Source organism: Trichosurus vulpecula, chromosome 6 (assembly GCF_011100635.1).
Source record: "Trichosurus vulpecula isolate mTriVul1 chromosome 6, mTriVul1.pri, whole genome shotgun sequence".
NCBI classification, from domain to species: Eukaryota; Metazoa; Chordata; class Mammalia; order Diprotodontia; family Phalangeridae; genus Trichosurus; species Trichosurus vulpecula.
Genome location: NC_050578.1, coordinates 276,319,461 through 276,434,334, shown reverse-complemented (window position 1 = coordinate 276,434,334; position 114,874 = coordinate 276,319,461). Strand labels below are relative to the sequence as shown.

General features: G+C 52.7%; 8 protein-coding genes across 13 annotated transcripts; 3 read left to right on the top strand and 5 right to left on the bottom strand.

Annotated features, from left to right (window-relative positions):
• Positions 1-4,126: 4,126 nt before the first annotated feature.
• Positions 4,127-12,568, bottom strand: CCS (copper chaperone for superoxide dismutase). 2 transcript variants are annotated; one of them, XM_036763042.1, is made up of 8 exons: positions 12,300-12,568; positions 11,888-11,960; positions 6,395-6,544; positions 5,971-6,148; positions 5,106-5,166; positions 4,755-4,832; positions 4,572-4,675; positions 4,127-4,479 (listed from the first exon to the last, which is right to left on the bottom strand). In XM_036763042.1, exons 1-8 carry the CDS (start codon positions 12,354-12,356, stop codon positions 4,326-4,328), a joined length of 855 nt encoding a protein of 284 aa, XP_036618937.1. In that variant the 5' UTR covers positions 12,357-12,568; the 3' UTR covers positions 4,127-4,325. The 2 variants fall into 2 exon arrangements, with proteins under 2 accessions (XP_036618937.1, XP_036618938.1); XM_036763043.1 differs by having other exon boundaries at positions 11,888-12,003; positions 12,300-12,486.
• A 286-nt stretch (positions 12,569-12,854) lies between these two features.
• CCDC87 (coiled-coil domain containing 87) lies at positions 12,855-15,542 on the top strand. The gene has a single exon (XM_036763040.1). The coding sequence runs from the start codon at positions 12,855-12,857 to the stop codon at positions 15,540-15,542; it is 2,688 nt and encodes an 895-aa protein (XP_036618935.1).
• An 8,087-nt stretch (positions 15,543-23,629) lies between these two features.
• CTSF (cathepsin F) lies at positions 23,630-31,589 on the top strand. Its single transcript, XM_036763041.1, has 14 exons — positions 23,630-23,915; positions 24,970-25,068; positions 26,582-26,654; positions 26,770-26,825; positions 26,956-27,031; positions 28,945-29,058; positions 29,255-29,400; positions 29,563-29,659; positions 29,745-29,825; positions 30,041-30,160; positions 30,275-30,339; positions 30,424-30,514; positions 30,837-30,895; positions 30,989-31,589. Exons 1-14 carry the CDS (start codon positions 23,727-23,729, stop codon positions 31,061-31,063), a joined length of 1,341 nt encoding a protein of 446 aa, XP_036618936.1. The 5' UTR covers positions 23,630-23,726; the 3' UTR covers positions 31,064-31,589.
• Positions 31,590-32,607: 1,018 nt separating this feature from the next.
• Positions 32,608-56,662, bottom strand: ACTN3 (actinin alpha 3). 2 transcript variants are annotated; one of them, XM_036763244.1, is made up of 21 exons: positions 56,528-56,662; positions 52,239-52,353; positions 47,790-47,909; positions 47,610-47,696; positions 47,425-47,512; positions 46,872-46,950; positions 46,650-46,731; positions 44,465-44,550; positions 42,977-43,069; positions 41,718-41,948; positions 41,476-41,623; positions 40,206-40,356; positions 38,600-38,708; positions 38,362-38,502; positions 37,441-37,623; positions 36,442-36,576; positions 35,309-35,488; positions 33,787-33,933; positions 33,589-33,654; positions 32,892-33,050; positions 32,608-32,766 (listed from the first exon to the last, which is right to left on the bottom strand). In XM_036763244.1, exons 1-21 carry the CDS (start codon positions 56,660-56,662, stop codon positions 32,608-32,610), a joined length of 2,694 nt encoding a protein of 897 aa, XP_036619139.1. The 2 variants fall into 2 exon arrangements, with proteins under 2 accessions (XP_036619139.1, XP_036619140.1); XM_036763245.1 differs by having other exon boundaries at positions 33,574-33,654; positions 56,528-56,605.
• Positions 56,663-61,158: 4,496 nt separating this feature from the next.
• ZDHHC24 (zinc finger DHHC-type containing 24) lies at positions 61,159-63,633 on the top strand. Its single transcript, XM_036764128.1, has 3 exons — positions 61,159-61,436; positions 62,718-62,995; positions 63,084-63,633. Exons 1-3 carry the CDS (start codon positions 61,159-61,161, stop codon positions 63,356-63,358), a joined length of 831 nt encoding a protein of 276 aa, XP_036620023.1. The 3' UTR covers positions 63,359-63,633.
• Positions 63,634-65,226: 1,593 nt separating this feature from the next.
• On the bottom strand, positions 65,227-74,571 carry BBS1 (Bardet-Biedl syndrome 1). Of its 3 annotated transcripts, XM_036764075.1 has the most exons (18): positions 73,332-74,571; positions 72,724-72,857; positions 72,501-72,577; positions 72,294-72,328; positions 71,340-71,612; positions 70,507-70,553; positions 70,384-70,422; positions 69,506-69,578; positions 69,267-69,398; positions 69,014-69,120; positions 68,707-68,827; positions 68,405-68,563; positions 68,191-68,260; positions 67,917-68,075; positions 67,536-67,669; positions 66,462-66,596; positions 66,195-66,281; positions 65,227-66,046 (listed from the first exon to the last, which is right to left on the bottom strand). In XM_036764075.1, the coding sequence occupies exons 2-18, from the start codon at positions 72,771-72,773 to the stop codon at positions 65,960-65,962; spliced, it is 1,785 nt and encodes a 594-aa protein (XP_036619970.1). In that variant the 5' UTR covers positions 72,774-72,857; positions 73,332-74,571; the 3' UTR covers positions 65,227-65,959. The 3 variants fall into 3 exon arrangements, with proteins under 3 accessions (XP_036619970.1, XP_036619968.1, XP_036619969.1); XM_036764073.1 differs by lacking the exon at positions 72,724-72,857; XM_036764074.1 differs by having other exon boundaries at positions 72,724-73,390.
• A 392-nt stretch (positions 74,572-74,963) lies between these two features.
• On the bottom strand, positions 74,964-85,913 carry DPP3 (dipeptidyl peptidase 3). Of its 2 annotated transcripts, XM_036764200.1 has the most exons (19): positions 85,853-85,913; positions 84,791-84,909; positions 84,241-84,515; positions 83,906-83,995; positions 83,584-83,721; positions 81,607-81,681; positions 81,411-81,504; positions 80,521-80,651; positions 80,293-80,423; positions 80,152-80,210; positions 79,457-79,651; positions 78,913-79,025; positions 78,738-78,830; positions 78,048-78,110; positions 77,686-77,810; positions 77,117-77,237; positions 76,602-76,781; positions 75,865-76,027; positions 74,964-75,495 (listed from the first exon to the last, which is right to left on the bottom strand). In XM_036764200.1, the coding sequence occupies exons 2-19, from the start codon at positions 84,834-84,836 to the stop codon at positions 75,323-75,325; spliced, it is 2,265 nt and encodes a 754-aa protein (XP_036620095.1). In that variant the 5' UTR covers positions 84,837-84,909; positions 85,853-85,913; the 3' UTR covers positions 74,964-75,322. The 2 variants fall into 2 exon arrangements, with proteins under 2 accessions (XP_036620095.1, XP_036620096.1); XM_036764201.1 differs by lacking the exon at positions 84,791-84,909 and having other exon boundaries at positions 85,853-85,911.
• Positions 85,914-97,032: 11,119 nt separating this feature from the next.
• On the bottom strand, positions 97,033-111,740 carry PELI3 (pellino E3 ubiquitin protein ligase family member 3). Its single transcript, XM_036762455.1, has 8 exons — positions 111,628-111,740; positions 111,204-111,279; positions 110,343-110,498; positions 108,914-109,043; positions 108,658-108,759; positions 106,235-106,429; positions 104,510-104,698; positions 97,033-98,248 (listed from the first exon to the last, which is right to left on the bottom strand). Exons 3-8 carry the CDS (start codon positions 110,495-110,497, stop codon positions 97,679-97,681), a joined length of 1,341 nt encoding a protein of 446 aa, XP_036618350.1. The 5' UTR covers position 110,498; positions 111,204-111,279; positions 111,628-111,740; the 3' UTR covers positions 97,033-97,678.
• Positions 111,741-114,874: the final 3,134 nt, after the last annotated feature.

Here is a 114,874-nt window from a genome sequence, read left to right as displayed (position 1 = left end):
AGAGAAATGTGGATATACTTAAATATATTGATACAGAATGAAGTAAACACAGCAAGAAAACGATATACACATGACAACAATGCAAATTTTAAAAAACCAGCCATGACCAAACAACCGAAAAGGAATGTGGGGAAATTGCAAAGAACAAGCATAGCCTCAAACAAGAGATTTGAGAAGATGGCTTCCCCTACTCCTTTGCATAGGTCAGAGGTCCCTAGGGGTGGGACATTTCCAGAAGATGTCAGACTTTTTCAATGTGTTTCTAGGGTTGGCTGAAATTTTTTTCTTTTCTTTTTAAAAAAGATTCTTTGTTATAAGAGATGGATCCGTGGAAGCAGGGAGAAAAGGAACACAAGGGGAAGTTTAGACAACGTAAAAAAAACAAACCATAAAAAATTATTTTAAAAAACAGTAAATTCCCTGAGGGTAGGAGCTATCTTTCTTTAATATTTACATCCCCAGGCTTTTAATTCATTCATTAGAGGCCATATGCTCTTGCTCTTGGAGCTGTGAATTGCTACCATTCTGGAATTGTGCAAAGTAAGTAAAATGTCCATTCTGTTTGTAGAGATTCCACTATGAGTCATGTGTCCCCAGGAGGAGAAGGCAATGGAAGGGAATAAACATTTATTAAACACCTGCCAAATGCAGGTATTTTAAAGCACCTACTATGTAGCATTGTGCTAAGCACCTTACAAGTATCTCATCTGAGCCTCACAACAATCCTGTGAAGCAAAAGCCATTATGATCTCCATTGTAAAGGTGAGGAACTGAGGCAGACAGATGAAATGACTTGTCCAGAATCACACAGCTAGGAAGTATCTGAGGTCAAATTTGAACCCAGGTCTTTGACTCCAGGCCCAAGTGCTGTGTGTGCTGTGGTGCCACCTAGCGGCCACTAGGAGGTTTTAAATATTTATAATATATATTCTATAGTTATATATTTTACTTATATATTTATTTGGTTAACTATTTCCCAATGACACTCAAAATTTTACTATTCATTTTTTAAAATTTTGAGTTCCAAATTCTCTCCCTCCCTCCTGCCTGCCCATCCCCTACCCTTTGAGAAGGCAGGCAATATATCCATTATATATGTGGAGTCATTCTAGCAGGCCTCTGATCAAGAAGAAAAGCTCCATGTACACCCAAATATTCACAGCAACACTTTATGTCTTAGCAAAGAATTGAAAATAAAGCAGATGCCCATTGATTTGGAAATGGCAGGACAACGTATGTGGCACATGAATGTAATAGATTACTGTGCTGGTAAAAATGACAAACGAAATGCCTTTCAGAGGCAAGGAAATGACATCCATGATGCCTATGAGAGTGTAGAACAAAAAGAAGACGATAGAACCCGAATACTTGAAATTGCCCCAAAGAGAGAAGAGGAAACACCTCCCTCATCCTTTGCAGAAGGGGGGCCATGGGTGAAGGATATGCAGTCAGGCTTTGTTTTCTGTTATTTAGTTTTGTACGATTTTTGTTCTCTTTTCTTTTGCATAGTTATCCCTTCCACATCGAGACTTTACCCATCTCCACCGATACATTATGGGTCAGTGTAAGAAACTAAGCGGGAAACTAAGCAGATGACTCATGAAGGCCAGCAGATGATGCAGAAAAAGTTTAGAAATTCAGAAATGCACAAAATATATGTATAGTATTGTATAATCTCAACATATTTTATCTTTAAGCACCATAAACATACACCATTTCTTCTTCTCTAATACAAAGGGAAGGCCAAAACATTTTATGGGCATTTTCCAGATGCAGGGGGGAGGGAGCGTTGTACTTCTAACCCCCCAAAGGTGGAAGACATAACTATACCTTACTACGGACAGCTCTCTGAGAGGGGGAGGGGATGGAAGGGGGCATAGGTCAGTCAGTCAACAATCACTCATTAATGGCTTATTATTAGCTGATCTCCTTGCTAAGTGCTGGGGACGCAAAGAGGCAAAAATCATCCCTGCCCTCGAGGGGCTGGCTGACATTTTAATGTGTTTGGGGGAGTAAGCAAACAACTCAGGGTGTTCAAGAATACAGAGCTGGTGGAGGATGTCATCTCAGAGGGAAAGCCTCCTGCAGAAGTAAGCCCCGGAAGCCAAGAAAGAGGTGGGGGGCGGCCGATGCAAACCGCAGAGATGCAAGGTGGAGCTTGGTGCAGGAACAGCAGGGAGGCTGGGGAGCTGATCATGGAGAAGTAAAGGCAGCCTGGCCAGAAATTGGGGGTTTAGGATGAAGTTTATTGAGGAGGCCAATAACACGGTCAGACCTATTAGAATGTCACCGCAACAGGCTGAGTGTGAAGTGATGGGGACGGTGGTGTCAGAAGAGAAAGGGGCATACATGAGAGGTGTTTTGGAGGTGGAAATAACAAGATTTCCCAAGAGATTGATCGTGGAGGGTTTGTGAGTGAGGAGTTGAGGATGACACCGGAGTTTCGAGCTGGGCTGACTGCAGGGATTTCCTCAATAAAACTCAGCAAAGGGAAAGAGGTGTTGAAGGGAAGGATAGTTAGTGCTGATTTCAGATGTGTTGAGTCTGAGATGTCTACGGCACGATTCGGGATGTCGAAGGGATGGTTTGTGGCTTGAGACTAAAGCTCAGCAGACAGACGAGGGCTGGTTATAAAGCTCTGGGAACCACCTGCCCTGAATCCACGGGAGCTGCCGAGATCACTGACGAGACGATACAGGGAGAGAACAGGGCTCCTCGTAGAGCATTGGAGGACAAAAACAGTTAATTGGGGGATAAGAGCTCAGCGAATGAGGCTGGGGAACAGAGAACCCCGAGAAAGCAAGGGCAGGAAAATGCAGAGAAGAGAGAGGACCTAAGAGAAGGGGACCAACAGCGACGGAGGTTGTAGAGAGGTCAGAAAAGGCCACGATATTTGGCAGGTAAGAGAACACCAGTGGCTTCCAGGAGAGCAGGTCCAGTTGAGTGATGAAGTCAGAAGCCAGATGGCAGAAGGTTTGGAATCAATCATGAGAGGATTTTTCAGGAGTTCAGCCATGAAAGGGAAGGGGGGGGGGGGAAGAGGAGCTAGTGGGGACAGTCGGACCAAATGTAGGTTTGTTGAGGATGAGGAAGACACGGGCATATTCACTGATGCCATAGAAGCCTTAAGCAGACAGGGAGCTTTTGAAGACTAGTGAGTGGCAAGGGCAGAGGGATCCACCTTCAGAAGATGGGACGCAGTGGGACTGAGGGGCATGGAGGGGGTTGGCCTTTGGTACAGAGCAGGCAGTGGGAGAAAGCATCTCAGTGTTGTGAGAAGGGGAAACAAAGGAGCCCGTTTTCTAGGAAAGAGGTGAGGGTGAAGACAAGAGGCTATGGGAAGCCTGAGGAGGGAGGAGAATGTCAAAAACAGTCTTTGCAGAGTGGGACAGTGAGTCGGTTGGGAGGAGGACGTTTGTCTTGCTGCAGAGAGGATTGGATGACACAAATGTACAGTGCACCCAGATACCCCAGGCTCATGATTTTCAAACAAATTGAAGGTTACAGATGGTTTGGCTAGGTGTACTCACTACCACAAGAGGAGGGAATAGCCCGAAATGGGACCATCACCAAGGGGTTGAGTTGGGCAAAGGAACAAGGAGCCCGTACTGAAGGATGGAAGGATTGAAAGTCGCAGTGAGGGTGAAGAATGGGCTTAGGGGTCTTAAGGCAGAGACAAAGATGGAATGATCCAAGATTATGCTCAGATGAAGGAATCTCAAAACTCATGAACATGGAAGTGAAACCCTGGCGGGGGAGGGGGGGATGGCAAGGTCATAGAGAAGTCCATCTCTATAAGGACAGCCAAGGGGGGGGGGGGGGGCGGTGGAGGTTGTGAGAACTGATGTCCATAAAAATCAATCCATAAATTACCCACGTCCATAAAAATTTGTTGGTTTTTTTTTTTAAAGAAGAGAACTAGATGCTCCCTCCCTAGGGTGAGAAACACCATCCATGCTGTCAGACTCAGCTGATGAGTGGAAAAGAGAAGGGGTCTATTTAGAAATGAAGGTGTTTTACCAACGAAAGCTACCAATACAAATTAAATTGATCACATGTCAATCGGAAACAGACGCTGGCTATATCCTTTCTCTTCTGAGCGGGAGGTGAACAACAAAGACGAGTATTAAGCTCGATAGGAAAATAAACCTTTAATTTGAAGAGAAAGACACTGAGGAGAAGAAGCCACTCCAGAAGAGCTTGGCCTGCTTGGCACTGGGGTGGATGGCTGGTCCCAGAAAGGAGGGGAGGTGTTCTGATTCGACATCATTGGAGCCTCTCAGGGAGGACTCTGAGAAGGCTCAGGCCATCTCAGCAGCGTCAGATCAAAGGTGAGCCGGGGTCTGTGCAGGCTTCCTTCGCCCTTCACCAGCGAGGGGCCGGCCCCGCTCTTCCCAGATGGTGAGGCCGTCACAGGTGCAGATCTGCTTGGGGTTCTGGAAGAGGCCGGCTGAGCGAGCAATGATGCCACAAGCTAGCCTACAGGAGACAGAGGGTGATGGTTGGTCTGGACTGTGAAGGGACCCTTCCCTGACCCAAAGGCTCCAAGCAGAGGGGAAGGGTTCCCTCACCTCTCTCCAGAGTTTCCGGTGACCTTGGAGAGCGGGTGTCCTCCCTGACCCAGGTCATCTTCACCTGCATCAATGACCAGGCTTCGGCCAATGATGTCCCACACCTGCAGAGGCAGCGACTCTTAGGCCCTGCCTGGACAGAAGCCCCTCCCCCCCAGCGGGTCAGCTGCCTCAGGCTCTCACCTTGAGCTTCTCGTCCTCCATTCTGAAGGTCGCTCTGCCATCAGCACTGGCATAGACGTTCCCCAGATCTCCCAGGTGCTGAGGGGGCAAAATAGCTGAGAGGCCTCCTTGCTCCTTGGCCCTGACTTCAGCCAGAGCAGGAAGAACGAGAAAGCACCTGGGGTCTCCTCGCCCTCCTGCCCACCTGCTGCCACCCCTGGGCGCCAGCCCCAGCCTCAGGACAATCACTAACTACCTCACAGGGCCACAGCATCCTCAGCTGTAAAATGAAGGGTCGGTCGGATGGCCTCTGAAGTCCCTTCCATCCCTAAAGCCAGAGTGGCATGATCCCTTTCTGGCACTAGCACTTACCCGCTGGGTGTCCTTGGGGCCACCATGGGGCATTCCATCAGGGTTGAAGTGGTCTCCACAGCTACAACCCAAAGGCATTTTGTGGGCATGGAGGAAGCCACCCACCTACTTCAGATACTCCTGGCATTAAATGTGCAGGAGCAGAAATGGCTGGTGGATGGACCTGGTCCCATAGGGGCTTGTGAACACTTCTGCTCCTTTTTCCTCCTCAGGGCCCTGGTCCTGGCCCCTCCCCTCCCCCATCATTATGTCCAGTCCACTCAAAGACCTGGGGGCACCTGCCTTTCTGCAAGGACCACAAAGCCTCATGGGCTTTCTGGGCAGTTTCCCTACATCTCTCTTTAGCAAGCAATCACCAAGCATTTATTAAGCTCCTATGGAGTACCAGGCCCTGCGTAGACACCGGAATACAAAGAGAAAAGGGGACAGCCCTGGCCCTCAGGGAGCTTCCAGTCTGAGGAGAGGCAGCAAATTCACAGATGGGTAAATCGAGTTCACATACAAATAAACACAAAGTGACTGGATGGAGAGGCAGGATGCTAACAACGGGGAATGAGGAAAGGGCCAAGGGTGTTCCAGGCAGGGTGGGCAAACAGATAGAATGTCCTGTGAGGGAACCTCTGGCTAAGCTGCTTTGGCTGGCCAGGTGAATGGGCAAAGGAGAGCAGTCTGTGCGGCATCCTGGCAGCAGTAGGGAGCCAATGAGATTCCCTGAGGGAGTGACAGAGTTTGAGGGTTATGTGTCCTGCCCTCCTTTCAGAGTCTACTGGCGATCCAGGGCATTTGAGAGCCCAGTAAAAAGGGCAGATACACCCAGGGAGGACACAAGACTGAAAGAAAGTCATCCACAAGGGCTCCTACCCACCTAGCACAATTTTGGGTCAAGTCCCCATACTGATGAACGTGGAGGCCATGGGGCCCAGGCTCCAGGCCATCGATCGTCCCCTCGATGAGGCAGCATCGGGGGGACACTTGTAGGAAGCGCACAACTCCCTGCACGGCCCCAGGCTTCCCCAACATGGCCACAGCTGCCCCCAGGTTCTCTGTAAGACGTGACAGGTGAGCTGCCCTCCCCCTCCCCACCCCCGGTCCCAGGCTTCCTTTTCTCTAGCAATGATGAGCCTTCCTATTCCTAGGATGTGAAGACCCCCCCCCCCCCAGTACCCAAAAACTTCTTTCTTCTCAGAAGCCAAGAATCTTGCCTTGAACGTTCTCCCCACCCCCGCCCTGGGCTTCCTTCAGGCCTCACGTCCTCTTCCGAAGCCCCCTCCCTGCCACAACCCTAAGACCTGGGTTCTCAGGAAGCATCCGGCTGCCCATGCCCTTGAGCACTGCCTGGCGCCCTGTATCCTCCAGGAGACTCTGCACCTCCTGGCTGGGCAAGGTGGTGGTCACGAGGACACTCTGATTCTCCAGTTGTACCTCTACTCCCTGGATACCTACGAGAATAAAGAAGGAGGAGGGAGAAACACCAACAAAGGGAAGAAGGGAGGAGGCCCAGCTGATTCCATGGCAGCCCCTCTGCAGCACAGATGTGTATCCCAATGGTCACAGATGAGGCAAGAGAAGCCTTGGGCCAGACACCTAGGCTCCAATGGCCTACATCCCTCAGTGGGCCCCTGCACCGGGATGCTCCCCCTTTAGCCTCACCTTCCTTGGCCTAACTCAGGCCCGGTCCACCCCCCTCTAAGGAAGGGGCTCTTGGGGCCCACAGAGCCAGGGAAAACAAAACCAAACACAGCCCTCTAACTTTCTTTTCTTTTTTTTCCCCATTTCTCCCTATTTTATTTTAAAAATCATTTAAATAATATTTTGTTTTTCCAATTATATGTAAAGACAATTTTTAACATTCATTTTTACAAAATTTTGAGTTCCAAATCTCTAGCTTTTTCACTAGCCTCTATCAGAAATTTAGCATTTCCTCCGACTTGAAAAACATGATTCTGAGAATGGACCCACTGGCTTCACCAGACAGACTGCCCAAGGGGTCTTGGGCACAAAAATGGTGAAGAACCTGGCTCCAAAAGGAAGACGAGGCTGGGAGGAGAATCACTCAACGGCTGAGCCTCCACCCAGATGAAAATTGGCCCAGTGTGGCAGATGGGGGAGGGGGAGCAGGTGGGAGATCTGGATTCAAATCACAATCAGCCTCTTACTACCTTGGGCAAGCTGCAACCTCTCTGACCCTCACTTTGGCAGAAATGTGGAATTTAAGCACTGGAAGGCACTTTGGTGACACTGGGCTGACCCCCACTGGGCTGGGCCTCCCCTGGAAGAAGGCAAGTGCCTTCCACTTTGGGCCACCTCTGTTTAGGGGTGAGAGTGGGCTTCAAAGATCTGAAGGGCTATGATGCACAGGAAGGGCCTGCCTTGCTCTGCCTGGCCCAAGAGGGCAGAACCAGGAGCCATGAATGGAGGGAAAAGGCAGACATAGTCTCCAGTTTGGTGGAAGGGAAAAGTGTTCTCTGATGTCCAGCAGAGCAAGGCTGTCCCCTCCTTCCCGGACCAGTCCTTCAAACACTTGACATGGCCCCCTCCATCTGTTTTCCAGCCTCCACCCCCAGCTCATCTGACCAATCCTCTACACCTTTCTCCACCCCATGGGCCTTCTTCTGGATACACCGGTTTATCCATGGATAGGTCAGTGGGCAACCAGGTGTGGTCTGACTGGGGCCAAGGATAGGGGCCACAGCCCCACTTTAAGCAAACTAAGACTGCCCTAGACTTCTGGGCTGTTCCAACACACCACAGGACCGATCCAGGCGAAGCCAGCCATGCACACAGCTACTGTGATTGTTATAAGCACTTTCCTCATGTCCTTTCATTCGATGTTCATGACAAACCCTGTGAGGGAAGTGCTGAGAATCCCTGGCCAAGGCCATCCTGGTTACCCTCAAGAATGTTTGTTGATGCAGTGGCCAACGAGCCCTCCAGGGGGCGCCGTCTGACAGCGAGAGCAAGGCACATGTTCAGCCAGACCCACTGGCTGGGGCTGTTGGCTTAATGATACTTCCTGGTTACTAAGAAGGGATTAAAAAACAGTTTCTGGAAGGCAGCAGTATTGAGGATGCAACGAAGGCCAAAAAACAAAATTTTTAAAAAGGGGTAAGGGGCACTTTCTTTAAATGCACAGAAGAGAACAGAAGGGAAGGGAAAACCAGACAAGTGGGAAAGCTTTGGAAGCGATGTGACTGGTTTAAATTCAGACAGGACGAGGCTACCCATTCTTGGCACTGGGTGATGCTCACATTTGGAGGTCTCTGAGGAGGAGTCCAGAACAGCAAAAACAACTCTAAATTTTCTTTTCAAATGCCGTGTCTGACTCAGGCCTCCAGAGTCCTCTCTCCCCACTAGGCTGCCCCACGACCTCCTTGGTCATCCCTGAATTGAGGAGGCCAATGATGGGGCGTGGCCCGCTAGATTCAGCCCAATGATCCCAGAGCCTCGTGGTTCCAACCATGGAGTCCCCCTGTCAGCTCTCGTCCCAGGATCATCTGTACATTTGCTGGGCATGCCATCTGTGCTTTTATTTTAGTCTTTGATAAGAAATGCTGAACAGCCCCAGGTCACACAGGCCTGGGCACACTCCTTTCTAAACTGGCCTCCAACCATTGATGACTACTCTGGGGGTCCAGCCAGGTAGCTAGGTCCAGAACTACCAGGACCAAAAAAGACACAAGGTGGGTCTGGTGTGGACGGCCTGTGCCAGTGGAGGGAGGGTGGGAGGCATGAGAGCAGGGGAGAACAGTGCTGAGTTCACGGGGCCGAGGAAGGGCCGGCTGCCAGAAGTCTGACTCCAAGAGGCTCCTTTATGGCTCCCCTTTCTAGCAGACCCTGAGGAGCCACACAGGCCCATCTCCTCTCTCTGCCTTTTAGACTTCAGGGAGCCTCATGAGCCAGCAAGATTGGGGAGGGGGCAGAGCAGGACAGGAGCTAAGGGTCGATAGCTTGAGGGATCCTCCTTCTTTCCTGATATCCTGGAGAAGCTTCGTGGAGGGGCCAGGAGAAACCCAATCTTCCTGTGTTCCTGACCTGGCTCCCTATAGCATGAGGTAAGCCTAGGAGGCTAGTGTCTTTTTGTGACTGGTGGGTGCTGTGGTTCAGCCAATAGGACTCTGGGCTGAAAATCAGGCACATGCCACTAACTAGCTGTTTGGCCATGGCAGGCCCTTTCCTGCCTGCTCAGGGCCTCAGTTTCCTCATCTGAACAATGAATTAAACCCTGGGATGCTCATTCCCAGCCTCCCTGGCCTTGGTTTCCTCCAAAGACCTCACCAGGATGTGGCTAGGAGATCATTTTCACAGTTCCAGCTGTTTTTCAGACTGGCCCCATGACTTCATATAGGGAAGTATTCTCCTGGTCAGGAGAATACTCCCTCAAAGCAGGCTAGGCTGGCCTCTGGTCTGCAGCTGCTGGCCTTACAGTGTGGACTGGGAGGGCCCTCAAAGGCTCGGCCCCTCGCTTGCTTACCAGGCTCAGCCGGCCAGAAGGTGGGGGAGGTGAAAGAAGCCTAGGACTGTCTGGCTGCAGGGGCTGCTTGCTCCCCATGCCCCAGGCCAGGCTCCTCCAGGTGAATGTTAGCCTGGGCTAGGAAGGGAAGGATTCCAAGGTGTGGGGGATTTGGAGAGGGACTATCGGGAGAAGACAGTGCTTATGGGACCTGGGGCCTCCCCTCACCCTTCCTGTGCCTCATCTGTACGAGCTGGTATGGTCTACAAGTACCTTCTGCCTCTGGTCTCTGCCGTGATTTTGCCTCCCCACCTGTCACCTTCAATGTCTTCCCCTGGCCCAGCCCCAAGCTCCCTCATTTTATGGAGGAGACTGAGGCTTACAGAACAGGGAGTGAGACAGCCGGGTTCCCGCCTCTGGACAAGGACAAGGTGGCCCCAGATGGTCTGTCGGGCCCTTCCCAGACTCACCTCAATGACCCCTGACCCCAGACTCTTGGGCAGCTTCCATGCAACCAACATTTATTAAGCACTTACTAAATCCAGCCCTGCCCTCATGTCTATTTATCTATGTACAAGAGGAATGTAAATTAAACTTGGGGGAATAAGAGGATGGGGCACCAAGGAAGGCCCCAGGACAATGGAGTAGCTGAGCAGGACCTTGAAGGCACATAAGGATTCCAAGAGCCAGAGATGAGAAGGGAAGGCACTGTGGGCAGGGGAGACAGCCTGTGCAAAGATAGGGAGGAACTGAGATGGAGAAGCAGCAAGAAGGCCGTTTGGCTGGAACACAGATTACAGAGTGAAAAGGTCCGGCCAATCAGGCTGGCAGAGCCAGGGTGCCAAGGACTTTCAATGTCAAAGAGGAGAGAACAAGAGAAAGACATCGAGAGAGAGAGAGAGAGAGAGAGAGAGAGAGAGAGAGAGAACACGGAGGGAGGGAGAAGGGAGGGAGAGAGAGGGAGGGGGAGGGGGAGGGGAAGGGGGGGAGAGGGAGAGACAGGGAGGGGGAGGGGGGGAGAGGGAGAGAGGGAAAGAGAGAAAAGGGAGGGAGGGAGAGGGGGGAGGGGGAGGGGAAGGGGGGGAGAGGGAGAGACAAGGAGGGGGAGGGGGAGGGAGGGAGAAGGGGAGGGGGGGAGAGGGAGAGAGCGAAAGAGAGAAAGGCTGGGGGGGAGGCGGGGGGAGGGGGAGGGGAAGGGGGGGAGAGGGAGAGACAAGGAGGGGGAGGGGGAGAGGGAGAGTGGGGGGAGAGAGAGAGAGAGAGAAAAGGGAGGGAGAGAGAAGGGAGGGAGAGGTGGGGAGAGGGAGAGACAGGGAGGGCGAGGAGGAGGGGGGGGGAGGGGGAGAGGGAGAGAGGGAGAGAGAGGGAGAGAGAGAGAGAGAGAGGGAGGGAGAGGGAGAGAGAGGAGGGAGTGCTAGGGGAGAGAAGATGTGGTCAGACCCAGCATCTTAGGAAGATCTTGGCGGCCACTTGGAGGCTGAGGCTGGAAACAGAAATCATTAGTCCAGGGAGGTGGTGCTGAGGCCTGCCGACGGGAGGAGGGGGAGGGGGGCGGGCCGGGGCTGGGAAGAGAAGAGGAGTGAGAGACTTATTGCTTGAGCATCTGCCCTGAGCCAGGAATCCAGAAAGGCGTTGTGGGAGGTAACCCCTGAGCCGCACCCTGAAAGAAGACCTGGAATGTAAGCTGCAGAGGTGGTGGGAGGATGTGGGGGTGTGCTGGCATTCCTCGAAGGGGGCATGCCTACGCAAAGACACAGAGGTGATACTGGGGAGGGGGCTTAGGAGCCTCAGTGAGAAGGGGGCGCACCCACATCCAGAGAGGGGTCCAGCAGTTGTTGGAGGTGGACTGGATAGAGACAACCCAGAGGCATGGAGCAGAGGTGACAACGGAGGGAATTAAGGAAAAAGGGAGCAAAGCTTTGGGGTCCTCCCAAACCTTAGGAGCCGGGGAGGAAGATGCAGCAAAGATGGGGAAGGGTGGGGAGGGGAGATGGGAGGGGCCGGAGTCAAGAGGAAGGGCCGCCATGACAGAGTCAAGGTCTGCAAAAAGGTTAAGGGGAGGGCAGATGAGAAGGGCCGGGGTCAGGAGGAAGGGCGGCCATGACAGAGTCAAGGTCTGCAAAAAGGTTAAGGTAAAGAAGTCTCCAGAAAAACACTTGGCAGCCGAGGCCCTAAGACCACCGCCCTAGACCTGGGAGCTGCCCCACAGGCCATTGGGCCACGCCACCGCGCTTTTACTAACAGGAAAACAGGCTCAGAGAAGGCAGGAGGTGGGAGGGAGGGGATTCGAACCCAAGCCCTCAGTCTCCAAACCCGGGCCTCGCTCTCTTACCTGCCACGCCACGCAGGGATGTCTGCACCGAGTCCACGCAGCTCTGGCAGCTCATTTGCACAGCAAACTCCAGCTGTGGGAGACAGAGCTATGCGGCCAGGTGGTCCGGAGCTAAGCTGAAGAGGGCGGACAGAGTGGAAGGGCGGGGCTATGCCGGTGGGGGCGGGGCTATGTTAATAAGAGCGATGGGAGGGCGGGGCTGTGCCGATGGGGCGGGGACAGAAGGGAGAGGGGTTACTATGCCAAAAAGGGGCGGTGCTTCCCAACCCCACGTGACTCGCTGCTCACGCCCAGGTAGCTACCCAGACGGCCCCACCACCCCGACCCCCACCCCCACCCCCCGCACCCCACCTCGCTCCCCAAAGGCTCCCTCAGAGCGCCCCAGCCCTACCGAAATCCGCTTGCCCCTCACCGTGCATGCTGTCTTGCTGTCCCCAATCTGAGCAGGCGCAGCTACAGCGGAATCCATCTTCAACCTCCCAAAGCCAGTACGACTCTCCCAGTGACGCCTAAAGTCTACTGCTAGGGCGGGGCCATGAGACCTTTGGCTCCTTTTACGTATCCACAGACGGACTTAGAGTCCGCCCTCCGCCCGGCTCAGGACTCTAGTTAGCTACTCACCCGACAGATTGGCAGTCCGGACTCATAGACTCCGCCCCTTTCCTCCTCCGGATCGCGGTTAGCCACTCACCAATCAGAAGAGTCCAGAGGGGGCGGTACCTCCCGCCTCATAGGTCCAGCCCTCTCACTCGTCTTCCCGACCGCGTGCGGCCATTGGCCAGGCTCGAGAGTCCAGCGGTTCCGCCCCTTCCTTTTCCGGTGTCTGTCGCCATAGCGACGCGTCCCGGCGTCTTAGAGGCGCCGGACAAAACCGCCCTGGTGTTGGGTGTCAGGTGTGAGAACCCATGCGTCAGGGATCTGAGGTTCCCGGTGCCAGGGGCTCGGGGGTCAAGCAGCAGCCGCAGCAATGGAGCGCAGGAAGAACAGGATGGGGCGAAGGAAGCGGCGGTGGCCGCCGTCGGACAGGACTGCGGACCCGGAGCTCCAGAAGCTGTACCATCGGCTTTTGCGGCCGCTGTCGCTGTTCCCCGGCGAGGAGGCACGGATCCCGGCGACCCCCGAGCCGCTGCCCACGTCTCCGCAGACCAAGAGCGACGCCCGAGTGGGCCGGGACTCCTACTCCATGGAGCAGCTGTCTCCCGGCTCGCTGTGCTTGCTGGTGTCGGAGCGGCTGTCCCGCGTGGGCCACGCGCCCGAAGTGCCCCCCGAGGGCCGGCGGCGGCTGGCCGAGGTCATCCTGTCCGAGTTGCAGTACGGCTGGCAGATGCCACAGCCTGAGCCGGGCCTCGACCCGCGCGACCAGCAGAAACTGCGGCAGCGCGTGGAGACTCACGTGGTGCTGTCTTCGGAGCAGCTCTTCCTGCGCTACCTGCACCTGCTGATCACCCTGTCCGTGCCCGAGTCCGTGCTCACCGAGCCCGCCACCCTCACGCGCCTGTCTGCCTGCCTGGCCTCCGACTGTTCCCGCTTCCTCACCAGCCCGATCGTCTACCGCCGCCTGGTCTCCGATTTCAAAGACTTGCAGGGCCTCCGCTCCTTTCTGAAGAAGGGCACGGGGGCGGTCAAGCCAGACCTTTTCCGCAAGCAGGCCCTCATTCCACAGCAAACTATTGGCACCTTCCAGGCGTCCAAGCTCTGCCCTCTGCCCTGGCCGCACAGCACAGGCTTCTCCCAGATTCCGTGCTCCGCCCTGAACATGAGTTACTTGATTCACTTGAGCCGGCCAGACTTCCTAGGCAGGCCTTGTCTGGATCGTTTAAAGGGGCTGAGGTCCATTCCGGACCTGGACCAGAGAAAGTACCTGCGCTGGATGCCCACTCTAGCCCCCAGACCCCGCCAGGTGCTTGAGGTTGGCCCTGCCCAGAAGGCTGACCTCTCAGGGATTTCGAGCTTGGCAGAAGATCTGGATTTGGGGACCTTCCTGCGGCTCCATATCCCCCGAAAGTGCCGGTCTTTGCCCAGTCTGAGAGAAGGTTGGAAACTTTCAAATGAACTGGGCATACGTTCACCGCCCCCTCGAACTTTGTCCCCACTGATTCTAGGCTGGGAGACCCAAACAGCGGCCTTCATTGGCTCAGCTTCGGAGGACCTCAAGCACATGATGAAAACCTTTGAGGTGGAGCTGTCCAAGAAGCCCCAGCAGAACTCAGCCCTGGCCCCTCTCCTCCGAGCCCTGACCCAAGGCCCAAAAGGCAGCCACCGAGTGGAAGAGCTGCAGAGGACTCTGAAGACTCTCCAAGAAGAAGAAGCCTCGGGAAAATGGGACCACCGGCCCACCCTGGGGACCACTGTGCATCCCCAGCCAGTCACGGTGGCCCTGAAACTGAAGGATCAGACTGTGTTGCAGGCAGCAGCTGTCCGAGTCTCAGAGCGGGCGTTCCAGGACAGCTTCTTTGTGAAGGAGGAGAATGTTCTCTATAACCACCTGTCAGGCGAGTTGGACAGCAAAATCTTGGAAGAGCTGGACTCTAGCCTCTTTGCCGGGGCTAGCATCCAGGAGATCTACAGTGAGCTCCTGAGCCGAGTCTCTGCTGACTATCTGTTCTTCAATAGGGGGCACCCAGTGGAGCCGTCATCAGATAAGGACTGGTCAAGTCTTATGGCCTCAACTTTCCTGTACAGAAACCCCAAGTATCGAATCATCAATCCTATCCTGGATGGCATTGGAAAGCGTAGAATACGTTCCTCGGGCTTAGATCCCTTTCCCCCCCCACCCACTCCCCAGCTGCCTAAGCAGTGGGTCAAAAGTAAGGCCTCCTGGATGCGATGGTGGAGAGCCACGCTGACCCCGGATGACTATTTCTTGTACTTGGCCACTCAGGACTGTGACTTCCTCCATGTGATCTTCCACATGTACCCAGAAGAGGAACCCATCCAGATGCCTATCATCATCAAAGACACCCTGGAACTTCCACCCCTGCCTCCACTAGCGCAGGAGGAGGATGCCGGGGAATTTGTGCCAGGTATCTGGGATGCCAACTCAGTCCTAGAAGATGGCCTGGGAGCAGAAGGGAGCAAATCCCTAGGGGACCACAGGAAAGTAAAGCGACTCCAGAGGCGACTGGAGAGAATCTGGGCAGCCCTGCAGGTGCCGGACAAAGATCGGCTGGACATGGCCATCAAGTACAGCACCAATGCCCGAGTGGGGCAGCTCCCTGCCCTGGTGACTGCCTGGGAGAAAGCCTTGCAGCCCATTCAGGAGCGGGAGCTCTTGTTAGCCCAGCTGGAACGCTTCGAGCAAGAAGCCTCCGACCCCAATCGGTTCTTCCTAAAGGTCGATTATGACCTCTGGCGCTGGACTGAAGAGTCCCAGATCCGCAGCAACTTGTATGAGAAAATCAGTAGAGTGGAGACCTTGCTGACCAGGCTCCTTCGGGACATCCAGATTGCCTTTGGGGAGTCAGTAACATACAAGGGGCGCTGCTATCTAGAGAAGATGAAGAGGGACAAAGTGGAGATGTTGTACTGGCTGCAGCAGGAACGTCGAGCCAAGAAGCTGGTCCGGGTCCAAAAGGGCTCACGACTGCCTTCCCTTAACCCTAAAAACACAGGAAACTCAGAAAATGGCCTCATTCCTTCTCCCAGAAATGTCTAAACAGCACACATTCCCCCATTCTCCAGTCCCTGTCCCCATTTGTCCCCAAAATGAGTCAGCCTGGTGATAGAAATCTATCCAAGAAATCCAGGCCCCCAGGGTGGGGGTGAGGGTGGGGAGGGGGAGGGGGGCCAGGAACATATATGACTTCTAATTAGGGAGGTCTCCGTTGAGTTCATATTTTGTTATAACAGATACTGTAACTATAGGATGGAAATTGCTGTTTTACAAAAAGGCTCTGCAGGCCTCAAGTCGCCAGCTAATTTCAAGTCCTGCTCCATCAATGTGGCCGAGTTCTGGTACAGTAAAATAACTGGGTCTGGACCTTAGCGTTTGGTGAAATGGGATTCTCCAGGTAAAACAAAAGAGAGGGAGCCTCTTTAGCAACTCAGTCTAGTCCCATTCTAAAGGACGCTTACTTTGAGTCTAGCTGCTGAAGAACCTTTGTTAAAAGGTCTCTCTTGGGTCTGGCTTAATCTGCAGTTCCAGAAGGCTGAGGCTGGCTGATAGGGGTGACTCAGCCCCCACCCTACTCCCATGCCTCCAGACTGTTGACAGCTGAATATCACTGATAGAGCTGTATTTCTCTTGGCCCTATCAAGACTGAGGCTGACACCATCAGTGAACCCCAGGATACAAGGGAGCATCTTGAACCTTTGCTGGAAGTGCATTTTGATAGGGAAGAGTCTGGAGAAAGAGAAAGTGTGCATCGTCTTGGTTACCAGTGGAGCTTAGGGGGGCAGGCAGCATGAAGTCCCTGAGTATCTGAGGATGGGATGGAAAGGATAACAACACACTTGGCCAGCTTTATGGTTTTGCCTAAAGTATAGAATCATACCTTTTTCCTCAAAGGGGCTGAAGTTCGCTCCAGGAATCCATTGAGGCTTTTTTGGACTGTATATAGAAGTCTAAGGGAATCTTTCACAAATCTAGATTGCACAGTTCCCCTACTTCTATCCCCACAGCTGGGTTTAGAGAACATCCAGCAACCCAGGTTATGAGACTCAGGCAATGACACCTCTAATAGGGACCCTGTGCCCCAGCCTAAGGGAATTTTTTTTTTAAATCAGAGAAAGTTTCTTAGGGGAAGTAGCATCTGAACAAGGCTGTTAGTGATGAGGAAAGAAAGAGGGTCACCGACCACCTGGGCCAGAACTTGGAAGGGGGAGAAGGCCTTCATCCTTGTCCTTTAATCTAGGTCCTGGGATTTCTCTGCTTGGTTCATTTTGCATAGTATGGACTACCTCGTTATCAGCTTGATTGTGAGCCCCATAGGAGTAAATGGACAAGTCACAGATGGAAAGATTCAAGTTTCCTTTATTATTTATAACAACATGAAATTATGCAGTTGTACAGCCAACTAGACAATCAGCCCTGCACATCTGAGGTTTGATTTTCTGATATAGGCTAATTTGTCCACCAGTCAAAATTGCACATACAAACATATTTCGAGCATGTAAAATATGTGTGTCTATATGTATATATGTGTGTAATGTGCATGTGTATGTGTATACTGTTGTTTGTCCTTCATTCTCAAAGAGGACCATGACATCAGGAGGTGATGCCATGACATACAAGTGAGTTGGATTTGAGTGAGGGAGGGCTGTGCAAAGTGACCAGCCTCACTCCTCTGGAGCCATCTGAGTGCAGTGACGAGGTATCAGGATAACTGGAGATGGTCCAGGATGCAATAGGAGACCTTGGCCATTTTAAGCTGAGGTCTTTAATAGGTCTTGGTTTAACTGGGGCAACGCCCATTCAGTGATTAAGGCTAGGTAAGAAATGAGGCAGAGAATGGCCTCTTTACCTAGTCCATAAAAAAAAAAAATCAACCTGGGAGGGGAAGACCATGAGGGTTTCTGGCCAAAACAGAAACAAGTTATTTCCATTTACTCTGAGCCAAGCAGGGTCCAAACAATGACCAAGTGGGGCTTGGCCTGGCACCTGTGTTGTTGGCCAGAGCGATTTGGGTTTAAGGCATGGTACAAGTAGGTGTTTATGTGTATTTTACAAAACTCTGATTTTATCAAAGAATCTCCTAATGAGGAGCCTTCTCTGCCAAAGTAGATTTAAGCCTCCTCTACAATTGAGTCTCAGTGGCTTGGGGGCACTGAGAAGTCACTTCATAGATTTAGAGCTAAAAGGAACCTTAGAAGCCATTTAGTCCAAACTCTCTGACTTTACAGATAAGAAAGCAGAGGCCTCCAGAGGCCATGTGACTTTTCCAAAGTTGCCCAGGTAGGAAACAGCAGAGCTGGCATTGTTTGTTCTCCTAAGTGTCAATGTGTGTCAGCGGAGGTGGGGAGGGTGGCAGCTCCTTCTTCTCTAGCTCTCCAAGTCCACTTTCCCTGGCAGCCTCTTATATTCATATGGAGATAGAGATGTATGTGTATGCATAGATGTGTTTATATATGCATATGTATGCACACATATATCTCATATGTGTATCCTCCAGTGCACATACAACATACATGTTATTATGGACAGAAGCTGTGATTGCTTTGATGCAGTCATATAAGCAATTTACTGAGATAATTCCAACTCTGTCAGTATGCAGAGGAATGACCGTCCTGCAACTCGGATCCTTTGAAAGCTCCAATTTTGTCCTAGCTTCATTTGTCTTCTGGTCAAAATTCAGGGCAGCGGGGTGGCACAGTAGGTATAGCACTGGGACTCAGGAAGACCTGAATCCAAATCTAGCCTCAGACACTAGCTGTGTGACCCTAGCAAGACGCTGAACCTAATCCTGTTTGCCTCAGTTTCTGCATCTGTAAAATGAGCTGGAGAAGGCGATAGCAAACCACTCCAGTATCTTTACCAAGAAAACCCCAAATAGAGTCACAAAGCATGAACCATGATTGAACCAAAAAAAATGCATTCCTAACCATTTACAAGACATTTTGCCACAGCCCAGTGAGGCAGGGTGAACGTGTGTATGCGCGTGTGTGATTTCACTGGTAGAGGGGAGTCTCTGTCCCTTCACCAATGCAGATTGCTACCTGCTCTGAAATTTACCTTCTTAACATAAGCACTGCTGTGCTTACTTTACAAATGAGCAAATGAGGCTGAGAAGAGTTGGGATCACACAGGTCTTCTGCGTCCTGACCCAGAGGCATCTCAGCTCTCCCTTGATTCCACTGTACCATGCTGTCTGAGCAGAGGGTGAAGCTGGCTACCAGCTGAGGAATTGTCCTGGCTTTGGCAAGTCTGTAAGTCAGTCTGCTGAGCCCAGAGAGGTTGACACCCCTACTGATGAAGGGGAGTCCCTCACTGATGAAAACACGGACTCTTGAAGTCTAAGGGACATCCCATTGTCATGATGAAGACCCAAGGAGTTATTTCCTTAACTACAATCTGATAGAAATGCTGCTTTGAAGCTAACATCCTATAAAGGGTTCTTCTAGCCTGTACCCTTTGCCACCTATTAAAGTGCAGCACATTCAATATCTTAGACTAATTCTAGTCCAACCAATATTAAATGGTCTTGAAAATATATTTTATCTGGAACTATGCCCAATGGGCAAACTATGCATACCCTTTGATCCAGCAATACCACGACTAGACTAGGTCCATATCCTAAAGAGATCATAAAAAAGGGAAAAGGACCCACGTGAACAAAAATATTAATAGCAACTCTTTTTGCGGTGGCCAAGAACTGGAAACTGAGGAGATGCCCACGAATTGGGGAATGGCTGAACAAGTTGTGGTATATGAACGTAATCATTGTTCCATAAGAAATGATGAGCCGGCAGACTTCAGAAAAACCTGGAAAGACTTATATGAACTGATGCTGAGTGAAGTGAGCAGAACCAGGAGAACATTATACACAGTAACAGCAACACTGTGTGATGACTAACTTTGATAGACTTAGCTCTTCTCAGCAATACAAGGATCCTGGACAATTCCAAAGGACTCATGATGGAAAATGCTATCCACTTCTGGAGAAAGAACTGATGGAATCTGAATGCAGATCAAAGCAGACTATTTCATTTTTTTGGTGGGTTTTTTTCTTTTGGTCTATTTCTTCTTTCACAACATGACTAAGATTGAAATATGTTTTACATGATTGCATATATATTGTGCCCGTGTTGGCGTGAATATATGATGAAGTAATCGACACAGAAAGACAAAGACATGGGGCTAGGCGAGTCGTATAGTCAAGCTATAGACTGATTTTAATGGAGTTACTGACAGTATTTTATACAGGTTAATTGCTGAGTCATCCAGACTTCAAAGAAGAGTACAATAAAGCATTGGTTAAGTTTTTTATCTCCTTGTTCCTAGGAGTGAGACACTATTTTTCCTCAAGGCTAACCAAACTGAAACATTTATGTTCTCTCCCATATAGATAACCAGATTGAAACATTTCTGTCATCTCCCACGTGGGTAATCAGCTACAAAGGTGGGTTTTCTTTGCCAGTTTTCTTATCCTAAAACTGGCCTTGCCATGCATGGGCCCATTTTCAATTGACCTTGCCTTGCCTAAACAGGATATAGCTGGCTCCCCACAATATATAACCTATATCAAATTGCTTACCATTTTAGGGAGGGGAGAGAGGAGGGAGAAAAATTTGGAACTCAAAAAATTTTTTTTAAATGAAGGTTAAAAATTGTCTTTACATGTAATTAGAAAAAACAAAATACTATTTTTAGAAGAAAATATATGTTACAATGATAGACAAAATGTACCTGGAAACACTTTTTTTTTTGTCTAGACAAGCAATGCCATCTTTATGCTGAAATCCCAGTCTGAGAACTTCCTCCACCAAAGCATCTCAGTAATTCACTGGTAACTCCCAGTCTTATCAGTTGCCTGGGGACACTGAGGAGTTAATTGTCACAAGTTGTAAGTGCAAAGGCAGAAATTAACCCCAGAGCTTCCCCATTCTCAGGACCAGGCCCATTTTAGAGCATTTCCTGGCTTGATATCAGGGCCAAAGGATCATAGATTTAGAAATGGAAGGCCCAGCCCTTCCAAGCCCTCATTTTACAGACGAGGGGGCTGAGGCCCAGAGTGGGCCTAACTCTAGGAGAGCCAAATCCAGCATTCTCTCCACTGTGCCACTTTGCAATGGGAGGGATTTCAGAGGCCACCCAGTTCCACCCCCTCATTTTACATGTAATACTTAGGCCCACACGGTCTATATGTATAGTGATAATCCTTTCAGATTATTTGAACCCTGATAAAGACCAAAGCCTGAACTAATCAAGCAGACATTTTTTCTTTTTGCTTTGTTCTAAAAATGCCCTTTCCTGTGTCAGCAACTTCAAAGACCAGATAAGGTTGATAAGGAATATTTTCCTATTCGTGATAGGATGCCTACAACCAGAATAGTGGGACTTCTCTTATCTTGGTATTCTAGAGATGTATGCTTATACAGGGAAAACACAGACATCCTGGGATCGTAATTTCCAATCGACACTACTTTGTCAATTTTCTTGTCTTACTGTATGTATGACTTATTCAGCTAAGAAACTTCCTTTCTCGTGATATGGATAAAAACATATGGAGACCATAAATTTGAGTTGGGATTGTACTAAAGTATATTTAAACCTTTTCATTCTTTTATCACTTAGTCAGAAGTTTCCTTCTGGCTTCATGATCATCTATCTGCTAGCTTTAAGGGAATAAATAATATAAATATATATCACCTAGCCTGTTTGCCTCTTTTAACCAAACTTTCAGGTCAACAATAGACGTGACTGGCAGATAGCACAGATAGGCTCTGTGGCCTGGCCTGCCTCTGAGGAGAGGCTAGGGCCAGGCCTTTACCACTCACACCAGAGCTGGGGGCCAGGGCAAGTAGGCCTCAGGAGCCCTGCAAGGTGGGATGCCCTTTCCTCATCTGGCCCTCTCAAACCCTGGTGGTCTAAGGGACGATAGATTCTGAACAAGCTCCCTTTACTGCTCTTAAAGGGATGGTGGCCTTGTGCTTATATTCACCAACTTCCTATCAAAGGCTAGTTCCATGAAAGATCATCACAACTTGTGAATATTGAGCAAAATCATTTATCCAAGCAGAACAAGCCAGCAGAAATCAGAGAGGTTACAGAGATTAAAATCTACCAAAGAACACACAAGAGTGAAAGAGCGAGGGAAGGATGGAGATGAGATCTTAGCTCATATGGGAAAGAAGAATCACCCAGAGAATGTCCATGTTCAGGAAGCCTCTAGGATTTCAAGCAAGTCCAGTGACATTATGGGGTCAGCTTCTCATACATGTCTGCCATTTAGAAGTCTATCTGTCTGTCTCTACTACCCCCTGGACTGTTCTCTGTCCAAATGTCTTTCCCCAAGAGTGTCTGGTGCCTGGTGCAAGTCTTTCCTGAACTCACCCTCCACCCCCTCCATTCTCCTCTGCCCTGTGTCTTCCTTGCTGCCATCCAGGCACTAGGTACCTTGTCCTCACCTAACCCACACAAATTTTCTGGCTGTGAAGAGGGTGAAGCCCCTCTCTGATGACTGCCCACCTCCTCCCTGGCCACTTCCCTTCTTCCTGGGCTAAACTCTGGGTTACAAAGAATGGCAAAAGGCAGTTCACTGCCCTTGAGGAGCTCACAGTCTAATGAGAGAGATGACAGGTAAATAATCTTGTACAAACGAGACCTAGATGAAACAAATTGTATAAAACCAACACAGGAAGCCAGGTGGGCAGTAGAGAGTTAAGAAGCAAGGGAGAGGACAGGCAGAGGAGGCACCAATTGTCCAGAGCCTTCTCAGGGAGTTCAGCTACAAAATGGGAGAGATATGGGGCCCCAGCTACTGGAATAGACTTAGAAGGACAGGACGGGTTGGAGGACACCGGCTCTCTCTCTCTTTCTTTCTTTCTTTTGCCTAGCACACAGTAGGTATTTAATAAGTATTTACTGAATTGTTTGGAGTTGAACCCAGCCAGTGTTGCAGGGAGGAAGGATGAAGGCAGGCTAAGTAAGGGGACCCCGGTGGTCTCGGCCACCCCAGGCTGCTGACCCATCAGATCTCGGCTCCCTTCATCTCCCACCCCGCCTTTGGGCACGTTCACCCAGGACACAAGGTCTCTGCCCGTTCAGTCGCTTTGAGGTAGCTCGGGGGAGGAGTAAGGGGGGTGGCAAGGTAACCCTCAGTTCGGCCTGTGCACGCCCCTCCCGCTCATCTCTTCACGTGGTTTCTCTGCCTCTAGCTCGTGAGGCTTCTACAGGCAAGGAAGGTGCTCTGAATGTCAAAAGTCCTAGACATGATGCCACCCACCAACACTCCATGTCGGTGTCCCCGGCAACTGGGCCACATTGCTCTCAAAGTCCTCCCTCCCTCCCTTTCCCCTGCAGCAGAACAGAGGAACCCGCTTTCCATCAGCAAACACTGCCTACTATGTGCCAGTCACTGACTAGGTGCTGGAGGGGCAGGAGTTTACCTTCTATATGGAGAAATATTGCATTTGAATACAAAGCGATTTGGGGTGAAGGCACCAGCATTGGCCATCAGGCTCCGAATCGTGTCTCTCAGTGATTCCAAGACGCCGAGATGAGGAGGGGCTGAGTCTGATGTCACTCATTCTGGACTAGACCCCCCCCCCCCCATTCCCCCACCGAAGTGGACCGGGTCGCTCTGCGGCATCTTGGTCGGATGACATAGGTCTGATGCCTGCTTGCCCAGGGAGGCGTGGGCGCCAGGAGCTTCTACACCCTCCCTGCAGGACGTTTTTCAGGTTGCTGTGTTAGGGTGTCAGAGAGAGAGAGCTGGCCTTGGAGGAAGGTCTTGGGTTCTAGCTCTACGTCAGTCACACCCTGGCTGTGAGATCACGCGCAAGTCGGGGCTGGGCTCAGGCACCGTGCCAAGCACTGGGCATACAGAGAAAGACAAAACACAGTCCCTGCTCTCCAGGAGGTCAGAGTCTAAAGTTCACAACTACGGCCGAACACACCTCCAGGATAAACCTAGGAAAGGGTGGGAAGGGTAGAAGAACGAGGAAAATGAGGAGAAGAAGAGAGCTTGTGACCCTGAGGTCAGCCCCGCAGGGCCCACCCCGCCCCACGTGCGCCGGTAAACAGGCTAAGGCGCAGGCGCGGCCCGGCCTCCACGCCCATTGGTCAGCCAAGCCCCCGCCCCCTCCAAAGAGCTCGCTGCAGGAGGAGTCTTCACTGCTGGCTGCCCTGGTCCTCCAGAGCAGTAGAGAGCTGAGGTCAGTGGCTGACCGCGGTCCGGCCATGGCGGCCTGGTTGCTGCTTTTCCCGATGCTGTCGTCTGTGCTTCTGGGTGGGGGCGGCTGGCGCCTTCCGCTGGCGTCAGACCCCGCGCTGGAGGCCCCGGCTCAGTTTGCGATGGAGGTTTATAACCGAGGCCGCGATCCTGGGGCTGCGGCGGTGCTGCAGAGCGTCCAGGGGCGGAGCCTGAAGGTGAGGGGCGGGGCATGATAGGCGGAGTCTGAAGGTGGGGGAGGAGCCTGTGTGGAAGAGGCAGGGACTAAGGGAGTAATTTTACTTCAGGGGCGGGGCTTGAGGGGATGGGTGCAGCCTGCAGGTATGGGGGGGGGGGCTACTGCTCAGGGGGCGGGGCCTGAGGGGATGCAGTGTAGCCTTCAGGTGTGGGCTACCAGGTGGGGCCCCCTCTGGAGACTGCCTGGTGGGGCTGGGGGCTGAGGGCTTGCCCTATGGTGGAGAGGGCCCTGGGAGAGTGAACACGTGGGGCTGGCCTTCTAAGGGCCTCCCACGGCTGGGGATGCAGATGCAGAAGAGAGACCGCTCCTACCTTCAAGGAGGGCAGCAGGAAAGGCCCAGGGTCCTGCGGGTGTGACAGCTGGTAAGCCAGCAATACCCAGGGGTCCACCGGGCCAAGCAGAGGGCCTTTGGGGCACTGGCACAGCAGTTGGGCCCTGACTAGTGATTTAGGAAGGGGAGAGTGGGCCCTGATTGAATGGAGGGGGAGAGTTGGGGTACAGCCGCAAGGGCTTCTCTGGGTGGGGTCAAACAAATAAAATTAGGGTCACTAAATTGTACATAAGGATCCCTGTGAACTGTATATCAACGTAGTTTTAAAACGTAACATTACCTGTTTTATTGTATTTTTTATTTATTTTGTTGTATTTCCCAATTACATTTTAATCTGGTTTGGCAGCACTGCCCTATGGCATTGTGGGCCTTATGCAGCACGTTTGACACCTCTGGACCAGGGCACTGAGTAGTAGGGCCTGGGAGAGAGGAAGGGAGGGGGAAGGCTCCCTGAGGCGTGTTTCTTCTGGGTGCTTTTAACATGGAAGACAGACAGACGGGGGTGGGGAAGAGGAAGGTCTTAGGCTGCCAGTTGGCATCTGTGGATGGGGTGTGAGGATGGAGGGGGCGTCTGCTGGATGAGGGCCATGGAAGACAGGCAGAGGGAAACCCCAGAGCTGGATTCAGGGGCCAGGACCCAGGTTCCCAGTTCCCCTCTGACCCCTCCCTCCCTCTTGTTCAGATGGCCCATGGGGTTCTGTACTCCCTGGAAGTGACACTGCATGAGCCGACTTGCAGCCTCTCCACAACCTGCAAGGACCCCCAGCCTTCAGGGACCCTGGTAAGCACTGAGCCCCAAAGCTGAGCCTGGCTTGGGTCCTGTGACTTCCTCAGTCCTGACTAGCCCTAACACATCCACAGTAAGGCTGACTCAGCTGTTCATGGAGTGTCATGGGTTAGGGAGATGACCAAACAGCCTGCCCCCTCACCCCTCAGGACTTAAACAACCACACCCTGAGTCACACCAGGCTCTTGGGGAACTGGTTCAAGGCCTGGTTTTCCCAGGGCTTCTGTGGGGACCTTACTCAAAGTGCCCAGTCTTTCTAGATGGGAAAGCGGCCACTGGGCTCCTCACCAGCCCAGAAGGCTTTGGACTTGGACCCCAGCCCCCTTTTCTGCATTCCAGGCCTACCCACATTTATTAAGTACCATTAATGGGCAATGCCTGTCCTCTAAGAGCTTCCATTGTGCTAGGAGGGCTGTAACATGTACTGAGAGTATTCCCCTGCTCTGGCCAAATTTCTCCTCAGACTCAAAGTTTCCTTATCTGTAAGGGAAACAGCCCCTACCTCAAGGGCTGTTGTGAGGTCTGGTGTGGTGGAAGAAGCCAGCTTTAGAGCTGCCTGGGAGACCCTGGGGAAGGCCCCCGGCTCCTTCTGTCAGATGTGGGGGAGTGGGGTGGGTCAAGCAGCCTCCAAGGGCCAAGCCTGGCATGCTATAATTAATGCGTGCTCTAGAATGATAATAATAGCCAATTTTATATAGTACCTACTATGTGTCAGGCACTGTGCTAAGCACTTTACTGTTATCTCCTTTGATTCTCACAACAGTCCTGGGAGGAAAGGGCTATTATTAATGCCATTTACAGATGGGGAAACTGAGGCAAACAGGGCTAAGTGACTTGCCCAGGCTCACACAGCTAGGAAGTTCTGAAGCTATATTTGAATTCAGATTTTCTTAACTCCAGGCCTAGAACTCTATTGACTGGTGTCATTAAGTAATAGGCATTTATTAAGCACCCACTATGTACCAGGCATTATGCCAGGCAACGGGATGCAAAGATAAAGAGGACATTGTTCCTGCCTTAAAGGAGATGATGGTGGTGGTGGTGGTGGTGGTGGTGATGGTGGTTGTGGTGATGATGATGGTGGTGGTGATGATGGTGGTGGTGATGGTGATGGTGGTGGTGGTGATGGTGGTTGTGGTGATGGTGATGATGGTGGTGGTGGTGGTGCTGATGGTGGTGGTGTGATGGTACAAAGGAGAAGTCAGGGCAAAGAGCTCTCAGAAAGCCTGAGGAGGAAGAAAACCAACCCTTTGAGGGCCCTTAGAAACCCTCCAGTCCAACCCCAGCCCCATCCTACACAAGAGGAAACTGAGTCTCAGACAGGTGAAGGGATGTGCCCAGGGTCACACTGAGACCTCAGCCTTCTTGACCCCAAGTGGGCTGCCTCTCTAGGAAGGGGTCTGTGCTGTGCCCCTAGCTGTCCAGAAGCCCTGCCCTGACCCCGCTCCCCACTTCCCAAGGACAGCTCCATCCCCCGCCCCAACACAGACTCATTCCTCTGCCTCAGCTTTGTCGTTTTGAAGTCCTGGACCAGATGTGGGCCAAGCAGATGCTGCTGAAGCAAGACTGTGGCCAGCCTGGTGAGAAGAGAGAGCCCTGCATGCAGCCCTGAGGAGTGGCTGGGGTCACATGGTGGGGGGGGGGGGCTGGGCCTGGGCTTCCCTAAATGGCTGCTCTTCCTTTCACCCTGGCTAGGGGCCCAGCATCTTCCGTGGAGTTCTGGCCATCAGCCTCCCATCCCCCCACCACAGGTAAGAAGCCAGAGCAGTCCAGGTGTGGGCCTCCCTGGGGCTGTTCTTAGGGCCCCATGCGGATCTCATCCCCCCCCCCAGCCTCTCCCCCTGCTCAGGACGGTGTGGGCAGCCAATCCTTGTGTTTCAGGGTGACTCAGTGCAGCTTATCATACTCTTCAAGGACTTCCTCTCCACCTACAACAAGAGCTATGCCAATGCCACAGGTGAGGCCCACCTGCCTGGGGACCCCTCCCCACCCCCATCCAGGGTCTGCACTTCTTACAGATGAGGGCATTGCCCAGCCCTGGCGGGTCAGTGCCGTCTCCAGCCTGCGGGCCAAACCAAGACCCTGCGGTTCCGCAGGTTCCAGGAGTCTTTCGGCCCCATCTCATGGTGTCTGAGGGGCCAGGGACGTCAGGAAGACCCAGGGCCACATTCTTCCTAGGGGGGCGACCCTTGAGCCTCAGTTTGTGCAAGATGTTGGGGATGATGTTTATACTTCGAATCGCCTCCTCATGGGGCGGGCAGCTGGTGGCACAGTGCACAGAGGGCTGGGCCTGCCTGGCGTCAGGAATTGCCAAATGCAAATCCTGCCTCAGATGCCGTGTGACCCCGGCCTGGTCACAGAACTAGTGCCTGCCTCGGTCTCTTCATCTGTACAACGGGTCCCCCAGTTGCGGATGCAGCGAGATCCTATCTTCGGGGATGTGCGAATGCTCGCCGTTGTTATTTTTGTCACTGTCACTCATTGGCCTCAGTTCTTCGCTTCGTCTCCCCCCGCTTTCTCCTTTCACACAGCTAAAATCACGTTATAGCAGTGACTTTCCTGAATCAGGTCTGAACCGTCACTCACCTCCTCAGTAAACTTCTGCTGCTCCCCACGGGCTTCTGGAACCCCTCTGGGCTTTGACAAGGAAAGGGAAGGGAACAGGCATTGATTAAGTGCCTGCTGTGTGCCAGGCACTGTGCAGAGGACTTTACAAATATGCCCTCCCTGGATGAGGTCCCCTCCCAGCCTGGCCTCCCTTTCCCTCTGTTCCTCACACGTCCCACCTCCATCCCTTTGCCCAGGCCGTTACCCTTGCCTGGAATGCCCTCCTTCCTTGCCTTGTTTCTCCCAAGGCTCAGCTCAGACGCCATCTCCTCTAGGAGGCCTTCCGCGCTCCCCCCACACCCCAGTTCTCTGGTATCCATTTCTTTGGGCTTTGTGCACGTGTTTTCTCCTCCCATAGAATGTAAGGTCCTTGAGGACAGGGACTCTCATTTTGGGCTTTCTAGCTACAGCGAGTAACGCGGGGCTTGGCCAGTCAGCCGGTCAACAAGCACCTGTTAAGCCCTTCCTGTGTGCCAAGGCCTGTGCTAAGCGCTTCATGTGGAGGACAGACCCAAGAGCTCCCTCTGTACCTTCCAGAACAGACAAGATAAATGCCGTGTCATTGAGAGGGGGAAGGCGCCCCCTAGTAGGGGTATGTAGGGGGTGGGGCTCTGGGAAAGGTCTCTGTGGAGGGCGGCATTTCAGCTGACATGTGAAGGAAGCCAAGGAAGCAGAGGAGGAGGTAGAGGTGAGGACAGAGAACTTTCCAGGCATGGGGTTAGGTGGGGTAGGGAACCTGTGGCCACATGTGGCCCTCTAGGTGCTCAAGTGTGGCCCTTTGACTGAATCCAAACTTCACAGAACAAATGCCCTTAACGAAAGGATTTGTTTTATGAAACTTGGACTCAGTCAAAAGGTTGCACCTGAGGACCTAGATGGCCACATGTGGCCTCAAGGCTGCAGGTACCCCACCCCTGGGGTAGGGGTACGCAGATAATATTTGTAATGTGCTTAGCTGCCAGGCACATAGTAGGTGCTTAATAAATGCTTGTTCACTTCCCTTCCCCTCATCCTGCCCATTACTCCCTGAATGAATGAAGCATTTATTAAAAACCTACTAGGTGCAAAGCACTGTGCTAAGCTCGTGCCCTCAAGGAGCTCCCACTTTGATGGGAGAAATCACACACAAGAAGGCTTCAATTCCAGTCAGAGGGGGAGCTCCCAGGGTCCTTAGGGGCAGCCTACTCTTCCTGGGAAGCCCCGTGCCCCAAATGCCATTGCGTCCCAGAGCGCAGCTTGGTAAAACCCCCTCCTCATCCATAGAGACACAGCGCCGTCTGGGCATCTTTGCCCAGAACCTGGAGCTAGCCCAGAAGATGCAGGAGTTGGACCAGGGTTCTGCCGAGTACGGAGTCACCAAGTTCAGTGACCTCACAGGTACGAGGGGGCAGCAGGATCAGCTTCCCCTCCCCCCGGGGGCCCGCTGGTCAGAGTGTTCCCTGGGACAAGTGAGGTCTGCCAGGCATTGTTGATATGAGCCACCCTTAGCAGCCTTTGCCGTATCCAGCCTCGGCTCCCCCCCCCCCCCGCTGACAGGCTGCTCCCCCTACGGTGTCCGCTTCATTCCCCACAGAGGAGGAGTTTCGGACTTTCTATCTGAACCCCCTATTAAACAGCCTCCCAGGCCAAGCTCTGAGGCCAGCCCCACCTGCCAAGGGCCCAGCCCCTGCTTCCTGGGACTGGAGAGATCATGGGGCTGTCACCGAAGTCAAGAATCAGGTGAATCTTGGCAATGGAACAGCTCTGGGAGGGGTGGGTGTAGGTGGGAGGCTGGCTGGCCAGGGAGGAAGTAGTCAGGGCTAAAGAGTCTGAAATCTTGGGGAGCCTTGGGTGGGGGGGGTTGGGCCCCAAGGCAGCTGCCGTTTCTCTTTTTCTTCCCAGGGTATGTGCGGGTCCTGCTGGGCCTTCTCTGTCACAGGCAATGTGGAAGGGCAGTGGTTTCTACGCCATGGGACCCTGCTGGCCCTTTCTGAGCAGGGTAAGGATGGCTGTAGCTCGAGACCTTTCCCTGGCCCTGCCCTGACCGCTGGGCACCTCATGACTTTTTGTATCCCTCCTTGCAGAGTTGGTGGACTGTGACACCCTGGACCATGCCTGTGGCGGAGGCCTTCCCTCCAATGCCTATATGGCCATTGAGAGACTGGGTAAGGGGAGGGGATACCTGGGGGAGGGGAGAACCCAGTGAAGGAGGGGGGAGCCCAGAGAGGGACGGGGAGCCTAGGGAGGGGGGGGGAGCCCAACCAGGGAGGCGGCTCTGGCCCTGCTCCCTTAGCTCTCTCTCTTCTCAGCCCGGCCCAATGCTTGGTCTCCCCCGCCTCCCTCCTCCATCCTCCTCCTAACCCATGCTCTGCTTCCCCAGGTGGGCTGGAGACAGAGAAGGACTATGGTTATGAGGGCCGTAAAGAGCGCTGCAGCTTTTCTCCTGACAAGGCGAGGGCCTATATCAACAGCTCCGTGGATCTGAGCCGTGATGAACAAGGTAGAGGAGGAAAGGCTGGAAGGGAAACTGTCTTGAGGAAGACCCTCAGCTGTCTCAGCTGCCTTGGGGGCTACCCTGTATAAGTAACCCCCATTTATTTCCTTCACATCCCAGAGCTCGCAGCCTGGCTGGCGGAGAATGGCCCCATCTCCATCGCTCTCAATGCCTTCGCCATGCAGGTGAGGGAGGGTACTCTGGCCTCTGCCTCCCCCCCCCCCCCCCCAAGCCCTCCCCCAGGCTCCAACTTCCTACTCTCTCTCCAGTTCTACCGCCGTGGGGTCTCCCACCCATTCCGGCCCCTCTGCAGCCCCTGGTTCATTGACCATGCTGTGCTGATTGTGGGTTTCGGCAATCGTGAGTCACCCAGCGTCCCCTGGGCAGCTGTGGGGTGGGGCTGGCCAATTCAAGACCGTTTGGCACCATCCCTTTCCTCCCCAATAACTTCAGCCCCTGAGAATTAGATTGGGTTTTTCAAGCCCCCATGTCTGAATGACACGCCTATTTGAGGGTGTCTCATGATGGAAAAATGCCCAGCTCAGACATCCTTCCCTTTGGACAGTACCCTGTCTCATGCAGTATGATCTCTCGATGAACCCACAGGGGCTTCTGGGGCCAAGGCTGGGCCCTCCCAGGGCCCCTCCTGGCTCTTGGAGCCATCATGGTTTCTGTTCCCCAGGCTCAGGCATCCCCTTCTGGGCCATCAAGAACAGCTGGGGCCGAGACTGGGGTGAGGAGGTGAGTAGTAGCCGTTCTCCCTTCCCCCATCCCATCACTCCCCTCCCATTCGCTCACTCAAGCTCTTTTTCCCTCCCTGCTTCTTCCTCACAGGGTTATTATTACTTATATCGAGGGGCCCGGGCCTGTGGGGTGAACGTCATGGCCAGCTCTGCTATCGTGGACTAGAGAGCCTGCTTGGGTCCGGAATTGGTAATAGCAGTACCCGCTCTGGGCAGGGCAATGTCTCAGAAGCTGCCCGGCCTGGTTCGTGAACTCAGACCCCCTAGACTTGCCTAGGCTAGTGTGGATCATCCCTGTTGGTGTTGGCACTCTCAGCCCTGCCAAGGGCTGTTTGAGGACAAGTAGCTTGGTGTGGGGAGGGAGGCAAAGGGCTGAGGGCCCAGCACCAGCCAAGAGTAGCTGGGGGCCCACATGGAGCAGGATGTCAGAGGCTGATGGAGAGAAGGGGTCCCTTCAAGTGAGGCAGGACCCCTGGGATCTGTTCTGGGAGTTCAGGGATTGCTGCTTGCCTCCGATCTGAAGATCTAAAGCCCGCTTCTGTCACATTCCCAGCTACTGTAGATAAGGCCCCCCTCTGTATGACGGTGTGAATTCTTCTTCCTCCCCTAGCTGAGATGAAAACCACATCTGTTACAATTGAAGGCCTGTGCCTGACCACCCTCTAGCATCAATAAAGATAGGACCCTTCCTGTGTCTGGGTGATTATTCCTGCACCAGCGTCTGAGGGTATCCAGGGCACACACAGTCAGACCGTGGCTGTAGCAGCTTCAGCCTCGGCCTGCAGGGAGGGAAGTTTTCCCTAAGGTGGGGGAGTAGGACTGCCTCCTTGTGGGTCCCAGGCCTCCGTGGTCCTGCGTTGCCAGAGCGGCTTTTGCAAAGCACAGGTCTGACTGCGCCACTCCCCTAATCAGTCAACTCCAGTGGCTCCCTAGCCCTCCAAGGTCAGAGGCAAGCTCCTTGGTTCAGCTTCCGAAGCCCTTCCCAACCTGGGCCTAGGCAGTGGTCATCACCTGCCCTGGTCCAGTCACACCAGCCCACCTCCCTTCTGCCTTTTATAAACCCTGGTTTCCTTTCCAGCATGGTGCAGCCACCTCTTACTAGGCCTTTGCTGATCTCACTCCCATTCCTTTCCCCTCCAGCTGCAAGGGTCTCTCCCCAAAAGGGCATTTGCTTTGTATATTCCTATGATCAGCTTGGCTTACCAAATAGTGTCAGCTCCTTGTGGGCAGGGGAAGGTTCCTTGTAGCCCCAGGGCTTAGCACAGTGACTGACACATAGTAGGTGCTTAATGGATGCCCCTGGCGGTCACTGGCCCTAGATCTTGCCTCTTCTTTGAAGCCATTCCCTTCACACTGCCCCCCCCCCCAAGGCCAGAGCCTCTGCAGCCCTAAGGAGGGATGGAATGTGACCTTTTCTAGGCTCTGAGCCCACAGAGCTTCCAATCTTCTCCCTGTCCCCAGAACAGAATAGAGAGTGTCCCAGCCAGGAAAGAGGGAGCTTTATCGAGCACAGACAGTGGGGAGGTGTCTAAGGGGGCGGGTGTCTCTGAGCTCCCAGGTCCCTTGCCTTGGGAAGAGGAGACGGTCAAAGAACATTATTGGGAGAATTGGGGGAGGGGATCCAGGAGTCAGCTTAGGTGCTGCCCGAGAAAGGAGAGGGTCAGATGTTGAAATGAGCACTCTTGGGGGATGTGAGGGAAGGGTTGGGGGTCAGAGGTCACTCTCCCCATAGAGGGCATTCGAGAAGGCTACGTAGTCCAGAGCCCCCGAGGGAGCCCCAGGCCCAGTGTAGGCGACCATGCGGCGGATGCAGTACTCAGCCTGCTCTGGTGGCAGCTCCCGCCGCAGCTCCTCCCCAGTGATGTAATTCTGTGGGAGAGAAGGAGGCTGCTCACAGCCCTGCTACCTGCTCAGAGACCAGCCCCTGATCCCGGGAGGAGAGGGCTTCTTGGACCAAGGTCAAGGTGCCCCAGCCTCCAGCCCCTGACACATACTTTGTCTCCTGCCAAGATCTTGAAGGAGGCCACCACCTGCTCTGCTGTGTCTGTCTCGGCTGTCTCCCGGGTCATAAAGTCAATGAAGGCCTGGAAGGTGACGACCCCAGCTGCGTTGGGGTCCACCATGGTCATGATGCGAGCAAACTCAGCTTCCCCCTGCAGAGGCAAGCCCCCAGTCGTCATCATTCGTTCCTTCCTTTGAAAAAGCACTTATTAAGGACCTCCTATGTGCCAAGCATTGTGCTGGGCAATGGGGACTCAGAGATGAAACAGTCCTTGTCCTCAAGAAGCTTATACTCTACTGGGTAGGAACACCATGGACAAAGAGGGAAGAAGCATTAGAAGCCAGGGGTGGGATCAGGAAAGGCCTCCTGTGGGAGTGGCCTATTGGCTAAACTGTGAAGGAATTCATGCACTATTCTAGGCATGGGGCACAGCCTTTGCAAAAGCTTGGAGATGGGAGATAGACTTGTGTGTGGGGAGAATGTGTAGAGTAAAGGAATGGTGATATAAAGCAGGAAAGTCAGATTGTGAAGAATTAAAGGTTAGCTTAGCACAGGTTTGTTTTGTTCTAGAAGTGAGAAGGAGGGAGCCACGGGGGCTCTTTGTGCAAGGGAGGGGCGTGGTCAGAGCTGCCTTCCTGTCCTGCTCCAGAGGGCCTGGAGGGTGCTGCGTGCACTGGAGGAACACCCACCAAGTCATAGCCCATGGAGATGAGACAGGCTCGGAAATCATCTGGTTCCATCATCCCATTGCGTTTCTGTGATCAGCAAAGAGAATGCCAGGCCTTGAGCCTCGGGGCCTCTGCTGCCCCCCACCACATGAAGAACCATAACTGGCTCTCCTGCCCTGCCCGCCCTGCCCTCTGTGCCTGCCGGGACCCTGGGCTGACCCTGTCAAAGTGGTTGAAGGAGGCCCGGAACTCGTTCAGTTGTTCTTGGCTCAGGCCCTTGGCATCCCGAGTCAGCACTTGGTTCTCCACCTCATTGATGGTCCGGGCGATGGAGGTGAGCAGCTGTTCCCAGCCCACGCGGATATGCTAGAGGGAGGGGAGGAGGGAGAGAGCAAGATACTGGTCCTCAGCAGCCAAGGCAGAATGGGAAGGGCAGATGTCCCAGGTCCTCCCCAGCTCTAAAATCCCTGGAGGCAAGGATCTGGATTCAAGTTCTGACCCTCTTGGAGCAGTCAATTTCTCTTTTTGGGCCTCAACTCTCTAAGGCCCCTCCCAGTCCTGACATTCCCTATTCTAAGTGGATAACAAGGAGACAAAGTGGATAGAACCTATCTGCTCCTGGCTTTGGGGCCAGCTGACATTCCCTGTTCTCCAAGGACCCTCCCAGTTCCGCCATTTCCAGTTCCAGGGACCCTCTCAGCTCTGATGTTCCAGGTTCTGAGGCCTCTTCCAATTCTGCCGTTCTCTGTCCTAAAGGCCCTCCCAGTTCTGATGTTCCCTGTTCCAAGACCCCTCCCCCAGCTCTGGCAGTCCTGACCAAGTCACCAAACCGTTCACTGCCTTTGCCTCTGAGATCTGGGTTTGTGCTCTAAGGAGCTCAAAGGGAGCAAGGGAAGGGTCCCCACGGTGCTACATGCTTGGGGGAGCAAACCATCCTTCGATCAGCCAACCCTTATCAAGTACCTGTTAGGCTCCAAGAGCCAGAGTCAAGCGGGTGCCTGTGGATTGGATGGGGATAGCGGGGCAAGAGGTAACAGAATGGGACTGCACCATCAGAAGTGCGAAAACGAGGAACTGAGGGAATCCTGGGAAGATTGACTCAGCCAAGGAAGCAAACCGGGAGGATATTGTGAATGCAGGAACATAAAGAAGAGCACTGAGACTGCCTAAATGTCAGGCCCAATCTTAGTCCCAGAGGCAGGTGGTGACCGCTGTGCCCCTCCTTCCTGGAGAGGCGGGGGGCTACGGGTGCTGAATGCTATATATGCTGTCAGACATGCTCATTTCAGTGATCGGTTTGGCTTAGCTGTTTTTGTTTCAAGGGTAAGTTCTATGGGGGGAAATGCATCACTAGGAAATTACTGTGGCACAAAAAAGAGGTTAACACTTTTTAAAAGAAAGTTTTCCTTAAAGCTTCATGTTTAACTATAGCATTTACCTTGATAAAAACGATGATGTTATCCCTGGTACCCACCCAGACCTGTCTATTTTAGTCCCCTCCCCACTAGTTCTCATCCTCCTATTCTTCCTCCTCCTCCCTGTCTCTTGTCTCTTCCTCCCTCCTCCCCCTCCTCCTCCCTCTCCCCTCCTCCTTCCTCTCCCCTCCTCCTTCCCCTCCTCCTCCCTCTTCCTGCTCCTCCCCCTCCTCCTCCCCCTCCTTCTGCCCTCCTTCCTCCTCCCTTCTCCCTCCTCCCCCAACACCTTTCCCTGGCTCTGCAGGCTCCTCTGCTCCCACACCAACCTCCATGCTGTAGACAGTGTGTTTGTTGTCAAACACCAAGCTCTCCTGTAGCAGCTGGTGGTCACCCTCAAGCCGGTCCACATTGCTTTTATAGTTGATAATATTTTGTTCTTGCTGTCTCAGCCCTGCCATCTGTTCCTCTAGGGAGCCAGCCAGCCCCACTGCCAGCCGTCCAACTTCCTGCAGGGGCAAAGACAGGTTCACCCTGGTCAGAGCTGTACCTAGATTGGGGCAACTGAGTCGTGTCCAACTTTTTATGACCCCATTTGGGGTTGTTTGTTTATCTTTTTATCAAAGATACTGGAGTGGTTTACCATTTCCTTCTCCAGCACATTTTATACACAAGGAAACTGAGGCAAAAAGGGTTAAGTGACCTGCCCAGGGTCACACAGCTAGTAAGTGTCTGAGGCCAGATTGGAACTCAGGAAGATGAGTCTTTCCTACTCCAGGCAGGCACTCTATCAACTGTGCCACCTAGCTGCCCTGGTTGGGGCAACTAGAGCTTTGCCCTCAGGCGCCAACTTTGGGGGGGCACTTCTTCCCATGCAAATGCCTCTTAGTAGAGGCACGCTAGTGCATGCTCCCCACCTGTTGCCCTTTCCCTGCTTTCACCTGCTCCCATGGGATAGTCAATGTCATTGGATCGCAGATTGAGCTCTCTGGGTGGTTTCCACTGACTGGGTCTTTATACCCCATGTCACAGCTCCAGGCCTGGATCCTTACACCAAACCTTTTGTGGAGTGCCAGGAATCGGGGAGGAGGGGCTTGCTTGTCTGGGAGGGATCATGAGTCTTTCCCCCATCCCAGGAGAGCTTTCCCAAGACCAGCCTGCCCCTGCTTCTTTCCAGGTTCTGAGGTCTCTGTTTTCTACCACCTGAAGTCTTTCCCCGCATAGGACTTTGGGTCCTGAGGTCTGAGGATTCTCCTCAAGTCTTCTCCTCCAATTGAATTTTCCCCAGTCACCAAAATTCTCCCTTACATTCCTGCTGCATCCCCAGATCCAGGTCCCTCCCCACAGGGGAGGAAGCCCACCTTCGTGTGGCACAAGACATCGAGGGACATTCCCTCCAAAGAAGGGCTAGGGTGGACCCTGCCCTCATCCCCACACACCCATTGACGCCAGTTCTCCTCACCTCTACTTTTCCCTGAATCCAAGGGCCGATGGCATTGGCCTGAGCTGCAAACTGTCTTCGGAGCCGCTCGTTTGCCTGCTGGCGGGCCAGCTCCTCCTGCAGGGTCTGGTCACGGCTAGGCACCAGCTTCCGCACCTGTGCAATCAGGAGGCTGGGATCAGGTGGGTTGGGAGGACAGGAGGGTGGGCTGGTCACACTGTGTGTGGGCAGGCCATGTGGGGATGCGGGGATGTGAGGAAGGGGATGCCTCTCCCAGGCCCCCCAGCCGCTAATGCCTCCCCCTTGTCCGGCTCCCTTCATATACTCTGCCTGGAGCTTGGACACGTCTACATGTGTACCATTAGAATGTAGGTTCTCTGTGGGCAGGACTGTGGGTTTGGGGCTTTCTCGTATTTGCCTTTGTGCATTTAGTAGCATGCCTGGAATGTAATAAGCACTTTATTAATGCTTGTGGACTGATGGCAGAAGCCTTAGGGGTAGAGGGAGCACATTCTCTGGCCTTCAAGGACTGGAACCCAGCCTGATGGCTCTGCTCCCCTTCAGCAGGCCAAAAACCTCCGGGCTGCCATCACTCCCTATCAATCAACCAGCCAACCCACAAACACTTATTAATCACCCGGGGTGAGGTATCCAAACAGTCCCTGCCCTCAAGGGCATTGCTGGTGGACTAGAGCAGCAAGGGGTTAAGTGAGATGGGTACAGACATCCTGTACCACTAGCTGGGTGAGCCACAGACCTTCCAAGCCTCAGTGTGCCCGTCTGTTAAATGAGAGGAAGACTTGCAAGCCCTACCTCAGACTTTTGTTAAGTGTAGCATAAAAAGCTAAAAGGCCCCAATTAAACTATCTTTTAAAAAGAGCGACGGAGACAGGTGACCGGCAGGATTTGGGGAGAAGGGCAGGAGCAGAGCGAACCCAAAGCCGGAAGGCAGGCCAGTGGGGGCCAGAACAGGATGGCTATTCAAGCTCAGGATGCACCCAGCAGTGACCAAGGTCTTACCATCTCCCACTTGCTAGTGATGTCCTGGGGTGTGAGGCTTATATAGGGGTTGGTGACAGTCAGGCGCAGCCCGTAGGTCTGACAGATCTTCTGAATCTCTCCCTGGATGCCCAGGATGGCGCCCCGCTCCCGGTCAGCCTCAGGCAGAGTCGCCTTGAACTGGTCATGAGCTGTGATAAGGCTCTGAGGAAGGTCAGAAAGGGCAGAATCTTAGAAGCCAACCTCTCTGCCCCCAGCCTTTCTTGACACCCAGGAGTCCAAAGGGGGAGGTGGGTCACCTAATGGGGGGGGGGACTAGATGCCCTCTGAGGCCCCAGGCTCGATCCTTCAGGGGACAACAGGAGGAATCCTGAGGGTGAGAAGTCTGGGCTGGCCAGGAGGGGTGGCAGGTTGGCGTGCAGGGGTTTCTGGAGCACCTCCTTCCTGGCCATGAACAACCTCTCCATCTCTCTACTTCTTTGGTCTTAAGCCCATTCAGTGCCAGGGCACTCAGACCTGGGGAAGCCCATGCCCCAAGGGGAAGTCTGCACAGCCCCACCCCACCCCCGCCCCTCAACATAAGAGATGTGGAGAGAGATGCTTCCTAACAGGCTGAGGACCGGCGGGGCCATCGGAACTCCAACAGACACAAGGTGTCACCGCAGGCAGCTGCCAGGGGCCAGTTTCTTAGACGGTATTGAATTAGCTGAGGGGAGGGGAAGGAGGAAGCCAAGCACCCTCACCATAGGCTGTCTGATCTGTCAATCAGTCTCAGCACAGCCAATGATTGGAGAACAACCACGTAAAGACACTGACTGGAAGTTCAGTCAGCCAATGACGTTGGCGGAAAGAGGAAGAGGGCAGGGTATTCTCCCTCAACATATTATAACTCTTTCTGGGACCCCATTACTGACACAGAGCTGCTGTCTCTGAGTGACCCACCTGGGTCTCCTCCGCTGAATGCACCAGCCACACATCCTGCAGGTCCTCCACTGCCCCATCCAGCCAGTTGTTGAAAGGGGCCGCCCGTCGGGCAAATTCCAACTGCAGCTGGTCTATGGTTTCCAGGAGCTTCTCCATCCTCTGCGGATGAGGGTGGAGAAGGGGCAGAGGTTGACCACAAGGTCTGCTGTGCCCTGCTCTCCCCGCCTCTGCCGCCCATCCCCAGGCCCTCCGTCACCTCCAAAGCATCCCTCCTTTTCTGAGTCAGAGTCCCCAGCGAGTCCCACTGGTCACAGATGGCCTGGCAGCGGCTGTTCACTGAGGCTGCATCATGGTAGTCCAGTTCACTGAAAGGGGCAAGGCATCGGCTGACTGTGCAGGGCCAGGGTGGTCCCGGCTCTGGCCCTGAGCCCCCTCCCCACCTCCCTCAAGGACTTCTATGCTGATGGAGAAGCGATGGCCTTGGAGCAGGGACACCCAGGCTTACTTTGTCTTACCCTGGGCATGGTTATAGCAACCCATTCCCCATCAGCACTGGCACAGGGCTTCCTGTGGGACACAGAGACCTGGCTTCGAATCCTGCCTCTGCCGCTCACTAACCCTTACCTTCCTATGTACAATCAGCAATTTAGACTAGGAGGCCCCGCAGTACCTTCCAGCTCAGGGTCCCAGGGTCCAGGTTAACCTTCTGCTAGAGGTCCCAGACCTCCGACATCTTTGTGCCTTCCTTCTGCTGCTGCTTAACTCCAATGTATCCTGTCTATTGCAGCTGGTTTGTCTGTACTTGTTTGCGTGTTGTCTCCTTTACTGAGCTGTGAGCTCCCCGAGGGCAGGAGCTGTTTTTGTTTTGGTCTTTCTTTGTATCCCCAGTGCTTAACACCATTCCTGGCACATAGTAGGTGCTTCAGTTCTACTTGACTTATATCCATGGACAAGAGCGTGCCTGGCACACAGTAGGTGCTTAAGTGCTACTTGACTTCTATACTCATGGACAAGAACAGTGGCTAGCGCATAGTAGTCACTTTAAAAATGTTTGTTGCCTTGGTCAGTTTACCTCTAAGGCCCTTGGTTTACTCATTTGTAAAATGCAGGTGATGACGATAAAAATAGCTAATACTTAGGTAGTGGGGGCAAAGAGGCATTGTGGGCAGTGAGCCAGCCTCAGAGTCAGGAAGGGTTCAAGGCCAGTCTCTGCCATAACCTAATGGGTGACACTGGGCAAGTCTCTCACTGCTCAGTGCCCCAGATCACTCCCCATAGGGAGTGACCATAACTTGGTCTTGCTGAGCAGGTAGCAATCTGCACTGGTGGAGGGAATTTCCTCAGTGGGAGTTCTTGACACCCATGAAATCCCAGGGCTGGGCCCCTGGCAGCCAAGGCAGAGCTGGGGCTGGAAACCCTGCCTTCAACTACTTCAATTTGACTTTGTTAGGCATAAGATACTGTGACAGGCTTTGAGGATCAAAACTGAACAGGGCCCTGCCCTTGGGGAGATTCCATTCTCCTGGAAGGCTACAGCTGGCAGAGCAGGATCTCAGTTCGAGTTCTGTGTCCAAAGCATTTTCACTACCTTCCTGGATTGGGAGGGCCTGAGAGGGCCCAGCAAGCATAGACGGATTACCGTAACCCTTCCCAAAAAATATCCCCCAAAGGACAGAGAAACCAGCCCAAAGTCTATGGGTTACTAATGCGGCAACGGAAGGTGGGGAGGGGGTGCCAGCTTTGGCTGGAGGCAGGAATCATGGGAGAATGAGATGGAAACCAGAATCCTGGTAGTCCCGGCAGGGGGAGGTGATGCCCAGCCCGACAAAGAGTAGAGAGGGAGAAGACGGAGCATCCCGTACTTGAGCTCCTGGGCGATGGCTGCAATCTGCTCCACCCGGTCTTGGTGGGCAGCCAGGTCGCTCTCAAAGGCCTCATGCCGCCTCAGCAGGGCCCGCACCTCCTGCAGGGAGGCTGACTCATAATCCCGCTGGCTCAGCATATCTTCCTTTCCTGGGGAAGGAAGAAGCCACCCAAGTCAGAAGAGTCAGAGGGCATGGGGCCAGAGGGGACTTCAAACCCCACAGTCTGATCCTGCCACTCTACAGCAGGACAAACTCTGACTCAGCATGGGGAAGGGACCCTTCACCCAAGGCCATGTGGTAGGACCCCGACCCAGGCCTCCCAATGCCTGGGGCCTCCCTGTGCAATCTGGACAACAGTCATTCATTTTACTAGTTATTTTTATCAGAAGCACCAGCTGATATGCAAACACAGCCAGAAAGAAATACCCACAATACTATCCCCAATGAGAGACCATGCCACCTCTGCTGGAATACTTCCAGTGATGGAGAGCTCACACCTTCCACTTTGGAATGGCTCTAATTGTTTGGAGGTTTTTTCCTGCTAAGTCATCTCTCTGCAGTTTTCCCCAGCTCCTGGCTCTGCCCTGGGGGCCCGAGGGAAGGTGCCTAAGCCCTCTTCTACATGCAAGTGCTTCAGATGCTTGAAGGTGGCCATCATGTCCACCCCTCACCACCCCAGAGTCTTCTCTGAGCTCCTCCAGATGAGTCTTGTGCCATGGGACTCCAGGCCCTCCCCTGTCCTGCTTGTCCTGCTCTGGACGCCATCCAGTGCGTTCATGTCCTTCCTGAACTGTAGTGCCCAGGCCTATGCCCTCCTTAGATTGCCCGCTGATCCCCAGTTCCTGAGGAATCCTGGTGCTGGACTGTAGTCAGAGATGTGCCAGAGTCCCGGTCTTTATTAATGACTTAGACAAAGTCATAGATGGGCAGGGCTATGGGCCACCAAAAGGAGTGAGGAGACCTGGGTTCGAATCCTCCCCACCTCTGATACTGTGGCTGTTGGAAAGTCTCTGAGCCTCAGTTTCCTTATTTCTAAACGGGTGCGATAATCCCTGTAGTCTCTGCCTCGCAGGGCTGTTACCTATGTAAAAGTCCTGGCAAACCTTAAAACATTAAAAAAAAAAGACTCATGGCTCTGGGCGACTAAACACAGAGAAGGTGCAGCCCCGCCTCGCCTTGGGCATGGCCCCTGCCCCAGGGAGCACAACTAGGGCCATGTGGAGGGGATGGATCAGGTGCCCTGCGCCCGTCCCATCTGGGCCTTTACCTCGGGTCCAGGTCTCATGCAGGGAAGCTTTCTGTCGGAACTTTTCCGCCAGATGGGTAAGGCGCTGGAGCCTCCGGATCTCTGCCAGCAGCCAGTCCTCATAGCCCTTCTCGGCCTGTTCCAGGCCCCGCCAGGCATTGGCGATGTCCTGAGGAGGAAGAGAGGGGCTCTCCTGCACCTTGGCCGGCCCTGGCCCTTCTGGGTGCCCCCTACCCCAGCAGGCCCTGGACCTTGGAGCTCACCGAGACCAGCTTGCCCTCCGAGGGCATGAAGGCAGGTCGGTGGCTGAGCCGAAGCTTGGTTTGCAGCGTGTTAAAGTTAATCTCCAGCTGACACTTCTCCTGCACGCGAGGTGGCTTGTGTAGACGCCGGTACTCACGGAAGTCCTCCAGCTTCCGCTGCATGGCACTCATGCTGGGCTCGCTGGTCCGGTTCTCCAGCCAGGGCACTGTGCGGCGGATCCATTCCAGCAGCTGGGGAAGGACGGTGAGGCGAGGAAGGTGCCTGGCTTACCCCCAGGCTTCACCAGCCTGGGCTCCTTCCCCAGCACACAAGAAGCTTCTGGGAAGCACTGACTACTTGGCTTTTGTTTTTATGCCTCAATGCAGAACGTACACTGGATAATTAGACATGGAGCCCTGCCGGTCCCCCCATTCCAGAACCTTCTTACTTCACAGGTCGGGCCACATCAGCCCCTGCTCAGAACCCTCGGAGGCTCCCTTTACTTGAGGGATGAAATGCACAGTCCCCCACAATCGGCTCCAACTTGGCTTTCCAGACTTTACCCTCCTGTCCATCATGTTCTCTCTACTCTGGCCAAACTGGTCCTTTCCCCATTCCTTAGGCATGTCTATGAGGCCATCCCCTCCCCAGATGTGTTTAAACTCACCATACCCCAAGCCTAGAATGGGCTTCCACCCACCCCGTGACATCTTGCTCTTCCTTCATGGCCCAACCCAGGTGCCGTGCCTTCCAGGAAGCCTTCCTGAGTTCTCCTGACCAGAAACAATCTCTCCCTCCATTAGCTTCTCATTTCTCTTGTATATTCAACACATTCTGGTTCATATCAACTAATTGGGTCCCATTCCTTTCCCATTAGACTGAAAGCCTCTTGAGGGTAAGACTGTTGTCTTATTTCATCTACCTTTTGGGTCTCTACAGGGCTGGGGGCTGGGGGGAGGGGTGGGAGACCCCAGGGTGAGAGGTGGATGGCAGGTTAACGTATATAATATGATACAATGTAACGTAATGTAACCTAACACAATATAACCTAACCTAACGTAATGTAATGTAATATAATGTAATATAAATTATAATTTAATGTTATATTATATTGTATTTTACGTATCATATAGGGGTCAGGAAGATGGCTGAACCAGCCAGTGGCTCGGCCAAGAAGGAATGAGATGTCTAGAAGAGGGAAGCAGGATTCTAAGCTTTCCAGAAGCTACAGACCCCAAAAGGCAGGGAAGCTGTTGGAACCCCGCAATCACACACCCACCTCACTGGCCAGCTTCTCATATTCTTCCATCAATTTTTCATTCTCCTGGTTCACTGCCAGCACCTTACAGATCCTATTGGCAGCTGTCTCAGCCTATAGTGAGAGGGTCAGGGGTCAAGATTCCCTAAGCCCGCTTCGTGGATGGATGTCTTTCTCTTCCCTTTCACAGGGCCAACTCTACTCCCCTATGTGGAGCTGGCCTGGGTTTCCCCCCAGAAGGTCATAAGATCCTGGATCTCCCCAAGGAAGGGACCTCCAGGACCATCAATCAAGGCCAGGCCATAGAAGATCGCAGAGAGGGGAAGGGACTTGATCAATGGACTTCTATGAAATACTCAGCCAAGTCCCTTTAACCAAGGTCGGTAAAATATTGTTTAATGTTGTGTCTTCTAATTGTCCTTTTATCTTAACTCTCTACCAGGCCACAAATTTCTCAAAGGCATAGTGCTCTGCATACAGCAGGCACTTAATAAAGGTTTGTTGAATGACGGAGTGAAGGAATAGAGGAGGGATGGGGGCTCCTTCCCCAGAGCCTGAGTCCTGGCACTGTAGGTCCCCTTGGAATCTGAAGCAGGGCATGTTAGCAACACTTCACATAGTGCAGGAGAAATTCAGGGGACCAGTGTCCTTGAGAGGGGACCAGGCTGGGAGCAGTCAGGATGGAGGAGAATGCAGGCTCCATCCCTAATTTGGAGATGTGCTGGGGACTGCTGTGGTTTCCATGCTGATCCTCCCCAGTTCCAGAGCCTGTGGCTGAGCATGGCCGGTAACTGTTAGGAGCTGGGAGTGGGGAGGGTTTGGGGGCCAGAGTAGCCTCCCCTCATCCCCTTTTATAGAATTTACAGAATTCTAGAGCTGGAAGGGACTTCAGACCCCACTTTATCCAGCTCCCTCACTTCACACGGGCAAGTGGAGGCCGACAGAGAGGAAGTGACTTGACCAGTCCCTCAGTGAGTTAGACCTAAGATTTGAATCTGGGTCTCCAGACTGGAAATTCAGGGTTCTTTTCATTGCACAGTCCCACCAGGCTAGAGATGTCTTTGTATCGTCAGCGTCCAGCACGGGGTCATGACTGCTTCCAGCCTGCTCATCTTTCACAGAAACTGGTCCCAGGTGTTTCTCCTGCACTGTGTGAAGCGATGCTAGCCTGCCCTGCTTCAGATTCCGAGGGGACCCTATAGATCCAGCAGGCATCAATTCCAGAGTTTAATGAATGAGTGATTAGCATGAATATTCACCTTTAGTCATGCTCTTCGGCCTTCAGAACTCTTACAGCTACTCAAAGTTTGTTCTCCCCATTTGACAGATCAGGAAACTAAGGCCCAGAATGATAAACTAGTGGCTTTCCCAGTGTCCCAGGATTTGAACCCAAGACCTTGGGAATCACACCTGTTCTGTGCCCACTGCTGCTGACCTGCCCTTGTCCCCCTGCCTCACCTCTGAGATCCGGTCTCCTCCCTCCCCCACCTCAGCCCCTGGAGTCTTCACCTGCTCAGCTCCGGCAAAGGCATGATAGAAGCAGGATACGTATGTCATGACGGCCTTCTCATCCGGCTTGGGGGTGTTCACAATATCTGGGGAGGGGGCAGGAAAGGGGGGCACTCAAAAATGCTGTCTTCCTCTCCTCCCCCCTCCCTCTGTTTCTCTCTGTCTCTCAATCTCTCTCCTCTCTCTTTCTCTGTCTCTTAATCTCTCTTCCCTCTGTCTCTGTCTCTCTGTCTCTTAATCTCTCTCCCCTCTGTCTCTGTCTCTTTCTCTCCCTGTCTCTTAATCTCTCTCCCCTCTGTCTCTCTCTCTATCTTTATCTCTGTCTCCCTCTCCCAATCTCTTTCAATCTCTTTTTCTGTCTCACCCTCCTTTTCTCTCCGTTTCTCTCTTTCTCTTTCCCTCATTTTCTGTTTTTCAGTCTCTCTCTCCTGTCTGTCTGTCTGTCTGTCTGTCTCTCTCCCTCCCTCTTTCTCCCTCCCTTTCTCTCTCTGTCTCTGTCTCTGAATCTCTCTCCCCTCTGTGTCTGTCTCTGTCTCTGTCTGTCTCTTAATCTCTCTTCCCTCTGTCTCTCTCTCTGAATCTTTGTTTCTGTCTCCCTCTCCCAATCTTTCTCTTTCAATCTTTTTCTGTCTCACCCTCGTTGGCTTTCTCTCTCTGTTTCTCTCTTTCTCTTTCCCTCATTCTCTTTCAATATCTCTCCCCTGTCTCTCCCTCATCTCTCTCTCTCTCTCTCTCTCTCTCTCTCTCTCTCTCTCTCTCTCTTTCCCTCCCTCCCTCTCTCCCTTTCTCTCTTTCTCTCTCCCCTCCCTCCCTCCCTTCCTCCCTCTGTCTCTGTCTCTTAATCTCTCTTCCTCTCTTTGTTTCTCTCTTTCTCCCTCCCTTTCTTACCCAACACCATCCTTCCCCACCTAGCGAATCATCCAAGCATTGTGCAAAGACCTTTAGGTCTGGAGTCAAGGGACCTGGGTTCCAACTTTGCCTCTGATAATGACCCCTGTGTGACCCTTGGTAAATAGCAGCCCCAGGCCTCAGTTTCCCTATCTGTTAAAATGAGAGGGTGAGGCCAGATGGGCTGTGAGGTGCCTCCTGGCTCTGGAGCAATGGCCTCTCTGGCATCTCAGGGATGACCAGTGCCACCTGGCATCGGGCTACCTGACATTTGCTTTCTCCACACCCAGAAGACAGGCTCTTACTTCCTCCTGGCAGCCTTTCCTGTCCCAGTCCCCCCACAGTGTCAACAGTGTCACCTCCGGCCTTGGCCCTAGCGTGTCTTCTATGGACTGTGTTGACCCGCTAACCGTGAGGACAACACACACATATGTTGTCTATAGCGTGTGCCTGGCCCTGCCTAGAGGTGGCTTCTCCTTTATCACGAGATTTCCAATGCATTGAATTTGGAGGTGGAGAATCTTGTGGAGCTCACCTCCTCTCTTTACAGAAAATGAAACTGTGGCCTGATGACTCAGCAGACAAGTATAGCAGGCTAGAAAAGGCCAGAACAAGCCACCTCCATCATGTAGAGGAAGGGTTGAATTTGGAGTCAGAGGCCCTGTGTTCAAATCTTGCCTCTAGCCTTTACTAAATGTGTGACCTTGGGCAAGTCACTTATATTTTCTTGGCCTCAGTTTCCTTAACTGTAAAACAAGGAGGTTGGACCAATCATCCTCACCATCCCTTCCTGTCTCTGACTGTCCAACCCTGTGACAATGAAGACATGATTAATGGTATTATTTTAGGTGTTTTCCTTTTATATTTAAGATTTCTGTGTTGTTCTAAAAATCCTCATACCCTTTTAGTTTTATCTTCATAAAATACAAGCTAATAAAATAAAAGAAAGAAAAGTCCCCAGAAGGCCCTGAGCAGTGTGTGGGGGGTGCCCTGCCTGGGGTCCTGGGAGGGACCTCGAGGGCCATCTTGTCCAAACCCCCTTCATTTGACAGAAGAGGGAACTGAGGCCCATGAAGCCGAAGTAGCTTGCCCTGGTCATACTGGTGGCTGGAGAGAGAGTTTCGAACCCAGACCCTCAGGCTCCTTCTACTGCATTGGCTGTTGTGTCGGGATGCTCTGGGGAGGCTGAGGTGGCCTTCTTCACCTTCTTCACCTGCCGCCCACCCAGTAAAGGAAGGGCGAGCCCTCCAAGTTTGTTGACTGGCTGATTGATTCCTGGCCCTGGAATCCCTCTCACCTTCCGCATCCAACATTTTGGGGATGTCCAGATACTTCTCCGCTACCTCGAAGGCCGTGTTCAGGTTGCCAATGGGGTCATCCTGGGGGACAGCAATTGTCAGAGCCAGGTTGGAGGTCAGGCTCAAGGGAGGGGGTCAGTGAAATGCAGTCGGGGGGGGCGATGGGAAGCAGGTGTGTAGCCGGTGGGTCCAGCCAGACACTGGTCGGATCAGGGCCTCACCTTGCGCAGTTTGGCATAGTCAATGAGGTCAGGGCGGTGCCGGTGGATGAGAGCACAGAGGGCCAGGCCATCCTTCCAGCTGGGGGACAGAGAAGTGAGGTTGGAGCCCTCCCCCACATTAAAGCCACGGCCCATGATTCCCACTGAGCAGAGGGGCCATTGACCTCTGAGCTGGGTCAATCCAGTGCATCATGCTGCCCAGGGCAGGAGACCTGGGTTCAGGTCCTGCCTCCACTTAGGATTCACTGCATGGGTTTGGGAAAGTCTCTCATCTGTGAAATGACAAGGCTGAACTAAATAACCTCTAAACTCCCCCCGACCTCTGATATTCTGGGTTCTAAGGGCCCTCCAGATCTGATGTTCCAGGTTCTAAAGGCCCTCCCAGCTCTGACATTCTGGGTTCTAAGGGCCCTCCCAACTCTGATGTTCCAGGTTCTAAGACATTCCCAGATCTGACTTTCCATGGCTCTAGCCAGCTCCCTCACAGGGGCACTCCAGGGGCAGTGGCCCAGGCAGGGCAGTGTTTGAGTGCCAGTCACTCCCCAGCAGTGACCTGGTATGGAAGTTTTGCACGTTCACGTTCCGATAGGGCGCTGTCTTCCGTTGACACCACAAGAGCAAACCTTCTTTGGCCGAGGTCTCTGGGAAAAGGCAGAGAAAAAGGGAGTCAGAGGAGGAGGGCAGATGGGTCAGTGGGGGTCAGCCCAGTCAGCCCCACCCACTCAGCATGGGCCTCACCTTCCACAGAGATGTCCTGGATGGCAAAGCGAAGAATGATGGTCCAGATCATTCCCAAGGTCATCTTCAGGTTCCCATCCACGATCTCTGGGGGGAAGAGTCAGACCAGGGAGAGAGGAGATTTAACCAGAGCTTTCCCTCCCTGCCTTCCCCTACCCCCCGTTAGTCCAGGCACCTCACCTTCAGCCCCAATGGACACAAGCTTCACCCCTTTGCTGGCGATGAAGTCCAGGGCCTTGTTGACGTTGGCGATCTTGTGGAAGCGCATCTTGCCTTTATCTGGCCTGGGCAGCCTTTCCCCTGGCATGTGGGAGAGAGCCAAGCTCACAACAGGCCACCAAGGGCCACAGCCTTTTCAGCTCAATTCAGAACTATTATTACTAACACCTACTGTGTCTAGAAGGATGAAAAAAAATGACAGTCCCTGCCCCCAGGAAGTTTACACTCTAATGGAGGAGATGGAGATTGGGCCTGTTATCTGTTATTTCACCAGTGTCAGGAATTCCCCAGAGAAGGAAATAGCTCTGACCAATTCAGGCAATTCAGGTCGGCATCTTCTCTGTAACTTAGGCCTTGGAGAGCTGTCTAGGGCAGAGGGGTCAAACATGTGGCCCACAACACTTCTGAGTGCTGCTGGCACCAAAAAATCTAACTGGGAAATATTGAACAAAATAAAAACACAATAAAATAAAGATGATGTTTGTATGTATTAACTGGCCCCCATTTCTGTCTGAGTTTGATACTCTGATCTAGACCCCTGAAGGTTAAGAGACTTGCCCAGGGTCATACAGTCAGGATGTGGCAAAGATAGGACTCTATCACACCATAGTGCTTTTTCAAAGGGGGGGGGGGAAGAAATGACATAAATAATTAGATAATATATAAAATACACGGAACTCTACTTGCCAAGACACACATAGGAACTATATGGACACAATCACAAAGCACCGTATCTATAAATATGGATCTAGATAACTGGAGAAATCTTAATTGCTCATGGATAGTCTGAGCCAATATGGTAAAAATATTACAAAATTAATTTACTTATTTGGTTCCATGCCAATTGAACTACTAAAGAATTCCTTTATAGAGCAAATCCATCTAGAGGGACAGAAAGTAAAGAATTTTGAGAGAAATAATGAGGAATAAATGGGAAGGGAGGAAGCTTAGCAGTATCAAATCCCAAACTATACTATAAAACCATGATTATCAAAACAATTCAGTGCCCGATAAGTAATAAGGTTGGTCAATGGAACCAATTAGGTACACAAAGTACGGACATGAATGAGCACAGCAACCAAGTGTTTGAGGTACCAGCTATTGGTTTATACAAAAACTTTTCAATTTAACATAGTCAGGATTATCCATTTTGCATTTTGTAATGCTCTCTATCTCTTGTTGGGTCATGAATTCTTCCCTTTCCCATAAATCTGACAGGTAAACTATTCCTTGCTCTCCCAAATTGCTTATAGTATCAGCCTTTATTCCTAAATCATAAACCCATTTTGACTTTATTTTGGTATATGGTGTAAGATATTGGTCTATGCCCAGTTTCTGCCCTACCATTTTCCAATTTTCCCAGCAGTTTTTGTGAAAGAGTGAATGCTTAGCCCAGAAGCTGGCCTCTTTGGGTTTATCGAAGAGGAGATTGCTATAGTTGTTGACTTCTCTATCTTGTATTCCTATCCTATTCCACTGATCAACAACTCTGTTTCTTAGCCAGCACCAGGTAGTTTTGATGACTGTTGCTTTATAGTACAGTTTAATATCTGGTATGGCTAGGTTCCCTTCCCTAGCATTTCTTTTCATTAATCCCCTTGATATTCTGGGCCTTTTGTTCTTCCAGATGAATTTTGTTATTATCCTATCCAGCTCTGTAAAATAATTTTTGGTAGTTTGATTGGTATGGCACTGAATAAATAAATTAATTTAGGCAAAATTGTCATTTTTATTATGTTAGCTCTGCCTAACCATGAGCAACTGATGTTTTTCCACTTATTTAGATCTGACTTTATTTGTGTGAAAAGTGTTTTGTAATTGTGTTCCTATAGGCCCTGGGTTTGTCTTGGCAAATAGACTCCCAAATATTTTATAGTGTCTACAGTAACTTTAAATGGCATTTCTCTTTCTATATCTTTCTGTTGGGCTTTGTTAGTAATGTATAGGAATGCTGAGGATTTATGTGGATTATTTTATATCCTGCAACTTAGCTAAAGCTGTTTATTATTTCAAGTAGTGGTACCAGCTAGTGGGCCAAAAATTTACTATTAGACAAAAATTTTTAGGAAAACTGGAATGTGATCTGGCAGAAACTAAATCCAAAGCTTCCCAAACTTATTTGGCCTACTACTGTCCACTTAAAAAAAATTACTCAATGCCTGCCTGAGGTTAGGTTAGGTTAACCTTTGTTTTTATTCAACGCCCCCCAATTGCAGCCAGGCTACTATCACCCCCCTGGATTGTTTCGATGCTCTCCAGGGGGGCAGTATCGCCCACTTTGGGAACCTATGATAGACTAACATCTCACACAATGTTCCAAGATAAGTTGTAAATGAATGTGACTTAGATATATAAAATGTGACATTATAAACAAATTAGAAAAGCAAGGAAAAAATTATGTTTCAAATGTATGGATAGGGGAAGCATTCATGACCAGAAGGATAGAGAGAATCAAAGGAGATTAAAATAATTTTGATGACATAAAATTTAAATGTTTTTGCACAAACAAAGCCAATTCGTCTGAAATCAGAAGAGAAGCAGGTAACTGGGGAAAATTCTTTGCATCAAGTTTCTCTGGTAAATGCCCCATTTCTAAGGGAGCTGATTCAAATGTATAAGAAAAAAGCCATTCCCCCATTGATAACTGATCAAAGGATATGAGCAAGCAATTTTCAGAGGAGAAATCCAAGCTATCAATAGCCATATGAAAAAAATGCTCCAAATTACTAATAATTAAAGAAATACAAATTAAAGCAACTCTGACATAGCACTCCACATTCCTCAAATTGTCAAAGCTGACCAAAAAGGGAAAATAAATGCTGAGGGAACTATGGGAAAACAGGTACTTGAACTCCCCACTAGTGGAGATGTGAGCCAGTCCAGCCACTCTGGAAAGCAATTTGGAACTATGGCCCAAAAGCTCTTCAACTGTGCATTGCACCCTTGGGAGTTTAAGGGAGTATAAGTCAATAGTCCAAAAAGATCAAAGAAAGAAGAAAAGTATTTATAGCAACTTTTTGTGGTGGGAAAGGATTGGAAACTGAGGGGATGCCCATCAGCTGGGGAATGGCTAAACAAGTTGTGGTATGTGAAGGTGATGGACACTTCTGTGCTTTAAGACACGAAGGGGATAGTCTCAGAGAAACCTGGGAAGACTTGTGTGAACTGATGCAGAGGAGAGCGAGCAGAATGATGAGAATAACTAGGCAGTAACAATATTATAAGGATAATCGGTTTTTAAAGACTCAAGCACTCTGATAACACAACTCACCACAATTCTAGAGGACTCACGACATAACACGCTACCTGCCTTTGGAGAGAGAGCACTTGGACTCAAAGTGCAGGTGGAGGCATATATTTTTTGGACATGGACAATGCACAAAGCTAAGGCTTTTTATATTTTTTTGGTGAGGCAGTGGACAGAGCTCCAGGCCTGGAGTCAGGAAGACCTGAGTTCAGATTTGGTCCCAGACGCTTCCTAGCTGTGTGACCCTGGGTAAGTAACTTAACCCCATTTGCCTCACTTTCTTCATCTGTCAAATGAGCTGGAGAAGGAAATGGCAAAGCACGCCAGTATCTTTGCCAAGGAAATCCCAAATGGGGTCATGAAGAGTCAGACACGACAGAACAACAAATGCAACAAATCCTTCCGTTTGATCCGTATGTTTGTCACAAGGGTTGTGTTTTTCTTTCTTTTTAAATGGAGGGTGGGGAGAGGTAGGAGAGAGAGAAGGTGGATATTTGTTAATTGAATGAAATAAAATAAACTTTTAAATTAGATATTACATAAGTAAATGTGAGACAGGTGTGAAAATGACCAAGTGGAGGGGGAAAAAAAGAAAATCACTCTTTTCTTTTGTATTTTTGGGTGGGAATTCAGAAATCACAGAGCTAGGATTTGTTGCTCAGTGTGGGGAGCTCCCAGTGGGGAAATTTCCTCCACACATGCAGATTAGTGACTCTTCTGTAACTGAGAGTCTTAGGGGTTGCTTGGGGGCACTGGGAGAATCCTGGGATTTGTTCAGGGTCACCCTACCAGTATGCGTCAGAGACAGGTCTTCCTGACCCCAAGGTCAGCCACCTCCACTACATGGATAGAGGAGGTCAGCCAGGGCAGCCTACTAAAACCACGGAGTTAGGACTGGCTTCCCTTCTGGCTGGGGGTGGGGGTGGGGATGGGAGGAATCTTCGTGGTAGAGCTGACATCCAGGCTTTATATCCACCCATCCCCTGCCCCTCCAATGGATCCCTGGCTCTTTAGCCCCCAAGGAGCAGAACAGCCTTGGCCTCACATCTCCACACCCCATCCTCCCCCCCACCCCAGCCCTGCCATCCCCTGAGCCCAGCCTCAGCCCCTCTGCCGAGGATCTCTGAGCCTCTGAGAGCATCAGGCCCTGGCTCCCCCCTCACCGGATATGACCTCCAGAAGCAGCATGAGCTTAAGGCCATTGCGGAAATCCTCTTCGATGTTCTCAATCTGGGTCCCGGCTTTGCGCAGGTGAGAGTTACACCAGGCTGTGAAGGTCTGGGAATAGAGGGAAGAGAGCACTTGGACCCTTTTACTGGCAGGCAGTGCAGTGCACGAGGCTCCCTTGCCTTACAACAGCTCTCAGAAGCAGTTAGTGTGAGTGCTGGCACCCATTGGACAGATGGGGAAACTGAGGCTCAGAAAAGCATTGCCCCGACTGCCACATCAGCCAAGGACCCAGGTTTCTCCCACTTAGCACCTGGGTGACCTGCGGCAAGCCAGTGGGCCCATCTGGCACTTGGTTTCCCCATTTGTCCTCAAAGGTCCCTTCGAGTTTGACATCCCTGATCTCAGGCGTGACCAACCTGGGACTCTAAGCCAGTCAATCAGGCAGCATGTATAAAACCCTCACTATGTATGCACCAGCACTTTGCTGGCTTCTGGGGCCTCCAAAAAGACAGAATCACTCCCTGGCCTTAAGGAGAAGAAATAGGAAGAAAAGGGAAGAAATGAAGCCACATATATACACACATAATGCATACATACATGCACATATATACATACACATACATATACATGCATATACACACACACATACTATGCTATAAAGAGGCTTGGGGAGGACGAGGCACCGGCAGCAGGTGGGCCCAAGTTGAAGGTGGGGTTCCACTGAGGCCATGGTAAGCATACTGGCCAACTGAGGATGGCTACCCAGCTGTGGGCCAGGGAATCAGAAGAGGGGAGGGTTTGGGCATCAAGATGGTGAGACCCAGTTTTAAAATGCTGAGTTTGAGAAAACTATGGGACAACCAGTCAGAAACATCCAGGAGGCAGTGGGTGACACCAGACAGAGACTAGGGCTGGAGCTAGGAATCTGAGAGTTATAGGATCCCAGATAGGGAGCTTTTCTTGTTGTTCAGTCATTTTTCAGTCGTGTCTGACTTCGTGACCCCATCTGGGGTTTTCTTGGCAGAGTGGTTTGCCATTTCTTTCTCTAGCCCATTTTACAGATGAAGAAACGGAAGCAAAGAGGGTTGAGTGACTAGTCCAGGGTCATACAATTACTAAATAGCTGGGGCCAGATTTGAACCGAGGAAGAAGAGTCTTCTGGACACCAGGCCGAGCACTCTGTGCACTATGGTGCCACCTAGCTGCCCCCAGAGCTAGAATGACCCTTATAAGCCACTGAGTCCAACACTCTCAATTTACAGGTGAAATGAGGAAGGCGCAGAGAGATTAAGGGCTTATCTGGGGATCACGCAGCTAGTAAGCTTGTGAGGTAGGATCTGAACCCAGATCTTAGCCCAGTACCCTAGCCTCTACTCAACACAGCCATTGAGTCTTCTTCGGGGAGACGATAATTAAGCCTTTAGGAGTTGATGAGGTAATTAAAAGATCAGTGGCAACTTTGGAGAGTGCAGTCATTGGGTGATGACGTCAGAAGCCCCATTGTAAAGGGTTGAGGAGTGAGGAGAAAGGAAGTGGAAGTAGTGAATGGGGGATGATTTTTTTTCAAGGAGTCTGGCTGAGAAAGGGAGGAGAGAGTAGAGTCTTGTGAAGGTTCTTTAAGGATGAGGGGGATTTGGGCATGTTTGCATACAGTCGGGAAGAAGAGACTGAAGATTACAGGGAGGACGATTGAGGAGACAATCTGCCAGAGAAGATGGAAGGGCATGGATCTAAGGCACATGTGAAGGAGCTGGCCATGGTAGGAGAAGAGCTACCTCACTGTCAGAGGCTGCTGTAAAGCAGGGGAGAATGGGGTAGTATCAAGGGTGTAGAGAAGGGGAAAGGAGAGAGTTTGTGGTAAAAAAACAATCCTCTTTTTTCAGTAAAGTGCCAGCCAGACCCTCAGCTGAAGGGGAGGTGTAGGAGGCTTGAATAAAGAAGGCTTTGCTTCAATGCAGTGGGGAGGAGGAGACAGAATCACTTAGGGGCGATCCAAGGATTGCCTTGCTGCAGTGAGGGTCCATGTGAGATTGGAGAACACGGATCCTTCTCTGGTTCATTGCCTGTGAATAAGAGCGGAGGAGGCGGCAGTCCAGGGCTGGGGACGGACAAAGCTTGATTAGTGGGTAGGACAAGGGGGTCAGAGACTGGAGAGTAGAACACAGCAAATCAATTCATCGATCAAGCATCACCTGCTTGGTGTGAGAAGCAGTGCTAAGAGCTGCCCTGAAGACCCCAAGGGTTGTATGATTGGCAAGGGTGGGCCCCTCCTACTGGCCCAGAGCCACATTTCTTATTGGCAAATGGTCCATTTGCATCTGGACCCCAGAGTCAAAACAAGGAGTCTCAGTACCTAGGGCACATTCAGGCAAGTAGGCTCATGGAGCTAGGGGTAGTGTCTCTGAAGGCAGAGGTCATGGGAGTGGAAAGGGCCAAGGAACTGGGAGGCAGGGTTTTCTAGGGGGGCTGGGTTTGGGGTAGAGAAGACTGGGCTAGACAGTGAACGTATTGGGGAGATCAGGAAGAACATGGGTGTAAAAGTGATGGTGGGGAGGTGGCCCCTGACATTTACCCTGACACCTGGACTTGTGTGTCAGGGGTGTGAGAGAAGGCATAGCCGGCCTTGGGAAGAGGGGGCCGGGGGCATGGGGCCCTAGGAGGCACAAAGCATTTGATGAAGAGATGGGATGGAGGGGCATTTGTTCATCAGGACTCATTAGCCAGGGAGGGCAGAAGATTAGAACTAAGCTGGATTGGGGGAGGGTTTTCCCATCCTGATTTATAGGGATTAGAGGAGCCAGGGAGGAATCTGCTGGCCTTAGAACTTGGGGAGGATCAAATAGGGAGAAGCTAAACTGGTTCGGGGTATAAGTGGGATGATGTCCAGCAGCCTAGGCAGGTCTGGCCTCTGAGGGGGAGCCCCCAAAGACAGAGATGAATAAGGGAGAAAGGCCAATGGACAAGCATTTATTGGGGGCTAACCCCGTGCTCTGTGCAGAGCAATGGGCTCAATGTGACCCGCTTCATCCCCCACCCAGCTTTGGCCCACCCCCAGAATCACCTGGAGCTTCTTTAGGAGTGAAAGCCCTAGCCAGGTCACTTCCTGGGAAGCTCCTTGAGGGAAAACATGGAGCAGGGGAATCCCCATCGCCAAACTTCAGGCTGTTTTGGAAACAGGTTTGGCCTCAGGGTAGGGTGGGGGCCATCCTCCTACCTACCCTAAAAGGTCAGGATTCAGCCGTGATGGCTACACCCCTTCTTTAGGCTCCCCCAAGTCGCTGCCTCAGCAGAAAGTGGCCATCTGGCCAGGGGGTCAGGTTACTGCGTAAGGAGACCCGGCCATCTCCTCCCCCTCATCCTCTACCTCTAGGAGACCCGATGCCCCCCCCCCCCTCCACAGCCCTGGATAGGGAGCACTGAATGCTGAAAGCCGGGGTCCCTGGATCGGGGCAAGGCAAGTTCTAGAAAGAGGATATGCATCCTGAGTCAGGAGATCTGGGGTTAGTCCTGGCTCTGCCACTGACTAGACATAAGACCTTGAGCACTTCTCCCTGAACCTCAGTTTCCCCATCTGTAGAATGAGGGGTTTGGACTAAATGGTCTGTCCCTAAGCCCCTCCCTGCTCTGCCATTCCACATCCAGTGTTCTAAGGTGCTGCCCATTTCCTCTTCCTCTACTCTTTGGGCCACCCTGGACTCTGGCCAGATCAGCAGAAAGGTGCTCCAGTGAAATAGCTGTAGGGGCTCTGGGTGGGACTAGGAGAAGGTCTGGCGGGCCACCAGGGGGTGGGGAGTGGTTCTGGCGAAATAGCAGTGGCGACTCTGGGTGGGACTGGGAGAAGGTCTGGCGGGCCACCAGGGGGTGGGGAGTGGTTCTTGAGCTGAGCTCTGAGCTCTTTCCTTTCCCATGGCATCCCCCCCTCCATTCCAGGCTGGGGGTGGGGCATGATTTGAGAATCAGAGACCTTCAAGGGTGGGGCAGAGGGATAGATTTAACTTCTTGGAGGGAGGGAGGGAGGGGGGATTCTCCAATTGCTCTAGTTTTTCCCCTCCTCAGACCCCCAAATTAGGCTCCTCTTGGAAGAATAAAGTCTGGCGCCTGCCCGTAAGAAGGGAAAGCAGGCAGTCCCGTTCCATTGTGCAGTAAAGGGCGTCGTGGCAGGCTTGTGAATAGCCTTCGGAAGGGAGGGATGGTTCCCGTTACCTGAACGTTGTCCTGGCCCTGTTCCCGAGCCCCCCATTGTCTCTCGCTAGAATCCAGCCCCTGCGCCGGTGCCCCTCACCTTCCGCTGTTGCTTCTCCCAGGCGGGGTCCAAGAGCAGGTCTCGGTCCCAGTCCTCCTCCTGTTCCATGTACTCCCCGCCCCCATAGGGACCCTGGCCCTCGCCCAGGCCCTCGGGCTGCAGCACCATCATCATGCCCACGTCCTGTGGTTCTGCCCTGGCTCGGCCCGGCCCCCGGGCCCTCGACGGCAGCTCCCATAAATACCTCCCCGGGCTCGGATCGGGTTCCCGCTAAATTTGGAAATGAGGGAGGGGCCAACAGAAAGAGGGGAAGGGAGGGAGCGAGTATGTCTGGGTCCCAGGAAGGCTAGGGGAGGAGGGGAAAGGGCAAAACTGGGAGGCAGATAATCCTCTGACAGCCCCCTTCCCAAACCCAGAAAAACTCCGAAAATGTTTGGGGATCCAGGCGCCTAGAAAGTGTTTAGAGATCATTGGTCCAACGAAGTCCCCCGGTTGGGGCTCTTTCGGCTTGGCTAGACTTTGCTTAATCCCCTTTCCTTTACACATCTGGTGGGGTGTGTGGGGGAAAAAGACCCATCAACCCATTTCCTGGACAGAGAAATCGAGGCATACGGAAATGCTTGGGGTGAGTTTTGCTTTTTTGCTGGAGCAGGATGGGACCGAATGTCTGGGAAGGTGTGGAAAGCCAGAGCCTGGGCGCTAATCCTGGGGATGACTGAAGAACCAGCTGGATGTAGTCGGGGCTATTAATATTACTCTGGCCTGGGGCTTGAGACCCAGGGAATGTGCTGAGGCAGGGAAGGCCCGAACTCGGTTGCAATTCCATCCTCTCCGCCTCCGAGGGGAATGAGGGGTGGGCTAAGCTCTCAGATAAAGGACCTTAGTGGAAGCATACAGCTGCCCTCAATACACCTCCATCTCAGCCCAGAGGACTGACGTATTTGGCCATGAGACTGCTCAGCGACCTTTGACAGGCTGTTCAGAAGGCAGAGGTCAGGCAGGACTGGAAATGGACAAATGGCACCCACATTTTCATAGAAGTCGCCTCCAAACTGGAGACTGAGCACAGCACCCATTCCTGACAAAATCATCAGAAAGGTGACTGGTGAAGTCTAGAAAAGGAAGCAGTGATTACAAGGCATGCTCCGGGAGGGCCAGATGGGATCACCAATCCGACAGATCAGGGGAAGAATTTGCTTGGGTTATCTGGATTTTAGCAAAACATTCCATAACGTTTGTGGACAAGAGAGATAAAGAGTCATCAGTTACGCCATGTGCTATCAGTCCAGTGTCAGCTTGGAAGGTCTCCAGTGGAGTGCCACAGGGATCTGTGAACTTTAAAAAATCAGTGACCCGGGTCACAGGAAGGGTGGCTAAGAAGGGGGATACCCAGGATCTTGACACAGGCTTGGATGATGGACTGAATTGACTAAGATGAACTGTAATAGGGGAAAATATAAAGTCTTAGAATTGGTGTCAAACAAGTGCAAGATGGGGGCAGGTGGCAGGAAGTAATTCACCTGAGGAAAGTCTGGGTGTTTTAGTGAGCTGAGAACTGGAATCAAGTCAACAACAGGACGGCGTAGCCAAAAGAGGTACGTAGTCTGCATTAAGTGAGGCATCAGTCAGGGGCCGCAGTGCCTAGAGAGGAAGACCTGATGCCATCTCCTCCCTTGGTTAAGTGTTAGCTGTGTGACCCTAGGTGAGTCACTTAACCTGTTTGCTCATCTATAAAGTGAAAGGGCTGGACTTGGTAGCCTCTCAGGTCTTTTCCAGATGCCTATCCTGTGCTAGGCACCAGGGATACAGAAACATAACAGTCTCTGCCCCTAAGAAGCCTACTTTCTATTTAATTCCATCCAACTAGGGAAGCAAGAGTATGCCTGGCTCATAGCAGGTGCTTAATAAATGTTTATTGCTGGATCAATTGATCAATCAGTCTCTCTAGTGTGGGGGTGGGGAACCTGGGGCCTCAAGGCCACATGCAGTCCTCTAGGTCCTTAAGTGCGGCCCTTTGACAGAATCCTAACTTCACAGAACAAATCCCCTTCATAAAAGGATTTGTTCTGTAAAACTTGGACTCTGTCAAAAGGCTGCACCCAAGGACCTAGAAGGCCACATGTGGCCTCAAGGCTGCTGGTTCCCCACTCCTGCTCTAGAGACCAACTCTAGAATTTTGTGTTCAGTTCTGGGCACCACATTTTAGGAAGCACGTTGAATGCTGGAGACCATCTGGAGAAGTTGGACTCTGAGGTGGGGCTACTGAGTACCATGTCCAGTGTGGATCAGTTGAAGGAACGAGGAATGTCTAGCCTGGAGAAGAGACTTAGGGAGATAATGAAGGCCATCTTCTCTTATTGGTAGAAACCGATTAGATTTGTTCTACTTGGCTCCGGGGGGCAACAGGAGGAACAGATGTAAATGACAGAAAAAACCTTCTTCCAGTGATACTGTAGGAATGGCTACCAAAGTCTCTGAGGACTAGAGCTGAGCATCATCCCAAGGGCAAGGGCAAGGTGGTGGTGAGGAGGATTTAGTACATTACTGAGGAAGAATCATGAGAGAAAAGAACTTGACCCATTGACTGAGGGTAGCCCCAAGGCAGTAGTGTCAAATTCAGATAGAAACTGGGTTCACTAAACAGTACATAAGAATCCCTGTGGGTTTGATATTGATGTAGAAAACCACATGTCAACATTATCTATGTTTTAGTGTATTTTTATTAATTTTGTTCAATATTTCCCATTTTATTTTAATTTTCCCATTCTAACCTGGTTCAGGCTGCACTCGGTATTGTTGTGGGTCTTGTGCAGCTGGCAGGCAGTGTGTCTGATGCCTCTGGTCTGAAGGATGCCAATAGAAACATGTGTAGAGCGAAAATAAGCTGGGTTGCTCACTTGGTGAGATTATAATAGCTAGAATTCATAGAACATTTTATGACTTGCAAAGCGCTTCCCACATAGTTCATTTACTCCTCACAAAAACCCTTCATGCTGGTGCTGGTATTATCCCTGTTTTACAAGGGATCATAGGATAACAGATGGAATGATTCACTCGTGTCCAGGCAACATTAAAGGATCTGGAGAAAGATTCCTTCCCCTACTCAGAAAGATATTGCATCTATGGGAGGATGGACAGGCATGGCTGGCTTGCATCTACATGTTCATGGAGACTGCCCACATTGGTGATATTGAAGATCTTTAGAAATATTGCAATAGGAAAAAACATCTTTGTAATTATCCCAAATTATCTAGAAGTGGAACAAAGAGGCTACCAAGAGCAGCAGCGGCCTGGTCTCCCTATCACTGGAAGTCGTAAGTGAAAGCTGGATGGCCGCCTAGGAGAGCATAGGAGCAGGGATCTCTGGCTGGAGGGGAAGCTCGTTTTACAGGGGAGTCAATAAACATTTATCAAGCGCCTAATGTGTGCGGTGTGCTAAGCCGTGGAAATACACAGAAGGGCAGAAGACAGTTCCTGCCCTGGAGGAACTCAGGGACAAAGTGTGGATAGGCTCCAATAGACAGGAGGAGGAGGGGTGCAAAGGCATCTTGTAGGAGGTAGGGCTGTATCCCAAAGAAATCATACAAGTGGGAAAAGGACCCTTAGGTTCAAAAATATTTATAGCTGCTCTTTTTGTGGTGGTAAAGAATTGAAATCAAGGGGATGCCCATCAATTGGGGAATGTAATGGCATACTACTGTGCTGTAAGAAATGAGGAGCAGACAGACTTCATAATAACCTGGAAAGACGTATATGATCTGAGTGAGGGGAGCAGAACCAGGAGAACATTACACACGATTACAGACACACGGTATCTCTGATGGCTAACTCTGATAGACTTGGCTCTCCTCAGCAATGCAAGGTTCTAAGACAGCTCCAAAGACCCATGATGAAGAGAGAGATTCACATCCAGAGAAGGATTCACAGAGTCGGAATGCAGATGGAAGCAGACCGTTGGCTCTTTCTGTGTTTATTCCTGTTTTGTTTCTTTTCTCGTGGTTCATTCCATGGGTGGTAGTTCTTTGCAGCTTGACTATTGTGAATATGTTTAGTATGAAGGTATATGGAGAAGCCCATACCGGATGGCAGCTGTCTTGGGTAGGGAGGGGGAGGAAAAGGAGGGGGAGAAAATTGGAAACTCAAAAACTTGAGAAACCGTTGTAAACTAAAAGTAAAAATAAATAAATTAATTTTTTAAAAAAAGAAAGAAGCCTGAGGCCCGGGGACTTTCCCAAGGCCCCACAGGTAGCAAGAGAGAGGTCTAAACCCAAGCCCCTCCCTCCAGACCCAGGAGAGGCTGGACCAGATCTTTGGGGGGCTCCTGTCCCCGAGAGAGGCTGTGACCTAGAAGGCGGGGCCCTAGTCTTTGGGGCGGGGCCTTAGGCGAGGGGGCGGAGCCTCTGGAAGGCTAGGGAGGGGCTGGAGCTTGGGCTCGCGGGCCCGGCTCGCGCACGCCCTCATTGGCTCATCCCTCTGCCCAATCAGATCGCCGGTCCGCCAGCGTCCAACGCTCATTGGTCCGGGCGGCGGCGCCGCGGGCTCTGATTGGCGCGGCCTCCGGGCTGCGCGGCACGGCTCCTTCGCGGCTGGGGACGCGCCAGGCGGCGGCGCGGGCGGCTGCAGCGGCGGCCGCGGGGGGCGGCCCTTCGGGAGACCACGGGCAGGGGGCCATGGTCGCCGCGTGGGCGGTGGGCGGCGGCGGCCGGGGCTCGCGGCTGCCGCTGCTGCTGACGGCGCTGTGGGCGGCCGCCGTGGCGCTGGAGCTGGCCTACGTGCTGGTGCGCGGGCCGGGGCTGCCGGCTGCGGGGCCCCTGGCGCGGGCCCTGCACCTGCTGCTGGCCGCCTTCCAGCTGCTCAACGTGCTGGGCAACGCCGCCCTCTTCGTGCTGCGGGACCCGGGCATCGGCGGCGTGCTGCTGGCGGGCCGGGCGCTGGGCCGCGGCTGGGAGTGAGTGCGCATGCGCGCGCCCGGACCCGCGGCCGCGGGGTGTGGGGGGAGGCCCGCGTTCTAGTCCTGCCCCTTGCCCAGCGCCAGTCTCCCTGGGAGGGCTTCCTTCCTCGCGCCAAGGGCTGCCCTCCCCTCCCCGTCTCCGAGCTGGAGCAGGAAGTGAGCCAGGGGGAGCCTGGGGGAAGAGGGGCAACCGGCTCGGCCCGGGGTATTGGGGGAGGGTGGGGAAGATCCGAGCTCCCACGATACCTCCCACCAGCAGGGGCCTGGAGCGCCTCCTCAGCCTCGGTTTCCTTGTCTGTAAAAGGAGAAGAGTTATGTTAGGCCCAGACGAGATAAGGCGCATAGATAGGGACCGTTAATGGCCGAGGAGCATTTATTGTTTGTTTATTTGTTTTTGGAGGGGGGAGATGAGGCAATCGGGGTTAAGTGACTTGCCCACGGTCACACAGCTAGTAAGTGTCAAATGTCTGAGGGCACATTTGAACTCAGGTCCTCCTGACTCCAGGGCTGGTGCTCTACTTACTGTGCCACCTAGCTGCCCCTTCTCCCTTCAGATGAACATTTATTAAGCTCTCGATAGGTTCTGGGTGCGGGCCAGCATTTTGTCCATTGTGCTGAGTCCCGGCTTGTTGACCTTGAAGGGGCAGGGGTCCGGGCTCCTGGTGAGGCAGGTCCCCCTTATGTCTGTGCTCCCCGGCTGGACCCCAGGCCTGTGGGCCAGCCTGACCCCCAGTGCAGGGTGCCCTCCAGTCCCCAAGGGCATGGCAAAGTCATCATGGTGGTGGGGAGCGGCATGGGCAGGGTGCTGGAGAGAGCACTGGGCTTGGGAGTCCAGAGGCTGGGTTCCATTCCTCCTTGGCCTTTGAGATCTGTGTGACACTGAACCACCCAGCGTTCCAGTTTGCTCGTCTGTAAAATAGGACTGAAAATACTGCATTGCCTACCTCAAGAGGGGATGGTGGGTCAGCCTTGGAGTTAGAGCCCAGATTTGAGTTCTGCCTCTGACACATGTTGGCTGTGTGACCCTGGGTGAGTCACCTAGCCTCTGGGTACCCCAGGTGGCTCTCAGATCTGCCCAGGAGGAGGGAGTTTCCACATAGAGAATTCTCCCTCCCAGAGAATGGCTTTGTAAATCTTAGAGGCCATAGCAGTGGCAGCAAGAAACCACTCATAGTTTGCAGCGGAATCATAAAAAGGCTTCCCCGGGAAGGTGGCGTCTGGACTTGGCTCGAAGGGGGTTTGGCTTAGGGCTTCATCTTGCCTCCCCCTCCCTTCCAGCTACTGCTACCAGTGCCAGAGCCAGGTCCCACCGCGCAGCGGGCACTGCCCTGCCTGCAGGGTCTGTATCCTTCGACGGGACCACCACTGTCTGCTGCTGGGGCGCTGTGTTGGCTTCAGCAACTACCGGCCCTTCCTGTGCCTGCTTTTTCATGGAGCCGGCATCCTGCTGCACATCACGGCCCTTCTGGGCCCAGCCCTGGGCGCCCTGCTGCGGGCCCACTCTCAGCTGCACGCAGTGGCTCTGCTGCTGCTGCCCTGGCTCATGCTGCTCACTGGTGAGGGGGCTGGGCACAGGGTGGGGCGGGGCAGAGGGGCTCAGGAAGGCCCTTCCCCAGAGGTCACCCTGGTGTCTGCTCCCTTCAGGTGGCGTGTCCCTGGCCCAGTTTGCCCTAGCCTTCATAGCAGACACGTGTGTGGCCGGAGCCCTGCTCTGTGGGGCGGGGCTGCTTTTCCATGGGATGTTGCTGCTTCGAGGCCAGACCACCCGGGAGTGGGCCCATGGCCAGCGCCTTTATGACTTGGGCCCCTGGAGGAACATGCAGGCCGCTCTGGGTTCCCGCTGGGCCCTTGTGTGGTTCTGGCCCTTCCTGTCATCCCCACTGCCTGGGGATGGGATCACTTTCCAAACCCCAGGCTGAGGAGGGGCACTGGAGGGGAGCACGGACTGACAGAGCCCCCCGGGCTGAGGAGCATTGAAGGCTGCAGCCAGGCACCCCCCTTGCCTGAGCTCTCCAGGTTTGGGATCAAATTCTCCAGTGCCCCCCTCCCCAACCAGCAGGTCCCCACCGTCCCCTGTCCCTGCCTGGCCCTTGTCTTCCTTGGCACCCCCCATCCCCCAAGGCATGATGAGGGTGGGGCTGTTGGGCCCAGCCGGGCCTGCTCCATTTCCTGCCACAATAAAGTCTTGATGTGACTTGGGGTTTTGTTGTTTCCTGCTGTCCATGATCTGGACTCCAGCCTACTGCTGTATGGAGCCCTTCTGGCTGCCCTGGATCAGACCATGGTGGTCATTTAACAGGCCCAGAGGGGTCAGGAGTTTGGCCAGAGTCAAGTTGGGGAGCCAGGATTTGAACCTGGGCCCCACTACTGAAGGGTGTTGGTCAGGGGCGAGGTTCTCCAGGGGGCTGAGCAGCTCCCAGCTCCAGGGGAAGGGATTGGTTGGAAGGACTCCCTGGAGAGCTCCAAGGCTAGGCCCCAGGAGGGAGCCTGGCTGGCAGGGGCAGGGCCTTGTGCCAAGTAAGGAGAGGCCGAGTTACAGGATGAGCTCTTTGCCATGACTTTATTCCAATTTACTGCTGAGGAAATGGGCTCAGGTGGAGGGACTGTCCCAGGGTCACACAGCTCCAAGGTTCCTGGAGCAGGCCCTCCTGACTTAAGAACTGACACCACTGGGCAGCATTTCCTCATTTATCCAGCGGGAGCAGCTGTGCTTGTTACTTGGATTCTGAGAAGGAAACACCTGGAGATGGTCTGGGGGCCCTGTCCTCGAACTTTGGGCTGCTGAGATGTATGCAGGGCCCTCATTTTGCCCGGAAGGCCAGGTCTCCCATACATCTTGGCTTTGAGGCCCAGCGTCTGTCCCCATCCACAACCCAGGCCTCAGTTTCCCCATCAGTATGGTGACAGGGCCAGCTGGTGTTCCTTTGCGTTAAAGGTATGCAGCGAGCCAGTGTCCCACCTCTCTATGCTTGGCAGTGGAGAGGCAGCTTGGAAGCAGGGAGGTGTTGCTTCTGTTGGGTAGGGGCCTCTGGGATAGCCTGCACTGGCAAGTCTAGGAGAGAGGGTGGGCAGGCAGGCAGGCCAGCCCTCAGCCCTTCACAAAACTTCCCTTGACCACCCAGGCTAGGCAGGTCCAGGGTTCTCTTGTATTTCTGTGACAGGGCCTGGATTCCATTTAATCCTTCAGTGCCCCCAGGCTCCTCTATGAGCCTGACTGGTTTGAATTGGTGGAAGGAGGTTCTTCACTGGGTCTTTCCAGATTTCTCCTGTGTCTGTCTGTCCACCCAGGGACCTCTCTCTGTGTAGCCTTGAGGCCCTGGGGGAAGGTCCCTGAACCAGAGAAGGGGGGTTGGTGTCCAGGGATCCCAGGGCCATGTGTGACACAGTCAAGAACTGGGTTACTGTTGCCTTGGGATCATGGGATTGTGAATCCTCAGAGGCCTCTGACTCACTGACAGGTGAGGAGACAGGCTCAGAAAGGTGGTGGCTGGCCTGGGATTCAAACTCGGCCTGGCTTTGCACTGCCCTGGGCTAGCTGTGGGGGGCTCACATTCAGAGAGCACTTTGAGGCTTGTGAATTGCTTTATAAGTGTCTCTGCTGATCCCAGCATGTAGGAGGTGGTATCCCCATTTTACAGATGGGCAAACTAGCTCAGAGGGGGTAACTGACTTGTTCAGGGTCACACAGCAAGTGGCTTCCTGACTCCTGGCCCAGCACTCTGCCCTGTGGCACCCCCTGGCCGCCTGGAGATGTGAGCCCACCACCCCCACAAAGGACACGCACTTCTCTGGTGGTACCATCCCAGGGCTTTATTGCTTTGCTATCTGGCTGCCCAGTCCACCTGGTTTAAAGCTCTACGTTTTTAGACGGGGAGGCCCTGCTTCCTCCCCTCTGTCCATGGTACCCCCACCTCCACCCCCCCCCTTCTGTCTCCTGCCTTTCCTGGCAGCATCCCTGCCATGGGAGTCCCCTCTGCTGAGGCCTGATTCAGGGACAGTCCTTGGATTGGTGGGTAGGTAGGCATGGAACTGCCTCTCTGTTACGGGGCCTTTCCAGCTGGGGCTCTTCCTTTGGGCTTAGCGCTGTGCCTGGCACACAGAAGGTGCTGTTTGATCCCAAGGCTAAGGAAAAAGCTTTATGCTGCAGTCTCTACTTCCCCCACCAGGCTTGGATGGCACAAGGCTCAGCCTGTAGTAGGCAAGGAGCCCTCAGAGGATCACCTGTCTGGAGCTGCAAGGGGCCTCAGGCCATCTGGGCAAAGCCCAGAATAGGGAAGGGACACAGGCTAATGATGACGGACACCAGGCCTTGGGGGGGGGGGGCGGCGCGGCAGGCAAAGATGTTCTGGGGGGTGAGATCCATCTCACACTTTCAAGAGAAGTTCCAAGGAGCAGCTGCTGTGAGCTGGGAGGCTCCATGCCAACTGCCTCCAAAGTCCCCTCACAGGGCTGGCCTCTGCTTGCTGCCTCTACATTAAGGTCAATGCCTAGCTAGTGCTTGCTCCTGGCCAGTCCTGGGCTCAGGCAGCTACCAGCCCCTCGCTCACGGGCATGTTAATGTGAGCGCTCAGCAGGGGTGCACTCTGGCCCTCACGAAGCACCAGCACCTGGGGGTGAGAAGCCCCTTCGTTAGGTCAGGTGGGCAGAGCAGCTGGTGAGTTACCACCACTTTCAGAGACCCCACATCTCCTCTCCTAGGCCCCAACCCAAGACCCAATGCACAGAGGTCCCTGACCTGCCTCGGGGGCAACCCACCTTGATGATGTCTGAGATGCCTTTATCACTGAGACACTCCACAAAGGTCTCCATGGGGTAGCTGAGGCCTGGTACCAACATGGGAACCTGGGGTAGGGGACAGATTATGTATCCAGGTAGCTTCTATTCAGATCATACCTAGAGGCTCACAAAGACATGAGAAAAGGGAGCTGGAGGGAGGCCTCCAGTGGGCCCTGGGGAGGAGAGCCAGGTGGGGAACCATTGTTGGGAGGCTCGTAAGGCCCCCTGTGGGAATCAGGTTCCCACCTTGAAGAAGGCCCGGGGCAGGGTGTAGAGGGACTCATTGTACAGGAAGGAGACCAGCAGGCCCATGGCAGGGCGGACAGCAGAAGTGTTCTGGAGATGAAGGGTCAGCTTGAAGGTGGGCCCCAAGCCCTGAACCTGGAGGAGGCACAAAGTTCTTAGACCTGGGTGCAGAAGACCAAGCAAGACACTCCTCTGCCACCATCCCACATCCCCTTCCCTGAGTGGGGGCATCGAATCCAATCTAGACCTTGTGCCATGCCCATGATGCCCTGGACAAGCTGTCCTCCACCCTGTCTGAAGACATCCGAGGACTGGACGAGGAGCTCATTACCTCCTGGGGCTCTTGATCCCCATGACCTTCATGGATTTGTACCTTGCCTGTCCAGCCTTTGATTCCCCATGCCATTGCCAGCACCCTGTGACGACCCCCAGAAACCTCACAGATGAACATGGGATTTCTAGGACCTCACTCCACCAAAGCAGGACCACACCCAGAAGTCCAGTGGCTTGCCCGGGGTCACACAGCCAGGACGGGTTAGTGGTGGTCTTCCTGACTTCCAGGCCAGCGTTCTATCCCCTGAACTTTACTGCTTCGATTTTTAAACATGACTAAGCATGCCCTCCCCCTATTCTCCCATCTGATCCTCGGGCTCTAGGAAGGTAGGTAGGACTCTGTCCTAAGGGCACACAGCATTTCTCATGATTCTTGGTCCAGTGTTCACTCTCCCCCAGATACCCCAGCCTCCCTAAGGGTCATCTCCTCTTCCTGAGGACAAGCCTCCTCAGCCTGAAATGTGCCTTCACTGATGCAGCTCTCAGTGGCTCTCTCACAAGTCTTGGTGGGTGTATTTCAGGAGCCATCATGGCGACCATCAGGCCAAGTCAGGCTCTCAGCCAGCAGAGTCCTTCAGTGGGTGAGAGCTGCCCAGTGGTAGGACCTGGCAGCCCAGGACCTCCTCCCCCTGCCTTGGGGATGAAGTGCTGGGGAAGATTTGGGGGCAGGGGCCTCAGATCACCCTTTACTGACCTATCTCCTCACACCCGCCCCCAAGCCCTTTCCCTTCCCTTGTTCACCACAGCATGCAGCTTGAGGGGCTCCCGGAGGCTGGCGGACACAGGATTCAGGCTGGACTCCAGAGCCTGCACATAGGCACGAGCTGCCCTCAGCCGGAGCAGATAGAGGTCCATCTGGAAGGCTCGGTGCATGGCTGCAGAAGGGAGGGGCACAAAGGGGTGGGGATGGCATCCAGGTGCCCAAAGCTGTCACTTCGGGGGGATTCTGGGAGGAATGGAAATGGGACCCAGAGGGTGGCGGTATCAGGGCAGCTTCCAGACACCAAGAATATGGGCAAAGATGGAGAAAGCAGACAGGTGGGAGCCAGCGGAGCGCTCTCCCCCAAACCTAGGACCGTCAAAATGCCTGCATGAATGGAGGGAAGAGCCCAGGTCTCTCACCAGTGCCAGCCTCTCGCTCCCGCAAAGTCTGGTCCACGTACAGTCTGGTCTTTCGAGGCACATTAAGCCTCAGGGCTTGGGCTGGGGGCGGGCCTGCCTCTCCAGCCCCTTCCCCAAACACTGCAGTTCGCTTCAGAATCTTGATAACCAGGCCCCCGCCTAGGGGAAAGGGAAAGGGCCAGAACTGCCTGGGGGAGCGGGGAGAGCAGTGGCTCACCCCCTCCTCACCCCTCCCCACCAGACTCACGCCCCCAGCTCATGCTCTCCCGCTGACCTCTAGTGGTCATGATAAGGGTATTATCCTCTCGCCCGTAGCGGCCAAAGCAGAGGCTGGTCACTGCATCCTAGGGGAAGATACCAAGGATGGTTGAGACAAGAGTAGAGGAGATAGCAGGTGTGAGATATAAGGAGAAAAACCCCAGGCTGGGGGTATGGAAGGGGGCAAGAACAAAAGGGAGCTCCCCACTCCCCCAACACTGAGGGCTCACAGGGGTACGGATGATGTTGAGAAGGGCCTTGTCTCGGTAAATGCGCATCTCCCCATTGGCCAGTCCAGCCATGACGGCCTGCAGACCCCGGGAACGTTGTTCCAAGAGACTCATTGTCAGGATGGGTGCTGGCATGGGCACCGTCCACAGCTTCTTCCCCTGTGGGTGAGCCAGGGAGTCAGAAAGCCTCAGGCTGGAGATGAGGGATGATGGGCAGGATGTGGGCATGGGTGGGAGACAAGCTATGGAAGGAAGATGTTCAGCAGTTATGAGCACATGAGCTTTGACCCTGAGGCCAGCACCTTGTGGGTGAAACTGTGGAGCGTGTCCTGGGTGCTGCCCACCACCAGGGTCTTGTGAATCCGGACGAGCCCGACAGGCTGGGCACTGAGCTCAATGCAATATTTTGGGCGCTTAGAGTCCCTGTGGGAAAAAGGGCATCAGGTTTCCGGGCCAGAAGGACCCTCCCTCAACTCCCCTGCGTCTTCCTGTCTCTTGTCCAACCCTTGCTCTCAGCCGCCCTCCTGCCCCTACTCGGGGACACACATTAGGATCCAGAACCAGTTCCTAGGCCCTGACGTTCCCTGATCCCCAACTGAAGCCTGGCACCTTCTCAGGATGTAGATGTTACCGTCCCGGCAGGCAGCCGTGAGCCAGAATTCCACGTCAAATTGCCCTGACGCTTCCAGAAACACAGGGACACTGGGCAGGTTCATCTGGATGGAAAGGAACCAACGTCCTGCCTGGCTCCTGGTAGGCTCACCCCATCCGTACCCTTCCTTGCCTACCCCCCCCACCTGGCACCTTCCTAAAGCAGGGGCCTTAACCTGGCCCAGGGTACCCCCCCGCCCCGCTGGCTGACCTTCGTCAGGACAGTGAAGGCCTCGGGGTCCAGCACCAGGAGCTCCCGGTTCTCAGTCCCCAGCACCAGGCAGGACACAGCATCCTCATCGGCCAGGTTCTTCTTCAGGATGGTCATGGTCGTGATGACTGTCTGGTGGGCAAGGAGCCATCAGTCATCTGCCCAGAGCTGAGCAGGGAGAGGCTGGGAGGAATGTGAAGAGAGTGGGGGCGGGAAGGGGTGGGGGGCGCTGTCTATACCTGCCGCTTGATGGGCTGAGTCTTGTGCTGAGCAACAAAGGCTTCCATCTCTCCCAGCTCCAGGTGCAAGAATCTGAATGTCAAATACCTCTCAGATACCCTGGTTCTGAGGCCACGCTCCCCACTGGAGGTCTTGGAGGCAGTGGATGCTCTCCCTTCCCCCCACCTTGGAGGAGGCCAAGGCCATGCCCTCTTCCCCATGAGCTTTGTGCCCTCCCTGCTTCCAGGCTCTGGTTTCCCCCCCCCAGGGTGGGAGCTGATATCCTAGAACTGGACAAGGGACAGAGGGGCCTTTGCTTAAACTGCTCCGAGTGCAGGGAGGGGCCTCCCTTTTCCCGGAGCCCCTTCTGGATCTTAGGGGTTGGGAACCACCTCCCACCTCAGAGGGGCCTCACTGTGTTATCTCTGATGGTTTTTATTATTATTTATCTCAGGCATTTGGAGAACAACAGATGTCACTGGCAGGACCCTTTGGGGTTTACAGGTTGGAGCTGGGGCCCACCGAGGCCTGGGGATTAGTGTAGAGGTGGGACTGGACCCCAGGTCTCTCCCAAGTGCAAGCATGGCCCTCTTTCCACTACCTGACACTCCCAGATAATGGTCATCTGGGCCACTGTCTTGTCCCCTCACTAAGTGCTGAGCTCCAAGTAGGCAGGGAGCACATGCTGTCTCCAATCATGGGTGGGACAGCCACCAGTGGGACTTGTTAAAAATGGAGATTTATTCCACAGATGAACTGGTCAGGATGGCCACCGAGATCCCTGTCAGTGTCCTAATTCTGTGGTATCTAAGCAGCTTTGACACCAAAGTGGAGCCCAGGGCTCTGCGCACAGTAGGAGCTTTTCAAGGGTTTGCTGTTGGTTCTGAACGGGCCTCACCTCAGGGACTGCGAGGACAGAGGTACCTCGGCTTTCTCCCTGTAAGGACAGGATGCTGAAGTCACGTGGGTGAAAGAACAAAGCCCAGGGGCAGGAAGACAAGGACAGGGACAGGCTTCTCACCTGATCCCCTCCAGCATCTCCTTTAGGGTCAAAGGGTCAATCCGGTCCTGTGCCAAAAGGAAGAAGACTCCACAGCTCAGGGCTGATCTCTTAGAAGGATGACCAGTCACAGCTCCCACAACGCAATGCAAGCCTGTCCACAAGCACTCTACCCTGGGGTGTCCCCAACCCCCCAAACCCATGGCCTTTCCCCATCCTCCTCCTTTATAGCCCCTCTTCTGTTCCCCCCTTTTCCTCACAGGCTTCTTCTCATCCCTGTCTACATTTCTACTTTTTTCATCCAAAGCATTCATTTCCCTCAAGATGCAACGGCTTTCTCCCTTTTCCTAGTATCTCCACCCTAGAACTGGGCTAGGGGCCAGCTAGTGTTCCTTAGCCCTCCAAGGGGCCTCTGCCATGCGCCCCTCAATAGCTATGCTGCCGGAAAAGGTGGGCTGTGTGAGCATAAGTGGGCAAAACCAAGGCAAAGAACCTGCCTCAGTCGAACCAGAAGCTGCAGGCTGTGGATGGAGGGGAGAAAGAGGAAGCCTCTGCTTTTAGGAGAGAGAAGCCCTGAAAAGGATGTTACGGCCTCTCTGATACTTACTGTCATACCTCGGTACTAATGCCCCCTACACACAACCCCCCCCTCAGCTTCTTTCACTTGTTGGTTTAGGGTGATGAATGGAATCAAATTGCAAGGGAGACCTGATCAGGGATCCCCTTCCCCCAGTTGCAGTTCCCTTTCCACCCCAGAACCATCATTTTTCTCTTTTAATTTCCTTCTGGCCTCTTCTCTGGGACCCTTCTACCGCAAACACCAATCCACCCTTCTATCACCAACACCAATCCACCTCCTTGGCTTGGTTCCAGAGATCCTGTTCCAGGGGGTTAGGAGGCAGGGGAGGCAAGCTGAATTTGAAGTAGGGCCGAAGGTTCTTGTAGACGTACACACAGGGGCCAGAGGCCAGTGCCAATGCTGGGGTCCGAGGTTCGTGGGGTTCCATGAGAAAAGCAGCAGCAGCCGATGGCAGGGCAGGCAGTGGGCTCTCAGTCAGCACTGAAGGTCCTTTGAACACCTTGAGTCTTGGCTGCCGACCATTAGGACCTAGGTCCCCCACTACCAGCTATGAGGGAAAGGGTCAAGTAATAAAGATGCTTGCCACTGCCCCCTAAGAACAGAGATTTCCTTCCGACTGGCAGCTGAAACCTTCCCAGGACAGTGGGAGCTCCTGAAGGACAGGCACTGTCTGACTTCTGTTTCCTTAGCACAGAGCTTAAGAAATGCTTTTTCATCCATTCACTCACTCAGGCCCCCTCCAATAGGTGCTATAGAGAGGAGGGGGAGACTGAGTTTCAGAGCTTAACAGACTTTTTACCCACAACGGGAGGGAATCATCATTAAGGGAATTCCCTCCAGCCCCCCAGCTGTGAAGCCTTGGGCACATGGGCTGGGCAAGTCAGAAGACCTGGCTTCTCTCAATTCAATGACCCTTGCAGGGTCAGAGCCTAATGGTTTTCAATTCTGTGACCCAGGCTCACACTGGGATGAGGCAAATCTCTTAAGCTCTCTCTAAGCCCAGTTTCCGCCAAGGGCCTGGACTAAATGACTGCTGAGCTTCCCTCCTGCGCTAAAGTTCCACCATTCTGGTGATTCTTAGTGGGCTCAGGACACTGATTCCCCCGACATTTCTGCAGCTTCTTCACTGCCTTCCAAGGAGCATTGGGCTAACCCCATGTCTGGCAAATGCTTATCAAGCAAACAGGAAGCTGGGGCCGAGCGCTAGGCCCTCCCAAGAGCCGCTCACCTTGTACTCGCCATCCCCGTGGAGATCCGCAAGTGCTAGAAAACAGAGTGGCTCATAAGGATGGGGGAGGGTTAGAGGCGCCCGCACAGGCAGGCTCTGAAGGGCAAAGCCCCAGAGCCAAGCTGGGGCTCCTCATGAAGGGCACCCCCTTCTGCCCATTTCCCAGGGCTGGTTGAAGTAAGCACAGAAAGAGAGAAAGAGACTCACCAAGGCACGCAGAGAAAGTGTGGATGTTAGCCATGGGGTCATAGTGGGCATCCAGCCATTTGGAATTGACTTCAGTACTAGAGAGAGGAAGGATGGAAGGGGCTTTCATGGAGGGCAGGGAAAGGACCCAAACACAAAGTGTGGGGGTGGGTGGGCAGTAGGGGGGGGCGTCACTGGGAGGGAGCAGAGGCAGGACTGAGACTGGTGAAGGTTCGGGGCTTACTGGTGGCTGGGAAGGAGAGAGCCAACGAGGAAGCTGGGGGGATTCATCATGTGGAGGAAGAGTGAGGGACAAAGCCGACAATGCAACGGTGGCCAACCTTCCACCGAGATCCTCTGAGGCTCTACGTTCTGATCCTAGAACCATCCGCACTGTAACGTTCTGAGGTTCTAAGCCTCCAACAAATGTCCTACTTCTGGTGTTCTGATATCGTAATGCTAGCATCACAACACTGTTTATGTTTTAGGCACCCCCGTCCCACCTCCAGCACGCCGAGAGTTCTAGTGGCTACATTGTTAATGTTCTACGAGCCCCCGTCCCACCTCCCGCGGCTCACATCGCTACAATGTAACAGTTCTAAGCCCGCGTGGATCCCCACAACACGCCCGGGAGGGCGGTGCTCCAACTCTGCGGCTCACTTGACAGAGGAGGAAACTGAGTCCCCAGGCAGCGCCGGAGGGACTTGCCCCGCCCCGCGGGGTGTAACTAAGGGTATCAGGTGGGGGGCGGGGCCGGGGGAGGGGAGAGCCGGCCGCTCCACACCCCCCCGCCACAGAGGGACGGGGTTCGGGGGCCCGGACCACTGGGGGTCGGGTCGGGGCGGGGGTCACCTCTCGTTGCAGCCGCTCGCAGAGTCCCCGCTCGCCGCCATCTTATCCACCGTAACCCCGGACAACGGGCGCATCCTTCCCGCCCCGCCCCGGCGCCCTCCTTAAGCGGTCCGTCGGCGCCGGGAGCAGCGTAACAAGGTTCCGGGCGGAACTACGGGGACCGCCCTGCGCAGCCGCAGAGCCGCCTGCTGGCCCGCCGGGACTGCGCCTGCGCCGACCTGCTGCAGGGTACTCCCGGAGCATTTCTTAGTGCAGTAATTGCGTCTTTGGCCTCAAGGTCACGGGCTCCTCGTCAAGGCTCTCCCTGTTCGGAGGAGCAGCTCTGACGTTCCCTGTTCTAATGTCCCTTCCGGCCCTGACCTTGGAAGTCCTATGTCCCGTTCTCCACACCATTCTAATGTTCTAAGGTCCCTCCCACCTCTACTATTCTGTGTTCTAAGTTGGAAGGCCTTCCTCGGTTTGGATATTCTATATTCCCAGCTCTGACATTCCACGTTCTATGGCGGGTCTACCCCATTATTCTATGTTTTAAGGTCCTTCCCACCTCTAATATTCTAAGTTGTCTCGGCTCTGACACTCTATCTTCTAAGTCTTAAGGCCCTTCTCAGCTCCAACATCCTATATTCTAAGCCTGAAGGCCCTTCTCAGCTCTGACATCCTATGTTCTAAGCCTTAAAGCCCTTTTCAGCTCTGACATCCTATGTTCTAAGTGTCCGCTTTGACACTCCCAGCTGCCTTGCCACATGCTATGTTCTGAGTTGCCCTCTGCCTCCAGAGTCTCCCCTAAGTTCGGTACAAAGTACAAAGGACATCTGACCAGGCCCTCCCTCTCATCAATAAAGTCCCCTGCTTCCGCTGCCCTCCAGGGTCCAATGTAAACCCTTTGCTTGGCCGGCCCCTTTCCAGTCTCCTCATGCCGTACTCCCCTCCTCCCTTCATTTTCTCTCCAGTTACAACAGCTGCCTTGCTGTCCTTAGACCCGGCTCACAGCTCCCCAAGCCTACAACTGTGGCCCTGTTCATGGTCATCTCCTGGACTGCTTCATGTCTCAGCTAAAATATGGCCTCCAAGAAGCCTTTCCTGCTTCCCCTGTAACCCTAGAGCCCTCCCACCACTGATAATCTCCTTTGTCCTGGATGTAGGTTGTCTGTATGTAGTGGTTGGCCTGTTGTCTCCTCCGTTAGAGTGGGAGCTGCTTGAGGGCAGGGGCTGTCCTTTGCCTTTCTCTGTACCCCTGGAGCTGAGCACAATGCCTGACCTTAATAAATGCTCGCTGACTTGACCTTCCTGTTCTGACATTCCATGTTCCACATCTCAAAGACCCTCCCACCTCTGAGTCCTGTGCTGCCCCCAGCCCCCTTAAAGCTCGCTGGTCACACCTGGAGTCAGAGACCCAAACCACAGGATGCCATGCCACCTGCCCCGCCACCCCAACCCAAACCACAGGATGCTGTGGCCCCCCCACCACCACCAAACCACAGGATCCTGTGGCATGCAGACCCAAACCACAGCATGCCACGGCTCCTGGGCCAAGCCACAGGATGTTGCGGCCCCCACCATTACCACCAAACCACAGAATGCTGTGGTATCCGGGGCACAGATGTGAGGAAAAGGAAGCTCGACCATCAGTGCTCCCGTTTAGATAGCTCTTTAAAGATTATAAACCACTTTCCTCACAACAACCCTGTGAGAGGTAGGCAGGTAGAACCATCCCTGGAACAGAAAAGGGAAATGACTCGGAGAGAAGAGATCTACCTCCAGGTCCCTGGTCAGCCACCCCCGTGGGCCACTCTGGCTGATCCTTGTGTGGAGATGGAAGGCGATGGCTGGCTGGCAGCTCTGCGGGCCAGGCCCTGCTGCTGCCACTCTGCCCTGACTACATCCAGGGCAGGAGGCCCAGCCCACGTCCCTCCTCAAACCCCAACAGAGGGAGGGAGGCAGGGGCTCAAGTGAGGAGAGCAGGATGAGGGCAGAGCTGCTGAGGACTTTCTTCAGGCCTGGAGGGCCGGGACTTCTTTGGGGCCCCTCCAGAAGTGGGCGTCAGCCTTAGCCAGCTCAGTGAGCACCTCCTCTAGCTTAGGCCCATCCTCAGGGAAGCGCTCTGAGAAGGAGCGAATGAGGCCAGCAGCCGAGGCCTCGTACTCAAGGAGCTGCACCTGGGAGCCTATGGAGAGAGAAGAGCACCCTCAGCGGAGCCCGTGCCCGCTCACCTCGAACCCAGCCCAAAGCCCCCTGCAGACACCCCAGTGAGCCTCAGGAGCATGACTGCCCAGCCTTCCTCCTAACAAACGAGGAGCAGCAAAGCAGAAAGGGCCCGGCACCTGAGAGTCAGGAAGCATTGGGCTTAAATCCTAACATGGATAACTGTGTGCCCCTGGGCAAACCCAACTCCGTCAGCTGTCTAGGCCTCAGCTTCCAGATTGGGGGAGCCAGTCTTCCAGGAACTCTCTGACTCTCCGACACTCAGCACCTGGGGCAGGGCCTGAACTCTGGGGAGTCAGGGTGGGGGAGAAGAGGGGGCACGAGCCGCTACCTTCAAGGCAAGTATTGGGCTGCACGATCAGCTTGCGGGCCTCCTTGCGAAGCAGCACCGTCTCCCGGAGGGCGAGGAAGTTTTCCGGGGCAGCATCAGTGACGGCGGAGTATCCCTGGTACAACGCCCGTCCGGCAGCCACATCTCCTGTGGATTTCAGCACCTGGGGAAGGGAGGAGAAGGTGGCAGGGGTCATCTGGCCGAGTTTACAAATGAGGAAACTGAGGTGCAGATTAGGGGAGTAAGCCTCCAATTTGAGGGCTTTTTAATTCTCCCATCAAACAAGCAACAAGCATTTACTGGGCACTGACTTGTGCCAGGCATCACGGGAAGCACTGGGCATACAAGACAGCATTGTCTGTACCACAAAACAGATGCCAGGTGATTGGGGGGAAGGCCCTGGCAGCTGGGCCATCACGAAAGGCAGAGTTTAAGCCAACCCTAGGGATTCTGAGAGGCAGGGGGGAGGAGAGAGGGCATTCCAGGCCAGGGGGACAGCCTGGGCAAAGGTGTGGAAGAGGGAGATGAGATGATGACCTGTGTCTGAAGGCTGAAAAGGCCCTTGTGTGTAGCAAAGATGGAGTGGACCCCCCACATGGGGGGCCCCAAGTCGGCCCAGCCGTGTGGCCTAGGCTTGAGGATTAAGTGATGGGCAAAGAGCAGAGATGAGGAAAGAGGAGGGGGACAAAGGGAGGAGGGCCACAGATATGCAGAGAACAGAGGGAGCCTTCCCTTACCTGGAGTCGCCGCAGGAATCTCTCCAGGGCAGGTTTGCCAACCGAGTGGATCTTGTGCCGATCCAGCCGTACCCGGGCATCCGGGCGCCCATCGGAGCCAGTGGTGGGGACAACTGTGACCAGTCCCTCTCCGGCTTCCAGCAGGACCCTCAGGATCACAAAGCGGGCCTGCATGTGCGCCTGCAGCAACAAGGATTCCGTTCAGGCCTCTACCAAGGGGCTCACCCCCTCCCTTCTGCCCACCTTCTCTTGATCAGCCTGGGCCACAGCAGGGTGGGAAGGGATGGAGTGGGGGGATGGCCAAGAGACCACAGAGGGGCAGAGTGTGTGGGCAGCCATAAGCTGCCAATGGTTCTCATGCATGCCCACCCTCCTTCCCCCCACCGTCCTGGTCTGACCCAAAGCCACTGTGCCACACACACCCAGACACACCACACACACTAACCCCCACCACACGTAAACATTTACACCAACACCCCACCATATGCACCCACGTACAATACACACCCCCCCACCTGTCTCCAGCTGGATGTTTCTGGGGTGTAGAATTCGAGGCCGAGCAGCCCTGCACGCACCATGTTCAGCCAGTTCACATACACTACGTCCTCAGCCTCGGGACCATCCAGCCCAAAGATCCTGGGGGAAGCATGTGAGGGCTGAGTGCTTCCCAGAGCCCCCTGGCCCTGCCTCTGGCCCCCACCCCTCGTAGGCCTGGCCTGGGGCCCCAAACCCCACTGGTCCTGCCTCTGGCCCTTACCCCTCATAGGCCTGGCCTGGGGCCCCAAACCCCACTGGTCCTACCTCTGGCCCCCACCCCTTGTAGGCCTGGCCTGGGCCCCCAATGCTCCCGACCCTGCTTCTGGCCCCCACCACTCGTAGGCCTGGCCTGGGCCCCCGAGCCCCCTGGCCCTGCCTCTGGCCCCTACACCTCTGGCCCCCACCCCTCGTAGGCCTGGCCTGGGCCCCCGAGCCCCCTGGCCCTGCCTCTGGCTCCCACCCCTCGTAGGCCTGGCATGCGCCCCCAAGCCCTTTGGCCCTGCCTCTGATCCCCAGCCCTTGTAGGCCTGGCCTAGCCCATCCTTACTCCAGGACACGGGGGTGGAGACAGAGATAGAGCCCCACGCTCTCAGCCCGGCACTCCTCATAACTGGATGCGATGGTACTGAATTTGCTGTCCCAGGTTTCTCCGCTGCGGTACCAGCTCCTGATCTGGGGTGGGGCAGGGGAAGCCTGGTAACCTTGGCCAGCCACTCTGCCCTCCCCAATCCCCCCCCAGGATCCTCCACATGATCTTTCCTCGGGCCTCAGGGTAACCACTCCCCACTGCTGGCTCTCACCTGCTCCCCCCTCCTCAATCCCCTCCCAGGTGGCAGGGAACTCTCCAGCATTCCCCACACGTGCTTCCCTCGGGCCTCAGGGTAACTGCTCCCCACTGCCGGCTCTCACCTGCTCTCCTGTTTCTGGGTTGGTCACAGTGTTCTGGTCAAAGTTGAAAGCCCCTTTCTCATCCTGCAGGAAGAATCATTGGACAGAAGGGTGGGTTCCCCACACCTGAGCATATCCCGTGTCCCAAATCCAGCACCTGCAGGATAGGCTCTGGGTCAAGAAGACCACGAGAGTGCCTTCCACTCCCTCCCTTCTGCCTGAATCAGTTCTATCATTAGCCTTTGGTTTTTGTAACGCTTATCCCTCCCTTGAAACAAACAAAAACAGTTAAGTAGAACCAACAGATCCAAAGAGTATGTGCCACTCCTAACCTGTAGCCCCCCACTTCCATCTCTGCACCATGATCTTTCATGACTTTTCCAGACTCTTCTATTTTTTTAGACACATGTGGCCCCATCTCCAGCTCCTCCACCCTCACCACAGAGGCACAAGGGAAGAAGGTGGGACAGAGGGCCATTGTGGGTTTTCCTTGGGTTCATGGATTACTCTCACAGGCAAAATCATTTGGTGGCTAAACTTTGGGGGCTAAACCCTATGGTGTCTCCCCTGGGACATCAGACACCACCTATCTTGGGGTTTACAGGACAGGAAATCACCCAAAATAAGAAGGGGGAGATGGGTTGCTACCTACACTTGGGGAGGGAGTACCCACATCCATGATATCCCCAATCCTAAGCCCCGGCCCCTCACCTGCACAAAGAGCTTCCCGCTACCATGGCCCAGCAGCTCGTGCAGCCCCACCTGGACTTCAAAGGACGGCCCTTTCCAGCGAATGAATAGGTCCTGCAGAGGCAGAGGACCAGTGTCCCCAAGTCCTCCCCTCACTCCCAGCCCTACCCTGCCCCCCATGGCCACCCTCCCTCACCTTGTCCTCTTCCTCCAGGAAGGTAAGCTTCTCGCGCTGGGTGGCGTAGGCCACGGCCAGCACGTTGCCCAAGGACACATTCTTGAAGCCTTCCTGCTGCCTAAGGTCGTCATCTAGAGGAGGTAGCATCACGGGGTGGGGGAGGGGGAAAGAGGGAAATGGAGAGGGGGGACAGGGGGAGGAGGAAGGGGGGAGGGGGAGCACCGACTATGGGACAGGTGCTGGAGGAACAAAAGTGAAAGCGGGGTAGTCCCTGAGTTCAGGAGTGAGTGGGGGCTGGGAGCACAGGGAGAAAGGTCACAGGACAACACTTAGGCTCTAGACACAGGGAAACAAAACCACAGATTGAGAGTGCTAGCCCAACCCCCTCCCTTTATGAGGAAGCTGAAGCCCAGAGCTCAAGGGGCCGGTAGCAGAGCCAGGAACAGGCCCAGGGCACTGGGACCCCAAAGCCCCTCCCCCAGGGCTCCTGTGCCCCCACATGCCCCCCTCCCCCAGGTTTGGGGATGCCAGGGAGGGCCATCCTCCCCAGGGGACCACTCACAGTTGGGGATGTTGATGCCGGCAGGGATCCCGGAGCCAGCAAAGGTGAGGACATCGAGGGAGGTGAAGTCAGGGGTGAGGAATTTGTCCTTCTCAAAGGCCGGGGGCCAAGGAAGCTCCTTCAGTAGCTGCTCGGCACTCTCCACCAGGCGCTCAAACTTGGCACTCATGGACTTGTTCACCACAGCTACAAAGCCTGAAGGCCCAGAAACAAAGGGCTGGAGGGTGGGGTGGAAGCCCCCCTCCCCACTTTCTGCCTGTCTCAGGTGAAGGCCTCACCTACCCACCCACCAGCCCAATGCCCAGAGATGTATAAGGGGACCCTGGGGGCAGGTAAGGAGCCCAGCAGGAAGCATACTGATGCTGGAGGCAAGCCCTGGGTGACTGGATGGCTCCTGGTCCCCGCTGGGGCCTGGGTTTACTTCACTGGCCCAGATGCTCCCCAAGGCCATTCCGAGCTGACCCCGTGGCCCCAGGATGACCCCCTTGGTGCCACTATGGTGAGGAGGGGTTTGCAAGAGTCTCCGTTCCCCGCCCCCCCACTGGAATGGGAGCTCCCTGAGAATAGGCCTTCCTTTGTATTCCTGGCACTTAGCATGGGGCCTGGGAACACTTCTCAGTGGGTGACCCAATGGTCCCTCTGGCTCCAGAGCTCTGGGCCTAGCACCCCAATCCTAGCATGTGACATGGAGCTACCTTCAAACTCTCCCCGGGAGCCGAAGGGGTCTCGGTAACTCTCGATGAAGCCAATGTAGCTGGGGAGAGAAAGGAGATGATGGAGCCTGGGAGGCGGGCCAGGTGTAGGCCAGGGAGCTCGGGGACCCTTGGCCCTCTCACCTCTCCACAATGGGGCCCTTGTCCTGAATCCAGTGTCTGGAGCCCTTCTTGTGGGCCTCGATGGAGCCCTGCGTGAAGCTCTCCACATACTGGCTCAGCATCTGCTCCTGGTGGCTGTTGGCTGCGTAGGCCTAGTGGGGGACAAGACCAGAGGGGTCCCAGCTGTCTTCTGGGAGGTGCCTTGGCTTCCTTTGGGCCCCGCCCTCTCCTGCCCCCATGGGATACTACCTTGGCTTTCTCCAGGTGCTCCACCACCTTCTGGAGGAGGGGGGAGTAGTCTCCTCGGGTCACCTGGAACTGGCATCCCTCAAATTCGTAACTCTTCAGCTTCGGCGTCATGTCAGAGTCTGAGGCGGCCTCTACAGGGAACAGGAAAACATCAAATAGGAAAAAAGTGCCTACTGTGTGCAGAGCTGGTGCTAGGTCCCTGCCCTCACAGAGCACAACCCAAGGACATCCCATTTCCTAGAAGGGCCAGTGGAGAGGCACAGGGGCCTCAGGGAGGTGAGAAGCAAGAAGCCAGAAGCAGGAAGCGGTGCACCTACTGTGTGCCAGGCTTGGGACATACTAAGGGCTTTTTCATTCACTAGTGTTCAGGACACAGGGGTAAAAGTGAAACAGGCCTGTCCTCAAGGGGATGACTTTCTAATGGGGAAGAAAGCACATGTATATTCACATGGACATACTGAGCCCACGGGACACAAGTCAACAGTAATCTTGAGGGGAAGGCACCAGACTAGGTGGCGGTGGGGGGGGCTGGGAGAGGCCTTCTGTTTGAACTGAGGCACAGCCAGGGCAAAGAATGGGAGGTGGGAGATGAAGGGTTGACTGTGTGTGGGGAATACCAGCAGGCCCAGACTTGAGAGTGAAGTGGGGAATCACATGGAAGAAAGCTAGGAGGGTGGGTAGGGGCACCCCCCCCAGGCAGCCTTCCTTGCTGGGCCAGCACAGCCCTGGATCTGTTTCCTGACCACAGGCCTCCACAGCCTCTTGGCAACGCCTCTCATTACTCTTAGTCCTGAACTCCCAGGCTGAGAAGAAGCAGACTATTTCTGCTCCAAGGGCCAGCTTCTGGAGCCCCTCCTCACACCCCACCGAGGAACCAGCTCAGGGCTCACCTTCTCTGAGGATAGAGGCTAGGCGCACCTCAAAGCATGGCTTCCCGTCTGCATCTGCCCCCTTGAACAGCCTTGTGTTGTAGGCACTGAGATTCTGGAAGAGAGCAGGAGGTGGGTGTCTGTGGGGAGGGGGGAAGAGGCCCCCACGTACCCACACCCACAGTCCGGGCATCATCCGCCCTCCCAGGCTTCCTACCTGGGAATCCAAGAAGCTCTGGGCCAGCTTGGCATCTTCCAAGGTACAATTCTCAGAGAAATACGTGGTGGTGCCCTGTTGGGGAACAGAGCCCAGTATCAACAGCAATGCCAAGAAGGACCTCTGAGGGCCAAGAGGCTGTGTTAGGTGCTAGAGCACCAAGGACAAGAAAAATGGCCCGGCCCACAAGGAGCTAACATTCTGTGGGGGCACAGGTGAGGAAACACAAGGGAGTCTGAGGAGGGTCAACAACCTGGGGAATCACAAAGGGTGTCCCATAGGAGGGAGCTCCTCAGTGAAGCTTTGAAGGAAACTAGGGAGGAAGGGGAACAGCCCAGGTAAATGCATGGAGGCAGGAGATGGAACACCCTGGAGAACCCGAGATCCCCTGCCTGCTTGGATGAGACACTGGAGGAGAGGGGAAGGCGATCTTCCTAAAGTGCAGGTCTGACCATGCTCCCCCCTTTCTCCAAACTGCTGCACTGGCTCCCTGTTGCTCTTGGGTCAAGGTCAAACTTTGGAGGATTGTTGTGGGACCCAAGGAAGAGAATTCAGGTAAAGGCCTTTGAAGCCTTTATATCCCCTGAAATGTCAATGCCATGATCACCGAGGACCCCTGGGGAGCCCCTGCCTTGGCTCACTGTAGCCCTGGGCACCTGGGCAGGCACCTCCCCCTGGAAACACCTCAGCCGCTCCTCACATGGGTGAGGCACAGACAAGGTCAAAGTGCCCAGCCCCACCCCCAAACACCTACAATGAGCTCAGGGAGGGAATATGGAGGGGGCAGCCCTGGGGCTTTCAGCAACCAAAGGCACCCAAGGAGGGACGTTCCATGCATGACGGACAGGCAGTGTGAGCAGGGGCGAAAAGGGTAGCACGAGTCCAGTTTGGCAGGATTGTAGAAAGTGGGTGTGATGGGGCAAACACCAACCAGTCAGCCTGGTACTGAGGCCCTTCCCAGTCTGGCACTGCCCTTCATGCTCTCACCATTCTGGCCAAACTGATCCTGGGGCTCCTTACTTGAAACCCTCCATCTCCCACCTCCATGTCTTTGTCCCCTGTGCCTGGCAGACTCTCCTCCCTCACCTCTATCACCGGGAATTTCCACTTTCCTCCTGAGCTCAACTCAAACACCTCCTCTTACACCTAAGCCTTCCTGCTGCCCTGAGCTGCGGAAGACTGCAGACAGATGAGAACACTGAAGCTCATGCAAGTTAAGGGCCTTGCCTAGAGTCATGCATCTAATGTTAGAGGCAGAATTTGAACTCAGATCCTCTTCTTTCCAAGTCCCACCCAGTGACCCTACAGCTGCTGCCACTCTCCTCTCCAAGTCTGGCCTTCTTCAACCCAGCTCCCCAGTTCCCTTCGTCCTCCTCAGGGACCCTGCCCTGCACATCCACATCCTCACCCCCTCCCCATAGGCTCCTGTCCACTGAATCTTGCAGAACGGAAGGAGAGCGAACCCTGCTGGGCTTGCCTCCGCTCTGGTCCCACTGTCCCATAGAAGGGGCCAGAATTCTAGAGTTCTGGACCCTGGACACCATCTGGTCCAGGAGACGTTAACCTGGACCCCGCAAACAAACACCCAACATCTTTGTTTTTACTCACCTCTACAGAAATTGAGCATTCCTTCTATTATGACATGAACCATAACATGTGACACTAAGGAGGGGCCCCCAGGGCTCCCCACAATGCACAGAGGGGTCCAGGACACAAGCGAAGAGAAGAACCCCTGACCTCATCCACTCCCCTCTTCTGACAGAGAAAGAGACCAGGGCTGGATTTGCAGCCCCGCCCCCCCCATGGCATTGTGATGTCTCGTGCCAATTAGACACTGCTTCTCTTGTAGATACGAATGTGTGCACATGCACGTGCCCACACCCACACATACACTCTCTTTCACAGTCCAAGGCAGAGCTGGGGCATGAACCCAGGCCTGCTGGCTCCCAGCCCAATGGCTCCAATCCAGGCTCTCACCTCACTTCCCAGGCCCAGGTGGCGCTGCTGGGGCTCCAGAGAGAACATGAGGTTCCCACACACCTGCCAGAGCCCCCCAATCTCTTCTGGGTGCTCTCGGGCAGCTCGGCTCCCCAACACTAACCGTTCCAGCTTCTCCTGCACACAAGCAAGGCGGGGTGGGGGAAAGAAGAAAGGGGTTCGCGTTCAGGCCTGTATGGTCAGTCACTCCTCAGAACCCCCAATCTGCCCCCAGTCTTCCCCTCCTCTGGCCCCCAAATAATACTATGAGCCCCAAACAGCTCCCATCAGCCCCTCTGACCCTCTCCACTTCCTGCCTCACCTTGGGCAAATTGGGGATGAACTTGGTGTCCCCAAAAGACTTGTAGTTCCCCATGTTGGCGTAGATCCCTGCAGCATAGACCAGGAAAGCCTGAAGGGGCAGGGAAGAGGTCAGAAATCGGGGCCAGGCATGCAGGGTCCCTCTGACCCTCAGTGGTCTGCCCAGAGCACATCTAGGCTGCCAGTGCTTTAGGAGGAAGGCAAGGGGTGTGTCTGCAATGTGTGATTGTGAGCACGTGTAGGGCATGGGATAGGAAGGGGTGGTGACCTGATGGCAAGGACCCAGGGCTTGGGGAAGAGAAGCCAGGATAACTGTGACCAAGCCCTGCGACAGACCTGATATTCATCTTCTGTGAGACCCTCCTTCAGGGCACAGTCTTTGAGCTGCTCAGGGTCCTGGGCACGGAAGAGGCGGCTGAGCAGAGCATAGATGTGGGGGGCCTCAGGAGAAGTCTGAAGTAACACAACCAGACCCCCGTACCAGGAGGCCCGGGACAAATGGTGCGCATAGAGCCGCTCCGTAGGGGACAGCAGTCCAAAGGCTTCACGGCAGTCGAGGCTGGCCACGCCGATGTCATTGGGGAGGATGTACTGGGGGTCTGCCATTGTGGCTGCCAAAGTGAGGAGGGGACAGAAATGAGTCAGCAAAGCATTCCTTAAGTGTCTGCTCTGGGCCTGGGTCTGTCAGGCCAGAGACAGTTCTGGAGAGGACACCACACACCCACACATGTCCACATAAAACATACACAGCATGACATGAAGGGAAGGCCAAGCCTTGAAGGGATTCTAGGAGCCAGAGGAGGGGAGGGAATGGTACATACAGGAACGTGTCTATGTAGGAAAGTTCCAAGAACATGAATTTTGTTTGAACATGAGGAAAACCTGCCTATGAATGAGTGGGATGGCGTGCCTGGGGAGGCCTTAGGGCACATGCCAGACGGCCACTTCTCAGGAATGTTCTGTGACTCTTGGCAAGTCAACCTCTGCCTGCTTCAGTTTCCTTATCTGTAAAAGGGGATGAAATGGGGGGGGGGGAGGAGCTGTAAGGCACTTTGCAAACCTTAAGGCAGGCGCTGACCACGCCATCGACTGTCGTGTTGTGACTGTTACGGGGGCTCCTTGGGCTAGGAGCTGGACCATGGGACTGCTGAGGCCCCTTCCCCTGGCAGACCTGGGGGGGCGACCTCTGGTGTGTCCATCTCTGCCCCAGCCCTGGCCTGCCCTGTGGAGAAGGGGCCAAGGCCTCCCATCTATACTCCGGCCTGCCCTGGGATTTCCCCTCCCACTCCCTACAAGGCTCTGGAGTGGGCAGGTGGCAAGCCTCCAAGCCTGCGTGCTTTGTCAGATGGGGAAGCCACCCTGATCTCCCGGGCAAGGGGGCAACCTTCCACTTCTGACCAGTACTGCCAGTGCCAGAGCCAAGCCTCCAGCGTCTTCGTCAGGGTCTGGCATGGCCCTGGCCCTGCAGTGGGCTGACTGGCCAAGGAACGGACCGGCCTCTAAGCCCCGTTCTTCTCCCCCACTCTTCTCCATGTGTCCCCCCTCCCCAGTAGACTGTGAGTTTCCTGAGGGCAGGGGCTATTCCATTCATCGCACGGGCGGCAGGCGCAGCACACAGTTGGTACTTAATAAATGCGCGCTCCTTCGAAGCCCCCAAGGTTCTTTCTTCTCCATGCCCTTTTATGTACAGTGACTTGGAGGGACCCGCCAGGCTCAAGTCCCAGCGCTGCTTGGGCCTCAGTTTCCCTGGGTGGCGAGTGGGGGCAGTTGCGTTTTCGCACCAGCAGGCACACGGGACGCCCCCTGGCTCCGTTCCGATCGGGGCCCTTCCAGGGCTGGGAGATCCTGGCCAGGGTGCAAAGGGGGGGGGGGTCCCTGGCTCCCGGCTGCACCCCCTCCGCGCCCTCTCCCCCCGCCCCGCCCGCGCCCCCCGACGGGGTGCCCTCACCTGCACCAGCGGCTTCTCTCCCTTACTCCCTCACTCACTTCCTGCTTCCGGCTGCCCATTCATTGGGGCCTCGATTCGCCCGCCCCCACGGCCCAATCAGTGTCCGCTCTCGTCGTGACCGGCATGTCCAGGGACCAATGAGCGCTCGGGTCCTTGTCCCGGCCCCACCCTCCTCCTTCCTCCCTCCGCCTCCTCCCGCACGTGCTGCCAGGGCTGCCGGGGATTGGCCCTCCCGGCGGCTCCCCGCGGGGGTGTTCCAGCCTTTCCTCCCCTGGCTCTGACACTTATTGGCTCGGCCTCTCTGGGCCTCAGTTTACTCATCTGTAGAACGAGACAGTGGCCCTAGAGGAGGGGCCCTTAACCTCTTCTGGGGTCATGGACCCCTTTGGGGGCTGGTGAAGCCATCATTAAGTACATCGGGCAAGATGAGAAACTAATTGTGGAGTCGGTCATCAGTCGCATCCGACTCTCCCTGAGACCCCACTGGGGGGTTTCTTGGCATAGATACTGGAGCTGTCTGCCATTTCCTTCTCCAGCTCGTTTAACAGACGAGGAAACTGAGGCAGACAGGGCGAAGGGACCTTCCTGAGTCACCCAATAGTGGGGGGGAGGGGCAGATGGAGGATTCCAGCCCACCTTCTGTGGTTCTTGTCCTGGTAAAGCCCTCCTTGATCCCTAAGCCTGAAGTGATCTAGGATGGTAGACTCAGATGCAAATATGCAACCCTCTCTTTAGTCCAGGGTCTTGAACTAATTAATTAATGTGAATTATTGTACATGATCCTCCCTGGCCTTCAGTTTCCTCCCCTGTAGACTAGACTGGCCGTGAGGGGCAGGCAGCTAGTAGAGATAGCTGCTGTTGTGGGATAGCCCGGTGTCCACCAGCCTCGGACTGGTCCTGCCCTCTGAGGCCCCTCCCTCCAGCCTTGAGAGTTGGAGTCTAGACATGGGCCAGCCATGGCACAACACGGTCACTAGCCAGCAGCGTGGGCAGCATGGGTCTAAAGCATCCTGACTGGTAAGCTAGTGGCCAAGAGTGACCATGGACCCACATGGCCCTGGCCACCTGAGGACTCTCTTTTCTCACCGTTCCAGATCAGAGTTAACAAAACAGAACCAAAGAAAACAATGGCTCTTGACTCCAGGCCCAGGCTCGAGCCACTCACTCTACCTGGCTGCTTTTGTTAAGGCCCGCCCCCCCCCCCCGCCCTTGTTTTCCTTATGAATGGGACGGATAATTATGAAGACTTCACAGGGTATGTCTAATGGAGAGGTTTTGGGATTTGGCCTTGTAATTTTGGAAGGCATGCCCTTCCCCCTCTCTCTCTCAGACGTTAGAAGATAATGAACTTCCTGTGAGCTATTTGTTCTCTGATCCAGGAAGGGTCTCTCCTCCCTGCCAACCCCATTTCTTCTCCTAGACTTTCAGACGCCACCCTGGCAGTTGAGTTCTGATAGGGAAAAACCTGAATGAACCGGATCAATCTTGGTCCTCTGTGTAGTTTTCGGGCCTAGACTGTAAGCCCACCTCCCAGCCAATGGTGAGAAGGGATAGAGGTGGGTGGGAATCTTTTCATTAAGACTATAAATTAAGGCAGGTTCCCTTTTACCTTGCCTCCTCCATTATGGAGGTGTGCCCAAATCTTGCAAGGTTTGTAGAATAAATTTACTTTGTTTCTCCTAAGGATGTCTCTCCTATTATTTAAAAATCCTTTCCCATACAGATTTGGAGGTCCTACCAAGATTTGCACTCTCCATGTGGGCAGGCACCTGGCTCAGGGCTTAGCCAGTGCACGCACCGGAGATTTCTCCGACTAGCTGAGCGCCTGAGGGCAGGCCTGGTCTCACTGGGAAGTCACAAACTCGGAGGAGAGGAACTCAGAGAAGCAAAGTAAAAAGGGGGAAATTTGAGTGCACTATGAGCTGAGTGGAAATCGGCCGGCCGTGAAATTTTCAGTCATGAATAGTCATACGCCGTGTGACCGAGGGTAAGTCCTCAGTGTCCTCTGTCTTTGCGATCCAAGAGTGTCGACTGACAGATTTAAGTACTCTGAGAAGACACTCAGGGACTGAGCTAAGATCTCGAGGTCTTAGGAAAAACCAAACCACCTGACTTTGGAGTGCCAGGGGATTGGAATTTGTGGGGTTTCTAACCCGGAGACAAGGGTGACCTGTGTCGTGTAAATTGGTTGCAAATCTCAGCACTTGGACAGCCCTAATGTGCTGTACCAAAGGAGAAAGGAATGGCCATAGAAAGAGCTCTTAATTTAACTCAGGTGGGGAAAATGGGTTTCCCTTGGTAATGTTTGAGGTAGTTTGGGTCAAGATTAGGGAAGAAAGATTAAAATTGGAATGCAGAGGCTAAAAGTTAAAGTAAAATTTGGGAAAGAGAGAGAAACTTGTGTAAAGGAATTTAGGTGGGGGGGTGTTGCTCTTAGCTGCCATGTGCCCCTGGCCACGCCCTTCCCCCACCTCCACATTGAAAGACTGTGGGGAGCTGAAGCTAAAAGAAACTTATAACTTGATTGGGAAATAGGGAGTGATGAAAGGTTTTATTGAATCTCTGGGTATTTACTATAGGAAGGATTTTGATTTGTATAATCACTAAGCTTTGTCCACGTAAGGTATTACTGAATTTTGTTTTCACAGAGATTATATAAAATCATGATTTGAAGCCATATGCTAACGGCTAGGAATAGGAAAATTAGCATGTCTAAAAGGCTGACTCCTTTGTTCTCAAAGGGATGCCAGGCCCAAAGTAATTTACCCATGGCTGAGATCTTCAACTCACCTTTGTCAATCCTCCTCAGGAAGTGAAAGGGTTTCCCCTCTCTTGCTGAGACAGACAAAGGGAGGGGAAACAGAAAAATATTTTAGCTTGGTAGAAAGAATGAGTGGGGGAGTTGCAAAACCCATGTGCTCTTAAGGACCACTCCCTCTTATCTTTCTTAAGAGTCCAAAAGATTTTTTTTTTGGAAGAGAAGTGCCCGCACCCCTTCCCCCTCAAAATCCTTTTAGGCATTTTGTTAATTGCCAGTATGCATAAGATGAAGCTTGGAGAAAGCAGGGTACCAAATTCAAATCTGGATGGTTCATGAAAGCAGATAATGATATGAAATAAGGTTTTTCTTTTCTTTTATAAGTTCATTCATGGCCAGAGGTAGGGGGTGCTGAAGAATACACAGCTAAATAAATAAAGTGTATTTAAGATATTAATGTATTAATATATGTTATGCATGTATTTATATATTAATGTATTAATATAGAAATACCAGAAGTAATAGGATCAATAATTCCTGTATGTGATAATCTGGAAATTGCAATTGATGTCATCTGAAATTTATTGTTTCTGTATTTCTAAAATTATATTGTATTTCTAAAATTGTCTTAGATTGTGAAGTTTGAGAAGACCATTATGTGATTTTAGTCTGAATTTGATATATGTGAATTGGGTGCTTTTAAAGGATGTGATGAAAATTTGGTAATTTTAAACTGTCATATTTGGTTTAGAAATGTATTTACCTAGACTGAAATGAGTAGTTCAAATTTTGCATACATAATAATGCTTAGGGCATTACATTTCTATAGTATAATTTTTGTTGGAGTTGTATTAGTTTAAGAAGTTGGACTATTGCTGTAATCTAAGAAATTATAAACTTTCAAGTTTTGTCTGGAAGTTCAATTGAAATTGTTTTTGCTATAAATCAAGTCTTATAATCTAGATGTTGTTAGATTAAGAATTGTACTTAATTAAGAAATTGAGGTTGTTAACTGAACCAAGGACGTTTGGATATTCAATCTTGTTTAGAAGTTTTCAGTGTAGAGGGATTCCTATGCACAAAGATTTTAAAGTCCTGGTAAACTTTGTTATTGTGATAAAGCTAATTTAATTGGGTATGTAATGTATGGAAATTAAGTGTTATCCCCAGTACAACATCTTTTTGACTAAAGAATTTTTGTGATATCTAGAAATTCTGTAATAACAAAGAATTGAGTTGTTATAATACTTTGAAAAATATAGGGGTATGATTTTCAAGCCTGTATCATCTAAAGATGTATTTATGTATGTTAATCTGGAGGTTTATGGACTAATTTGTGATGACACATTGGGAATTTGAATGAATCCCAATGTTTAAAGGTTACTTTGCTTTAAGAAGGAGAGAGACACATCTCATTTTAGAGCTGTCCAAATAATTTTTCTTCGTGAAAGTTTAGTGACAATCCCTGTTTATATCAGGTAAACTGTTTTAAAGAAGGGAAAATGCTTTTGAAAAATGCTCTGTAAAATCTTTTTGTATAATTTTCAGAAGGCCTGCTGAATTTCCACCTGTAAGCTAATTGGTTGCAGTTCCTACTGTGAGTTTTCCAAGTTCTGAGTGAGAACCTTATCTGTAGAAGTCTTGGGGGAGGGTGGTTAAAGCATGTGTTTTATGTACTCCAAGAAAGGCCCATTCAATGTCTTATTCTACATTTTTGAGTAAGGAGGCAGTCTGCATTCCTTACTCATCCCTCCCTTAGTTTAAATAAGAAGAGAGAGTTCTACCTTTGCCCACCTGTCAGAAGGGAAGGAAGGGGGAGGGGCAACAATTACTGGGATTTGAGTTTTTACTGAAAGAGAGAACAGTAGGAGTCAGAAGCCTCCAAACCTGGCTTTTTAAAGTCAGCAAAAGTGATGGGTTTTTAGAATAAGATTAGGTTTCGAGGAGGATGTGGGTCTTAAGGATACAGTTTTTATTAGTGAAGCTTGCCATCTGAGGGGAAAGAACCCACCCTCAGGGGAGATGATATGGCAGATCTCTTTAATCAGAAATAAGTCGGTAGTGACAAAAGGGAAGTTATCTGTCAGAATCTGTTACCATTGTGAAAGAAGTTGGTTTTATGGGGAATTATGGAAAATTGGATAAATGCAAATATGTGAAATCTTGTTTTTAATCAAATGACTGGTTACATTTGTACTCTTGTACAACCAAATGAAAGATAATATGGTTTCTAAAGTATTAATGGGAATAATTTGGGGAAAAGGGAAAAGAAGTTTTATGAGATAACATTGGTTTACAAATGTAAGGTTGAATCATTATCCCATAGACTAAGGCTGGGATTTTAAAGTTATATTGTATCTATGTGAGACAGAGGTCTTAGATGTTTTAAAGTGATGAAAGAGCAATTAGATATTAATACAAATAGTGTAATTAATCACTGGAACTAAATCAGAGACATCTTCAGTTTAGGGAAAAGAATTTCAATGTAAGTCTCTTTAGGAGAGAAGTTGTAGAATATTTCTGTATTGATAGGAAAAGTTAAATGTGGATTTGAATTCATTCCATTGTCTAAAACATAAATATAAAGTTATATGGTTCAGTTCTTTCAGATCAGGCATAATTAGAGAAGAATAGGAAAGTAGAAGAGTAACTGATGCAAATGTGTTAGAGCAATAACTTATGATCTTAATGGGAAGACTTTACGAATAAGGGAGGAAATGCATGCAAGCTATTTAAAGCTAGTTTTAAGGATGTTCCTGAAGCAATGTGAGATTATATTCATTCAATCTTGCCATTCAAAGACTTAATGGGACTGTTAACTGACAGTTTTTCTGAGCCTAACTCCAGTTGTGAGTATCCAGGAAGGCTGACCCAAGATGCCAGCAGCCCTGTGGGAGGGCAGGCACGAGCTGCAGGTATGATTTCTTGGCAAAGTTGAGGGGGCAACTGTTCAGCATGTGCTGAGGTGGGGCCCTTTTGACTTGATTCTCTTAACTGAAGCCTGGCAGACTAGGCCTAGCTCAATGCAGCTTGCAGTTTGACATAACTTCTGCCTAGAGTTGATAGGAAGCTGGGGAAAATATGGTCCCCTTACTCTGAGTCCCTACTCTCTTGGTGGCAAATTTCTATAGTCAGAAGGTTTTGTAAGTACAGTAAAAAAAATCCATTAAAATATTGATTATGGAACATCTTAGATTACTATAGGACTGGGAGTAGCATTTTTGCATAGGTCTGTATATGAGTTGGATTTTCTCTCAGTAATGGTATGGAGACAATTATTAGGTCAAGGGCTTGTGAGAATATTATTTTGCTATTTGGTTAATATCAGGCTTGTCTAAAGCTTTGTTACAATTAGTAATGTTAAAAGAAGAATGGCTTGTGGCTTATTCTGTAAATGCCATCAAAGAAACATGGTATGACAAAAGTTTATGATATTGTATGTACTGTGATAAAATTGGTTATTTAATGTGTTTATGTATGTCCTTAAGTGAGATATCATCCTCCTGGTGAGGAAATTAATAATGAGTGAATGTAAAATATAAGAAACTGGGTTCTGATGTGAATTTCTTAAACAGAACAATTGGTCAAGTTTCCAATTTTGAATTTGTAAAATGATGAGGGTTATAAGGATTAGAAATGGTAACTTAAAATTGTGCTAAGGTGACTTTTGTAGGAGAATGAACAGAAAGCTGGTTCCTATAAGAAGACAAGAGGAAAGTGCTGGGATGCTGTGCTGAGAGCAAATGTCAAGGACCAGAAGACTTTTCATGCTCCCTGCTGGACAGCTATACAGGAAAAGACTTTTTGAATCTTAAAGGGACAATTGCATCATTATTTTCCTTTGGGTCTCTGTATCTGTATTTTCAAAGGGGACTGCCCCTTTGATTTGTCAGTGCGTTGGAGATTTTGAGGAATGGAAACCTTAGAAAAGGGTAATGGGGACGCAACTTATATCAGCAATGATGTGTGAAGTCTTCAGATTAGTATAAGAAGAGGGGGGACTGAATAGGGTGTATAATTGTGAAGACTTCACAGGGTATGTCTAATGGAGAGGTTTTGGGATTTGGCCTTGTAATTTTGGAAGGCATGCCCTTCCCCACCCCTCTCTCAGACGTTAGAAGATAATGAACTTCCTGTGAGCTATTTGTTCTCTGATCCAGGAAGGGTCTCTCCTCCCTGCCAACCCCATTTCTTCTCCTAGACTTTCAGACGCCACCCTGGCAGTTGAGTTCTGATAGGGAAAAACCTGAATGAACCGGATCAATCTTGGTCCTCTGTGTAGTTTTCGGGCCTAGACTGTAAGCCCACCTCCCAGCCAATGGTGAGAAGGGATAGAGGTGGGTGGGAATCTTTTCATTAAGACTATAAATTAAGGCAGGTTCCCTTTTACCTTGCCTCCTCCATTATGGAGGTGTGCCCAAATCTTGCAAGGTTTGTAGAATAAATTTACTTTGTTTCTCCTAAGGATGTCTCTCCTATTATTTAAAAATTCTGTCCCATACACTTATCATCAAAGTGACAATTGGTGAGGAGGCTGGGCAACATCAGCTGAGGCTCTTGGTTTGCTTCTCTTCTGCCCAGAGTCCTTCCTCTACGACTTGCACCACCCCCCCTTCCAAGTCCTTAATGGTCCCATTGTTCACCAGACTTCCCTTAGGCAGGGACAAGCTCAGAGGCTTGGGAGGGCCCTTGTAACAGGAGAGGACCTTAGACATCAGCTAGCTGCTCACTGGAGTTGCCCTCTTCTCCCTGGGGGTATTCTTGGAGATGATGGAGAAGCATCTCATATAGGAAAGAAACTAGAATGGAGGAAGGGGACCTGGCTTCAAGTCCTGGCTCTATAACTTACTTGGGTGACCTCGGGCAAGTCAGATCTTGGTCACAGGAACTGTTGTCTAGCCATGCACCCCACGTCACGTAGCTGGGTGGTTGATTTTTTGGACCCAAGTTTCAAACTTTACATTTATTTTGATTGTATTTCATCTTTTTGGATTAGACCTCTTGGGATCTCATCTTCCACCTAGGCATTTTCTTGGCTACTTCTTGCAATCCCTGACTGCCCTAAGCTGAGGTTTGTGCTCTACTCTACTTCTTGGTCCTCAGTTTCCTCATGTGTAAAATGAGGGATTTGGACCAGATGACCCCTAAGGCCCTTTCTGGCTCTGGCTCCATCACTAAGGATGCTTTACCACCCTGTACAACTGGTGTCCTTGGCCTCCCCAAAGTTCACATTCAAAATGCTGGGGCCCTTCCACGCTTTCTCTTGGAGTCTGGAAGACACCAGTAGAGTGCTCCATCTGTCCAGTGGATCTCTTGTCCTTCTGGTCCCTCACATGTGCGTTGGAGGACACCCACAAGCCTTCCTTCTATACTTCAGTGTCATCAAGGGCCACTGCCCGCTCACACCTACCATAGCCCTCTTCATTGCCTTTGGCAGATTTTCACATCTCTGTTCTTCAGAGACCATGGCATTTCATGACTTGCAGCTTTACTGCCCCTCCAGAAGAGGCCGGCATTAAAAAGACAGGCTTTCCTTTCAGAAAGATGCCTGCGCTCATTAAAAGATCTTTGGAAGATCCCAAAGGTCGCCTGGCCTACTCTCTTCCCCCTACTCAATTCTGGGCCCGAAATCCCCCTCTGGTGGCTCAGTATGACATGGAGGTGACCCCTGCACTGCTAGTGGAATTCAAGCACATGTAAGTCTATCACCTTGGAGGGGTTCAGGAGGATGAAACTGTCAAAGGCTGGAGACTGCTTTCTAAATGAGAATGGAGAAGTTCACCCCCAGGATGCTGGCCATGGAGTAATGAATTCTTGGCTAGAGCAACCTAAGTGCCCATTTTACATATGACCAAACTGAGACTCCCAGGAAGGTTACAAAGCTACCACTACTCGGCAGAGCTAGAATGTAAACCCAGGACCTTGGACTCCAAATTCAGTGCTCTTACCCCTAAATATAGACAACAATAGCCTCAAATCAACCCAATATCATCTTCATTATTCAATCAGTCATTCATATGACAAGCATTTGTTACCTCCTGTGTGCCAATAACTGTGCTAGGTGCCAGGAATAGAGATACAATCATAGTCATCCAGTCACAGAGCTGGAAAGGACCAGAGAAGGCATGTAGTCTAACCAACATCAAAGAATCATTCAGGTTCTGCCTGAAGTCCTCCAGGGAAGAGCCTGCTGGCTACTGAAGCATTCTGAGGACTCAGCTCCAATCTGCCTCTCTGACACTTTTTAGCCCTGTTCCTACTTCAGCCCTCTGGGAACAATCAGAGCAAGCCTAACCACCCCAGCCCACCCATCCCCAGTTCAAACATCCCAAGCTCCTTCCGCTGCTCCTCACATGGCCTGCATAGCTTCTGGTCCTTTCCTCATCCCATTCCCTTGGACACTCATCAACATTCCTCCTTAAGTGTAAAGCCCAGAACCACCCACAATGCTCCAGCCAGGGCAGAGAGGAGTGGCATTAAGCTCTACTGCATTCAGGACACCATACAGCAATTCATTGTCTCAGATTGCAAAGACTCTTGCAGGCCCCAGACCTTTCCCACCGAGACTGTTTTCTACTTGTGCCTCTCCTTCCGTGTACCTGCGTAGTTGATAATTTGCATCTACGTGTCAGACTTTACATTTATTCTTATTACACTTCATCCTATTAGAGTCGACCCATCATTCCGGCCTGTCAAGATTGCTTTGGATCTCACCATCCAAATGGATGGTCCCTCCAACTCTCCCTGCAATCCCCCACTGCCCTGAGCTGAGACAGATTCCTGACTCTGTGGTTCAGCCTCCCTGGGTCTCAGCCCATCTGAAAAATGTGGGTGATCATATCATTTCTGCCCTTCTCACAGGGTTGTGGTGGAAATCAAATGAAAAGACAGCCACAACAGCATTTGGAAAAAAAAACAAACTATTCAGCTAAACCCTAAACCATGGCAAGGTGGCCTGCTTAGTGAAAAGGGCAAAGGACAGAGTTGAAAGACCTGTATTCTAGCCCTGATATTACAACATCGCTTGGCCTCGTGACTGTGGGCAAGTCTCTCTGCCTGTTTCCTTATCTATAAAATGGGGCAATATTTGCACTGCTTCACAAGGCTGTTCAGAGGCCGGTGCCATTCGGGCCTTAAAGGTTATAGAAATATGAGATTATCGTTAGCATCTGGATTTTGCCTGTGCCCTCTCAGACATGTGATATCTACACCGCTCAGTTTGATATGCCTTCCGGAGCTGAAACTAAAGAAGAGTGACTAGTTTTGTCCCAGGACACTAAAATTTAGGGGATGTAACAATTTAAAATACTTATCTAAAAACATTGTGCAATTTAAAAAATGGTTACATTTTGACAGCACTTTTATTTCCTTATGAGTGTAGATGGGCAGCTAGGTGGCACCATGGTGCACAGAGCTCTGGGCCTGGAGGCAGGAAGACTCATCTGCCTGAGTTCAAAGCTGGCCTCAGACATTACTAGTTGTGTGACCCTGGGCAAGTCACTTAACTCTGTCTGCCTCAGTTTCCTCACCTGTAAAATGAGCTGGAGAAGAAAATGTCAAACTCTCCAGTATCTTTGCCAAGAAAACCCCAGATGGGGTCATGAAGAGTCAGACACAACTGAAATGACTCAACAACAGAATCGAAATGTGTTTAGCGAGAATCAATGTGGGCAGCTAGCAGATGGCACGCTTTCTCCTCTCAGAAGCTGCTCACCAGGTAAGTTTCTCACTGATCCAGCCCTGTGTAGGCCCATCCTGCTCCTCCTCCAGCAGGAGATTGGCTGAATCCTGAGGCCAGGTGGGAGCTGGCTTCCCCCATGGGGCTCCCCTGGCCAACCTTGTCGTAGGTGACGCAGGGCATCTTCAGTGTAGTCTAGCCCAGTGACAGTGTTGGTGCTGCCTGCTGGGCTTATATGTTCACACACATATTAGACACAGCTCCCTTCCTCCACTGGGGACTCCATGAAGGTAAGGTCAGGACAGATGCTCCTTATCACCCCGTAAGAACTACTCTCAACCAACATCACTCATCCTCTCCGCAGGGAGATGGCCCATCTCTCTTTTCTGATTGGCTTTGCCCCGGTCACAGCCCCAGAAGTAGGCACACAACCCAGACATACCTGGGGAAGCTACCATGGACCCAGAGGTGAAGGAGAGCTGATTGTGGACCTTGGACACCAGGTGACCTAGGACGTGGGATGGGCCACTGCATACTGGGAGGGCAGATAAAGGGGGCTCTCCACTCCTGATCAGCCCCAGGCCACCGGGATCATCCGGCTGGGCTTCTCCCATGCTCTTGTCTGTATCCCCCAGGAAAGATTCCTCCTGGGGATCAGGGAGGGCTTCGCTGGCTTCATTCTCTGGGCCCCTCCCTCCCCCGCTTCCCCACCATGACCAGAGCCAGCACAGGACACCAGAGAAGGGCAGCCGAGCAGTGAGGTTTATAAAGAGACCCGGGGTATAGCAGCAGGAAGATCTGAGCAGCTGGAGACGGCAAAGGGCTCAGGCCTGGACGGCTGTTCTGCCCAGGGGCGAGCAGCACAGCAGGGCGGGGGGTGGGGGGGTGAGATGCCACCCTCCCAGACTCCCTCCTTCCCGCTGCCAGGGCACAGTGTTACACGGCATGATGGGGGACGTGCGGGGGGGAGGAGTCCCCGGGACCAGCCTAGACGTTGGATCCAATGAAGCGAGAAGGGAAATCCTGGCGCCAGGGACTTTGTCCATCAGATGGTGAATGGGGGAGAGCCAAACAGAACCCCACCCTTAGCCAATCGAGAGGAGCTGTCACTGAAGGCTGATGCAGATCTGGCAGTGGGATCTGCGCCCCTCCCCCCACCTGGACCCCCCTCAGTCTGGGCGAGCATCCAGGCAGACGTCCTGGGGGGGAACCGCTTCACCTCACAGACACCACAAGTCAGTGCTGCCAGGGCCAGAGGCACCTTTCAGTCCCACCGACAGCAGCCCCGAGGGCCATCCCATCTCTCCAATCTGATACAGCAGGAGGGAAGAGACCCGGGTCCCAGAGCTGGGGGACCTCAGTCTGGAGCCAGGAGACTTGCTATCCTGCCCTAGTCCAGGGGGCCCTGGAAGATAAGACGGACACAGCCATTCTCCCCCGTGAGCCAGGCCCCACAGAAAGGACAGGCAGCGTGGAAGGCGTGGGTGCCGTGGGGCAGCGGTGTCTGGGCCCAGTAGCGGGCTGTTTTCTCAGAGCAGACATGGCCACAGGGTGCAAAGGCATGGCTTGGGGGCCCAGGGTCCAAGCACAGCCCTGCCTCTTGGCCCAGCCACAAGGGCACATAGGGACCCACCAGGCGGCACAGGGGACACTCACGCTCCTGCGGACCCCGCTCCCGCCGGCATCCCCAGCTGTGGTAGCCGTGGACATGGCCGCAGCGGACGTACACCCACGGCTGCTGCTTGTCGGGGACGTCCCGGCCTCGGGCCGGGCTGGGGAAAGCCAGGGTGCTGAGCCCCACAGGGCACTGGGGCCGGGCCGCGTTAGCCTCCTGCCTCTGGGCCTCCAGCTGCTTCAGGGTGGGAGCCCGGAGAAGGCCAGCTGGGGTGCGCCACAAGAGGGTGGCCCCACACAGGTCGATAAGGGAGCCGTCCCGAAGCACATTGGACTCATTCTCCACCTGGGGGAGGCAGGATAGAGTTAGAGAGGGAAGAGCTCTGAGGCCAGGCCATGTGATGGCAAGAGCCCTGGGCCTGGAGGAAGGGCATGGGTCTGAGGCCGCTCGGAGGTTCGGTCACCTGACTCAGAGACCCGGGCCTCTTCCAGAGTCACTGTTTGCTCCATTTCCTGTCTAATCTCGTATTATTCTTTTGTACCAAGGCCCGACTTCCACTGCTTCCAAGCCTTTGCCCACTGCGTTCCCTATGCCTGGAATGTCTGTTCTCCTTTCTTCTCTTGGTCTATTAAATTCTTACCCAGCCTGATGCAGAAAACCAGGCTTGAGTATCAGCGAAATTCAACGGTGGTGCTGGTGGGGGTGGGGTTCTGGGTCATGTTACAACAAGATGTTAGACATGTCGGGTTTACATCAAAATCCACCCCTGCACCCTGTTCCCCTCTCCCTTTTTCCATTACTCTAGAGGCCCCAGCTCTAGGCTGTGGAAGTTTGCTAGGGGCTCAACAGCCAGCTTGTCCATAGCCCATCAGGAGCAAAAGTCTGCCCTGGGTAGAACCCCAATGCTGAAAGCTCTGTTCTGCTGGTGCTGGGCCAGAGAACTGAGGAACAGACAGGGTGGAACAGATCACCAGGACAAGATGTCATGTGTTGGGCATCGGGAACTAAGTGACATTCCACCAGGCCTGAGGGAAGAGCACTGCATCCGGCCGAAGCAGAGACCTATATTGAGAATTGTGAATTGCCCAGTGTAGGAGGAAGCTGAAATGCTTTTCGACCCAGCCCCCACAGAAACCACAATCATCGGGGAGGGAGTCAGGAAGTAAGTGAAGAGGAAAATTAAGGGGGGCAAAATACTCAAAGTACCAAAGATCTCAGGAAGAAGAAAACTCAAAGACCTTGAAACATAAACAAATAAGCGCGGAAAACAGTAACAAGGAAACATGGCCTCCAGATAAATGAATTCAGACATCTATGAATAAATACTGCAAAACAAAGGAAAATGATCAACGCTCAATGAGACTCTGTGGAAGTTGAGAACATGGAACCACAACATGCTGTTCCTAAGTGGTTTAAAAGATAAAACGAGAATTATGAAAGCAGAATTTACGGCAAAAATAATGAACAGAATAGAAAAAGTGGAATTTGTAATGGTAAACCTCACCGAAGAAACGAAAGAGAGAAGAATACCCTAGGAACGCGAACACAAAGGAAAAGACAATCTAGAAGAAGAGAAGGAAAAGACAAGAACACTAAAAGAAGAAATGCTCACTATGCAAGCAAAACCTGCAGATCTTGAAGATGGGATGCACAGAGACAGCCGAACTATTATAAGTCTCACAGAAGAGCATGGCAAGATAAAAACCCTTAATACCATAATGAAGGAAAAATAGAAGAAAAGTGGCTAGAAATTCTGAACATAGAAAATGAAATTCCAAATGAAAGAATTCACAGATTGCCTCCAGGAAAAAAACCCCAAGGCTGCAAACTTCAAGGTACATAATGGTTTAATTTAATAATTCAATTCAGAAACAAGTTCAACAAGCCATCAGGAGAAAGACTTTCAAATACAAATGAAAGGGCATTTGAATCAAACAAGACTATTCTGCACCCACTAGAAAAGGAAGAAAGAATGGAACGACATGTTCTGAAGAACAGTGAAGCTCAGGATGCAGCCCAGGGGGACCTATCCTGCCACTCTGAGCTTAACCACATGGGACCAAAGACGGATGTTCAATAATAAAGAAGAGTTTGAAATGTTTATAGAAAGAAAGCGAGAAGTGAAGAGAGGGTTTGTATCTCAAACATCCCAAACAGCAGAAATGCAGGAGTGAATAAAGTACATCAGATGAGGCCAGTGACAGCAGGGAGACCAGGAAGAGAATTCTTCCTGAAGGTGCACAAGGAGACAGGGATGAAGGCAGAAAGAGGGATCAGGGAAGGGGTGGACAGGGAGCATCCTAGAGAACCTAGAGACCTTCTACCTACAGGAAAATGCTGCTTCTGTGGGACGACATTACAACATGGGAGGTATGTAAAGAGGGGAGGGGAGCAGGGGGATAGAGAGGAGAGAGTGGTGCACCAGGTCAAGCCAAAGGCTGACAATGACGGGAAGGGGACCTCTGTGGTCTCAGGAAGAAAAGATCCTACAGGAGAGTGGGTGAGGAGGAGGGGGAAAGATTGAAAGATGGAGGGAAATGAAGGAAGAGGCCATACTGTGAAGGTGGGAGGGAGTTCCATTCATGAATGCTCCTATGGGTGAAGGGAGATAAGGACCTTACATGGTGCCTCGAAAGTCTGCTTGTCCTGGCAGGAGTGGAGTTGGAACCCCTGGGGTTCCTGGCATCTGAAAGGGTAGGAGAACATGGAGTTTTCCAGGCAAATACAGGTATAGATCAATATGGACTCCATGATCAGGGATGTGGTGGGGGAACAGTGTCCTCTCTAGAACCTACAGTTATTGGCTTCTTCTGGAAATGAGGCACAATGGAAATGGGAATCTATGGGGCCAGCCCTCCAAGGCAGTATGGGAAGGCACCTCGAGGGGAGAGTCCAGAACGGATACTTTGGAAGCCTCAATCGCATGAAGAAAATAGAGAAAAGGGAGGGACCAGATAAGTTGAAGGGTCATAAATCAGAGAACAAGAGTCTAGACTAAGCAGAAAGAAAAGCCGGATAATGAAGGGAGTGAGAAATCCCTTTTAGAAAGAGGCATGAAAAATGAAATTTCAAAGCTAAGGAACAGACTAGCTTGAAGGGGAGGAGAGAGAGAGGGAGGGAAGGACTATCGAATGAGATGAGGGGATCGGGGTGAGGGGAAGAGAGCCAGGGGAAACTAGGCCACCCTAAGAAAGACTGAAGTAAAGTAACTGGAGGTACATAATGCCGTGTCTACAGCAGAAGAGGCAGCTTGTAACTGAAAAGCTTCTGCTCAGACAGCATTAATGCATCCAGGACAGAAAAGGAAGCAGTTTAATGGGAAAAAAATCTTTGTAGCAAATTTCTCTGTTATGGGTTTGGTATATGCGTGTATATAACTAATTGCCATTCCCGAACAAAGGATTTGAACAAACCATTCTTAAAAGAACTGCAAAGTATTCACTACCACATGAAAAAATGCTCCAAATTACTACTAATAAAATGCAACCAAAACAACCATAAGGCTTCATCTCATACCCTGCCAACCGGCAAAAATGACCAACAATGGCAACATTTAATATTGGAGAGGCACACTAATACATTGTTGGTGGACCTGTGAAATGGTACAACCATTTTGGAAAGCAGTTCAGAATTATGAAAATAAAGCAACTAAAATGTCCACAACCATAGAATCAGAAGGTCTTTACTGGGTTAATACCCCCAGAAAGCCTGATCAACAAGAAGAAAGTCCCTATATGCTCCAATATATTCATAGTAGAGCTTTTTGTGATAGCTAAGAATTGGAAACAAAGTAGATGCCCATTAGTTGGGGAATGGCTACACAAATTGTGGTATATGAATATAAAAGAATATTACCGTGCTGAAAGATGGTGTGTGCGATGAATATAAAGAAGCCTAGGAAGAACTGTCGGAACTGATGCAGACAAAGGAAACAATCTACCCAGCGACACAACAACGTAAACGGAAGGAACAAGGGCACCAAAAATCAAAAGTAAATGTAACAAAGACAGGTGGGACTTGGACGAAGAGCGATGAGAAGACACTCCTAACCTGCCTCTTCATGGAGGCGAGAGGTCCACAGGGCTTACACTCTGTACGTTTTTAGACTTTGTCTAAATCAGTTGTGTTAACTTTTCCTGGCTAAAAAAATACTATTTGTGCTATGGGATGGCTCTCTGTGAAGGGGAAGGGGAGGGATAATGGGCTACTATGATGATGCAAAAAACAGAAAATTTCAATAAAACCTTATTTTTTTAAAAAACAAATTCGTGTTGAAAACTAAAAGTAAATAAATAAATTTTAAAATTAAAGAAAAATTTAATAGAGGTAAATGTAAAGTCTTACATCTGGGTTCAAAAATCTGCTCCACAAGGATGGGGGCAGGGGTATCTGTCAGACATCAATAGTTTGTAAAAAAAAAAAAAAGATTCAAGGCTTTTCGGTGGATTGTGGACTCTGTACCATCAGTGGTGAGGGGGCAGCTGGGCTGCACTGAGCGGGGTGAGAACACCCAAGAATAATGTGGGGATGGTCCCCCTGAGCTCTGGCCTCATCTGACCTCCTCTAGATGTCTTCCAGCAGAGGCTGGATGTGACTCCTCATGGCGTACGTTCTAAAGGAATCCCTTTTATGCTTCAGCTGAGGTCCCTCCCCACACCACGCTTCTGTGACCTTGGATAAATCTCCTCCCCTCTCCAGGCCTTGGTTTCTCCATTTGTAAGATGAGGGGATTGGCCTAGACTGTCTCTCAAAGTATCTTCCAGCTCTAAAGCTCAGGAAACTAGCAGGCCTGTACCCTGGGACTCCTTCTAGGCCTCGCCCCCTCCTAAGTCTGTCCATTCAGGCTGTACGTTCATCTTCTTATGGAGGAGGAGCTACGGTGAGAACCCTAATACTGTTTATTTCACAGGCCTAGAGCCCCACCATCTCCTCTGAGCCTCACTACAGCCCACTGGAGTGGGCACTGCTCTGAGTGCCGCATTTTACAGGGGAAGGGACTGAGGCTTATGGAGGTGAGGGACTTTCTCAGGGTCACACAGCCAGTAAAGGTCAAAGGCAGGATTAGAACCCGGGCGTTCTTGGTTCTGAGCCCAGGCCGCTGCACCAACCCTCAGACAGGAACCTAGCACGTGCTGTCAAAATCCCACCCTTTTGGCAAAGCAGAGTGGAAGGACTCCTCCTGCTAGGACACAGAGTTGATGGAGCTGGGTTCAAATCCCACCCCTGAAGCTCATTACCTGTGTGACTGTGGGCAAGTCACTTCATCTCCCTGGGCCTGTTTCCTCATCTGTAAAATGAAGGGGTTGGAGTAGATGACCTCTGAAGCCCCTTCCAGCACTAGATCTATGACCCTGTGTTCTTAGTGGGACTGGGGGACATCTGAGATCCCCCCCAGCTCCAACGTCCTCTGTTCTAAGGTTCCTCTCCTCCAATCTCTAACATTCCAAGTTCTAAGGAATCTCTCCTACCTCTGACATTCCATGTTCTAAGCTCCCTGTAGGCTTGATATTCCATGTTCTAAGGCCCCTCCCACCTCTGACATTCTCTAGTTTAAGAACCCTCCAGTTCTAACATTCCAAGTTCTAAGGTCCCTCCCAGTGCTGACATTCTCTGTTCTAAGGCCCTCCCACCTCTGACCTTCTCTGTTCTAAGGTCTCTCCCAGTTCTGACCTCCTCTGTTCTAAGGCCCCTCCCACCTCTGACATTCTCTAGTTTAAGAACCCTCCAGTTCTAACATTCCAGGTTCTAAGATCCCTCCCAGTTCTGACATTCCACGTTCTAAGGTTCCTCTCCTACCTCTGGCATTCCATGTTCTAAGATCCCTGTAGGTTTCATATTCCATGTTCTGAGGCTTTTCCCAGCCCTGACCTTCTCTGTTCTAAGATCCCTCCCAGCTCTGACCTCCTCTGTTCTAAGGTCCCTCCCAGCTCTGACCTCCTCTGTTCTAAGGTCCCTCCCAGCTCTGACCTCCTCTGTTCTAAGGTCCCTCCCAGCTCTGACCTCCTCTGTTCTAAGGTCCCTCCCAGCTCTGACCTCCTCTGTTCTAAGGTCCCTCCCAGCTCTGACCTCCTCTGTTCTAAGGTCCCTCTTCTACCTCTGGCATTCTATGTTCTAAGCCCCTGTAGGTTTCTTATTCCAAGTTCTAAGATCTCTCCCAGCTCTGACCTCCTCTGTTCTAAGATCCCTCCCAGCTCTGACCTTCTCTGTTCTAAGATCCCTCCCAGCTCTGACTTCTTCTGTTCTAAGGTCCCTCCCAGTTTTGACATTCCCTTTCCTTCTGTAAAGTAATGCTATAGAGTGTTTAGCACTTGTCAGAGTTAGCTGGGCTTTGAGCCTGGGCTTCAGACTTAGGAGAGAGATTTCCCATAAGGATTGCCTCCTCACTCCCCTCCCCCACCCCCCATGGAGCTGTGTCTCCTGCCTGTACCAGGCCTTAGATTGGAGGGGACATAAGACCTAGATTCTGGACAGGATGGAATGGTCAGAAGGCAACCATCCCAGCCAGTCACCAGGGCAGGTTCAGTGCCTGGGAAAGAATGAGAGGGCCCAGGGTGACAGACCATCCCCCCACCCCCAGCTGCAGGAGTGAGGGTGCAGGACCCCTACCAGCTTCCCTCGCTGCTGGGCAGAGCGGCTATCCCGCAGAGTATACACATTTCCACAGACAGAGATCTCCCTCCAGACACCGGGCAAGGAGCCCTCGGAGAAGCCGCCGGCCGGGTGCATCACCAGGACACCATTGGTGGTCAGGCCATCCATCAGCCCGTCGGGAGTCCGCCACTTGGCTGCCCGCTCCTGGTACCAGGGAGAAGCAGTCATACCCTCTGAACTCGCAGCCGCCTTTGGCCCTATATCTGCAATGTTCTCCCTCCCCTTTCTGGCCTGGCCCGGTGGGATCCGGCTGTTTGTCCTGTGGACTTAACATTCTATCTTCCGGCTCTGTGAATTCATGCTCAGAGCTGACCCCCTTCTCCCATTAGATTGGAAGCTCCTTGAGGCCAGGGGCCTGACTTTCGCCACTTCTGGCATCCTTAGCACTAGCACAGTGCCTGGCACATAGTAAGCACTTGACATATGTTCATTGATAGCTTGATTTTCCTGGTAGCCTTTAGAGGCTTGGCTCAGGCACCACTGAGGCCTTCCCCAAGTCCTCTCCCCTCCTCATATTCCTCTGCCTCTCCCCTATGGTCCACATCATTCCCCATCACATATTCCTCACTTGTGTATAAGTTATATTCCCCTAGCACAGAGTAAGCTCCTTGGGGCAGGGGTTTGGTTCTGGCCTTCCCAGCCCGTAGCGAGTGCCTTGTACACAGCAGGTGTTTAATAAATGCCAGACTGTCCTGCTGAATTCCTATCATTCTCCCGGGCCCAGCTCAGGGACAGCCTCCTCTAGAAGGAGGACTGATCGCCATTTAGTAGTAGTAACAACCTTCCCCTTCCTCCTCACAGCATAACCATCTCTCATGAAATATTGTGTATTATAATCACATCTCTCCTTGTATTTCACCCCGCCCCCCCAGTCACATGCTCCACAAGGGCAGAAATGTCTTATCGAAACTTCACATTTGCCCTTACACACTTTCTCTCAAAATTTAGCAGTGTTCTGCACACAGTAGAAGCTTACTGTTTATTGAATGAGCCTTCAACAAGCATTTATTAAGCACCTACTATGTGCCAGGCACAGTACTAGGCTCTGGGTGATAAAGGAAACAGTCCTTGCCCTCATAGAGCTCACATTCTATCAGGGAGGCCTTGTGGAGGAGACTACACATATGTAGGTAGAAACAAAACAAGGTGATTGTGGTGGGGAGGAGGTGGAGGAAGATCAGGGAAGGCTTCGTGTAAGAGGTGTATGGCCTTTACGAGGCCGAGGGGAGGAGGGGGGCTTTCTGAGCATGAAGCCCAATTGGTGCAAAGATAGGAGGTGAGAAATGGATTGTAGTGGGTGTGCAGTCAGTACGGCTGTGTTGAATGGACCTTAGAGGGTGTGGGGGGGGGGTCACATGTAGAAGGGCTAGAAAGGAAGATTAAACCAGGATATAATGGGCGTTTGATGCCAAGAAGGAGTTTGTATTTGGCCCCAGAGATAATAGGAAGCTGCCGGAATTTATTGATCCCAAAGGGGAATTGATTGGTCCTGTCTGGATCTCAGGATCCACCCTCCAAACCTGACCTTCACTACCTATTTGTGTGCCCAAGCATGTCCTGCCCCCATCTGCTCTGTGGGTGCCATTTTCCTCCAAGACCATCTAGGGTATACATGTCCCCCTCCCCTCTGTATCACCCCCCCACTCCAGCCCCGAGTCCATCCCTGTGGGACTCACTCACTCCAAGGAAGATGTTGCTGGAAGCATCAAAGCCAGCAGCATAGATCCGTGCTGTGTAGGGGGGCCAGCGCTCACAGATGACCCGGCAGGCGTACCGTGAGATGGTGCTCTGGGCAGCAGGACCCTCCCCAGCTACTCCCCCCGGGGTTGTGTCAGTGACCACGAAGTCGATCATGTTCTCCGTAGAGCGGCCAATCTGTGAGTCCCCACTCCCCCCATCACCCCGCCCACCAGGGAGGCAGGTAGGGAGGGGGAAGGGGGGGGGGAAAGAGAATGATTGTGATTATATGAGGATGCTCACAGACCAGCAGCATTGACCTAAAGCTCACTTCTATGGCATGTGAAGGCTCATAAAGTCTTTCCTCCCAATAGGGACCAGGGGTCAGAGGACAGGCAGGAGGCCAGGTCCTTCCTCTCCAAGTCCAGCACTGCTTTCAGTCTCCCTCAGGACCTCCCACCTTCTACCAGGAGCCATTCAGCAACTTCTTCCCCCAGGGCATGGCAGGGTTCAGGTCCTCTAAAGAGACTGGGTGAGACCCAAGGCCATGAATGAGACCTGAGGCCATGGGTGTCTTAGAGCCAGTATTGGAGGGTCAGAGTTTTAGGGCTAGGAAGAACCTCAGAAGCCCCCTCATTGACCCCCCTCATTTTACCTATGAGGAAACAGGCCCAGGGAGTTGAAGCTTCTTACCCAAGTCACACAGGTAGTGAGAAGTAGACCCTAGATTTGACAACTCTTTGTTCATTTTCTTTGATTACTCAGCTACTGAGGAATAGCTCTTGGTCTTACCTATTTGTATCTGCTATCAAACCCCTATTGGAGATATTAGATTAAAAGATTTTTTTTCCCCAGTCAACTGCTTCCTTTCTTTTACTAGCTGCATTGATTTTATTTGTGCAAAAGCTTTTTTATTTAATAGAAATCATCAATTTTATCTTTTGTGACAAAGCCAGGATTTTGCAGCCAGGTCTTCTGACTCCCTATCTCCTTCCTTTCCACTGAACTGTCTAGAATGGCTCCTCTTTCTCCAATGAGGTAGGATTTATGCAGTGCTTTCCTCCCACCAACCCCAGGAGGCAGGCAGTGAGAATGTTACTATTCTCATATGACAGACATAGAAATCAAGGCTCAGAGAAAGGAAGTGATGCTTAGGGAGACAGTCGACCCTCTTGACTACAGGGAGACTCTCTCTTTCTGCTCCCTTTAGCTAGAATCTAACATTTGCAAAGCACTTTACTTGGGTTATTTCATTGGATACTCACAACCCTGGGAGTAGGTTCTATTATAATCCTATTTTACAAATGAGCTTAAGTGACTTGCCCAGGGTCACATGGCTAGTAAGTGTCTAAGGCAGGATTTTAATTCAGGTCTTCTGGATTTGAAATACCAAGCTCTATCTAAGCCACTGCCTAGCTGCCTACCAAAGACCTGGCTCTAACGACACCTCCTCCATGAAGTCATCCTTGAGATCTCCCCAGGTAGAAGTGCACTCTCCTTTTTCCACAATCCCAGCAGTGTGTGTGTGTGTGTGTGTGTGTGTGTGTATGTGTGTATAGATGTACTGCCAAAGCAACCCACCCCAGAACTGTGTACCTACTGCTTTCTATCAGTCATCTGTGCATAAAACTTACCTCCTTATTAGACTATAAACCTTCTGAGGGCAGGGACTTTGTCTTTACCCTCCCTACCCATTGCCTAGCATAGAGCAGGCACTGAATATGAACTGAATTAAATTTTCTCTCCCCCATAATGCTTAGCACTAGACCGAGTAGAGTCAGCCCTGGATAAATACTTGTTGCTTCAGACATGCTCACCACTCCTGAGTCCCTTGGTCCTCCTAACATGCTTTCATCATCCCAGACCTAGACATTTCTAGCCTGGTCTTGATTCCCACCAGGTTAGCTTTAGGAATGCAGGGACTGTGAATTCCCTAAACTATAGGCCACTTATTAAGGTGGAAGGAAGGAAGGAAAGAAGGAAGGGAGGAAGGAAGGGAGGAAGGGAGGGAGGAAAGGGCAAGAGAAAGAGGTAGGAAGGGAAAGAAGGAAGGAAGGGAGGGAGGGAGGGAGGAAGGAAGGAAAGGGTAAGAGAAAGAGGTAGGAAGGGAAAGAAGGAAGGGAGGGAGGGAGGGAGGAAGGAAGGGAGGGAGGAAAGGGTAAGAGAAAGACGTAGGAAGGGAAAGAAGGAAGGAAGGGAGGGAGGGAGGAAGGAGGGAAGGGAGGAAGGAAGGAAGGGAGGGAGGACAGGGCAAGGGAATGAGTGTAGGAAGGGAAAGAAGGAAGGGAGGGAGGGAGGAAAGGGCTAGGGAAAGAGGTAGGAAGGGAAAGAGGAAGGAAGAAAGGAAGGGAGAAAAGAAGGGAGGGAGGGAAGGATGGAAGGAAGGAAGGGAAGGTGGAAGGATTGATGAAGGGGAAGAGTCATACCTGGAACATGTCTGTATCATTGTCGTGTGTGTATTCCACAATGACCGAGTGGCTTCGAGAGAGTGTGTAGGAGATACTGTGCTGGCCCCGGTTACTCAGTGCCTGGGGAGAATAAGGGACAGTCACCCACCCAGGCCCCAGCCACAGTCTTGCCAGCCTCCCTAGAAGATGGTAGGATCTATAAGCAGAGAAGATCACTAAGGAAGGAAGGATAGGGGACAAGAAGAGACGATGTCGTGCCTGGGCTGTCCCTTACTTTGGACACGAGTGGGGTAGAAATATGGTGGACAACGTCAGGCTTCACCCCGTTGGCCTGTGGTCTCCGGCTCAGCGCCAGGCGGCTGCGGCGGCGGCCCTTGTCTCCGCTGGCCAGGGACCCATTGTAGCTGTGGGGCGAGAAAGGCACAGAGAGCCCTGTTCTAGTCCAACGCACTGCTGGTTTACCTCACCTTCTGGGAAGACCCTGAAATAATACACTGAACTATTGAGAGGCAGAAACAAGGGGGAGCTTTATAAACTGCTTGGCTTCTCTTCCCCTCTTGTCCTGATGGCACGATTCCTCTTCTCAAACTGGGCATCACTGTTGCCTCTTCTCTCTCCTTCCCTTCATTCCCAATCAGCTATAGCAGGTCCTCAGTCTCCCCTCCATCAAAGCCTTCACAAATGTCCTCTGCCCCTGCCCAGGCTTGTTTTGCTACCCGCCTGGACTCCTGTGATAACCTCCTGTCCATCCTCCCCTCTGCCTTTTCTTTCAATGCAGCCTTCAGACCACTACCGGAAGAATCTTCCTTATCCAGAGATCTGGGCATGCCTCTCTTGTGTCTTCAGTGATTCCCTGCTGCCAACTGAGTAAAGTTCAAATTTGACTTCCCAGCCTGTCTGACCACCCCCTCCCTTTAAACATTACTTCGTCCCAAGTCCCTCCATGTTCTCCAGACTCCTCTGCTCTGTCTCCTGCTTGCCTTTTCCCAGGCTGTCCTTCCCTTCGTTGGGAAGGTCCTCCTTTCTCTTAATCCCTCCTTCAAAGCCCATCTCCAACACGTCCTCCTTCAGGGAGCCTGCCCTGATCACCCCTGTCACCACGAACCTCCTCCCTCAGACCTTCCACCTCTCTGATCATCCCATGTCCTGTCTCCTACTTCTCTGAGTTTGTGCCCAACCCCCCTCCTAGACTGGAAGCTCCATGAGGGCAGGGTCTGTGCCTGTCTCAACTTTTTCTTTCTCCCAACACCCAGCACAAGGTTCTGTACAGAACAGAAGTGTGAGCACTGTTTGCTTCATTGTATGGCACCGAACTGGGGGGAGAGGACCAGGAAGGGCTCCCAGAGCCCAGAAAAGGGGCTCACGAAGAGGTCTCAGCCCCAGGGAGAGGAAGGAACGCTGGCCTGGGAGCCAAGAGACATGTGTTCTAGACTGTGCTCTGCCACTTGAGGAGTGCATGGCCTTGGGCACAGCATTCTCTCTCTTTGGGACTCAGTTTCCCCCTCTGTAAAGTGAAGGCGATGAACCAAGTTCCCTTTCCTCCTTGAATGTTTTCTAACATGAGGTCCTAGGTTGGCTTTAGCCCTTCAGCCTCAGGAAGGATAGGGCATTCCTGTTTTCTGCGGAGCTCCCTGGGGTCTTTCTGGGCCTCCTCCCCTCATCTCCCACTCCTCTACCCCAGGCCTCTAGCGCCAGGCCCTCACCCCAGCACGATGAGTTCCCCATATTTGACAGGCTCCTTGCCCAGCAGCAAACTGTCCGAAGGAGGAGCGGGGAGGATTCGGGGGGTTTTGGCGCTGGTCTGCCGGAGGCCCAGGGATCCTGGGGTCCCCACGTCAGTGCTGCCTTCCAACACCATCCTACCAGGAGAGGAGAGAAAGCAGCTCACACTCCTCCCTCCACCCAGTTTCCCCCACACAGTTGGACACAATCTGGGCCCCAGTCCCCTGGCCTCCCCCTCTTCTGAATGGGGGACCTTTCACCTCCCCCATCACCATAGCAACACTGCCGCCTTTGCCTCCCCCAGCTGCCTAGTTACCATGGTAATGGGGGGGGAATAGAGGGAAGGGGATGCCTAGACTGGGGTGGTGAAGCTATAGGACTGCAGAGACATGTGGCCCAGCCTGGCTGGGGACAGTCACCTCAACAGGAGAGGCTCTGGGCTGCCTCCTGGACAAGACCCCTCCCCTTTAGAAGAAGCTTTCCCCCTTTCTGGACACCAGGGAGTAAGAAGCCCCCAGCCCCATCGGCCCTCGGGGTCCCTGGCTCACCCCGCCCCCCGTGGCCCTCTCTTAAGCAAAGCACTTCGGACAGTCTCTGCCCCTGGCCTTACGGGGCTCCTCAGGTCTCTCCCCTTGTCTCCCCGCGTCTCCCCATTTATCTCTGCCTCTGCCAGTCTGCATCCTCCCGCCTCCCCTCCCGTGTTCCTCCCGCCTTCCGGATCTCTGCTCAGCAGGCCAGGCTTCCCCTGGGCCAGCGGTGGTCCCCCTGCCCATCTGCCCATCTGCGTGTGCGTGTGTGTGTATCCCGGTGTGTTTGGGGATGCGGCGGGGGCTCGCTCTCACCCTCATCTCTCCTCCTCTGACCCTCCCGGTGCGCCCTGAGCTGAGGCTGCAGCAGACTCGCCCTCCTGCAGGGAACCTGTTTGGGAAACACAGCCACGCAGGGGACGCGCGCGGGAGGGGAGAAGGGGGGGTCGAGCCGCGCACCCCGAGACGGGCTGGCGCCGCCGCCGCGGGGGGGCGACAGCAGCAGCATCAGGACCCGTACTGGAACCAGCCACGGGAGGCACCTACGCAGATCCCCGCGGGAGCCCCGGGGCGCAGAGAACGCGCCCTGGCAGACACCGGCGGGGCGCCCTAAGGCTCTAGCCGCGGGGCATCTGGACACCTGGACCCCTGCAGCCCCCTCCCTCCAGTGTCCCCCCGCTCCATCCCAGTTGCCAGGCCCCGCCCACCTTTCTGGCTGCCTCCGGGGGTTGCCCCTTACCTAGCCCCGGGGCGCTCCTGGCCGCAGGCAGGACCGCAGCGGCTGGACCTGGCTGGGATGCTCCGGGCCGAGCTGGGCTGGGCCGGCCCGGCGGCACCACCGCGCTGCCTCGTCACGGGGACACCCAGAGTTGGGGGGAGGGCGAGAAGGACAAGGAAGGGGAGGGGGACGCGCACCACCCAGAGGCCCCGCCCCCTCTTCAGACCCCGCCCTCTGGGCCGGAGCCCCGCCTCCTCGAGCTCCGCCTCCTGCGGCGAAACTTCGCTCCTCGGGCGAGGCCCCACCTCCTTCCCACGGGGCTCCGCCCCCTCCTGGAGAAAACTCATCCTCCTACCTTCCCGCCCCCCCGCCCCGCCCACCTCCTACCTAGCCTGGGGACCCCCATCCTGCTCTGAGGCTGGGGCCAGCCTACCCCGGACCCCCTCCTACAACCCTGATGCTCATTCTTGTGCGGGTGTGTGTGTGTGTGTGTGTGTGTGTGTGATGGGAGGGAAGGCAGGTGCAGGTCCAGGAAGGACAGGAGGAGGAGGAGGAGGAGGAAGAAGAACAAGGGGACAGCATCCCAGGAGGGACCAGAGGGCTGGAATCCTAGCTCTATCTGTTGCTAGTTCCATAACCTCCACCTAGTCACTTCAAGGCTCAGGGCCTCTCCTTTCCCACTCTATAAAACAGGTGAGGTGGACTAGATGGTTCCTACAATCCCTTCTAGCTCTCAGGCCTCACAGGTCAAGAGGCCCCAAGGATCTGAAGTCTGTGGGGGAATGAGGGAAAGCCAGGGTTGCTAGGCTGATGTGCCCGGAAAAAAGAAAGGGCAGCTGTCCAGGGGTCTGGGCTTATGCCTGGCCCTGCCCCAGGCCTCAGAGGTATTGGGCATCTAGCCCTGGCTCTGGAATTAGAGAACCTGGATTCAAATCCTGTCTCTTGTGCTTCTCCCTGGGTTTCTTTGGGCAAGTCATGTGGCCTCTCTAGGCCTCAGTTTCCTCATCTGTTAAACTGAAGGGCTTGAGCTAGGAAACATCCTTTATGGTTCCTAAACCAGGACCCTGAGACCCCAAGTACATCTGTTTGTGACTAGGAGAGAGGAGGGGACATAGAACTGTTCCCCAAACCCTGGGGAGGAGACTGAGGAGCATCTCTGAAAACTAGTCCATGGCCAGCACAGAGGGGAGAAATGGAAACAGGGCCCTCCCTGAAAGTGTCATGTGCCCCTTTCTGCTCTCCTGGTGGTCCTGCTTGAGGGTTCCTTACTTCATTCCTTGACTGCTAAATGAATCCCAGACTCCTGCAGTCTAGAATCCAAGGCCTTTTCTACAGCTGGACTCCAGCCTGGGCCTGAGCATGACCCCTTTCAGCTTCCAGCCAGACCAGGCTCCTCATGCAGGTTGTTTCGTCCAACTTGCCTCGTGCTCTCCTGCTTCCACACATTTGAGAAGGCTGTCCTCTGTTACCCCAAACAGATGCTCTCCTCCCCTGAAACATGCCCTCCTCCAGCTAAAAGGGACCGGAGGCCTGGGTCTGTGAGCTGGAAGGATCCTTCCAGGCCACCCTGCTCCCAGCACCATTCCTGCGGCTGAACCGGAGGGCAAATGGCTAATTTGTTAAGATGTAGCCCTTGGGGAACCAGGAGGAGGGACAGGAGCAGATCGAGCCTGATCTCTGCGTACCTCCCCACCAGGAAACACACAAGATTCAGCACAAACCTCCTCGATTCTCCAAGTGCCAGCGATTCCTTTCTCTCCCATCCTACCTCTCTGTAGCCCTCGCCCCCACTCACCTCGCTCAAATACAAGGTTTCTTACCCTTTTATGTGTCCTAAAAGGCAATCTGCTGAAGCTTACTCCTTCTCAGGTTAATATCTGTAAAGGCAGAAAGTAAAGCATGATGCATAGAATTACAGAGGAAACACCATATATCGAAATACAGATGCAATAATTAAAAAAAAATCTATCTGCAGACCCCAGGTCAAGATCTCTGGTCTACTGGGTATTCTCTTTGTGTGTGACTCACCATTTCTAGTCTGTAAATCCCTCAAGGCCAGAGATCATCTTCCTTATCTTTATAGTGCCCTCAACCATCAAGAGCCGAGCAGAGATTGAAATATTTCAGATGAATGAATGAAACATTGAGTGACAATCGCATTTTTGTTCCTCCAGTCTTCTCCCCAAGAGCCTCCCGCCTCCCCTAACCCAAACCTCGCTGACTGACTGAGTGAGTGATACCATGTTTTCTGCTGTTCTACTGGAGAAGGTGCCCCCAGAGACCACCACTTTCACTAATTATTTCCCAAGATGCCAGTGAGACAATGAACCATAGAGTAAGGAGCATAAGACTTGAAGCCTGAAAACGTTGGTCTTCATTCTGGCCCTGGAACTTACTGGCTGTGTGCCTCGTGTGGCTGATATGCCCTCTGCCTCTCAGTTTCCTTATCTGTAAAGTGAGGAATGCTTTTGGTACTTAAATCCTGGGACCCTGAGGAGCACCTGTAAGATAACCTGGAGCTAGTGGGCATGACTTTAGGGCTTCCTTTCCCACAGTGCTTGGTAGAATGATGCTTCAGATGTCCCAGAGTGAGGACTCTGGTGGGGAGGACTAAATTATAGAGACCATCAGAACCACAGGGTCTGGGGTGGAGACGAAGGAAAGGCAGGAAGCTGGGCTGGGGTCCGAGGGAGAGAGGAGAGACAGAGGGGACTGTGTGTGGTCCCCAGTTCTATGCATTGGACCCTAGCAATTCTAGAGTTGATGGGAAAGGCTTTGACCACTCTCTAGCCTGCCTGGAGAGACCCTCATAAAAATACACCCCAAAACTTCCAGAGGCAGACAGTCCTGTCACCCGAGCATTCACCGCTGGGGCTGTGAAGCCTGATGGAATTGTGTCTTTCACAATCAGGGAGATTCATGGGAAGTAGATGATTTCAAAAGCGCCTCTGCCTCCCACCAACCCTGCAAGGGCAGAGCCATGACAAGGGTGAGCCAAGAGAGGAGCTGGCTTTGCATTCAAGGAGCTTAACAATGGAGAAAAACATGTAAAATATGTAAAAAAAACAAAACAAAACAAAAAAACCCTGCCCCTGCAGGTCAGTAGGAGAGTGACCCAGTGTCCTATTCTTTTCCTGGGTGTGAAGTTGGCTAGTTTGGGCACTGCTTCAGGGTCCCTGGGCCCCCAGATGGAAAGCCCACACTGGATACAGAAGCTGCTCTCTCTGCCTCCCCCATCTTCTGTTCCTAGCTCATTCCTGTGTTCCCA

Bases quoted from the DNA above. Each gene is read 5' to 3' on its own strand.
- PELI3 (XM_036762455.1), bottom strand. From the start codon at position 110,497: ATGGTGTTGGAAGGCAGCACTGACGTGGGGACCCCAGGATCCCTGGGC. The intron at 108,760-108,913 runs GTAAGGGACAGC...TATTCTCCCCAG, and splicing joins CTACCCCACTCGTGTCCAAA to GCACTGAGTAACCGGGGCCA. The intron at 98,249-104,509 runs GTAGGGGTCCTG...TGCCTCCCCCAG, and splicing joins CCCAGCAGCGAGGGAAGCTG to GTGGAGAATGAGTCCAATGT.
- CTSF (XM_036763041.1), top strand. From the start codon at position 23,727: ATGGCGGCCTGGTTGCTGCTTTTCCCGATGCTGTCGTCTGTGCTTCTG. The intron at 23,916-24,969 runs GTGAGGGGCGGG...CCTCTTGTTCAG, and splicing joins TCCAGGGGCGGAGCCTGAAG to ATGGCCCATGGGGTTCTGTA. The intron at 26,826-26,955 runs GTAAGAAGCCAG...CTTGTGTTTCAG, and splicing joins CTCCCATCCCCCCACCACAG to GGTGACTCAGTGCAGCTTAT.
- BBS1 (XM_036764073.1), bottom strand. From the start codon at position 73,405: ATGCGCCCGTTGTCCGGGGTTACGGTGGATAAGATGGCGGCGAGCGGG. The intron at 68,564-68,706 runs GTGCTGGCCTCA...GCTCACCCACAG, and splicing joins TCCACAGTTTCACCCACAAG to GGGAAGAAGCTGTGGACGGT. The intron at 66,047-66,194 runs GTGGGTTGCCCC...TCTCACCCCCAG, and splicing joins GCATCTCAGACATCATCAAG to GTGCTGGTGCTTCGTGAGGG.
- ACTN3 (XM_036763244.1), bottom strand. From the start codon at position 56,662: ATGATGATGGTGCTGCAGCCCGAGGGCCTGGGCGAGGGCCAGGGTCCC. The intron at 47,910-52,238 runs GTGAGGGGGGAG...CCCACATGCCAG, and splicing joins GCTTCTGGAGGTCATATCCG to GGGAAAGGCTGCCCAGGCCA. The intron at 47,513-47,609 runs GTGAGGCCCATG...GCCTTTTCCCAG, and splicing joins CCAGGACATCTCTGTGGAAG to AGACCTCGGCCAAAGAAGGT.
- DPP3 (XM_036764200.1), bottom strand. From the start codon at position 84,836: ATGTGCCCTAAGGCCTCCCCAGGCACGCCATCCCACTCATTCATAG. The intron at 81,682-83,583 runs GTGAGAGCCTGG...GTTCCCCAACAG, and splicing joins ACCTGGGCCTGGGAAGTGAG to GGCACCACCACGTATTTCTC. The intron at 80,211-80,292 runs GTGAGAGGGCCA...TTCTCTCCCCAG, and splicing joins AAGGGCCCCATTGTGGAGAG to CTACATTGGCTTCATCGAGA.
- CCS (XM_036763042.1), bottom strand. From the start codon at position 12,356: ATGGATTCCGCTGTAGCTGCGCCTGCTCAGATTGGGGACAGCAAGACA. The intron at 5,167-5,970 runs GTGGGTAGGAGC...TTTGGGTTGTAG, and splicing joins TTGACCCAAAATTGTGCTAG to CTGTGGAGACCACTTCAACC. The intron at 4,676-4,754 runs GTGAGAGCCTGA...CTGCCTCTGCAG, and splicing joins TGGAGGACGAGAAGCTCAAG to GTGTGGGACATCATTGGCCG.
- ZDHHC24 (XM_036764128.1), top strand. From the start codon at position 61,159: ATGGTCGCCGCGTGGGCGGTGGGCGGCGGCGGCCGGGGCTCGCGGCTG. The intron at 61,437-62,717 runs GTGAGTGCGCAT...CCTCCCTTCCAG, and splicing joins GCGCTGGGCCGCGGCTGGGA to CTACTGCTACCAGTGCCAGA. The intron at 62,996-63,083 runs GTGAGGGGGCTG...TGCTCCCTTCAG, and splicing joins CTGGCTCATGCTGCTCACTG to GTGGCGTGTCCCTGGCCCAG.
- CCDC87 (XM_036763040.1), top strand. From the start codon at position 12,855: ATGGAGCGCAGGAAGAACAGGATGGGGCGAAGGAAGCGGCGGTGGCCG.